The sequence below is a fragment of the Furipterus horrens genome, unplaced genomic scaffold, assembly GCF_987537825.1.
Source record: "Furipterus horrens unplaced genomic scaffold, mFurHor1.1.pri manual_scaffold_5, whole genome shotgun sequence".
In the NCBI taxonomy this organism is placed as follows: domain Eukaryota; kingdom Metazoa; phylum Chordata; class Mammalia; order Chiroptera; family Furipteridae; genus Furipterus; species Furipterus horrens.
The window spans coordinates 87,204,455-87,348,633 of record NW_028327175.1 but is presented as its reverse complement, the minus strand read 5'-3'; the positions used below and the strand labels follow the sequence as shown (position 1 = coordinate 87,348,633).

Here is a 144,179-nt window from a genome sequence, read left to right as displayed (position 1 = left end):
GCGTACTGCTCAGTTTTCTCTCTGGTGTCACCTTTTGTCTAGGTGTTTATGCTAACTACTTAACTTCTGTTGATCCATTTTTTTTCTTTATAAAAACAATGGCATCAATTCATGTGTAACCAGTAATAATATGATTGAAGAGACGCTCTACCTCTGTAAATTATGTTAGCATTTGCTATGGATTGAATATTGGTGCCCCTCCCCTCAAATTTATATGTTGTAATCTTAATCTCCATGTGAAGACATTTGGAGGTGGAGACTTTGGGAGGTAATTAGGTCTAGATGAGATTGTGGGAGTGGAGCCTCCATGATGAGATCAATGCCCTTGCACACACCAAAAAAAAAAAAAACCCATGTGAGGACATAACCAGGAAGGGGGTCCTCCTCAAGAACCCAGCCATACCATACCCTGATTTCAGCCTTCTGGCCTCCAGAACTTCAAAAAATAAATATTTGTTGTCTAAGCCACCCAGTCTGTGATTTTTTTTGTAATATTCAGAACTGATGGAAACAGCATTTTTCTGATATCATTCATTGTTGTCACTTTTAGTAGACTCTGAGAGCAATGGATTTGCCTTACTTTATAGCAACCATTGTTTTACTTTTACTACACTATTGTTATTATAAATATTATTATTTTGTCACATTCAACTTCTCAAAATTTCTGATACTCTGGTTGCCCTTTTGGCTATATAATTATTTACTTAACTATTCTTTCATTAATCCATTCACTTCAGTGAGACTTATAAATGAAAAGCACATTTATAGGTACATTACTATGCATTACAGTCCCAAGAATCCTAAATTAACTTGTGTCTATCATAGAGAAATCCTAATTCTCTACTCTGGACGAAGGAACACACTATTGAAAATGGGTTCTCAATCTCAGCTCTGGAAAAGCTGCCACTAATTAAATTTTATTCAGGCATCCATCACATTTTGAAGGGCGATTTTTACTTGCTGCATCTTACTTTTTGTTGGGTACTTAGAGAGGTGCATTAACACATTCAAGTCTCTAGAGGACATTTTAGCATGTATCACATTAAGAAGAAAAGTCTATGGTGTCCAAGTATGAAATGGCTTTTAACTTATTCATATTAGATCCAGAATTTCTGTTTATTTTCACTTTGATCATGGATGCACTTCATTAAGCATGAAGACGGATGGGAATATTGATATGTATGTATTATCTCAAACTCTTTACATTTGGACTTTTGAGCTTAAAAATGTTTTCCTTATAAGGAAAATTTGTATCAATTACCAAATAGAAAATGTAAGAGAATATGAACAACCAAAAATAAACTAGACAGTAGCCATAATCCCACTCCCAATCACATTAATAGTTGATTGTATAACTTTATGAAATAACTTTTTGTTCCTTGTTGTGTCTCTTTCCAAACTTCTATTATGTGTAAGTAAATAATGTTTTCATAAATGTGCTCATATGTAGCATACATATTCACTATTTTTTTGCTCGTTTTGTGAACATTTTTCTATGTTGATACATATAAATTGGGTGTGTTTTTTAAAGTATCTTTATGATGTTTTGCTGTACAGATACCATATATCAAGTATGACTCAAAACTATGAACATGTAAGTTGTTTCCAAATTTTTCACTCATTAATAACTCTGCCATGAAAATCCTCATATCTATACCTTTGCAACTCATTCTTTGAGATAAACACCTAGAAATGGAATTTCCCCTGAAAAAAACAATTTTGATACTTATTGTAAGACTGTACAAAGTTTTCAGGGATTGACGGCAAGTGTATGAGAAGGCAGATTTTCCCATTCCCTTATCAATATGACACATTATTACTCTTTCTTTTTCTCCCAACTGACCGACAAAACCAGATAATAACATTGATAATAACTTTGAACTTTCACTTAAATGTGTATATATTTGCCATTCTGGGTAAATTTAAGAAAAAAATAAGCCTCAAAACAAAATCTGAGTTTGGTAGCTCATGAATATTGGTCAGTTTCTCTCTTTCACCCTTGCCCTCCATCTCCCAGTCTTTGTCCCCTGCTTCATAAGAGGGAGGAAAAAAATCATCTCTGAAATTGAAGCAGAGCACCAGCCTTTTTATTTCCAGAATTATTACCACTGGCTCACACACACCTAGGTCAGAAACCTTGGAATTTCCCTCAGTTCTAATTGTCTATATCAGCTGATCACAAAGTGAAATAGACTCTTCTTACGAAATGTCTCTTGCATCTAATCTTCCATCACCATAGTTCAGGATGTCTTTATTTTACCCACTTTTGAAGGCTGAGTTTATATACCACATCCTCCTTAATCTCCCCACTCAATCTCTCCCTCACACTAAACAATATAATTTAATATATATGCCATATTGTCCTTTCTGGTATAAGGAGGGATCTTTCAAGTGCACATATGCCTACTTACAGTGTAAGCTCCCTTAGAGAAGTTTGATTTCTTAGATTTCTCTGAACCTTTGCAAAGCAACATCTTTCTTACATTCATTCTTTCCCTCTCTACAATATCCGTACTCAAATGAAAGCAAACCTCCCTGTGATTTCACATCCTCCTGCAGTAACCAGTTTTCTTTGTAACCAAATTAGGAAGATGAATATGCTCTTGCTGATCCACTTCCTGTTCTCACACTCACTCCCCAGTACAATCCAATCAGGCTTTTTCTCTGCCTACTACAATTGCCCTTCACCCAACTTGAACATTTTTTAATGCCAAAATTAGGTGTCTTGTTTTTTAAAGACAAAGCAAAATAAAAACAAGTCCAATCATATACTCCCCTGCTCTCAATGTCCTTCTGTTGTTAGAAAAATGACCAAAATCCTGAGCATGATTAACAAGAATCTATATGCTTTCAGTCTCTCTTATACTTGTTTCTCTGTACTCCGGACACATCAACCATTTCTCATCTCCTTGGACATGATGTGCTCTTATCAATGCTCTTGGATGAAACTCCTACATATATACACCTTTGCCTGAACAAATTCTATTTATCTTTAAGTCTTACTTTAAATAGAAGTCAGGTCCCCCTGGTATATATAATCTTATAACACCAGTTTTCATCATAGTAACTATCACAAAGGTAATTAATTAATTACTTAAAGTTATTAAATCTTTTTATTAAATGATTAATAAATCTTTTCTTTACCTAACTATAAGTTCCATAAGGATAAAAGATTGTTTCTACCTTAATCTTTTTTTCAGTTTTATTTTACTTTATCTTAATTTTATTTTTAATTGAATATTAGGGTGACATTGGTTAATAAAATTACATAGGTTTCAGGAGTACAATTCTATAATACATCATCTACCTTAATCTTCTGTGTCTTCCCAGCATATAGCAAAGTGTTCAATAAATGTTTGTTGAATGAATTATAATAATTTGGAAGGAGGAAAGAGTGGGTGCAGATGTAACTTTGTAGGTCTTAAAATGACAAGTTGAAAAATTATTATTGTGGGTATGCTCGTCTCAGAAAAGTAGAAGATGAGAAAATCTTCAGGGAATGACTAAGAATTTGGACCAAAGTTTTGAGGATAATGGCAAACATTTTAGAAAAATCATGGTGAAGATTTGGAGAATTGGGTAACATAAATATGTTTTTAGTTCACATGAAGATTAAGGGTAATACTTATGACTATATGGCAATATTAACCTGCCTAGTATAGAATTTTTCTCCAGCAGAGCCTGAGTGTGCTTGTGTGGAGGTAGGACAATAGAACAATTGTGAAAAGTTTCCGATAGTGGCAAGGGAATATTAAAGTGTTGAATTACACTAACTAAGCTATATTTGAAAGGAAGTGAAGTTAAAGGGTTGATTATTAAGAGTAAGATAAAGGGTGAATGGACTGGAGATCTTATGAGGCTTTAAAAAAATAGTGGGGAAAACACAGTTCAAGAAGAAACTGGGAGAGGCAGCTTTGGTCACAACATAGAACTGGGGCGCTGAGGTGGGACAATGTAGGCCATGGAAGATGTGTGAAGCAGAAGTCAGACCACCCAATTTAAGGGGCCAGGATATTGGAAATATGGTTCTGGACGTTGCTATAGTTGAAACTATAAAAGTATAAGAAACTGCCTGAGGAGAGCACATAGCATGAGAAAATGAAAGATCACCGATATTTACAGAACAAGAAAAGGAAAGCAGTATATTAAAAGGACAGAAAATCATGATCAGATAGGGAAGAGGAAAACCAATACAAAATACTAAAGTAAAGAAAATGACAATAATCGGGATATATCTAGAGCAGTCCTTAGTGTATATCAAATTTGAAAACACATGCTATGTGTGTTGCATAGTAGTGTATTTTGAAAGCAAAAAAGGTATGTATAAAAATGCATAGAAAACAACCATCCTTCCATGTCTGATATTTGTTGAGTGCCTACTATGAGCCAGACAGTGCTCTAGGCAATCTGGACATGACAGTGACAAAGACTGAGGCAATTCTGCTTTCAGAGGATTGACGTCTTTAGGGGAAATATCTGGTGATATGGAGGTGTGTAACAGGGGATTGGAAACACACAATTCAAAATCAAGAAAGATTACAAGTGACTTTAGTTCTTTTTCCTATTCCTTTTTTATTTTTCAAATTTTCTGTTTAGAACAAGACTTTTCTTAATATAAAAGACAATGCTCATTGAGTGGAAAGATTAAAACAGAGCATTTTGGCTCTACTTCACCTCTTGCAATTCTAATCAACAACTCAGAAATGTAAAGCTTATTTGAAAACACACTAAAATCTAAACTAAGACATGCTGCATATTTTTTCCTGGAGTAATCAATGGGAGTTGCTGATTTTTATCTAATCCTATACATCCTAATAGTATCTGGATTAAAGAATAGATTCATGGGAGGCCTAGCAAAATAAGCTCTAATTAAGAAACTCAAAGCTTCAAGACCAAGTTTCATGCTCTGCTTATAAAGAATCATTAATACCTTGCACCTCAGTTTCTCCAAAGGAAGAAGGCAGAGACAGAGGTTGGCCAGCAGAGTGTATAAATAGGTTGGGAGTCTTTCCTTAAAGCTACTGCAAGCAATGCTCATATTTATTGCCATTAAACTACACAACTAAAGGGTAGTTGGTTGAAAATTCAATATCAGACTCTTCCTGGTGATGCTTGGAGAAAGGTAACTTTCATAACTATGTATTACATAAACTTTTTTTTCTGGATACTAAAATGACTCAGTTAACATTCCCACACAGGAAAAGCATCTAAATGAAAACTAGATAAATACCTAGAGTCTATTACAACAGCTTTGTGCATGCAGGGCACTTAAAAAAAGTAGACTAATGATAATTAACAGTTAAAAATATACTCTCATCTAGAACGCCTAAACAAGACATGTATTACATTTCAAAGGGTATTAACAATTAATTAAATGTACTCAATTACAAAAACATTGATCACAACTTAATATTCAGGGTCTTGTAGGTTTTTCAAGTTCACCATTATGAACATCATTTACTATCGGTATTTGGAAGTGTCCTAGGATAGAATGCTGGATAGACATGTGTGCTTTTTTGATGCATATACTATAAATGTGTGGTAAAAACTATAAATCAGGGTCATTTCTGATTTTTCAAATGAGAGTGAATTTTCACTTCAGCCTTGTAACTGCTATATTATATTGCTTTTTAAAGCTTTAACGAGAATATTTAAAGACACATGCATGACAATATATTGTTACCTTTGAGCTTCCTTTAAGTCAAATTTCACACTTTAAATGGCAAATCAAAGCATTCCTGTAAACAGAGCAGAGTAGACAGCATTGTATTTCTTTGATCTTTAGATGGATATTAGCAATGAATGAAGGTTGAGCAAAATAGCAAGTGTTTAAATAAAAAACAGTGTGAGAGGCATTATGGCAGAGTTATGGCAGAGTTATGGCAGTGGCAGTTAGCCTGTGTCAATGATACACGTAACAAACAGTGCGTCAGGAGACTAATAAATCACTGCCAACCATCATTAATAATCCATGACAAAAGGGGAAAGAGAAAGAAAGAGAAGAGAAAGGTAAGAGAGAGCACTAAGTAACAAGATACACAGTAAAGCATAAAGTTCCCTATAATTAGAAGTAGTATTTCCATTTCCAGAGGACCCAGAAAAGGCTTTCTAGTGAATATTTTAGAAAATAATTAGGGAGATTGATACAAGTTTTCCACTTATTCCATTTCATTTTAAGTATGTGTGATGTGTGTGCCTTTTAAAGGCACATCCTATCATACTAGGCAGATATAATGCGATTGAGTGTTTACTTCCTAACATGCTCCTAAGGACAATATAATTCCAAACAAAAGGCAGCTAATATATTGCCATCTAGCCTTTGCTGGAAATTCTTAACTAGGCAATTTTTCCATGGCAATGTATTATAATAACCATTACTTTCAGGTTACCCATATACAAAGAACCAAAAACTCTTCTAATACCCATTTGTTGTTTCCCATCAACGTCATTATCCTCCCTCATCTTATCAATGATGCCAGTGTTTAGTATGAGAAACACACCATCCTAATTTTTAAGCACTAACTAAGCTATTAACCTGACAATCACAATATGGTGCATTAAGTGGAATGATAAGGAAAGTAGCTGGTGATATTATCAAGGTGATGACTTGGGAATTTAAGGAATTTTCATGCAGGAAGTGACATAAAATGAAACTTAATGAGGTAGACAAACAAAGATAGAGGGGGAGTGGGCTGAAGAATATGATTCAGGCATAACAAATGTCATGTGCAAACCCTACCAGTGAAAAGAGCATGACAGTCAGGAAAATGGAAATCAATTTCATCTACATATATTGAGTATAGATTTTTAGGTATGAAGCGGTGATAGATAAGTCTTGAGAGATAAGCAAAAACCTAATTCATCATACAGGTCTGAGGCCAATGGACAGGCAATGATAGAGTTTAAGCAAGGAAATGGCATGATCACATCTGGAACAACTGCAGTGATCCAGGCGAAGAGCCATGCAGATTTTCAGCAGTAGTTGTAGTTATATTAGATGATGGTTAAATAGAGCTTTGATGGCAACCAAAAAATGTTAGAGGCAGAAAAGACAATATTAACTCTTGATTTGATCTCTTGAAACGCAAATTCCTAGTGGAATTTCTCATTATCATTTTACCCCACATTATATAACATAGAGTAAATATTCAATAAATGTATGTTGAATAAATTAATGAATGAAACAAGTTAAGCCGAATTTATTTTCCTTTGTAACCCAAATTTGAGGAGTTCTCATCTCTATGTTACTGTGTTGGATTTTTAACATTGTCACTGCCTGGAATGTTTGTTTTCATCAAGCTGCCCTAACTTGTGAAAGAAAGGTAAATTATTTTTCCCAAATTTTTATTATGGAAATTTTCAAAACTAGAGAAAAGTTGAAAGAATTGTACAATAAATAACCAAATACCCACTACCTTGTTAATAATTTGCAATATTTTCTGTTTGTGTTTGTGTGCATGCATGTAATGTGTAGCATCTAAAAGTTACAGACATCACAATTACCCCCAAATACTTCACCTGCAACTTGTAAGAATAAGACTATTTTTATATAAAACTGTAATAGCATATTGCCCCTAAAAGTTAACATTAATTCCCTAACATAATTTTCGGTTAGCCCTAAAATGTCTTTACATATATTTTTTTCAAATTAGGATCCCTTCAAGGTTCACAAATATGCTTGGTTGTTAGGTCTCTGGAATGAGAGCCTTTTCAGTAAAGAATAAAAGTGATAGGATTATTTCACCTGGTACAAAAGTGCTGAAAATAACTGAATATTTGGCAGAAACTACTGGGCAGCCAGGTTTGTTTCCTGAAAGTGCCTTTTACTTTTGTCTTTAGCCAATGAGTTCAATTGGCAAGTGCATTCATTGTGTTTATGAGTCCTGGGTCAAAAGTTCACTCTCTTTATAGGTCTCCTCACTCTCCACAGAGAATAATCTCTGTTCCTGTTATCATACACTGTACTCCATGCCCTAGGTAATCTCCTGGTAGAAGATTGGACTTTGTCACCAGCAGGAACCAAGTGAGTGTATACAGATGGTTAGGTGAAAATCTATTACTCTTTTTAGGAAGGGATCCCAGTTAGTAATAAATTATTTACTTTCATATACAAATTATTCATTTTCATATACAAAATACTCTGTGGAGTGCTTTTCTTGGTGCTTCCAGTTGAGTTTGTGTCTGGGGACAAATAATAAGCTGAGATAAATGCCAAAGAAAGTTGGACATTAGTCTTTCCCATTGCACCTGTCAAGTCACCAGTGCATAGGAAATATTACGTGCAAATATGTGGGCCTCTTTTCAAGTGCTAAGAACTTTGTCTTCCTTTTACTTCCCTTTCCCTCCCTCTTCCCCTGCTCCCTGTTTAATGGAAATGCCAAAAGGAATTTAACACTAATGGACAGCCTAGTGGCACCATAACGAAGTGTCCAGGCCTGGTGCAGTTGCACTGTCTTTGTTTCTAGTTGCCCAACTTTGGAAAATGATTATAATTGCATCCTTTGTGTATATTCGGGTGCAGTATAGTATTCTAGGGTGATGACTGTTTTCTTCTAAAATCGTGAAACTTCAAATTGTTTGTTAGCTCTGTCAATTGCAGGAGGCTAAGTGAATGTTGGTTTATGTGCTCTCATGCCTAGCAATGGAGAGGCTACTTGAAGCTGCCAATAGTTCCTGTAAGCTCTATTAGAGCAGATGGGTGACCAAAACAGGAACATCTGCATTCTCTGAATGACTGGAGCATTTCCTTTAAGAGTTCTCCTCTTCCTTTTAAAACTTATAAAAAATATATTCTTGACTGTATCATAAAATCTGGTTTTATGTTAAAACAAGCATCCCGATTTTCCATGAAGATTATTTTTTAAACATAAATGTTTTCAAGATGATGTTAGTGACAGTAATGATGGGGTGTTTGCAGCAATTTTGAAAAATTGAAGCATGAACAATAGTCCTTTCCACTTGTACATCTTTTTTTTTTTTTTCAGGCTTACCCTGCTACTTGTATAGCTTGGCCTTGAGGGCAAGTATGTGTCCCTACTCTTAATGTCTTTTCTTTTCCTTTGTTTTGGGCAAGCTGCTTTGCTTCCAATTGTTCCTTGCAGGGCTAATCTATTCCCTTTTCATGCAATACACATGAATCAACACATAGTTAGAGACTGCTATAATGCAGATAATGGGAATCCTATGTAAAGCATTTGTTAATATTCCCAGCTCACTGGAGTTAACTAAAAATGGGCATTATTGAGATACAGGGGTTAATAGAGTTCCAGAACCAAGTTATCAGTAATGGTTCAGGGCATTGCCATTTTCTATTAAAGTTGATTCAGAGATAAAACTCGTAAAGCTGGAAACACCACCAGATGGAACATCAACTGGAGGTTAGATACACTTCAGGCTATACTGACAATTGCAATCACAAACTGTATGGCACTATACTCACAGTGGAAAGGATTAATGATGGGACCAGGGAGAACCTTATGCATATTTATCTTCCTTTCTGTCTGCCATTCTCAATCTCCAAGAAAAAGCCTTCTAGGTAACAATAAATCAGTTAATTGCCTCACCTGATATAACATTGAGCTAAGGACATTGTTAATGGTTGATATTATGAATAAATTTAGCATTTTTGATGGAAAGTTGTTTAAATAACTATATACACATTAGGCTGTCTTACCAGCAATTCACACATTTCAGGCTTTTACTGTATTAACTCAGTGGCATGCTAAAAATCACAAAAATAAATGGAAAGCTTTACTTTGTTTAGAAAATATATTTATTGAAAACAGTACAGGAATGTACAATTTCCCAAAAGGGAGTACTAAGAGGAGACTCCTTCTACTGGTTGCTCAAAGAAGGTTTCAGGATTTTATAAGCATCTTTGTTTTCTTAGGTAGGAGGATCAGAGTCCTGAGCTGAGCCTATGATAAGACTTAAGCCAACCCATGCATATCTAAGAAACTGCTGCAAAGCACTCTCATGAGTCCATCTGCAGGAAACTTACTCACTGAAGAGTAGGAAAAGAGTGGAGAGGACAGTGGGTTTTTAACCTCAGATATCACTGCTCCCCTGCCAAGGCCCCAAGTATGGAGCTTCTGAAGAAAGAGGCAGTAGGTATGAGGCATAGAAGCCAATCCGTTAAGGGGGAATTGAACTGACATCAGGAGGCAGCAGGCGAAGTATTCCTTTCCTTTCCAGGAGGAACAAACCTTGGCTTTGGTGCAGTGGGAATCTGATGTTGGAAGCGACTAGAGATGGTACCCTTGGTATGGCTAGACATCAACCTGGTAACAAGGCCAAAGTGGAAGAATATGAGTATTTTTTAAATTAATTTATTTATTTGTTTGCTTATTTATTTATTTTTAGAGAGAGGGGAAAGGAGAAAGAGAGAGAGAAAAACATCACTGTGTGGTTGCCTCTCACTCGCACCCCAAACTGGGGACCTGATGTGCAACCTAGTCATGTGCCCTGACAGGGAATCGAACCAGCGACACTTGGCTCACAGGCCGACGCTCAATCCACTGAGCCACAGCAGCCAGGAGAATATGAGTTTTTATGTGAGCTCATGATAACTATAATAGGAAAATCCCAGGAATAAATTGGTGAGGCTTTAAGTAGAGCCAGAATCCCTGCAATAGTAGGCAGAAGAATGAGCCAGTGGTATTCCATTAACACTAGCTCATGTGCGATAATTACCACAGACAACATGTCTACTAAACATCTTACATGTTCTAAATCATCAACCTCAGGAGATAGATCCTTATTATCCCTATTTTTTAATATGAGAAAACTAAGGCACAAGTTAAATGACCGGCCCAAGATCACACAGTGAGTAAATGGTAGAGCCCCAAATCAGACCTACATAGGCTGTTTGACTCCAGAGTCCATTCTTTACCCCTTTACTACACAGTGTTTCCATGTTAATCTCATAGGTCTGAGAACAATCATGTTACTTATTTGATTTTCTATTTTATTTTAGGAACATCATCCAGTCCTCAAAAATATAAGTAAAGTTGAGAGGCTGCTTATATTACTATAAATTAATTCATATTGAAGGATTTCTAAGTATACTTTCATTTGAAAGATAAATAACTCTTTAACTTAGCAGTGGCTAATTGATATATAAAAACACTGAAATAATTTATTTATTAATTTGAGCACTGTATCTAAATACTCATGAATAATTATCAAATCAGTGAAGCAAAATTAAAAATATAAAGAGGTTAGTTGAGGGAACCTTATGTATGGAATAAACATGAAGTGGAAGACAATCAGTTCCATGTTGACTCTTTTGCCACAATTTTTACCATATTCAGTCAAAATTCCTTCAAGATGACAACAAAGGAAACATCTCCAGAAAAATAACACCAGAAACATACCAACAGTGTTCATAGTAGTAAGCCAGTTAGGAAATGATGAAAAGAAAGTAGAGTAATACCAAACTCTGGGAAACAGCAAGGGCAATCTTCCTTTCTTTGAATCATTCTACCTTCAGAAAATAGAAGAGTTACAACTTGAGCATGGTATTTGCATCTAATGAAAGAAAGTTCTGGACTTCCAGCTAAGATGGAGGCCTAGATAGACACACTGTGTCTCCCTCTACATTAAGAAGGAATACAACTACCTCAAAACTTGAGACAGTCAGAAGTTTCAGAAAGTTGAGCTGCAGGGAAGTCGAACAAACAAAGATATAAAGAAGTACTCATCCAGACAGGTAGGAGGAGCGGAGCCAGGGTGGAGAGGATGCAGTATGGTGGTGGCAGCAGCAGGGGCAGCAGCACGATGGGAGAAAGCGCAATCACACGTTTAAAAAAGTCAGGAGGGACACCTGGGGTGCACTCCCAGCACCAGACCAGACCACGCAGCTCTTGGTTCCAGCGCTGGAGAAAATAAAGCCTCATTGCTTCTGACTGTGCATACCAGTGGGGGTTGGGGCAGAGGAAGAAACTGCCAGTCTCTCAGCAGAGTCTGCTTGTTTAAAGGACCCCCACGGTCCTAGAACATCCACAGACCCACCCACTCTGGGAACGACGGCCAGGGCAATAGCTAGAGAGGCACCGGTCCCATATGGAAATGGGAGAAGTGCCTGGAAAAGGGGCAATATAATAGGTGTGACAGTTCTACCTAAGACAGAGAGGCAAACAAAGACAGGAGCCTGTCAGGATAAGGAGACAGAGAAGTATGGCCCAAAAGAGGGAACAGATCAATGTTCCAGTGGGAGAACTAAGGGAAGAGGAAATAGCCGACCTAACAGATGTAGAGTTCATAACACTAGGGATAAAGATGCCCATAGGCTTGACAGATATTCTTAAGTAAAGCAAACACATAAGGGAAGAAGTGAAGGCTATGCTAAATGAAACAAAGGAAAATCCACACAAAACCAATGGTGAAGGGTAAGAAACCGGTGTTCAATTCAATGATGTGGAACACAAGGAAGCAAAAAACAGTCATCCAGTACAGAATGAGGAATCAAGAATTTTAAAAAATGAGGAAAGGCTTAGGGACCTCTGGGACAACTTTAAACATGCCAACATCCGAATCATACAGGTGCCAGAAGGAGAAGACGAAAAGCAAGAAATTGAAAGCTTATATGAGAAAATAATGAAAGAAAACGTCCCAAATTTGGTGAAGGAAATAGACATACAAGTAGAGGAAACACAGAGTCCCAAACAAGCTAGACCCAAAGAGGACCACACCAAGACACATCATTAAAATTCCAATACTTAAAGATAAAGAGAAAATATTCAAAGCAGCAAGAGAAAAGCAGAGAGTTACCTACAAAGGGGTTCCTGTAAGACTATCAGGTGATTCCTCAAAAGAAACTTTGCAGGCAAGAAGGGACTGGCAAGAAGTATTCATGTGATGAAAAGCAAGGGCCTACAACCAAGATTACTCTATCCAGCAAAGCTATCATTTAGAATGGAAAGGCAGATAAAGTACTTCCCAGACAGACAAGGTAAAGCTAAAGAAGTTCATCATCACCAAGCTATTATTATATGAAATGTTAAAGGGACTTATTTAAGAAAAAGAAGAGCAAAACTATGAACATTAAATACAACAAACTCAAAACTATCAACAACTGAATCTAAAAACTAAAAACAAAATCCAACTAAGCAAGCCAGAATAGGAATAGAACCATAGGTATGGGGATCATTTGGAGGGTTATCAGCTGGGAGGGAGAGAAATGGGGAAACAGTGCAGGGACTAAGAAGCATAATTGCTTGGTACAAAATAGACAGGGAATGTTAAGAATAATATAGGAAAGGGTGAAAGCAAAGAACTTATATGCACGACCCATGGACATGAACTAAGGGGGTGGGATTGCTGGAGGGAAGTGGGGTACTGGGTGGAGGGGAGCAAAGGGAAAAAATTGAGATTAATCAATAAAATATACTTTAAAAAAAAGAAAGTTCTGCTTGATCATTAGGAATGCTAGAGACATTTTTTAGATGTATTTTTTTGTTTTTTTTTAAGTTTTGGTCTTTGAGAATTTAGCCTATAAGGGGTTATACCTTTTTGTTCAACCTTCTCATCTGGGTTACAGCTGTGCGTATGTGTGTGCGTACGTGCACATGTGCGTGTGCGCACTTAACAAGAGATCTAATATATCTACTCTCTTAACAAATTTTGAAGTGCATATACTATATTGTTAACTACAGGTGCTATGTTGTACCATAGATCTCTAGAACGCATTTATGCAGCATAACTAAATATCAACACCTCATTTCCCCTATCCTCCAGTCTCTAGCAACCACTATTGTAGTTTCTGCTTCTATGACTTTGACTATTTTACATACCTCAAATGACAGGTTTTCCTCCTTTTTTAAGGCTTGATAACATTTCATTGTATATATAGTCTACATTTTCTTTATCCATTCATTTGTTGAAAACAGTATGGTACCGGCATAAAGACAGACATGTAGACCAATGGAACAAAATAGAGAGCCTGGAAATAAATCCATGTATATGAGGTTGACTGTTTAAATTTTATTCCAGGCTTAAGAAACAGAGGCAAAAGTGAATTTAGATTTCTTTCTGGCTTCCCATGACAAGTTCAAAAACACTGCCTGGGACTAAAAACTGCATTGTTTGAGCCCCAGCACACAGGACATTAAGCAAGGGCAAAGATCAGAAAAAGGATAAACTTCAGTGACTTCACAGTGTTTTAACTGGTTACCATATGTTAGGTGCCAAATTTCTAAGTGTCAGTGTCTCACCCATAACATAATTGCATTATATTCCTTACTTACTTCTCAGAATTGTCTTGAAGATTAAATAAGATGATGTACAGGTACTTACTAGAAAACTACAAAAATATTTTGTTTTGAATAATAAGCAGCTATTGAAATATTATTTTATATTTATAAACTATCATTTTCTATTAATAGTCTTGATTATAATATAATATGATATTGTATTAGTGGCAAAAGCAGGGATTTTCAACATATTTTAGAAAGTAAAGTTCTTACAATACTTCCAACAGTCTGTACTCCTATTTAGGACAAGTGACTTTGTGTTTAGATATTTTTTATTCTTTCCTAGATTTTGAGTGACATAAGTTCAGGGACGATAAGATTTTTCTTTATCCTTAAATTCCTGTCATTCAGTAAAAGTATGTGACACAAATGAATGAATATACAACCAATCAGTGATTCATTAATAGTCACCAAAGTGATTATGTGAGGAAAACATGATAGAATTTTTACCAAGTGAGAAATGTAGCTTCTGAAATAATTTTTGAGAGAACAAAAGTTTTGAATTATTTGTTAAATTACTAAATTAAATGTCCTCAATTCTGGTTTAATATTCTTAGAGGAACATACATTATTTCAGGTTACTAGGCTGCTTTTTAGTTAAACTAAAACTCTAATTTGCTAATGGTACCCTAATGACCTTTAAGCATTAATGAAAACTGCCTAATTTATGCCTGAGGCTAATTTACTCATCAAATGAAGTCCTGCCCAGAGTATAGACATAGAAAGAAGCAGGGTTAGATCACTACAGGGACAAGTAAGCATCTGCCCAGGGCCCCAGCAGGCAAACTACTGAAAGATACATCTGAGAGAGAAGAGATGAGGGTTCTAATCCTGACTCTGTCACCAGCCAGCAGTGGGACCTCAGCCAGTCTAACAGTGGCTCTCAACTAAGAAAAACATAGATGAACCATAGATGGCCTGTGAGCCTTCTGAGCAAAATCTAAGATATTCTTGTGGTAGAAAGCACAAAACCTCTCAGATGAAATTTTCTATTTGGGGGTTTTGTTTTCCCTAGATAACCCCTAATGCATCTTCCACACTACAGTCGGTGATTCCAGCCTATCACTGAATGTTTCTGTGGAAGCAGACAAAGCTGGCCATGAGCCAGAAATGTTTCTCGTTATCGAGTGAAAGCCTGCCCCTCAAAATAATGAGCTTTAGAAAAGGTTGAAGCTGTTTTTATTCTTACAGCGAGCAGCCTGCTTATAATAAAAGGATAGCAGACACCAAGTTAAGAACACCATTGCCTACAAATCTAATGTCCACATCAAATAAGTCTGCCATAGACAATTATTGTTGAAAAATTAGAAAGCATTGTCATAATTTTTCCCTTAGAATTTAACCATATGTGACAGGAAATTTCTTCAAAGTTACCTGCAGTGTTTTAAAGGCTTTAAAACACTTTATTATTCTGTGTAAAATGCTAAATGCTTTTTTAAAAAAAGTAAATGAGATAAAATTACAATTTTCTACATCTCTTTGAGAAAAAGAAAACAAGATAGTATGTTCCAATTAGCATAAACAGACAACAGAGATTTTCTCTTCTCCTGCTACCTCAGATCTCTGATAGGAAACATTACATCTCATATAAGTTATCCAGGGAGGATCAAAAGTGCTTTTCATCATGACAGAAACAAACACACAGAAAGCAGAAGGGAGACAAAAACTGCAACCACCATTTAATAATGAAATAACATGACATTTTACTAACCTTTCAAAATGTTCAAGATTTAGGAGTGACTCTAAACTAGTGAGTTGCTTGGCATAATCTACATTTTGGTTCACCTCTTTGTGTTGTGCATTCTGTGGGTTTTGACAAATGTATAATGACACGTATCTACCTTTACAATATCATAAATAGTTTCACTGCCATAAAAATCCCATGTGCCACCTATTCATCCCCAATACTTCCCTCCTCACAAACACCTGGCAACGACTGATCTTTTGACTGTCTTTATAGTTTTGTTTTTTCCAGAATAACACATAGTTGGAATCATACAGTATGTAGCTTCTTCAGATTACCTTCTTTCACTTAGCAGTATGCATTTAAGGTTCCTTCATATCTTTTTAATATGCATTCAATGTTCTTCATATCTTGAAAGTCCATTTCTTTTTATCACCATATGGATGTACCACAGTTAGTTTACCCATTCACCATTTGAAAGATATCTTGGTTACTTCCAAGTTTTGGGAATTATGAATAAAGCTGCTCTAAACATTCATGTAGCAGTTTTTCTCTTTTTCTTTTCTTCTTTTTATTTTATTTTTTTAGCTCATTTGGGTAAATACCATTCATTCAAATAAATGCCAAGAAACGTATTGCTGGATCACACGTTGAAAGTATGTTTAGTTTTGTATGAAAGTGCCAAAATGTCTCCCAAAGTGGCTGTATCACTTTAATAACTTTTAATAAGACAGCTATTTTGTGGCCCTTTTCAAAAGCAAAATAATACCTTCATGAAATCTTACTAGCTTCCCTATTAGGGACCCAAGTGTGATTGTGCTTCAGACAGTAGAAGAAAATAATAAAGCAAGGAGGACAAGTAGAGATTCTCTCTACTCAACTCAAGAGTCCCCTAAACCGTTAGTAAAAAACAAAGCTTTAATCATAAATGGGTATTTCTCAAAATAACTTGGTGTTTATGGCTGTTTCCACCTGAACCTCAGCTATTAATTAACCTCCTTTTGAAAAGTGAACTTTGAGACTCTGGCCTGAGTCAAAGTTTGTATTTCCAAAACTTTGTGAAGAATGTTGTTGGTAGTTTCTAAATATATGTTTACTGAAAATATAACAGAAGGCAATGCTGGATTTTAGGAAAGGTATTAATTTTCTTCTTCTAGCTTTTTAGTCAGTGAGGATAGATTTTAAATCCTTTCCATCCTCTTTTAAAAAATCTCTACAAAGAGAAACAGATGGTCTACCCCACCTAACACACCTGTTTTACTGGTTACTCTTAGTCAGACAAAGCTTCAGACACAAAAGACTCACACTGATTAACTAAAAATATTTCATAATTATAATATGCATGTCCCTCTATGGAGAGCAAAAAAACTGAGGTATTTTCCAGCTATCGTTAAGTACCATTGTCATTAATAAAAGCAGATTTTACTTCAAAAATAAGGAAAGATCAACTATTTTTTGTTCAAACTATAAAAATAAATTATATTCAGTGTATAATTTTAAGAAAACTATAACAAAATGAGTAAAACCACCCCAGATTTCAGCACCTAGAGACAATTACTGTTACTGTTTTGAATAATATACTTCCAGGTGTCTCTCAACATGAAGGCTTATAAAATTAAGATAATACTATATAGAGATGTAGGCAAAAGTAGATTAATAACAATAAATAATACAATATTAATAAATAAACAATAATACAAGAATAAACTGTTTTGTGTACTCATAGCTGTAAACCTACTTTTGCCAACCCCTGTATGTTGTACTGTTTTTTAAAACCTGCATCATATTCTATACATCTTTCCATGTTAAATACAGACCTAATTAATAACCATCACTTTTGATAGCTGCATAGCATTTCATTGTATGGGTACGCCATAATTTATTTTATAAATCTTTTCTTGATTAACAATTAGATTATTCTAATTTCTTGGTTTGAGGTGCAAAAGTCATATAAAATATTCTTGAGGAATTATTTTATTATCTTTTTGTAATAAATTACTAGTAATACAATTATGAAGTTAAAGCCTGTGTTGTTTTTTGAGGTTACTATATTTTGCCAAATTGCCCTCTAAACAGTTTGTACCAGTCTAACTCCTACCAACATTACAAAAGAGTTGGCATTTTCTCACCAACTCTCCAAGCACAGCCATTTGATAGGTTTATAAAAAAGTACTTTTGGTGAAAAATTATATCTCCATGTTGCTTCTACTTACATTTCTTTAAATCTGAATTAAAGCATATTTTCATTTATCTATTTGTCATTTGTATTAATTTCATCCTTTGCTCATATTCCAATTACATAATATTCTTCTTACCAGCTGAAGATTTAACTATATATGACTAAGCAAAATGAGTTTACTAAATTTCCAAAGGAGCTACTTTATTTACATTCTTGTTTAGAAGCCTAAAATTTTAAATCTTATTCTTAAATATACAGGCAAATTAACAGGAATCTGCTAAAAAATGCATATTGCTATGACAAAATGATACAAATGTATTATTTTCCACTCTTAAAAGAGTTCAAATGACAGTTGCAAAAAATAATTTCTAATAGTCATCTGATGACTGGTTATTCACTAGCAGTGAAAATCAAGGCACACTAAGGAACTCAAAACTAATTTATGTGTGCATACACAGTTTCAGTTTGTAATCCTTGTGAATTCCCCTGTGCACTCTAAAATGGTAGTATATAATGCCTACTCTCTGTGTCATTTACAGAAGAGAACTGGAGCTCAAGAAGTAAATTAGCGCACAGCATGCTCCCTTTGTGAAAATCAGGTAGCCACCTGTGTCCCAGTTCTACTTTAATGAGGTACCACCTCACACTGGGGAGGGCAAGCCTTCCTAAATTAAGGCTTTTCTATTGTTTCCTGAGGCACTGGTAAATTTCAGACATCTATTCAACCAAGTTTCAGGGTTTTACATTATTCCAGGGGCTCTAAAGAATGCGATGCACAGGCAGATGATAGTTTTTCTTATTCTTCGAGCCTAGAAAATAAGTAGGTGCCACCTACCCAGGTTTGCAGAGAAGAGTAAAAAATAAGAAAGCAAAAGTATATCATGTGCGGGTTTGCTGCCATTGCATAGATTTTTGTTGTTGGTGGTATTTTTTTTAACTCATCAGGATGTAATACAATATGTGCAGATTTTCTCTATGGAAACAATGTGTAGAGACTTTGGCTTAAATCCTAGCTCATCAAAAAAGAGATCCACAACAGAATGTCTTAGCCTTATTTACTGTGAAAGAATATATCTTAAGGAGAGAGGAAGCATCCTATTTTACTGGGCTCCCCTTTCAGACTGTGACTCTTCTAACATTCTTCCACTGGGAAGAATGAGCACTTGACTCAACGCATATGCCTGTGACACACTACTCTGCTCTTCAAAACCATAGGATCATTCGCCCTGGCCAAACCAAAGTGCCACTCTCTTCTTCCTCTAACTCTAATCATCTTTTAGAGAAAGGGGGGAGACACCAAACATCTGTATAAAATCAGAATAAAATGTTATTTTTGTGTGTGTGTAAAATCCTGTTTTGTTCATATGTTCACTACCAGTTTTATGAGGATATCTTATTTCCTAATTAGACTGCAAACTCCTTTTGGGCAGGGACTATATCTCATAATTTTCTTGTATTCCCTTAGAGCATACACAATGAATTTTTGTTTATAGATTGCTTTGTGAAGAAGCTTTGGGAAATGAGCTGAAAGTATCTACAATTATGTGACACAACTGATTCATATTAAAATAGTGCTCTATAAACTCTATTAAAGAATTTTGCAAGAGAGCATTTATTTCATAATAATAATAGATATTTTTAATAGTTTTCACAAGGTTTAGTGACTCTCCACTAAAAAAAGACCATTATATGTATATTTTGCATGTACCACATGTTTGTGGATTCCCTACCATGATGGAAAATCAATATTAGTCCCAGAAATAATAAATAATCAAAACTAGACACACAGCATTTTATAAGGCTGATTCTTAGGTAAGACTACATTATTAAAAACCTGTATTTTTCCTGCAAAAATAACAATCAAAAAACAATCAAATTGATCATGGGCTATTTGTTCCTCCATAAAAGGCCGTCATTAGACATATCTCTAATGCTAAACTGGAACTTCAAGTTTTGTTATTCTCCCTTTTTAACTACATTCTTTATATTCAGAAGACTTAGGTGCAGCAATGTTTCTAAAATTCATATCCACACACCTACACTAGCTTCTAGATAACAGATGATTAAAAGACATTTACTGCATGCAATTTTTTTACAGAAGTATTTCATTTAGATGTTTATATAAATCAGTCATAATCTGAAGTTTTTATTATGATTTATATTAATGTCATTATCCTTTATGAACATTTAATAATGGATAAAGATGTTGGCTCTGTTACATACATCATAATATTAAGTACATTTTAATACACTTTTATTCTTTAGATAGACCATTTTAAATAAATAGTAGTATTCATTTACACAATCAATTATGAGTCAATTATGCATAAAATAGGTTAACCATATTTGAACACAACAATTCTGAAATAAAGAAATGAACGGTGATTCTTATAACTGCTACTATATAATATCATTTTCAAACATATGTTTTGGTGGTCAAAATTTTTTTATTGGAATCAACATGGTACACAGAAAAAGTAAATAGTAATAAAACCAATGGTGTTCATGGTTTAATTTTGTCGAGTCTATTCTATGTTAATTAAGTAAAGAAATTTTGTTTTCAGTTTCTTACAATAATTATAATGATGTTAATATTTGCTAGATCCTTACATGCCAGGAGCTGTGTTAGTTCACTGAATCCTTACAATAATATGAAGTAGGTATGACTACACCCATTTTACAGATGAAAAAACCGAGATTCAAGAAGTTTAAGTAATTTGCCCCAAGGTCACAGAGCTAGTGAATGGCACAGCTGAGATTCAAAGCTCCTGCTCTAGCATCATAGTCTATGGCCATGGTTCTTATTCATCACCGCAAAAAAAAAAAAAAAAAAAAAAAGCTTATTGAACATATATAATACGTCGGGCACCCTGCTAGATACCAAGAATAAAGTAGTCAACTAGAAAATTCCTGATTTCAATGGGGCTTAGCAGGAGAGACAAACAGCAAAAAGTTCAAAAGACAAGTGACAAAAATAATTACCTCCTGGGAGAGCGGCATTGCTAAGTCAGATGGTTCTTCCTGACATCACTGGGTCATCTAGTTCATGCAGTAGTATCTCTTTGATGTTCTGCAGTCTAGCACTGTCAATCTCAAGGAGTTTGAAGTAACAGAATACAGGAAAGTTTTTGATTTGTATTTCTGACAAATCTATCAGCTGGATCATCCCTCCAACCACAGCAGAAGCTAGAAGGAAATATGCCTAAAGGGATGATCCACATTCCAAAACAGAAGCTTGCTGTCAGCTCTCAGAAGTCAAACTATTGAGTTGGCCAAAAAGTCTGTTGCATTTTTTTCTGTAGAATAAAAGACACACTTTTTTCATTTTCACCAATAATGTTATTGATTCGGATATTTTGAGTATGTTGGCTATCTCCCGCTATTGGCTGCTGGTGGGTAGAGGCCAGGGGTGCTGCTAAATGTCTTCCAATGCATAAGACAGACCCACAGCAAAAAATTGTCAATAGTACCAAGAAAGTTTACAAACTACTTTTGACACATTCGATCAGTCACAGCACCTTCTCCATACACTGCAAAAAATCTTTTTTTTATTTTTGCATTTCAGTTGCATTTTTACCTTTCTTGAAATAACAAAGCATAATACACTGAAAATGTTGCATATTTTCTTCCATCTTCAATATTAAAATGGCTGCACAAAAATTCACCAATTTGGATGGTTTTTTTTTAATGCATGCTGATATGACAGCTGTCACAATGCAATCTAACAAAATTGTTTTGAATACAGTTAAAGACAACTAAGCACTACTAGAGCCATCATAGAGGGGAAAAAAAAAAAAAAAAACCATAATGGACTTATTGACCAACACAGTACTCAAAGTGGCCAGACTGGGTCTCAGATTGACCTGGATCACAGGGTCAGATTTTTAAATTTGTACACTAGGACAGACGACTATCAGTTGATGAAGACAATTTGATTAATACCTCATTTACTGCTTATCTTATTATTTTTACAGGGGGCATCATTTTGGAATAAGTTCCAATTGCATCTTGTGACAAGGGCCATCCCGCTAAGAACATTGCCATTCAGACTCATGGCTCCATTTAACCCAAGGCTGTTTTCCCACTTGAAGTACAGACCTCATGACATCAATAATACACAGGATTGTTTTTAATCACCTCAGTGCCTTATATATGTGTTACTGGATCTCTCCTTATACCTAATTTCCATTTGTAGCCTTAAAACATCCATTACCACTAACAAACCAAATCCTAATTGGCTCCACATGTGCTCTAGACATTGGTGCCTTTGTAATAGACCAGGAAACAAGTTGAAGCCATTGTACAAAATCTGTCTCTTTTTAAATTTTTTCCCACTTAGAAGATATATTAATTCACTAGGGCTGCCATAACAAAGTGCCACAGACTGGGTAGCTTGGAGTCCAAAATGAGAGTGTCAGAACTGTTAGTTTCTTTTGAGGCATATTTCCTGGCTTGTAAATGGCTGTCACCTCTTTGTATCTTCACATGGTCCTCCCTGCATGTTTGTGTGTGTTCCCTGATTTTCTTTTCTTCTTTCTCTTTATTTTTATTGTTGAGACTATACAGATATTCCCCTCTTCCCTTTGGCCACCACCACACAATTTTCTCTATTTATAAGGACACCACATTGGATTTGGGTCTACCCTAGTGACTTCATTTTAACTTAATTACCTCTTTAAAATTCTTATCTCCAATAATAGACACATTTTGAGGCATTGCAAGTTAAGACTTTAACATATGAATTTGGGACTGGGGTAGTGTGGGCACAATATGACCTATAACAGGAGAGTTTACAAAATATGAGAGCATTCCTTCTCCACTCTATCATTCATTTATAGAATATAAAGGTTTATGGTAACTCCTTAACTCTTAGAAGCTCCTAAGGCTGGCCTCATAGCAACACTGGACTCTTTTCCCTACCCCCTTACAGACAGCAGCTTCATCCAGCACAGTGTTTACTAGCAAGGGCTGTACACCACTGGACAGGAAGCTAGGTGGTATAAATAACCTTGAGTCACATAGTGAAAGTGATTTAATTCCCTTGCAGTTCTTCTGAGGAAGTCCTTGGGCAGTCTGGATTTGCTGGTAATGTTTTTAACACTTGTTAATTCTTCCCTACCCACTCTCCCACTTGTTTGCTAAACAAACAGCAATCGGACCTCAAGCTCAAGAGCCTTTGGCAAGCTATAGCATCTAGCCATAACTAAATATTATTTTTGTTGCATGTTTGTTTTCATTGAATTCATGAGGTCACCCACCATTTCCATTTGTGGTAAGTGATGCTATTTTTTCAATTAAAATTGTGATTGATATGTTTTTTACTTAGCATAAAATATTTAAGTTAAGAAAAAGTAAGTTGAAAGAAAAATATTAATGACAGCATGAGTGGTAGGCAGATACAGGAAGATCATGAAGGGATCTGATGTCTTGGAAATGCTGCTCTAAAGTGAAAGATAAGCAGAAATATTGGTCTTACTCTTTGAATTGCACTCCTCAGAGAAGTTACACCTGTAACTCTACCCTCAGGTACCGTTCTCGGTACTGTTGTGTTCAACACTCGCTTCCAGAGTGACATGCCTTCTCTACCATAAGAAGACAAAGTGGGGCAGAGCTGCCTTCCCCTTCTGTTCTTCTGAAAACTGTCATATCAAATATCTACTACCCACAGGGCAGGGGTTCACTCTTTGGCTCCTTTCCCTTTTACTTCAGTTCCAACTTTGACATTTGCAGGGCTTCTTAATAAAGGAGCAGCTAAACAGAAGTTAGTCCAGATACATGAAGACAAAACAACATTTCCGACTTGGATCTGAAAACTTCCGGGAAATGCCAGCACATATCTGACTCATAATTACTTTTCGGCTTGTTCTGTCTTTGTCACACTTTTGTTTTATACTTTGAGGTTTTATTCCTGGTTTTCTTATTGAATTTCTGATTTAGTGCTAACTTTAAGATTCAGGTAGCTCAAATAGAAGGCTAGGTTTATATTTGTGTTGGACATTCTAGCTTTGCAAAATGTTTTATCTGCAGGAGTAAAATATCTCCCCAACCAAAAGTGGTTAAATAATCTATTGTATAACTATATGATGGTTTTAGAAGAATTATTAATACCTGGGGAAATGCTCAGAGTATATTTAACAAAGAAAGCAATTAACAAAACAACATTTCTGGTAAAGTACTACTTTTTAAGAGCATTATATATATATGTATTGCAATTGATTCATATATAATTGGAAGATATGCCATAATGTTATTAATGGTTCTTAAGCTAGAGAGTATGAAAATTTAAAATTTTATGCTTTACACTTTTCTACATATTGTTAATTTCCTACATTTAATTTTTATTTTTGTTTAAAATTGGAAAATATATTGAATTTAAAACAGAGCTTACGTTAAAAATTCTTTTCTCTTCCAATGTTTTCAACACGAGTCTCTACCATCTAAAATGGTGACCACTGCAGCCCAGGGCCCTTTGAGAAATTTCTCTTGCCCTCTGCTGAGAAAGGGATAGTAATTCTACATTATTCCTGAACCATCCTCTACAAAGGGACACAGTCTTAGGCGAGATACAGGGCCAACAAAATAAAACAAGCTTGGCTGATTTCCTTAGTACTAGGTTAGTGATTTTTTCCCCCTTGAAGAGATGAAAAATCAACAGTAGCTATTCTCACAGGGCTGTGAAACTGAAATAGCAAGTGAAAGGAGGCTGACACTAGGTTGAAATTTCAATAACCAGATATCAATAATTTATTTTATTCCTCTACAACCATTTATTTTAGCCCCTCAGCTATAAAGCTTTTCCTGTGACAATGGTTCTCAGTCTTTTAAACCCTATTATCCATCAGATCCAACATGGCTCTCATGAGAGCCAATTTTCAAAAGGATAAGAAAGCAACATCATAGAGGTTGCAAATCAGAGGTGAGAGAGGAATTTTACTTGGACAAAAATACTCCTAAATGCTTTGAATATGAACCCCCTCCACACACACACTTTGATAATTACTGCTCCATAATATTTTGTTGCCTTTTATTAAATATTGAGATCAACATCACAGGCAACTACCAACTTAGAAAAAAAACAGCTTTATTATATTCTGCTAAACACTGATAGAGCCCCTCCCTTTTCCCTTGTCCCTTTCTAACTGTACCCTAACTTTTTCTTTTCTTTTTTTTTTTTTTTTTTTTTTTTTTAGTTTTTAGAGAGAGGGGAAGGGACGAAGGAAGAGAGAGAGAGAGACAACGATATGAGAGAGAGACATCGATTGGTTGCCTCTCTTATGTGCTTCAACTGGGACTGAACCTATAACCCAGGCATGTGCCCTGACGGGAAATCAACCTACGACCTTTTGCTTTGTGGTTCAACGCCCAACCAACTGAGCCACACCAGTCAGGGCTAATTTCCTTTTACTTCTTTATAACCCATGCTCTTCAGAGAAAAATAATTTCATCTCCAGCCTTGGAGCTAGGCCTGATTGGTTTAAAGGTTATCTTCACCCCTTGCAATAGTGACTGGCTTGGGAAAAGGGCCAGGCAAGTCAGCTGTGGCATTCCCTGGCCATGGGACTGTTCAGAAATGAGCATGAGAGCAAGTGTAAGCCAATGACACACCAGCTATATGGAAAAAAAAAAAAAATCCTTGCTGTCAGGAGAAAGTCCCCAGATCAGATACTCTCTTTCTCTGGAAGTCACTTTGTACTGTTGTGAAGCCTGGGACTGTGACAGCTTGACCCCAGTGAGGGAAGCTGACCTGATAATGAAACAACTCGAAGTGTAGGACATAAATGAGGAATTTGCAGGGACTGCACCAACCCTGAAACCCTTTCTGCTTCTAAAATGCTAAGTGCATAATTTCCTTATTTGGTAAACCAGCTGGTTAAAGTTCTCCATTTCTAACAGTTGAAAGCATACTAATACTGACACAACATATGTAATATTAAAGAATTCCTCAAACTATAGGTTCATAATCTTAACGTGAACTGAGTTTTACTTTGTAGGAGAAGGTGAAGTTGCTTTAGTCTCTTCATTGATTTAAGTTAATCACTTTCAATAGCATCTTAAATATTAATTCTAAAAGTTTCCATTAAATATAGCATAATTATATGTTTGGTTACAAGAGCTGTAGAATTTCTGCTTAAACTGTTTTACCTGTAATGTCCTTGGGATCTAATTTTAAAGTATCAATGCTGATAAAAAGAGATCAAAATAAATGTCTTTGTGAATAATTTATGTATCATATCATCAGGTTGAAGAATTACATTGAAGAATTTCAATAACTCTAGTATCACAAAAATAATCCATATGCTTTTTAAAAGTGGTGCCTTTTCAGACAATTCATTCATTCCTTTAAATGTATTGAAATATTCCAAAAGAACACTAAAATCTAAAAGTAAAAGCAAGTCAACTTTTTAAAAAAGAAGTCATCTTTTTTCTTCTTTGATGAAATCATTTCATATTTTGTTTCTCAGCTTCTATGTCTAGGAAATCACTTAAGGGTATAGGGAGAGGGGCTTGTGATAAAAACAGATGCAGAATAATCAACATGATTTTTTCTAGGAGAAATACAACTGCATTGAAAGTGTATGTTTTTGAAGATGACTTAGGTGCCTCAATAATTGTGGAAGACCTGTGTTACGTTTTGACAGAAAATCTTCTGCCTTTCAAATATACTTATTTGGAGGTCTCTACTTTTTCTCCAATAAACTCAGCAGTATTTATTTTGCAGACTACAGATCCATAGGCACTTTGTCATCCATCCTCCATTATTTACTTATATTTAATTTGCTACACTCATACATTCCTACACATTATAACAGCATGTGGCCACAGAGGAAATAAAGTATTCAGGCTAGCTGAATATTGATCATCTAAATTTAAATTGATTTCTATTTTGCTGACATAGGAAAGTATGAAAAAGAAATAGCTGTACCAAAACAGAAAGCTCTTAAATTAAGGGAAACTGTCTTAAATTAACTCTATTCTTTTTGTGTGTGTGGAGGTTTATGTTTGAGATTTTAGAATGGAAAGCAGTATCTGATAAGATCCAAACATAGAATATGAGACAATTAGTAGGATCTATTTCCAAAAACTTAAAACGTTTTAATCCAGTAAGAATTTTTTGGGGGGAGGGGGGCTCATAATCAAAATATCTCAATGAGTGAAATTTTGACCAAAATAAATAACATATTTTTAAATATTAGCCATGGTTGCTTTGAGGAAACTGGGAAAAGAAAAAGGAGTGTGAAATAACTGTCTGGTTACAGGGTACCAGGTTAAACTATATTGTTTGGTTTAAATAGACTTAAAGTTAATGAATACAAGGCACTGCTATGAGTTTCCACGTTTTCATATCAAAATGATAACATTAGGCACCCATACCCATGAGAACCAGGTTTGGTAGGGAGACGGCTAATTGATCTAAGCAGAAACATTTTAGGGAAAAGGACAAGAAGAAAAGAAACCTGACCCAGCATGTAAAAGGAGCACTCCCTAAGCTCTACTCTTAGAAGTGGTTAAGTTACCTGTTTAGATGAAACGATAATCGGGTCCAATGCATTTGTTATATCATTTAATACTTTTTAAATGGAAGCAAACTCAAGTCCTGGAATGTATGCTCAGTTTTCCTAAACTTCGAAGCTTACCGTAATTTAAAAAAAGAAAAATCACCAGTGAACTTGACAGAACATAGATATATGATAAAAAATTCAATTCCTCTACTTAAGTTCAGAGGTAAATTTTCCAAGATAGACAGCAAGGTGAATTTGGGTACTTGAAATTTGAAGAAACTCCTGGGAATCTTATTGGTCTATTTTGGTTCAAGTAAGAAATAGGAGAGAGTCCTTGAAAACTTCTGATTTCTACATTTAAAAAAACTGAAATACATAATTTGACAAACGTAGAAAGCTACTAACCAAATATAACAAAATAATATTACAGCATTTTATTTTAAAGAAATGAATATTCCAAGAAAATGTTTAATATTTTGGTAAATTTACTTTATAATAGAGAATGTTAGTTATACATATAATAGCATGTTAACTTTAGATCCCATATACTGGCTAAAATCCATTATAGTTCTGTCCATTTACTTGACAAATATTTTTTGAATTCCTATTGTGCCAAGTACTATTCTAGACCCTTGGGACAGAGAGATGCACAAACAAGGTCCTTATCCCATGGAACTTAATTAATAGACTGTACTTCTTTGAACTTGTGCTATTAACATAATAACTTGTTAATTTAAATAAGAATTTGGGACGCACTGTTTCAAAATAGTGTTAAAATTCCCAATAAGAAAATAATCACAAGAATTCCAGTGAAGACAGAGAAGTAAGTAGACATGCTTTGCCTCCTCATGCAATGATAGAATTACAACCAGATCTCAAAACTAATAGTACCTAGGACCATCAGAAAATCAAGCTGTATGGAAGTCCAACAATCAAGGATTTAAAGAAGACACATTCATCCAGATGCGTAGGAGGCACAGAGTTGCAGAGATGGGAGGAGAAGAGGTGTGATTCAAAAAGGTGGCAGCAGCAGAATGGATGGGATGAATACCCTGGGAAAGAGCAATCCCAACTCCAGGCCAGACCACTCAGCCCAAGGTTCCAGCACCAGGAAGATAGACCTCTGTTATCTCTGTCTATAAAAAACAGTGGAGGTTGGGATAGCAGAAGAAACTGCCGGATTTTTGCCATTTAAAGGGCTAGCATGGTCTTAGAATGTGCATAAACCCACACACTTTGGAATTCACCACCGGAGCAGCAAATGTAAGGGGACCAGTTGCACATGGGAAGGGGGTGAGGTGACTAGAAACAAGGTGAGCACCAGTTGAACAGCCAGAAGCCTGGTGGCAGCACTGTCCCCTCTCCAAGCCTTCCCAACACAGCCACAAAGCATTGAGGTGGGTTGCCCCATCCTGGCAATTACCTAAGGCTCTGCCCCACACAATTTATAGGTACCTTTTCTACATATGCCATGCTACTAAGACATGGAGTCAAAGCAGCTCTACCTAATACACAGAAACAAACGCAGGGACACTGCTAGATTGGGAGACAAATATGGCCCAAATGAAAGAACAGAACAAAACCCTAGAAAAAGAACTAAGGAAAATGAAGATAGCCAACTTATCAAATGCAGAGTTCAAAACGCTGGTGATCAGGATGCTCAGAGAACTCCTGAGTATGGCAAAAAATAAATAAAGGAAAAAATGAAGGTTACACTAAGTGAAATAAAGACTAATCAGACTTCTAGCTAAGATGGAGGCATAGGCAGACACACCCTCAACAACAATAAGAAGAAAGACAACTACCTCAAAACTAAAAACAACCAGAACTACCAGAAAATCAAGCTGCATGGATGTTGAACAAACAAAGATATAAAGAAGTAATACTCTTCCAGATAAGTAGGAGGGGGTGGAGCCAAGGCAGAGAAAAGAAGGTGTGATGGCAGTGGCAGCAGCGGTAGCAGCAGCAAGGCAGTGGCTGTGGGCAGTTGGTGGAAAGCACAGTCACACATTATAAAAGTAGGGAGGGACACTTAGGGAGTGATCCCAGCTCCAGACCAGACTGCATTGCTCAAGGTTCCAGCACCAGGGAAAATAAAGCCTCATTGCTTCTGACTGTGAAAAGCAGTGGGGGTTGGGGTGGCGGAATAAGCTGCTGGTCTCTCAGCAGCATCGACTTGTTTAGAGGGCCCCACAGTCCTAGAATGTCCACAGACCCACCCACTCTGGGGAACATGGCTGGGTCACAGTTAGAGAGGTGCCAGTCTGATATGGTAAGTGAGAGAAGTGCCTGGAAAAGGGATGAGCACTGAGCAAGCAGCATTGTTCTCTTTCAGACCCCTCCCCCACATACAGAGTCACAATCGGGTGAAACGGGTCTCCCAGCATTGACGAATACCTAAGGCCCCGCCCCTTACAACATAACAGGTGCAACTGCGCTACCTAAGACATGGAGGCAAACTCAGGAGGCTGTCAAGGTGATGAGACAGAGAAGTATGTCCCAAAAGGGGGAACATATCAAGGTTCCAGTGGGAGAACTAAGCGATGAGGAGATAGCCAACATAACAGATGATGAGTTCAAAACACTGGTGATAATGATACTCACAGGCTTGACATACATGATTGAGTATGGCAAACACATAAGGAAAGAAGTGAAGGCTATGCTAAGTGAAACGAAGGAAAATCCACATGAAACCAATGGTGAAGGGAAGGAAGCTGGTGATTTGGAACATAGGGAAGAAATAGTCAACCAGTACAGAATGAAGAAACAAGAATTGAAAACAAAAACAAAAACAAAAAAACGAGGAGAGGCTTACGAACCTCTAGGACAACTTTAAATGTACCAACATCCAAATCATAGGGGTGCCAGAAGAAGAGGAAAAACAAGAAATTGAAAGCTTATGTGAACAAATAATGAAGGAAAACTTCCCAAATTTGGCAAAGGAAATAGACATACAAATCCAGGAAGCACAGAGTCCCAAACAAGCTAGACCCAAAGAAGATCACACCAAGACACATCATCATTAAAATGCCAAACGCCTAAGATAAAGAGAGAATCTTCAAAGCAGCAAGAGAATAGCAGAGTCACCTAAAAAGGTGTGCCTATAAGACTATTGGCTGATTTCTCAAAAGAAACTTTTCAGGCAAGAAGGGACTGGCAATAAGTATTCAAAGTGATGAAAAGCAAGGACCTATAACCAAGATTACTCTATCCAGCAAAGGTATCATTTGGAATGGAAGGGCAGATAAAGTGCTTCCCAGACAAGACAAAGCTGAAGGAGTTCATCATCACCAAGCCATCATTTTATGAAATGTTAAAGAGACAAAGGGACTTATTTAAGAAAAAGAAGGTTGAAACTATGAATATTAAATGACAACAAACTTAAAACTACCAAAAACTGAATCTAAAACAAACAAACAAAAAAACAAGACAAACTAAGCAAACAACCAGAATAGGAATAGAATCATAGGTATAGGGATCATTTGGAGGGTTATCAGCTGAGAGGGGAAAGAGGGAGAAATGGGGAAATGGTGCAGGGATTAAGAAGCATAATTGGTTTGTACAAAATAGATAAGGGGATGTTAAGAATAATATAGGAAAGGGTGAAGCCAAAGAACTTACATATAGGACCCATGGACATGAACTAAGGGGTCAGGGATTACTAGACGGAAGTGGAGTACTGGGCAGAGGGGAGCAAAGGGAAAAGAAATTGGGACAACTGTAACAGCATAATCAATAAAATATACTTTTTAAAAAGACACTCTTCTGGGCATTAGGGATATAACGATGAACAAAATAGGTATGTTTTCTAAGTTAGGGGAATTTACATTCACTAAATGATAAAAATTTATATATTTCTGGTTAATATTAGAAAAAGCCAAAACCTTTTTTAAATTATTGCTTTTTTACCTTGTATAAAACTCTTATCTGGGACATTAATCACTTTTATAATAAAAATAATTAATATTTGTAACAACTTATAGCATATACTAATATTCTGTTATCACACTCAACAATCTTAAAAGTACCTCTTAGTTAAATGTCCAACCATTTAAATTGGGAGTTACTAGAATATGAAAGTCAACCTTCTTCCTAAGAACTTCATTCACTCTATTATAATGACTATTTCAATATATAATTAGGATAACTTTAATCTTTTCCAGCCTCAAGGAGCATTATGTGGAAGTAAGACATTACTTCCCCTTAGACACTGTATTTCCCCCTTTCACTATTGCAAACAGCTTTTAAGGTGGATCTGGCTCAAGAACATAAGTGAGGAGCTTTACAAGGGTCCACTAAGACACCCCTTAGCTGGAGGGGAGGGTAACATGAATTGGGTTTGTGTAGGGTGAAGTCTGAAGATGGAGTCCAAAACTAATTTCTTTGAATGGTTATGCTTTATCTTCAAAAATCATGCTACTGTACCCATACAGCTTCATGTTTGTTTTAAGATAAAAACAGTGTTTTAGTTTCTTACCATTGACTAACCAGCGGTCATACGTGTACCCCAGCTTGGGAATCAATGGGGTAGCTTAACATAGGCACTCAGAAGAACTGAGTTCCAACTTCAGCTTTTCTCCTCTGTTTAAAAGTGATAATATCCCTGCTTTACTCTCCACTGAGTTGCTGGAAAGATCAGAAGTCAGTAAGACATCACTATTATTACTAAATAACTGGTTTGTTCAACAGTCTGAACTTGGGTCAGTACAGATATGAAATGGTTCCATTTTTCTCCAATCACTGCTCTCAACTGCACTCCATTGAGTCTCCGCCTATCCCTTTATGACAGCTTAGTCAGATTCTGTAGCTCTCTGATCATTTTCAGCTATTAAAATATCAGTTCAGGCCAATTTAACCCAATTTAAAATTCCACTTCACTTCTGTTGGAACCCTCATCTCTTCCCATCCTCCCTGTTCCAGCAAATTTCTGCCTAAGAGACTTAAGATTAGGAAACAAATGAGACCAAATTTTTTATTCCCTCTCCTCTCTTTCTTTTGGGACCCCTTCTCCTCCAAAGAATCAGGGTAGATGTGGAGAAAGACTGCAAATATCCCTTCCTTGGCAGAGGCAGGCGTGGTCCTCTCTTGCTTGTTGCTCTTTCTCTGTTCTAGATCCATCAGACTCTGATGCACTCTGAGTGGTTCCCAGCTAAATGCTGAGTCTCTCCTGGGATACATGTGTGAATTATTTCTACAGGTAATGTTGGTGGGAGTGGCCATGGTGCTGTTGGGCTTCCCAATGCAATATGTTCTGTTCTGGGAGACCCGCCTAACTCAGTTACTTTTTACCTCGACTGATCAACTGCTTCAGAAACCAGATCAGTTTCCATCTTGGATTCTATACCCCCTACAGCATTTTACTGCTGCAATCTCCTCACCTGGTGACCTGTCGTCTTGGAGGTTCCTTGGGACACACTCCCTCTTATTCAGCTTGGGGTGAGGAGGGGGAGCCTGCCACCCTTTACAACAAGAAGGACCTCAGGCTTATCACTCACCACTCCTCAGCTCATCGTCTTAGAATATGTTAGGTGGATGCTGGACAGATGGTTGCATGTCACCTCTTACTAAGCCTGGGCAATGCGTCTGGGCCTTAGCGGTCCTGAATGCTCTTCATAATGAGGAAGACATGACCCCTCTTGTTTATCCTTTCGGTCATGGGTGATGACTCCAAGGCAACAAAGTCTCCATTCAATGTCCTGTGGCCTGTTACACTTGCTAGAACCTCCTTGGAAGGGTACACATCTATGCAAATAAAAAGTAGTATGTTGGCATCACAAACACATGCAGTAATTTGGGAAGGACAGTTTTGTGAGTTACACAACTGTCAAGGCATAATGGCTTGGGTTTGTTATACCGCTCACCAAAATGAGTAACTAAGTTGCCGGCTGCTGGCAGGCGGAGCTGCTCGAGCTGTCACTTAGGAAAGTGAGCAAGAAGTTGAGAGGAGCTTCTATTTCTCTGACTCCGGGCCATATATTTAGAAACTTTCTTTGAATTCAGTGGAACTTTTTTTTTAATTGTCTGTTTTAATTTTTGTTGTTCATTATAACGTAGAGGTAGGGAAGAGTTTTATACCCTCTGAGTGCGCTTGGAATATCAGCATTAAATAAAACCATTGTGCTAGAGTTATCTCGTCCTACAGAAAATTCCGTGTTGACATTTATTGGGGTCAGACTTCTATGGGCCAAACCAGTCACCCAGAAGCCTGGAGAATTTCTCCACCAGACAGCTGAGTAGGCTGGCACCAGCTCTTCGTCCACTATTGGCTTCAGTTTTTGGCAAGGAAGGTTTTTAAAGGGGGAAAAAATCGACACTCAGAAGACATTACACAGGTGACTCAAAGTCCCACAATGACACATAATGTTTCTCAGTGTCACAGTGTTACAGTGGCAGGTCTTTCATTTTAGCATCTGCTGTCTTCCTCTACCCCTAAATTGAAGCCTTCTCAAAAGTTGCCACCTCTAGCATGCAGGCACCAGTCTTTCCATAGCTGCAAACCAGCCTTCTCTGGGGGCCTGCAGTCCTTTCCCACAGTTCCAGAATCTTCTCCAGCTCTGTCTGTTCTCTGTGGAGTAGGGCATTCTCACACTCTCTTCTCTGTGCCTTGCCTCAGGAAGAGCCACTGTGACACATACAACACCCCCGCCCCCATGCCCCGGTGGCTCAGAGCTCATTCCAGGCTAATGTAACCCCATGAAGCTCAGGCCACAAAGGCGGGAGTGTAAAATATGTAGCTTTTCTTTAGATTCTTGAATTCACCTCCAAGCTCCTTCTGTCCCTCAACAGGCAACTTAACTTCAGTCACCTTTGGGGCTCCCTCCTCTACACAAGAAGGTGTTGTTCAAAGGTGCTGGGATCCTGATGCAGAGCAAGTATTTGGGGAGGCCTAGCAAGTTTTTGCCCAAGCTGGTCACTGATAAGCTGTTCATCATCCTAGCCACCATGGTCCCTTGAAGTCTAGTGAGTTTGTGAATTTTGTGTCAGATTAGGGGCATAAGAACCTGTGCCAGTGATGATCAGTTGGGGCTGAAGGTCTCACTTCCCTAGCAACCACATGGGGCGAGTCCCTGTTTCTGTCCCCTCCTGAAGGTTCTGCCAGGGAGTGAAATGTGGGTCCCCATCACTCTCCTTCATCCTTCTCCTTCCCAGTTTTAGGCAACCTCTACTTCTTTCCTCACTATTCTCATTTCTCTACCCTTTAGGGACACCTGTCATAATGATTTTAATGAATTTAGGCCAGAGGTAACTGTGGCTGGCAGAAGTTTTGGCTTGGCCTGCACAGTGATTTTGTTTGTTTGTTTAACTGAACTTAGACACTAGCATTTAAAAATTGGATGAGTTTACATAAAAATCTGTAATTCTACTTTCTCGTGGAAATTTGGAAAAAACTGGTTTTACTGCATGGCAGTAACCAGCTGGGGCAGAGATGGGCTGTTCTTTTAGACAGCCACAGGGCTCTGCTTCTGTGCAGGCCCCGCCTGGCCCAGCTCACCAGTTAGTTGAGAGCACTGGCCCTACCTGAAAAAGTATTTGATTTTGGGATGCTCTGCTGTGGTCTTTCACAAAAGCCAGGGAGAGGGGCTGTTTGGGAGGATATTGTCCCTAGAACATGTGTATATGCCAAGGTTAGGGAGTATAAGAATCGGGTTATTTTTGCTCTAAATTAACAATAAAAAATAGCTACCACATTCAGGGATTTCATCACAGCCTAGGCCCCTCAGAGAAGCAATGCCATTTAATCCTTGCAAAACCATGTGATGTAAGGACTGTCAATCCTATTTTACTAATGGGAAGACTGAGATTCAGAGAAAAATGGCTTAGCCAAGTTACAAAGTTAATAAATTGTGAACCTTGGAACGCAAGTGGGTGTCACTCTGCTGCTGGGCTACACTCCCTCTCCTACCATTTATATCTGTGGCCCTTCTTCAAGGAATTAAAGGCACCCAAGTTAATTGCCAAGTTTAATGAGATCAGAACTTGGATTGGAAGTCAGATCACCTTGGCACTAAGTGAATATTAGTTACTTCCTCTACTCCTGCTCCCTCTTCCAGAAGGAAGCTATTTTCTAAACACTTCTTGAAGGTGAGGGTCTGGCACCATGTTCTTAAAAATAGCAATTATACAACAGATGTGTTAATTTTAATAACCCTAGGTATTTGCCTTAAATTTTAGTAAGTGTCTGTGAGAGTATTTGTGTGACAGGGAGAAGACACAAAGAGAGGAGGTGCTGAAGAAAGGGAATGCAGCTCATGCTCCATCCTATGGTGGGCCACAGGACTTGTTGAAAAGATAAAAAATATAGAGACACGCTACAAGTAGAGTGTTTTTCCAAAATGTAAAATAGCTACAGAAAAAGAAAGCTTTAAAATGAGTCAGAATGCTTTGCGTATTTTTTTTTGTATGTGTGTTAAAATTAATAGAAATTGAATGCTACCTAATATGCTAAGCTTTTAGGTTGACAAACTAATGAATTCAGAATCAAGTATTTTGAATTTGCATGTTTATAATTAATGAATCTCACATTGTCTAACAGACAAAATTGTATAGTTTATTAGCATTTACTTAAATATTTTTAAACCGTAATTTAAGCTCCATAAACATAATAAAATTTTCTTATGAATTAAGCTAAAATATAATGATCTGTTAGAACTTAATTTACTACAGTTTAATATCAGATATGAAAGGAAATTAGATTATTGAATAACAGATAAGGAGGCTATAGGTGCTGATGAAATTAAAATTCCATTTCTAAATGAGATAGATGGAAATTTTCATGTCATTAATTTTGTACAGTCTGTTAAAACAAAAAAGAACCCGACAACATCCTGCCAACTAGGTTGATTTTTCAGTAATTGTGTTGAGATGATTTTAGAAGTATAGTGTTTGTTTTGTTTTGTTTTGTTTTTGTTGTTGTTGTTGTTTGGAGGATTCAGGAAAGGAAACTATGTGAAATTTTACTATGTGGAAAAAATTTTAATGATTTGTCAGACTTTTTTCTGACTAAAGTTATTCTCTGATATTCAGTGATGATTTAAAATCTAGATTTTAAGCCCTGCTGGTTATCCGAAAGCAAAACAAGGTGTATTAATGGCAGTTCCTAGTTCTTTTACTACTACTGTTTAAGGTCTAAGATAGTAACTAAATGGCATTTACTACATTTAAGTCCTGGACTAGGGTTTCATGGATACTACTACTGTACAGCTGAAACTGAGGCTCAAAGAGGTAAAATGACTTGCCTAAGGTCACCCAGCGTGTAAACGGCCAAGGGAGGTCCCAAACCCTCATCTCCTAAAGTAGTCTTTCAATTGGAGAAAAATGTCGGTCGGCAGCACTTAGATGCCATATTTAATTTTTGGTCTTGATCTTGGTAATTCGTTATTTTGTGGTCACAGAGTAGACGAACATATACCTTTAATCTGTCCACATGACAATGTTTTTGTTTTAGGGTAATTTTTCCTGTACAGGAAATTCTCGGAGAGCTTACGTCACCACCACCAGTTACAGTAATTACCGTATTGACGCTACTTGTTTCCAAAGCGTACAACAAACTTGAGGTGCTGCGCCAGGACAATTTCAGAACTCAGACTTAAGTCATTATTTTTCTGTGACTAGATTTTTCAGCAGTTTTGACACTGGGGGCCTGAAAAGAGCTAGATTTTTACAAAATCTCTATTGATATATCTTCCAGGTTTTAATCAGAGCCTAATACAGAGAATACACTACACCCACCCTCCCCGTAGGGGAACTCCTGGAAGCCTTTGCTGCAGTAGTGCGCCTGCGCAGCTAGTTCCCCCCAACTCGCCCGCCTTCCCTTGTACAGCTAGCAGGGGGCGCTGTGAGGTAATGGTCTAGTCTTCTCCCTAGGGCTCTGGAACTAAGCGTAAAAGGGCAAGAGGCACCGGGCTGAGGGACGTTCTATCCCCGACTGCCCTGGTCTCTATCACCCTTTGTCCGCCGGCCTCCCCTGGGCACTGGGCCCGCGGGCCTGGTTGCTAGGCGGAAGCGGAGTGCGGCGGCGGCCGCTGCGGCTGCCGGGGTGTTTGAAAGGCGGCTAAGCAGGCGGCAAAAGGTCCTCAGGCGGCGGGCTCGCCTGTAGTTGCAGAGTGGCCTGGCCGGGTGGCGGAGCGGCCTGTTTTGCCTTGAATCCGGGCAGGGTTAGGAGCTGCGCTGGCGGCCAGGGCTCGGGGAGCCGGGAGCGCTGCAGGCTGCAGCGGGACCCGGCCGCAGAGCTGGGTCCGGGCATCGGGGGCCGGGAGCGGGCAGTGGGAGCCGTGCCCGCAACCCCGCCGGGGGTCGCAGGCCACCCGGAACTCACCTGGGCCCGCCTTCCCTCCAGCAGATCCCGCCTGCAGGCCGCGGACCACGACCATGGTCTCCAAGTCCGACCAACTGCTCATCGTCGTGTCCATCATAGAAGGTAAGCGGCCCAGGACTTATTTATGATTTGCGCACCTTCTCCTTCCTGAATTTTAACAGTGATGTGGGAGCGAGGCTTTGTAAGCCCTAAGAACCTTGTCATCTTTGCTTGTGTCCCCAAAGACTTGTTCAAAGCTGTACAGGGTGAGGTCTGTTAGGCAATTGATTTAAAAATCTCTCAAGGGAGTAGGAGCGCTATTAAGGATAGGTGATATTTAGCGTGTCTAGCAGTAGTCCCAGAGATTGTAGGAAAAACGATCTGTAGAAGCAGCAGCATGTCGATGACTTTTATATATGAGCTGAAAGTGTGCCTGCAAAGCACGTTCTGCTCAGCGACCCCCGGTAACAGCATTTGCAGGAATACCTGTTCCCCGCAGTTTCAGAGGATTGTGGAGACCGTTGCCTTTGCAGCTCTTGATGGAAGACTTCAAGGTTGTCAAGAGACTCTAGTACTAGTATACGTGTCCTGGAATTTGGTTTATTGACATGTCTTTGCAGGAGACTCATTGAGTGTCAGGCACCGTGTTGGGAATGTAAGACTAAAACAATCCTGGTTCTAGAAGCTAAGGATGTAGGATGGAGAATGTGCCAACAAATAATTCATCGGGGTGAGGAAGCGGGAATGACCACCTTTAGAGAAGCTGGGGAAGGTTCCCCGGAGGAGGTCACATTTATTTGGGTCCTAAAGGGTGGTTAGGCATTTGTCAGGCTAAATAAGGAAGGAGGGGGCATTGTGGCCAAACGGAAATGGGCAAAGAGAAACACAAAAAGCACTTAAGGTGTGGAAAAGCAAGGCATGATCTGTGGTAGCCGAAGTTCAGTGTGGTTGGAGAGCTGGTTGCAGGAAAGCGGAGGGCATAGCAGCTGATAGGTAAATTGAGGACAGCTTATAAAGAACATGCAAGAAGAAGTCACATTGAGTGGGCCAGAGGCATGGCTGCCCCCCGTGTCCCGTTCCACCCCCATGGGAGGTATTTTGTGGAGGCCTGGCACTTTTTGCAGGGTGAGAAGGAAGTAAACATTGTAAACCTAATTTTTGAGTTGTGGAACAGTAGCATGACAAGAAGCCGCAAGCAGTTGGGACAGTTTCAACTGTTAGGTTACTAACTATTTAAAAGATGTAGGAGAAAAATCTCATCGTTTTGTTAACAAAAGCTTTTGGACTTAAACTGGGTCCCATGCTATGAGGCCATGGAAATAGGAGGTACTCTCTTTCCCTTCATGGATGTAGGCTTTTGTCTACTTGGGGATATCAGATTAATGTGCAGGACACAATAGGATGGGATGTAGTATATGAAAAGTACGTGATACAGACTATAAACGTAAGTTTTGGGAGTGGTTGGGGATGATGGCTGAAGTGCTTTGAATGGAAGCTTTGGATAGAAGGTAGAAAAAAATCATTCCAGGCGATTGGACGACCTGGGACAATTTGGGCAAGAGCAGTGAAGAGGTCAGCAAGACCAGCAGGGTAGAGGAAGGTGAATATTTAGGAATATTGTGGTACAAAAGAAGTTTGTATAACAATAGAGTGACCAGGCCTTAGAGAATTTTGAAAGACAAATAGGTTAATGTGCTAAATACTAGGGAGGTGGCATATATTCCTAAGTAGGGTAAAGTTGTTTGCAAGTTTAGTAGCAGCAGGCTGAAGGGGTGAGAGCCTGGCATCAGTGATGTCAGGTGTTGTCACAAAGGTATCTAAAACTGGCATTTGTCCTCCCTCCAACCGGTTCCTCCTCTTGTGTTTATTTCTATTCATCATAACCAAGTTGTCACCTCAAGCCAAGAACCTGGGAGTTGTCTTCTTCCTCTCCATCCCCAACTTCCATGTTACCACCAAGTGTTGATTTTATTTTAAAAATAATAGCAGGTGCTTCATATAAACTTAAAAAAAATGAGCTTCCGTTGTGAATGCCCTGCTTTGGGGCCCTCGTTACCTATCCAGGTAGTACACTGTAATAACCTTTTCAGTATATCTCCTAAGTGTTTTCTTCCTTTCTAGAAACTACACTGTCCATGTTACTATCTGGGGATACGCTTTTTGAAATGCAAATCTAATTTTCTTAAACTCCTTTGGTGTCCTAAACGATAGTGTCTGTACTCCTTAGAAGAGCATGTCCTTTATGGTAGACCTCTTGCATGTCTCCGCCTCATCTCCCTTCTGCCGCCTCGTCATGTGTCCCCAATCCTTCAACTGTACAGTATTGAGCTGCCTGCAATTTCTTGACTACACTTCTGGAAGTGCCCTTTATTCAAAAGAAACTGATTGGGTTTCTACCACAAGCAGAATGTGGACCATGTACTGAATTTTAAGGATGAAAAAAGGGGTTCTGTTCCCAAGGTATTCCTTGTCTTTGGGACGAGACAGGTACCTATTTATTGCACTACATACATAGCCCCTGTTCTCAGGCTTATTGGAAGTTATAGTTATGATAGTCTGAAAATATAGGGGTTCTTTTTTTGACATATGTGAAATTCATTTGAGGAACCTAGTGATCTTTTAGAGCTGCTGAAAATGAGGTCTAGAGAAAAACGTCTGTGACTGCTAATTGGGAGAGCCAGGCCAAAGATAGCAAGATTCCTACCAGGGACTTTCAAAGAGAGCGTCAGGCAAAACTCACAGGTTTGCAATCCAAGTCTTTCTCATCAGCTTAACTCTTAACTGAGCTTGTGCCACAGTGCATAGCAGCAGAGATGAATTTACGTAATAGCGATTAAAACTCCCCTTACCAAGACCCGCCTCACCAGACCTATAAACAGGTTGACTGTTAAGATTTTTACTGCTTCTTCCTTAGTTCTTTATTTTTTTTTTCAGATTTAATGTGTTTTATTGATTAAAATATTACATTTGTGCCAGTTTCCCTTCCTTCTGCTCCCCTCCACCCGGTGGCCCCCCTCCCTCCAGTTGTCCCCCCCTTTTAGATTATGTCCATTAGTTGTGCATACAGTTCCTCCCAACCTCTCTCCGTCTATTCCATTCCCTCCTACCATGATCCCCAATTCCTATATCATCTCCCTCCCTCTCCCCACTCCCCCTCCCTGTTGACCTCCCCCCAATATGCTTCCCGTACCCACAGTTCCTTTTCCACTCTCGTTGCCTGTTTAGTTTGCCTTTGTTTCATCTCCCTAGCTTCTGTTTTTTAAACCAGTCCCTTTAACATCTCATATAACAGTGGTTTGGATCTAATGAACTCTTTCAGTTTTATTTTGTCCTGGAAACACTTTCTCTGTCCTTCTATTCTGAATGACAATTTCGCTGGATAGAGTATTCGTGGTTGTAGGTTTTGGATTTTCATTACTTTGAATATTTCTTGCCAGTCCCTTCTTGCTTGTAGGGTCTCCCTTGAGAAGTCAGCTGATAGTCTAATTGGGACCCCTTTGTACATAATTCTTTTCTTCTCTCTTGCTGCTTTTAAGATTCTCTCTTTATCTTTAATTTTTGACATTTTGATTATAATGTGTCTTGGAGTGGTTCTCCCTGGGTCCAGTCTCTTGGGAACTCTCCTTGCTTCCTGGACCTGCAAGTCTATTCCCTTCCCCAAGTCTGGGAAGTTCTCCTTTATTATATTTTCACTCAATTTTTCAAGTTCTAGTTCATCTTCCTCACTCTCTGGCAATCCAATGATTCTTATGTTGGGCCTTTTATAGCTGTCCCAGAGGTTTCTGATCCTCTCATTGTTGCTTCCCATTTCCTCTTGCTGCATTGGTTGACTGCTTGTTCCTTCTCCATATTCCAGTTTGTTGAAATGAACTCTGGATTTTTTTTCCTCACCATCTGTCTCGTATGTGGTTTTGTTCCTTTCGTTATGAATGTTTTTCGCTTCTTTCTTATCTTTTTCCTGCTCTTTTGTGAATTCTGTAAGCCACCTGATAACAATGGCCCAGAACTGAGCCTCTGACAGGTTTCTTATCTGTTCATCTGTCAGGTTCTCTATCTGTTGCCTGGTGAGTTGTGTCACCGGGATTTCTATAGTTGTCTGCCACATTTTGACAGATGCGTTTTGTTTTCTTGGGCCGGCTGTCGGGGGCGGTGCCTGCGTACGCGTCACAAATCAGCGACCGGCGCCTGTCCGCGACCTATTTCGCAGCCCTGTGGTGCTTTCTTTGGGGGCGGGGGTCCAAGATGGATTCACACAGTTATTCAGCTAGGAGACCGGGATCCGTCCTTCCGCCCCCCTGGGCCTCACTGTTCAAGGTGATGCGGTGGCTGCTTTCCCCAGTGCTGGGGTCGCGCACTGCCAGGGGCTTGACTGCCGCTGGGATTTTTCGCCGCCGCTGTCTCAGGTGCGACCGCAAACAGCACTGCCCTCTTTAACTCTTACCTGCCCAAATGGCACCGCTGGTTTATAACTTCATATGTTGGGCTTCCGTGTAGTTTTATTTTCTGGAATTTCTAGTTATCCTTTGTTTTGAAGTAGTTGTATTCCTCTCTAGTTGTAGAGGGAGACCTAGCGTGTCCGTCTAAGCCTCCATCTTGGCCGGAAGTCCCTTCCTTAGTTCTTTAGCTTCCAGTTTTCAGTGTTTTGTTTCTTTCCACTAGACCCTTAATTCCTTGAGGGCAAATATTCTGTTTTACTTTTTTTTGCATCCCATCATCTGACATAATATCTGTCTCTGAATTTGCCTTCAGTAAACAGTGAAGGAATGGGCAGATAAAATACTTTAATATGTCTTGCAAATGTACAACATTGCCCTTGATACTAGAATGAATGAATATATGTTTTTCTTTTTTCTTTGGCTAATTTGCAAAATCTTAACTGTGTTAATAGAAAAGTTAATATGCAGCTAAATTTGTTTTTGTGAATTTGATTATTTCCTAACTCTCCAGATGATTTTGTTTTGTATTACCTATTGGTATGGTACTATCTAAAAATTGGTGTAATCACATTTTTAACTCTTTATTTTAAATGTTAATGAGATCATTGCTTCTCAAGGTGTGAACTGAGGACAATAGCATTGACATCACTGGTGATCTTGTTAGAAATGCAGACTCTCAGGCCCACCCTAGACCTACTGAACCAGTGTCTACAGTTTTACAGGGTGATTTATATGCACATCGAAGTATGAGAAGCACTAATTTATAAATTATAGCTTTCAATTCGACTCATTTTTAAAAATCCTCACCAGAGGATATGTTTATTGATTTTAGAGAGAGAGGAAGTGGGAGAGAGAGACAGGAACATCAATGTGAGAGAAACACCAATCAGTTGCCTCCTGTACGTGCCCAGACCAGGGATTGACCCTGCAACCTTTTGGTGTCTAGGATGATGCTCCAGCTGAGCTATCGGCCAGGGCTGATTCCTGTTTTTTCTGAACACTAAATTTAAGTGTGTGTGTATGTGAACATGTGTCAGTGAGGTAGCTTATGGACTATATAATAAGTCAACCACTCCTAATGTATCAGTTTTTGAAATACATGCTAAATGATACTTGATTTTTGTATACTTCTGATTAACCTATATAGACTTTTTTTCCAGGTCGCCATTTCCCCAAACGTCCAAAGTATTTGCTTGTAGTAGAAGCAAAGTTTGATGGAGAACAGTTGGCTACTGATCCTGTGGACCATACTGACCAGCCAGAATTTGCTACTGAGTTAGCCTGGGAAATTGACAGGAAGGCACTCCATCAGCACAGGTGACTGTTGTTTTCAATTTGTTCTGTTCTTTTCCAGGCTGTTGTAAATAAATAAATTTATATATCTCATTAGATTATACTAATAAAAAACTACTCAACAAATATTAATATGCCAGGAAATTTTGAAAGTGCGTTGCAACATAATTCTTTTAAAAATTGGATTAACCCTATGAAGTAGGTATTATTTCTCCCATATTACAGAGGAGAAAACTGAGGCCAAAGAGGTGAAGTAACTTGTCCTAAGTTAGTCAGCTGGATAGTGGTAGAGCCCAGGTAGTCCAGCACAAGAGCCTGGGCTTTTAGCCACTAAATGACCTAGCTTTTGTGTGTGTGTGTTTTGTTTGTTTTGTTTTGTTTTTTGACTAATGTATGAGAGAATGGGTATCTAGAAATAATATAATGATAGCTACCTAATATTAAATATGCTTTGGAATTCATTGTAATTTCTATTCATTTATTTTATATTTTATCTGGCTTGTCAAGGATATATAGATATGTATATAGAATAATGATAAAAAGGATCTTTCAAATTAGTTTAATATTTGATTTTAGACATTTAAATACTTTATTAGTATATAAAGCATACTGTAAGTCATAGCCTCTTATTTATTCATGAACTCTGATGACCAGAAGCAGGCAAGAACACTGATACTTCTATTTTTAAAAGGAATGAGAAGATAGTTCCTTCTGGGAAACATATAATCACTTCATTACTTGCTCTTTCTTAGTACTAAACCAAATCAAAATGCAAAGTTAAAAAATGAAAGCGAGGAGAAATTGATTTTCTTCATTCACTATATCAGTTCATGGGATTATTTGTAAGAGTGTTAAATTTTTAGAGAGTATCAAAATTTGGTATTTCCTTCCAGTGACTTCTGGAATATCTGCCTAGACAGAGTTCTGATGTGAGATGTTCACGCCTGCATTGGTAGTTGTCTTTACAATTGTATTAGTGCCCACTCTGAATGTGTAGGCTAAAAAAACACATGAATAAGTTGAATGTGTAAATGATTATTTTATGCTATGTGCAGCTTTCATAGTCATTCCACTAGCTAAAAGTGGTGACAAAATTTAATCAAGTTACTGCAAGAGCCGGTATAGGGATTCCAGATGCAAAAGAACTCATGCTATACCAGTCACAGTCATTCTTATAGAACATTGTCATGTATTATATTAAATTGTTAATTTTAAGTTTATGATTTTATGATATCTAATTCCTTAGTTTATTTCAGTTTTTAGCTACAAAAAGAGTTCTAGGCATATATGTATATTTGTAGTTAATGTGTGTGACAGTATAAGAATAACAATTTAAAATCAATCTTAAGGAATAATGGTAATTTTTTACTGTAAAGAAGTTCTATAAATTCAGAAGCTTGAAAAACATTGACCTCGGTGACAGCCTCTTAGAAGAAAGACTAAGATTTTTGACATGTTTTGTATATAGTTGGTATATAGATAATTAGATAAAATTAATAGTTCTTTCCAGTTGAAGAGCTTTTCAGAAAATATGGAATCTTGATAGTAGTAGGTGGCTTTTTCAAGGACAATAGAAAGTCAGTTCAGTATTAAGCAAAAGCTATTTTACTTTTTATATAAATTGTTATGTTACAGGCTACAGCGTACTCCTATCAAACTCCAGTGTTTTGCCTTGGATCCTTTAACTTCAGCAAAGGAAACTATAGGTTACATTCTTCTAGACTTACGGACTGCTCAAGAGACAAAGCAGGTACTACCCTTTTGGTGTTTGTTACTGATTATGTTTGACAGTTGTTTATTTTTCAATATGTATCAATCAGACTGATGGAAAGGGTGTAGAATGTTAGCCCTGATGGATCATGGCCTTGAGCCAGGGTGGCAGTTCTTATGCTTTAGTTTGTGAACTTGATTTAGAAAATCCTGACCTAATCATTTCATTGACCTAGAACTTTTTTTCTCAAAGAAACTTTTCTCTGTGCTTAGACCTATGTTCAGGTTGCTGTTACCTTGAGCTTAACATCCGCAATTCTTGAGCTTTGCTTGCAAAGGTGGTGCTCTTCCCCTTGCTTCAGTGAATGGCAGCCTCTCTCCTTCGAGCTTCGCAAGCTAGAAATATAGATGTCTTCCTTGATGTCTTCCTTTTCCTGCCTCTATAGCCATCCTTTCCAGTTAGCTTTCCCCACCTCATCCATCTACTATTATTCTGCATTTTTCCTGCTGAACTGAAGCCACCATCGTTTCTTTCCTTAGCTGTCATACTATTTGGTTTCCCTTCTTCTTGCTCCTTGCCTTCCATATGCACTGGAGAAAGTGAACTTATGAAAATCCTCTTAACTCTGTAAACAGCAGCCACCCCCCTACCCCCCTGTCAAGAGAAGGAGGGAAGGGAGAGGGAGAGAGAGAGACAGAGAAAACGACCGAGAACCAGAACTCTGGGTCCTAATTTCTGTTAGGACTTTTTGTTATTGAAAATGTTCCTTATGTCTTTCTGAGTATCTTTTCATAACTTCTTTGTATATTATTGACTTTAGACGTGTTTACCTTTAGTTTTTCTTAATGTCTTTGTTTTGCCGCAGTTTTTAAAAGAAAGTAAAAATTATTACTTTTTTATTTTAAACTTCTCTATACTTGATTTGAATCATAAATTAGGATTTTGCGAAGAAAAATTCATCTGTTACTAATGTTTTTGCTACTGATAGCAATGGTATTTGCAAATAAGTCAGTCAGCCTGGCCCAAATTTGGAATCATTCCAAAAAAAACTAAAATTTTTAAATGCTTTAAAAGAGGACTTGTTTATCCCCAATCCTTGGGTACTCATCACCAATCTACTCTCAGGTCCTAAAAAAGGACCCAGGGTCATGCTTGTGCCCCTGCTGTTTCTCTTACCCAACTTCTCTGCTGCAACTTCCAAACGTCTGGGAGACACTTCTGCAGCCGCTTTGGTTACAAAGAAGCTAAGTCCTTTTAGGAGGAGGCTGTCTGAGAGGACAGCATGCCTCTAAATGTGGTTGGCATTTCTTTTCTCCTTGTCTCGTCCTTTAGGATAGTTTGCCAGCAGAAATATATGAAGTTGGCCAATAAAGTGTTTGAAGTTAAAAATAATTTGAGTTTCTGTAAATAAATATAAACGTAGAAAAATCCAGATTTGTTTTTGAGTTACATAACAAAAATATGGAGTTTACAAGTAGATAATATTTTTTTCAGGCTTGTACTTAAAATTAGAAAATATTTGTATACAACATGTAAGAACAAACAAATTTTGCCTTAAGAAGTACAACATAAAAGTACCACAACAAATTATGAATTTTTACCTTAAAAAAATAACTTGGCTGTGAATTTTTAAAAATCTGTGGCCTAGTTAATCCTATTTTACTTATCAAACAGAATTTATAACCAAAAGAGTTGTTTTGAATTTTGATCAATAGAAGCACTAAACAATGCCTTTACAGAACAATGGCCAGAGTAAGGATGCTGTTTCTAGGTATTGAAATGGTGCCCCTGCTGACCAGTGGTCCCTGCAGTAACGATACATGTGGTCCTGGGCAAGGAGGTTTTGAAGGCTGGTTTTGGTACTAGAATTTCTGATGTTACTCTGTGGGGAATATCCAGGTGATTTAGGATACTTCCTTCTGTGAGAAAGACTTTATAGTTCAATATCAGTCCAACACACAGTTCAAAACACAGAACTCAACCATTAGACCTTTACTTTAGTATTTCCTTACTGTTTTTATTAACATTAAGCTTCTCTTTCCCTTATTTGATATAAATAGAACAATGCAGAAATGTGCCAGGCAGAAAAGGTAAAACAGAAAAAGTGAAAAATTAGGGGTTAGGGAAAATGGGGAATTGGTGGTCTTTTTTGTTGTTGTTGAAGGGATGAAAGGAGATTAGGGACAGAAGAGTAAAGATAGAAAGAAATATATCGTGTTTTCTTTAATATATTATCTGTTGAAACATAGGAATAGACTCAAGAAAGACACTCTAAACCTCTACTTCAAGAGGAAATTGAGTAATCTTCCTAAGCAGGATTACTTTCTTTTGAGGAACATGTGGAAAAAATCTTTAAAAGAGGAGGATGTACTGAGAAATTAAAAGAAATGTACTTAGAACTTTATAGAACATCTCCCACTACTATTTATTCCCTAGTGACTATGAATGTGTTTCGTTTTTATTCTCCAGGCACCAAAATGGTACCAGTTGCTGAGTAATAAATACACCAAGTTCAAGTCTGAGATACAGATAAGCATTGCTTTGGAAACAGATACAAAGGCACCAGTGGACAGTTTTAAAGCAAAGGAAGCTCCTCCTCGAGATGGAAAAGGTTTGTGCATCATCTCCAAGGACATTCTTCAAGAAGTTGCACCTGTGGATAAGAACCTTAGGGGAAGGGTGGTGGGTATTACAGGAAGATATATGCAGGAGTGTAAACTGGTTTTACTCCAGTGTATCACACAAGTGTTGTGCCATTGCTATACATGCAGCACTTGTTGCTCTTAGCTCTTGTTTACAAAGCGTAGCGGTTAGGAAATATTTTCTTTTCTTTATTTGATACATAACAGAACAAGGTAGAATTTTATATTGTTTTTAAGAATTGCTACTTGGGAAATTTTCTTTCTAGGATGAGTACAGGAAAGCCAAAAAATTGTTATGCTCTTTTCTATTAACTGTAGTTTAACAAAAACTTCATTTTTCTTTCATTTTCCTTAATATATTTTATCTTTTAGATCAGTTTTTGGTTCACAGAAAAATTGGAAAGTAAAGAGTGTTCCCATGTAATCCCGTACTCACAAACACACATCCCGCATTATGAACGTTCCTTACCAGAGTAGTACATTTGTTATAATCGATGAACCTGCATTGACACATCATTATCACCCAAGGTTTATGGTTTATATGAGGATTCATTCTTTGTGTTGTACATTCTATAGCTTTTGACAAATGTGCAGTGACATATCCATGACTGTAGTATCCTACAATATATTTTCACTGCCCTAAAAATCCTCTGTGCTCTGTTTCTTCATCTCTCCCTTCCTTTAACCCTTGGCAACCACTGGTTCTTGATTGTCTCTGTAGATTTTCCTTTTCTGGAATGTCACGTTGTTATTTATACTATACCCATTTAAACACTTATGAAACATACTGGAAAGATTATTGCAGTACATTAGGTGGATCATTTAAAACCCCAATTTAAGGTTTTTCTGTATCTTTTCATGCCTTGATAGCTCACTTCTTTTTAGTGCTGAATAATATTACATTGTCTGGATGTATCACAGTTTATTTATCCACCCACCACTGAAGAACATCTTGGTTGCTTTTAAGTTTTAGCAATTAGGAATAAAGGTGTTATAAATATCCCTGTGGAGGTTTTTCTGTGGACATAAGTTTTCATTTCATTTGGGTAAATACTAAAGAGTGTAATTACTGGATTATATGGTTAGAGTATGTTTAGTTTTATGAGAAATTTCCAAACTATTTTCCATAGTATATACAGTAGTTTGCATTCCCACTAGCAGTGAATGAGTTTCTATTGCTATACATCCATGTCAGCATTTGGTATGGTCAGTGTTTTGGATACTGGCTATTGTAATAGGTGAGTAGTGGTATCTTGTTTTAATTCATAATTCTGTAACGATATATGTTAATATCTTTTCATATGATTACTTGCTCTCTGTATATCTTTTCTGCTAGAGTGTCTGTTCAGGTCTTTGGCCCATTTTTAAACCTGTTTTTTGTTTTGTTATTACTGTATTTTAAGAGTTTTTTAAAGTATATTTTGGATAACAGTCCTTTGTCATACGTATATTTTGAAAATATTTTTTTCCCAGTCTGTGAGTTGTCTTCTCATTCTCTTGATATTGTCTTTAGTAGAGCAGAACTTCTTAAAATTTTAATGAAGTCCAGCTCATCAGTTCTTTTATGGCTCATGCCTTTGATATTGTATCTAAAAAGCCGTCTCCGTGTCCACAGTCATCTGGGTTCCTTCTATGTTCTCTTCTGGGAGTCTTACAGGTTTTGGTTTTACACTCAGGTCTGTGATCCATTTTAAGTTAATTTTTGTGAAAGCAGTGAGGTCTGGATCTAGATTTTTTTTTCTTTAAACATGGATGTCCATTTATTTTAGCACCATTTGTTGTAAACACTATCTTTGCTCCCTTGTATTGCCTTTGCTCCTTTGTCAAAGATCATTGGACTACTATAGTTTTGATCACTGCAGTTTTATAGTACATCTTGAATTTGACTGTGTGTCCATGTAGTAAGTAGCCCTCCAACCTTGTTGTTCTCCTTCAGTAGTAAGTTTGCTATTCTGGGTCTTTTGCTTCTCATATTAAATTAGGATCAGTTTATCAATGTCCACAAATAACTTGCCGGGGTTTTTATTTGACTCTATAGATCAAGCTGGGAAGAACTGACATCTTGGCAGTATTGAGTTTTCCTATTTATGAACCTGGAATCTCTTTCCATTTATTTAGTTCTTTTTTTTATTTTGTCCCTCAGAGTTTTGCAGTTTCCCTCATGTAAGTCTTGTACATATTTTGTTAGATTTATTCCTAAGTATTTGTTTTGGGTGCTGATGTTAAGTGGTATTTTTTTTCTTAATTTCATATTCCACTGGTCATTACTGGTATATAGGAAAGCAGTTGGCCTTTATATATTAACCTTGCATCCTGTAGCCTTACTATAATCACTTATTTTTGGTTCCAGGAGTTTTTTTGTTGAGTCTTTCCATAGATGGATAGTCTACGTAGTCATATCATCTGCAGACAAAAGACAGTTTTATGTCTTCCTTTCCAATCTGCCCGCCTTTTATTTCATTTGCATGTGTTAATGCATAAGCGAGGACTTCCCGTATGATATTGAAAAGCAGTGGATGGAGGAAATGAGGAAAAAGGACTCACGGACGTGGACAACAGTGTGGTGATTGCTGGAGGGAGGGGGCTATAAGGGGACTAAATGGTAATGGGGAAAAAATAAAATAAAGATTAAATTTTAGAAGAAAAAGAAAAGCAGTAGTGAAAGGGGACTTCCTTTTCTTTTTTGATCTTAGTGGAAAAGCTTCTCACCATTAAGTGTGAGGTTAGCTGTAGATTTTTTTGTAGATGGTTTGTGAAGTTAAGGAAGTCTCCCAGTTTGCTGGGAGTGTTTTATCATGAATGAACGTTGAATTTTGTCACATGCTTTTTCTGCATCTGTTGGTATGAGCATGTGGTTTTTTTTCTTTAGCCTGTTGATGTAATGGATAGTTTTTTGAAATCCCATGTGATGGTGGTATATATTTCTTTTTTACACATTGTGTTATATTCGATTGGCTAATGTTTTGTTGAGGATTTTTGCATCTGTGTTTATGAGAGTATTAATCTTTTTTATTTTTTTGTAATTCTTTGTCGGGTTTTGATATTAGAATAATGCTGGCCTTATAGAACAAGTTTGCAAGTATTCCCTCTGCTTCTATTTTCTGAAAAAAATTCTAGGCAGTTGGTGTACAGTTGACCCTTGAACAACGTGGGGCACTGAACCCCGGCCATTGAAAATCCGTGTTTAACTTAAGTTGGTCCTCAGGATACTCAGATTTCAACTGCGGATCCAAAGTACAGTTGATCCTTGAAAAACACTGGTTTAAATCCACATTACATATAGGTGGCCCTATGCAGTTCACACCTTGTTATTCAAGGGTCAACTGTAATTTCTTCCTTGAATGTTTGGTATACTTCACCAGTGAAACCATCTGGGTCTGGTGCTTTCTGGTTTGTAAAATTACTGATTCAATTTAATTAAATGACTCAGGCTTGTTCAGATCATCGATTTCTTCTTGTGTGGATCTTGGCAAATTGTATCTTCCAAAGGAATTGGTCCATTTCATCTAGGTTATCAAATTTGTGGGCATAGAGTTATTCGTAGTATTTCATGGTTATCTGTTTAATGTCCCTGGGACCTATAGTGGTGTTCCCTCTTTCATTTCTGATATTAGTAATTTGTGTCTTCTTTCTTTTTCTCTTTAGCTGGCTAGAGGCTTCTTGATTTTATTAATCTTTTCAGTAAACCAGCTTTTGGTTTCTTTGATTTTTCTCTATTGATTTCCTTTTCAATTTCATTTATTTCTGCTGTAGTTTTTATTATTTCTCTTCTTCTGCTTACCCTGAATTTAACTTGCTCTTCTATTTTTCTAGGATGAAAGCTTGGATGATTATTATTGTTTTTTAGTCTTTTAGTATACTTTGTAACATTTTTGTTGAAAGGTAGAGATGATATACTGGGTAAAGGAAAATAGGCCTTTAGTAATATAGTGGTAAGGTATGGGGGAGGGGGAGCATCCTATAGCTGTAATTAAGTCTCTGTCTTTGGGTGCCCCTGTGCCCCTCAACCGTTTGTGTTTGTCTAATATTAGATTTAGGTTATACACCTTTGGCAGGACAGTCACAGAAGTGATGCTCTATTTTTCTCATTGCAGTCTTGTCAGGTGGTGCAAAATTTTGATTTGTTCCATTACTGATGATGATCACTTTGATTACTCAATTAAGGTGTTGTGTGTCTGTTCTAAACTGTAAACTTACTCTTTTTTCCTTTGTAATTGATAAATATTTTATGGGGCAGAATTATAAAATTATAAAAATATTTCTTCCTCACTAAACCTTCTGTTTATTTATATTATGTAAGTGCAGACTTACAGTTTTCTCACTTAGTGGGTTACAGTTTTTACCTATCATAGTTGTCCCAAATTTGGGCAGTGGGGGCTTCTGCAAGCTACTTCTGTTTCCTTTTGACTGTCTCCATAATTCTTTGAGTCTTTTTCTTGTTTTCTGGCACAAGAAGATGGTCCAGGCTCATCTTATACTTTTTCTATCTCGGCCCTGGATTCAGCCATTTCTCCAAGGAGCTCTGCTTCCTTTTTGTAAAGAATGCTATTTACAAGTCAAGATCTTGGTTCTAGGTATGCCAGTTGCTACTGGAATGTTGCTGTACTTGGACCCTTTCAGTAGAAAAAGTTAAGAGAATTGGTGCATGTATACACACACAGGGCGGGGCAAAGTCGTTTTACAGCTCTGAGTACGCAAACCAGTTTATTCTTGTCTTATTATTTATTAAGGTATTATTTTCCATACATACCCTGGCTGGTTTGGCTCAGTGGATTGAGCGTCGGCCTGCGAGCTAAGTGTCGCTGGTTCAATCTTCCAGTCAGGGCACATCAGAGAAGGAAAACTCTGATTCCAAAAAACCTCCGCTGCCTTGCGGCATACCTCTTCAGGGGAAAGGCTAAGGGAGTAAACCCCGACAGAAAATCCGGAGCCGGAGTCCCTAAGGCGGTTTGACGTTGTAGTCAACACCGGCAACTCCTGCGGCGCACCTGAGGCCAAGCTGTATTGACTCCGTCTTTCCCTTGGACCCTTCAGCTGCGAAGAGAGGTGGGGTGTGCTGCATGGGCAACAGCAGACCCTCCATATCACCCTGCCCAGGCTCTGTAGCTTCAGCTTCACTGGAGAGTACACTCCAGCGTCATAGCAAGATGTCGATTCAACACGGGAGGAGACAGATACCGTGTCACTCCCGAGTTGGACTGCACAACCATTCTCGGCGGTGCATATAGACTCTTAAGAAGCTACACCATCGTCTCTCGAGACGGACGGCTGCCGACGATTTTCCATACAAAGAACTGTAAACCTCCTTTTGCCCCATCCTATATATCCACACATAGCTATATATACATACATACCGTTGTATCTCTTTTATTTTTCTTTATTATCTCTACATTTATTGAACAGCATGCATTAACATAGACACCTTCAATCCATTCAGTCCTGTACCACAAGATTTATCCTAGTGTTCTCCCCTCCCATACCTGTACCTCCCCTTCCTGACAGTGAGAGACCAGTCGCAATTATTTTGACTTCTAAGCTCTGCTGACCTTAGTATTTAATGGCTACCTTTATTCAAGTGCTTAATTGTCAGACACTGTCCTAAGTACTTTCATTGTTTAATTTTATCTTAACACTAAAAGCTTTGGAGAAAAAAGGGAGTGTAAAGGAGATCATAGTTTTTCTGTACAACCAGTGAATGGAAGAACTGGGATTGGAACCTTGGTCTGTGTGATTCTGGTGTCTGTGCTCTTAATCATTATGCAATTTATAGTCATTGCTTTAATAAATTTATTTCTTCAGGGTTAACTCCTGAAAGAATCAGGAATGATTGCTTGTTCACGGGGTATACATGTATAAAACTTTGATAAACTCTGCGATATTACCCTTCAAAAGGTTATCTACTAGTCTAGACCTACCAACATAGAGAGTGCTCACTTTACTGCACTCTCCCTAACACTGAATATTGTCTGTTATTTCAGTTGTGTGTAGTTTTGCTTTCTCCCTTCATCAGTTGGGAAAACCTTGTCCCTCTTTCTTCTCTTCATACTGAAGTCTATTTGCTTATATCAGTTCTTGTCTCAAAATTGTTTCATGATGCTCTCTTATTCTTAGAAAACTATCCAGTTGTTGTAACATGGTATTGAAGAAGACAATGATACACCTCTGCTTATCCCTCCAGGCCGACTTTCTCTGTCAGTCCTCCCTCTATGATCCAGCACGTCAGTCTGTAACCGCACGTTTTCTCTTCTTCTGAGTCTTTGTACATAGTGTTCCTTCTGCCTAGAACACTTTTTCACTCCCTCATTCACCTTTTTCTTTTTAGCCAAATTTTGCTTACTTTTCACTTCCCAGTTTATATTCACTTCCTTTAGAAAACCTGGGATGCCTTTTCTCTGTGGTTTATTAAATTGAAGTCTTAAAAATGTTACCTTATTTCAAAGTATGACTTCATGTGCAGATAGGAAATGGTGGTTTTATATAAAAATCAATGAAGACCTCACTGAGATATTAAATGTGTCCATGAAAACTCCCAAGCAAATAAAAATGTTTGACCAGCTTTTAAAATCTTTTAATGGCAAACTACAATGTGGCTTACTTATTTTTCTTCATCAAGTACCTGCCAGCCTCTCTGGACTTGGCCCCAAGGACATTGTGGCAGTGCTGAATGAGGAAGGAGGCTACCATCAGATCGGGCCGGCAGAGTGCTGTGCTGACTTCTTCATTATGTCAGTGACCATAGCATTTGCCACCCAGTTGGAGCAGGTGAGACTTTCCCTCAGGTTAGTGATTCAGAAAGAACTTGAAAATTGAACTTTATTTTCTAAATCTGCCTTTCAGTTTCTAAAAAGATTTGCAAGTTGACTTTAGTTTTTAAAAATAAATTAGAAAACTACTTTCTTTCATGTCGGAAAGGATTTTGGCTTTAAGAAAAGAATAAATTGTGATGATCTTGACAGTAAGAGAATAAACTCAGTCTCAGGATTTAGAAGGAAGACTATCAATAAGCATTGTTTCCCACTGTGTGGCAGTGTAAGGACTGGTATGAAAGGATTTTTTCAAAGTACTGAATACCTTACATTTTGCAGAAATGTGCATGTGCAGTGTTGGGAGCACTTGGTCTCAGTCATAGCTTAACAGCTGTTGGGTCTGGTATTTACAAGCTGGTCAATTCGCCTGTTACTGTTTCTTTCATGTAGCACAGTAAGCAACATGAATATCAGTATATGTCCCTCAGTCCCATGGAGGTGACACAGAGCATCACAGTGAGTTTGCATCACAGCTGAGTAACATAGAACTTGGGCAATACACCACTTTTATTATAAGCATCCCTGGTCTTTTCCGGAAGACATGTTACCTTAGCCCAAAGCTACCTGCTGCATAACAACCCTAGGAAATGGCCTGGGTGAGAGTGGTCAGGGCCTCGCAGTCCTGGCACAGTCAGCGAAGCTGTGCAGGGATGCTTGGGGCCCAGATCAAATGACCTCCCCAAAATGGCTCAACACAAAATTAGCTGTTACTCCATCCATTGTCCGTCTAGGGATCCAGTCCATTTTTTTTCTTTTTTAATTATGTTCTATAGCAGCTAAAATAAATTAATATTTTCAAAAACAGAAACTATGGCTTATGACTAAAATTTTTATGAAATTATTTACTTTCTGGGAGGTACAAAATTCCACGTAGTCCAGATTCATGAGTGAAAGGAATAAGTGACCATATATTTATCTGACTTGTAAGGTTTATCAGGTAAAGATTTTTCTCAGGAAATATGTTTAACTTTGTCACACAGTTTATTCCCACTGCATAAAGCACTTTTATTATAAGTACTGTTCTTTGAACTTGACCCTTTCTCATAATTTCATGCTGTCATTTCCTCTTTGACATTATATATGTGCTTTTGTCTTTCCCCAAAAATAATTTCTTTCCCAAAAATAATTTTCTTATTTTTCTTCTCTGCTTGTGGATTGTCCCAGCATAATATGCCACTGTGATTGGGGGGAAGCCATGTCCACTATCGTTTCATTAACCACATCAGAACATCCAATAGACAACAAGTCTACTGTATTTTTACTGTGTTACAAGATGTATGCAAAGCATTTTAAATTGCTGCTTTATTTTTACTATTTTAGGGAGGCATAACTGTTAATATTTACCATCATTTACTTCGTGTTATGTTCTGTGAAGCAGGCCTTGTGTCGACTACTTTGCATATGCTGCATTTGATCTTACCACCCCTTTAGGGAATTATTTTCATTTTAAAAATGAGAAAACCTAGCCTTAGGAAGGTTTTATTCCCAGTAAATGGCCTACATATTTCTGACCAAATGATTACTTTTCACATTTTTTTATTCCCATATTTTGCTCTTTTGTCTCTTACGGGGTTTGTAGTGAGATGGAGTTGCATTGGAATCTCATTCTCACTACTTAGAGTTTCTTTAGCTTAGGCAACTTTCTTTACCTGGCTGAGGCGTGAATTTTCTCAGTTATATAGTGGTGATACTACCAGTTTGCAAATGTGTATGAGGGAGATAATATAATAATAACTAAAGTGACTCGTATATAGTTTGTATCTGTGAGGCTACATCTGTGTGTAAAAGCTTGTTGGAGGTAACTGACCTATTGAATCCACACTATAGCTAATATAGTTTTTTGATAATACAAGGTGACTTATTGGGACAAATCACTTTTTTTTTTTCCTAGCAGATTTATGTCTGGCAAGCTATTTGCTATCTCTATTAAAAATTAACCCAAGCCCTAACTGGTGTGGCTCAGTGGGTTGGGCGTAGTCCCCAAACCCGAAAGGCCACCAATTCTATTCATAGTCAGGGCACATGCCAGGGTTGAAGACCAGGTCCCCAGTTGGGGGCGTGTGAAAGGCAACTGATCAGTGTTTCTCCCCGCCTCTTTCTCCGTCTCTTCCCCTCTCTGAAAATAAATAAATAAAGTCTTTTTAAAAAATTAAGCCAAATAGGTTCCTCAGAACGTTAAACAAAATCACCACATGATCCAGCAATTTTACTCCTAGGTATATATCAAAAGAATTAAAAGCAGTCAAATAAAAACTTGTACATAAATGTTCATAACAGCACTATTCACAATATCCAAAAGATAGAAACAACCTAGATGTTTATCAGTGGATGAATGGATAAATAAAATGTATATACATACAGTAGAATATTATTCAACTATAAAAGGAATCAAGTACTGATAGATGTTACAGCATGGATGATTGTTGAAAATATGCTGAGTGAAATAAAGAAGCTAGACTTAAAAGACCATATATCGTATAATTCCATTTATAGAAAATATCTAGAACTGGCAACTCATGGAGGAAAAAAATGAGATTTGTGGTTTCCAGGGGCTGGAGAAAGTGGGGAATGGGGAATGACTGCTTAACAGCTATGGTGTTTCTGCTTGGGGTGATGAAAAACTCCTGGAACTAGATGGTGGTGAAGGTTGCGCAACATTTTAAACAACTTAATGTTAGTGAATTGTACACTTTTTAATAGTTAAAATGGTTAATGTTCTGTTATGTGTATTTTACAATAATTTTTAAAAACACAAAAAAATGAACTCTAATTGTTTATTCATCCCTGAGTACTGCTTAGTATTTACTTTTTACATTCTTTACAGACAAGATTTAAAAAATTAGCCATTTTGTTTTTTCTTCTCAAGCTAGACAAAGAGTATGTGAAAAATAATTACTAATAAATAAGCATACCCTTTCAGATGCAAATCATCAGTGACTTAGAACATGATACTATAGAGTTATAGAATAATGGAGGAATGAGTTCAGAGTAGCAAGACTGGGTGATAATAATCTTGCTTCCTTCTTTCCTTAAATATTAAAAGGTAAAGGGTAAAAAAAAGGAGTGTCTCAATTCAGGTAAAAAAGGATTTTTAAAATAATCTCTTCTCTTAGTGGGAAGAACTTAGAATTAAATACAGTATGAAATATATAAGGGCCATCTTTATTTCTTAAAATTTTTGTTGCTTTCTGTTAATGGAAGAAAGTAAAAGAAAATGTCTCTACTAATTAAACTTTTCTGAAATCATCATTGTTAAGGGTATTATATTTTTTTCCTCAAACATTTTCCCATTCACGTAGCAGCGAACTATGCACAAGGCAATGTTATAGAATTAAATAATATATTACCTCTTTTAATCCTTCCAACCACCCTAAAAGTAATGGAGGCACAGAATGATTAAGTAATTTGTCTGTGATTTCACAGCAAGCCATTGATGGGGTGGGGTTGGTGGTTTACTCCAGTATTTGTGTTAACACTGTAGGTGTATAGGTGCTACCTCTCAAAATATAAAAATCTACATGCTTAAAATCTACACTTAAACAAATAGATTTAAAAGTATAGGATTAAAGTAATAACTATGTAATAATATACTTTATGTAAAATAACCTTATTGAGTATTTGCTGTGTGCCGTTTATTTATTTATGGGCAGTATTTTATTTTTTTGATGTGAGTGCTAGTCCCACAGATGTGTTTACTTTGTGCAAATGCATTGAGCTCTGGCCTTACAGTTTATGTACTTTCCTGTGTCTGAAATTTTTTAAACATTATTTTTATATTGCTTTAATTTTTATTTTAAAATTACAGTTGACACGAAATATTAGATTAGCTATAGGTGTACAACATAGTGTTTAGATACTTATGTTACTGCAAAATAGGTCTAGTACCTGTCTGACACCATACGTTGTTATATTGACCACATCCTGTGCTATACTTTTCACCCCCATTAATATTTTTATGACTGCCAATTTATCCTTCTTAATCCCTTCACCTTTTTCATCTGTCCCCTGGACACCCCTCCCATCTGGCAACCATCAATTTGTTCTATCTATGAATTTTGTTTCTGTTTTGCTTGTTTGTTTTTTAGATTCCACATATAAGTGAAATCATATGTTGTCTTTTTTGTTTGTTTCTTCTTAAATGTTTAGTTAATTCCATGTACCATGAAACTTCCAGAAAGACAGCCTGAGTTTTTCTTTTACTATTCTTTACTGGGAAACGATGTTACAAATGAACCCTTCAATGATTTGATCCACCCAAACTTTGAGCCAGAGAGAGCGTCTGTTCGAATACGAAGCAGTATAGATATCCTTCGTGTTTACCTGGCTCACCAGTCTAAACTACAGGTAAGTACTGCTGAGAATTGTTTTTTTATTGGAGATGACTTTTTAAAGCATTAGAGAGATACCTAAATCATCTTATTTCAGTAGTAGAGCTCATTATTCTGCCAGATCTTTTTAAGTTTTTAGGAATTATCCTGATTTGTAAAGTTAGCATGTAGTTACTTCAGAGTTGGAAGAGATATACCTCCTTCCTAGTAATTGTGAAGAGAGGTATGTCAGTTATCATTCCTTTGTAATAAAAAATTATATCTGGATCTTAAAGCTGTGAGCACAGGAAAGATTCTGTTACTGTTGGTGGAGATAGATAGTTAGCTGTGGGCACACAAATCCCACTTTAGAGTTCATAATTTATATTCCTCATCACTGTTAAAAGCAAAGAGAGCCCTGTGACCTATCAGGCTCAGTTGGTTGGGCGTCATCCCACAAAGCGAAGGGTCGCCGGTTAGATTCCCAGTCAGGAAGCATGTCTGCGTTACAGGTTCAGTCTCCAGGTTGGGGCATGTGTGAGAGGCAACCAACAGATTGATGTTTCTCTCTCATATCGATGTTTCCCTCAGTCTCTTTTTCCCTCCCTTCCCTTGTCACTAATAATTTTTTTTTAAAGCAAAGGGAGAACGTAACTTTCTAAAACCTGCCCTTGAATGAGTATTTTTTGTAAACTAAATTCAAAATGGTCTCTAAAGTGAACCTTACCTAGTGAAAATTACTGTTCCATTTTTATTACAATAAATTAGTCTGAAATGGTGTAGTCATCTCTAGGGTTAGTTATTTATTCATAGTGAAGTGATCAAGCTTGTGTTTGGGGTGGGAGATGAAAAGAGGCATTAGGGAATTTGAGTAGAACTAAATTTTAGAGGTGGTTCTGCTCAATCCAAGAAACAGAACGCTGAAGGCTATGTGAAATGATAAGATGCAGAGAAAAGCATATTTAATTTTATTCTATAGCTGATACATCAATTCTTACCTAAAGTACTGACTTGTTTGATTCTCAAGGACATTTAAGTAATAAAAATTCCTTTTCTCCAGCCCATTATAATCATCACACCTAATAACATTAAGACTAAATTACAGGTAATTGCTGATGTTAGAACTAAAAATATTTTGTGTTGTGATTGCTTATTGTTTATATGAATGCTAAGTTTGCCAAAGCTTCCATATAGTAAGGGAAAAAAATAGTTACATAGCAGGTACATACTTGGAATTTCCTTTTTGTTTTTATTGCAAACAGTGGGAATGTTGAGTTTTGATGAGCTCTCAGTGATTAACAGTACTTTTCATCCCAGCAGTATTCTCTGTTACCTTCTACTGTTAAGCACTTGTTTTATAAATAAAAAGCAAGAAAAGAGAAGGAAACACTCAAGTTATTTTATGGGTGAATGAAACACGATTATTTGAGGTACTTTAACTTCTAAATATAGCTAGGTCTACTAATTTTTTTAGAGCTGTGTTTAAGTTCATGTTGAACTGGAAATAGAAAAATATGTTGAGATACTTGTTTTCTATTTAAATTCATGTACATGATATAATTTGCATATGTAAAATAGCATAGTAAAATATTAAAGTAACCATAGCTCACCAAAGAGACGGGGAAAAAAGGGTGCACAATATATCTATACAGTACTGAAAGAAAAAAAATGAAAAAAGAAGTAATAGCTTTCTTAATGAGTTCTTGCTAAACTTTGTGTCTAATCAGCAGTTTTAACAATCACATGAGAATCTATTAGTCGCTGCAGGTCAGTAAGATAATTTTGTTAAGTTTTGTAACTTTTAAGTTTGTGTTTAGGAGAAAGAAGAAAATTTAAAACCCTGTCTGGATTTTTCCTTTCATATTAGATCCATCTCTGCTGTGGAGACCAGTCACTTGGAAGTACAGAAATACCCTTAACAGGATTACTGAAAAAGGGTAGTACAGAAATCAACCAGCAGCCAGTCACAGTTGAGGGTGCTTTTACCCTTGACCCTCCAAACCGAGCCAAACAAAAGCTTGCACCTATTCCTGTGGAGCTGGCCCCAACTGTGGGGGTATCTGTGGCTCTGCAGAGAGAAGGCATAGACGCACAGGCAAGTAGTGAACCGCTCCCCCACTGCAGCTTCTCCAGTTTTGCTCACGATTCTTCACAGAAATTGAACTTTGGAAGAGTTACCTAGCATAAGGAAGTGTTTATTATTTATTACTCCTTATCATAGCCTACCTTATATGATACCTCCTCTCTGAAAAGCTGTTTCTGAAAAGCGCTGTGGCTTCCACTGCTGTGGTTTATAAGTAACTGTCCAGAGCTTTCGGATACAGTCTTCTCATGTAGTGGAAACCATTCCCCTGCCCTCACCATGTCAGTGATATGGCAGAAAAGCGCCAGTGAAAGAGGTCATTTTTAGACCTAGTTTCTGGGAATCTGCATTAATGGTATTTTTTTGGGTTGACTCACCTGAATAAGATAAGCTTCTTGGTTCACTGGCTCTTTATAGTCCCCATACTGTTCAGGCAACAGAGATGGGCATTTATTTGAACATACATGGTTTATTATTGTATATATTGTATCCCCAAATCAGCCTCAGCATCCTGTTCTTTTAAAGAACTGATCTTTACATAGTTGATGATCACAGATAGGAAACCTGAAGTGAGAGTTTAAGAAATATATATGTATGTATTTTTAGAGGGTAGTAGACCAAAGGAGAGGAAGAAAATGATACTAGACATCTGGTGTGCGTATTCTTTTAAAGGAATATAGGCCTTGATAGGAATAACCATTCCCAGGGATACCTATGCTTGACTTCTTTTATCCAGTGTTCCCTCTTACCCATTAGGATACATTTTGGTACTTAGCTCTGGATCTATTTCCTTCCTCTTCATCTTCCTTTTTCTGGTCCTAGATGCTATAAGAAAATTTGCAAATTATGAAGAAAAATAGACTAGGACTATCCAGACTGGGAAAGGAAGCTTTTATTTTTTAAAAAACAACATCAAGTTTTTTTGCTTAATTATGAAGGAAAGTTCTTTGCAAATTGTACTTTATTTTAAAATTGTTTTTAGTCTTTAATTGAATTAAAAACCCAGAATGAACATGAGCCACAGCATTCAAAGAAGAGAGTTCTAACCCCCATAAAGGAGAAAGTCACTGAGCCAAAATCACCAAGTGTGTCCCCTGTTATACCTCACGACCAGTCACCTCCAACGAAAGATGACGCAACAGAAAGTGAAGTGGAAAGCTTACAGTATGATAAGGACACAAAACTGAATCCAAATCCAAAGGGTAAGTTTTTTTTTTTTTTTTTACAGATATAGTATTTTAGGTATAAATGCTGCAGCCATCTAATTTTGAGACTTTTCATGGAATCTAAGTAAAAATAGCATTTTTTTTAAGAACCAGTAATGTGTGGCAATGTAAAAAATTTAAAATAGTTGTAATCTACTTAACTTTATTATAGAACTTGAAAAATGGTAACATTTTTCTTTTACTTTTGTACTAGAAATAGTCTATTCAAAATAAAGACTATGAGAAAAATACAATAAAGATTATAATTTTTTAAAAAAGATTATATCGGGGTGGGGGGGGCAAGAAAACCTGGAATTATCTTCTGGAGGTCAGGCCCCTTGCAGCACAGGCTTCCCCCACTAGGTGAGTGTTCTAGGAACCCGACTGTATCAGTGTATCAGCTGGCGCTGTTGTGAGAGGCTGCATTCAGCTTCAATGAATTTTTTTGAGTCTTTCAATGTGTTTACAAGTGTACCTGCCTGTACCACACTGAGTGTTGAGCAGTTTTTGAACAAAAATGGCATGACCTTCATGCCCCATCCTCCCTGTTCATCTGATATCACCGCAAGTAACTTATTTTTTTTCCCCCTGGATAAAAAAAAGTCCTCAAAGGGAAATGTTTTTCTGATGTTGAAGAGGTGAAACAAAAAATGGCAGAAGCACTAAAAGACTTCAAAAATCGATGGGTTCAATAACTGTTTTGAGCAGTGGAAAAAAAAAATCTTAATTAGGTGTATTGCATCAAATGGAGAGTACTTTGAAGGTGATCGAAGTTTAAACATGTATGAATAAATACACAAGTTTCTATAAATTCTACTTCTTTCAGATAGTTTTAACTAGTAATTTCTTGAATATCTTAAATACATTGGAATTTTAGAGGTGTTATTATTTCCTATAGCAAACTCATATCATTTTTGATCCTAAAGAGAGAGTCTGTGAATGCATATTTATCTGGCTTTTAAAAATTTTCCATCCATCACATAAGGGTCTACCATTACATTTAGTGTAAGTACCTGGAGTAGAGGTGGGTGAGGAGTTAGGAATGTGGATGTGATTACAGCTTTGTCACTGAGCTGCTGTACGACTGGGCCACTCACTGAACATCTCTGGTCTGGAACAGGGTTGGACCACATAGCTGTCTTTTCAAGTTTTAGCTTTTCATTAGACTATGTCATATATACCTAAATTAACCAAAACTACTTTTTAAAAAGTATTCTAATTATATTTGCACTAAGTCTCAAATATAACCCTTCAAATGCTAAGTTCTGTCCAGCTGCCTTTTGGATTCTGGCAGCTGTCACACATAACTGCATCACTTCTGTATGCTTCCATTGTTGCAGTGCGTGCTAACAGTAAGCTCTTTTCTTCACACAGCTCTATAATGGAATGAAAGCTGTAATTTGGGACGAGTCACTTTAAGATGCTTATGCCTCAGTTTATATATCTGTAAAACCAAATGGTCAAATTCCTTACTTGAAGATAAAGGAGTTTTTAAATTATTTGGGTAACTTAAGAAAAACTTAGCAAATGAATTTTTTTTTTAAACATTTTTATGTTTATTTTAGCCATCAGTTCTTCTGTACCTGCCTCACTGGCTCAGCCAGTGACTACATCCAATGCTCCAGAAATAACCTCAGGACAGAAGATTGCCGTCCCAGCAACATCACATCATTTCTGCTTTTCAATAGACTTAAGGAGTATCCATGACTTGGAAGTTGGTTTTCCAGTCAACTGTATATTAAGGTGTGATTTGATTTTTGTTTCAAAGTATTCTTTTCTGAGGAGAAATGCCTTTACTCTTCTTGGGAAGTTGCAGGGAAACAAATGTCACCAAAGAAGTTACAACATTTATTGAATTAGTGTATGAAAAGCGGGTAACACTATGGCTTAGTGGCTTCAAACTTAAGCAAGGCTGGCATTGATAATATGAGCGCTAACAGCTGTAATTGTTCTAGTACAATAATTGTAAGTATTGATAATAATTTATTAATGGTCCTATTTAAAATGTGACTCTTGAACTGAAAGTGTGTTTCTGGAAATGGTACTGTGAGAAAGGCTCACAATAAAAAACACCAGGACACAGGGCTTTAGCAGTAGCTGAGGCTTTATTCAAAGGTCTGCAGAGCTGGGTGCACAGCAAAGACTTACACACGCAAACAGAAAAAACAGGCTGGTTTTATACTAACGCAAGTAGCCATCTCCCACTTCCTCTTCCTCCTCTGTTTCTCCATGCTTGGAAACTCTGGAGTTATAATTTAACGCAATTAACTAAATTAACTGAGGGTAGTAATTTCCTAAATTGTTTGCTGAGCTGTCTAGCAACATTTTCCCATTTCCCGGTGTTTGGTGCTGACTACCTTTCCTCTTTGATCTCCGAGGCATTTGCACTGAGCTGCAGAAACTTCACTTCCTGACTTGCAGGCATGCCAATACTGTTGACTCTGACTCAGAGACCCCCTATACTTCAAGATTTAATTAAGTTGTTCTTTGCTGCTAATTATTTCCTACTCTGGTTTGAGAGTCACAAGTTTCTTTGTCCCTTACAGTGCCACAGGTCAGAATAATGGAAGATATCTGATTTTTCAGTAAAAACTATTATGGTGGGAGGTTATATTACCCAAATCTACATTTCATAGCTGTGACTCTAAAAACTGTACTTAATGAACTGTAAGTGGAATGTATGCACACTTTCCAATTTAAAAAATTGAAATGTATGTTTCATTCAGTTAAATGGCTTTATATAATAGTTTATTTTTAGTAATTTTTCATAGGCTTTTATGGCTGAGAGAGAAAATACATATAATAATGTGTTTTAGTCTGGAGTATTTAGTTTCTTCTCAGAAATTTCTTTGGAGCAAGCAGCAGCATTTGTAGTAAAGTTGTTCTTTATGTGATTAGAGTGAGGAAATTTGTCACCTTGGATTGCCATTCCCAGGAATGTCAGAGACTGCACATTGCTTCCTGCTGTTATTTGAAGCATACCTACTTTTTGGATGCATAAATCAACTCATACTTGCACCTAATTTTCAGTTCTTCGATTTCTTATGAAGTTGTTTCCAAAATCCTCCGAGCTTTGGTGTGAATAATGGACACGATCCAAGGGACCCAGCACAGTGTGATTGTGAATTTGTAGGATGGAAATCTTTCCATCACAGCTTAAGTTCTGCATTTTACCTCATGTTAGAGGCTGAGAGTCATTGCTAAAATGTTGTTTTTATTTGTATATTGAAGGCTAGGAAAAGGTTTTTTCTCACAGCTATAGTTTTCCTCAGAGTTTGTATAACATCTCAAATTTTCTAGAAATAGGATTATTACTTATTCTTTAGCTGTTTTTTGTTTGTTTTTGTCTTTTCTCTCTCTATTCCTTTACTGAGCTAACTCTTCTGTTGTACTAGGGAATCTGATCTTAGAATAGGTGGCCAGAAGCATAGAAACAGGGTTGATTTAGTGAAGGCAAAGCCTTGTAGGAGCCCACTTGGAAAGCACTAATATTAGCTTTTGTGTTTCCTTTTTGCTGTAGGGGCCATTTGTTTAATCATTGTAAGGTACAAAGAAACTGGTAACTCTCAAACCAGAGTAGGAAATAATTAGCAGCAAAAAACAACTTAATTAAATTTTGAAGTAGGGGGTCTCTGAGTCAGAGTCAACAGTATTGGCATGCCTGCAAGTCAGGAAGTGAAGTTTCTGCAGCTCAGTGCAAATGCCTCGGAGATCAAAGAGGAAAAGATAGTCAGCAAAGGTAGTCAGCACCAAACACCGGGAAATGGGAAAATGTTGCTAGACAGCTCAGCAAACAATTTAGGAAGTTACTACCCTCCGTTAATCTAGTTAACCGCTTTAGATTGTAACTCGGGAGTATGGAAGCATGGAGAAACGGAGGAGGAGGAGGAGGAAGGGGAAGTTGGCGGGGGCTACTCGCGTTAGTATAAAACCAGTTCGTTTTTCTGTTTGGGGTGTGCCTATCTTTGCGTGCACCCAGCTCTGCAGACCTGTGAATAAAGCCTCAGCTACTGCTAAAGCCCTGTGTCCCGGTGTTTTTTATTGTGAGCATTTCTCACATCATGAAGTGCCTGCACAATGCCAGAGGTGTGCCTGGTATCAGGGGTACATGGAGCCCACATACTGCACTGTGTGTGTATTGTAAACAAAGAGTTCAACCTAGTGAAGGAGACACATTGCGAAGTAAGGCAGTATGTGAGGAGGCTAGTTCACTTGGCAGAGAAAAGGGGAAAGACTACAAAATTAAAAGAAAAACTACTGGTTCTGTCTTAGGTTCATTTTAAGTTATTATTTAAAACGCTGGCCGTTTCACCTTTTCTGTGTTTAAGAAAGTGTATGTTATGCCCTGCATTGGTATGAAATTGCAGTTGCAACTATGTAATGGGATTTGTGAGGTACCACTGTTATTTGAAAAAGTTTGTGTGTGTTTTTTTTTTTAATCGCAACAACCTGTAATGGGGCTGTAGGGTTTTAATTTCTAGGGCATGAACTCTCCGAGATGCCTTGATTTCAGTGGGTGTGTGATTATACTGAAAATGAGTGAATGCACAGGATTCTTCTTATGGGGAGAGCAACTTTTATTAATGGGTGTAAATTCTAGTTTTCGTAATGAATAATAAGATATAACATGACATTTAAATGAGCATTATATCTTTGTATTGGCTTTAAATGTAAAAAATAAGTTCAGCAGTAGTCAGGCATCCTTCCAATTTTTCCTGGTGTGGTTTTTATGATGAAAAGAGGAAAAAGTGTTACGTTGCTCTGTGATTCACCCATACGTACCTGAGTTGCTTTCGTCCTTGATTCTCTGTTGAGAGACAGGGTATCATAAATGCACCCCTTTGGAGTAGACTAAGGGCTCTTTAGCTCATAAAAGTTCAAGACATTATTATATAAAGGAAACTAGGTTTGGAAATTAAATTAAACAAGTTTTTCTTGAGTGTTTACAATGTGGTGGAAACTGCTTATTTGTTCCTGGGAGTGCAAAGATAAAAAAGATATGACTGGAGCCCTCAGGGACCTTTTAAACAAATGGGAACTCAGTCTTTGTTTAGTAGAGTCATTTTCATTCCTAACTCTGTTATATTTGCATTGTACCAAAAAGACTATCTCTTCCTTAGTCGGTCATACCAGAATTCTCTTTCTTCCATGGAGGATAAATGAAAAATTACCTGTAAAGCAACTTGGAAAGTAGTATTAAGCAAATAATGTATTGTCTGTATAATTTCTATAATTTTTATATCAACACAAAATATTTGTATAACTTTAAAGTTGCAATAAGGCTAAAACCATAATGTGTTTTTATCACTTATCTATTTAAAAATTCTATTTGCCCATGATATTCGTATTGTACTTTTTTAACAGACTAAATTTTATCTATAAATCTTTAAGATTCTGTTTCTCTGAAATCTAGGTACTCGTATCCATTCTTCGGAAGTGCAGCTCCTATTATGACTAATCCTCCTGTAGAAGTTCGGAAAAACATGGAGGTTTTTCTTCCCCAATCTTACTGTGCATTTGATTTTGCAACGATGCCACATCAGCTGCAAGATACCTTCTTAAGGTGATGTGCACACTACACTGTGTATATGGTATTATTAATATCTTCTCAAGTCAACTCTTGAAAATTTGTATCTTATAAACAAGAGGAATTCCTACAGGTTTAAATCCATATCAGTTTATGCATTTGAGAATCTAGAAACAAATATACGAATAATGTCTGTGACATTTATGCTTTTGCTACAAAGTTTTATGTGGCTATGAAGGCTCCTTTAGATTTTCATGTTTTATTTGCCTGAGTTTAGATATTCGAACTTTGTTAAAACAGCCTGTGAGTTATGAAGGAGCTTTGAAAAGCTGTCTTGCCTTTTCCTAATGTATGTTTAGATATGTATGAACCATTTAGTTTTTATTATTGATCCCTGAATGACTGTAATGTATTTTGTTTGATTTTTTTAACATTATTTTTTTTAAGATTTTATTTATTTGTTTTTAGAGAGAGAGGAAGGGAAGGAGAAAGAGAAGGAGAGAAACATCAATGTTTGGTTGTCTCTCATGCACCCCCAACTGGGGACCCGGCCTGCTACCCAGGCATGTGACCTGGCTGGGAATCGAACTGGCAACCTTTTGGTTCGCAGGCTGGCACTCAGTCCGCTGACCCACACCAGCCAGGGCTTCTTTTTTTATGTTTTATCTATATAAAATGGAGGTGTTAATTCAACTATCTTAAATAGATCGGTGAAGAAAAATGAGATCTGTGCAATGTCATTTTATTTTATCCGAGTATCAAAATTCAAATTTGTATAATACGTATTTTAAAAGGAAGAATGAAGAGTAACTATAATTTAACCATTTGTGGGAGCAATAGTGTTTGAAGGATCTCTTTATTGCAAAGAAGGAGGTATACAAGATGTAATGAAATTTTCTGTTTTTTACCTGTGGGACTGAACTTTTACATTTGAGGTAACAAAAATATCTCTGACTTCATTATGGGAATCCAAAGATTTTAGTCCAAAAAGACTTAGTTCCAAGTTGATAGGTATGAATATGTTTCTCTCTTCCTTAGAATTCTATTGCTGATAGCTCTGAATATGTTTCTTCCTTAGGATTCCATTGCTGATTGAATTATGGCACAAGGATAAAATGAGTAAAGATTTACTTCTGGGAATCGCCAGAATCCAGCTTTCTAATGTCTTGTCTTCAGAAAAAACTCGCTTTTTAGGTTCTAATGGTGAACAGTGTTGGCGTCAAACTTACAGTGAAAGTGTGCCTATTATAGCAGCACAAGGGTAATGCATTTTGCAAAACTGGTATTTGCTTTTCTTTTTATTGTGATTAGCTACAATCTTATCCTTTCATATCATCTTTTTTCTAATCTTTATTTTTTTACTTGTGGGAACTATATCCTAGTTTACTCTAGCTTTCTGATACCTGTTATACCCTCACAAAGTGAAGAATTTATGCTTATATAATACTGCAATATTTACTCAAGACTATTGAATATTTCCCTCCCCTCTGTTTAGCCTGGCAATTTTAAATTCAGGATCTTTTTATTTCGTAATTCAAGGTAAAATCTATCATGTATTTTTATACTATTTTGCATTGGGGGTGACTATTTCTTTTTTAAAAAATTTAAACTTTTACCTCATTACTGAACTCTGAGAATGCTACAAATGTTTGCACTTTTACAAACAATTGTTCTTGGGGTCCTGAAATTCATCGCCATAGTTAAAAGCTGGTGGAGTTCACATATTTCAGACAAAATTATATATTTGTTGAGTGATTTTAAATTTTAACAGTAGAAAATTAAATCGTTTGGCATTATATATGACATGTCTTTATTTTTAAGGCATAGTAAGAAAGTAGAAGGAAATCGGGCTCAATAAAAAGCTGAGATCTAAAGAGTTTTGTTGAAATTTCTTCCTTACTCTTTTTCCATCAGTAGCCACTTCCAGAGAGTGAAGGTTTAGTAAAACTTTTATTCACCTGTAAGATCTGGTAATAGGTGTTTTAAAGAATCAGATATTCTGGGTAACTGACAGTTCTTTGTGTTTTAACTTCTGTTATTGAAAATCTCTTAAAAATTAGCATTCTTTTTCTCATCCAAAGTAGCATTTTAAAAAGTCAAATCCTTACTGTTTGAAGTTACTTTAATGGTGTTTATTATGAATGTTAACTTCTATTGTCCTGCTCTGTAGACTGAGAACTTCTAGATTCACTTAAGTGAAAACTTCAGATATGGTAGTGCTTCATTGTACTTTTAAAATTTCTTCTAAAATCTATGAGATTAGAAGAAAATGTAAAAGTTTATTTAGAGTTCTAATTGTGTGGGATACATTCATTTAAGTTTTGTCTAACCAAAGGTTTATGGAATAAATTTAATTTAGACTAAGCTATGTTCTTTTTGTTTGTTTGTTTCTTTTTTGTTTAGATTTTATTTTCCTCTAACATTTTTTCTCGTTTTTATTTAATTAATGATAAAGTGCTACATGCAGTTCTATGCTCTAGAGATACTCATATTCATAAAACTGTTATTCTACTTCTAGAAATTATTCTGAGGCAGTGCTCATATCCAGTATAAGGTTTATGTACATGTGTATTCATCGCAGGAAAATTTAAAAAATACCTCAGAAAAACATATATATATATATTCAAAAAGAGAGGAATTAAGTTTATTTTACTACTTAATTCTTTAGTATATATTATAGGCATTAAAATTATGTTTTTAAATTAATATTTATGATATGAGCAAATGCTCTTAATGTAAATAGGAAAAAAGGGACAAAATTTGATAAGTGATCTTAATGTGTGTATCTACATATACATAAAACAGGAAAGAAATAAGTTAAATGTTAGCAGTAATAGCTTGTGGGCAGTGAAATTTAAAATTTCTCCTGTGTTTTATACTTTTGGTTTTTTTCAAATCTGTAGTTGTTGGTCTTATAATAAACAGAGGTATGTACTTAATAGGGTGTTTGTGATCAAATAGTCATGGATATGGGAGGCTTTGAAGCTTATAGAAACCACTGCAGTTTCAGCAGCAAGGGTCAGATGAAGGAAATGTTGTCTACTCAGTGCTATAGCATTGAGAACATAAGAGGAAAAATATGAAAATGTTTCCATGAATCTTAATGTATTTCTAATTTGTAGGTCAAATAACAGGATAATAAATCTTTCTTACACACTGACTTTAGAAGATTACGGACTAGTAAAAACACGTGAGATTTTTGTCTCTGATTCATCTCAGGTAAGTATCAGTGAATGTTATTAAATTACTCTTTAAAATGGATCTAATATGTTGTGTGTGTGAGTGTATTTGTTTCAATATGCTTTTTTTTTTATTTCTATGTTAGGGTTTAGCTGCTCTGCAACAGAAGCCATCTTTTCTTCCGCCCGCACCGTGTCCTTCAGAAAACCAGACAGAGCCCCGTGAAACCTTAGAATACAAAGCAGCACTTGAGCTAGAAATGTGGAAAGAGATGCAAGAAGACATTTTTGAAAATCAGGTTACTTTTTAAATGTTACGTCAAAACTATTTTTTTTGTTTAGTAAAGCCTGCTATGGCTCAGGAAAAATATGCTCTGTTCCTTGCGTCCCTTATCCAGTCACTTTGAATATCAAGAATATCTTACTCCTACAGGAAAATTGAGAATAAAAATATATTTTAAACGTGACAGGTTGGCAGAAGTCATTTAGAAGATTTCCCCTAAACTTTGTCCTAGGCAAAATCAGGACTGAAGGTTAGCGTTTAGAGGTTAAGAACTTGGAGGTTTCTTTAAATTTCAGGTTCTCATTTATTGTACCCTCCTGGAACTTGGAATCATCAGTCTTTAAACAACAGAGTTAGCCCTGGCTGGTGTGGCTCAGTGGATTGAGTGCTGGCCTGCAAACCAAAAGGTCACCGGTTTGATTCCCAGTCAGGGCACACGCCTGGGTTTTGGGCCAGGCCCCCATTGGGGGCCTGTGAGAGGCAACTAATCGATGTATCTCTCACACATTGATGTTTCTCTACCTCTCTTTCCTCCTCCTTCTGCCCTCTCTAAAAAGTAAATAAATAAAATCTTTAAAAAACAAAAGCAAGAGATTTAGAAAACAGAACTTACCATGTACTCTCCTGAATTATACTTACATGGTTATTAATACTTGCCAAAGGCATCCTTTTTTTAAAAAAGAATACAACACCTGAAAGGAACATATCAGTAATCACTTAATTTTTTTTATCCTCACCTGAGGACATGCTTATTGATTTCAGAGAGGAAAGGAAAGAGGGAGAGAAAAATCAATAATTGCCTCTTATACACCCCCTGACCAGGGATGGAACCCACCACCTTTTGGTTTACAGGACGATGCTCCAGCTGAGTCGCACTGGCCAGGGCAGTGATCACTTAATTTTTAACTGAAAGCAACTGATTTGTTTACTTGAAATATTTAGGTTTTTCCTCACTTTTATTTTCTTCTTTTTGTAGCTAAAACAGAAAGAACTGGCTCATATGCAAGCTCTTGCAGAAGAATGGAAGAAAAGGGATCGAGAGAGAGAATCACTAGTAAAGAAAAAGGTAGTATAGAAATTGAAGAAGGAAAGGAAAGATATTAATAATGTCTTATATATGTATTTTTTAAATTGTGTTTTTGAGTTTGGGGAAAAGATCATGCAGCTTTTATTATATTTTAGGTGGCTGAATATACTATTCTGGAAGGAAAACTTCAAAAAACCCTAATTGATTTAGAGAAGCGAGAGCAGCAGCTTGCCATTACAGAATCAGAGGTACTGTATTTGTCTATCAAATATATATTTTTTTAAGATTTTATTATTTATTTTTAGAGAGAGGAGAGGGGAGGGAGGAGAGGGCAAGGAACACTGATGTGGGAAACATCGATCCGTTGCCTCTCATGTGCACTCCCATGGGGACCAAACCCACAACCCAGGCAAGTGTCCTGACCAGGTAGAGAACCAGTGACCTTTTGCTTTGCGAGACAGCGCATAACCAGCTGGGCTACACTGGTCAGGACCATCTATCAAATATCTTTATTTCACAGAATCCATATGTTAGGCTTATACCATTCATGTTTTTCTTTATACTTATATAAAATATATTTCATAGATATCTTCTCAGATGTTATGGGGAAAAAACTGCTCTTCAACTAGGTAAAGCTGTTTTGTGTTTTAGAATGTGAGGAATAGGAAGAAAGTGTTCGTTGTTCGAAATGGTTAACTGTCATTCAGCCAGTTGGTGGACTTCTACAATAGTGGAGAAATTTGGTTCACTTTCCCATTATGTAAAGGAATGGATAGTTGCACTACCTAGAGAAAAAGGAAAATGTAGCACAGGCTCAGGGGTCTACATTCCTGATTTTCAGTAAGAAGGAAATCTCTCTTTCTTGCCCATTAAAGATTCAATCCCAAGAACAGATGAGTACTAGGCCTAGTTAGCATTTTTGTTAGGTCTTACTAAATTTTACCCTAAATAATTTAAAAAATTATTGTAAAGGTCATTTCAAAATAATTAGAATTTCTTCTATATTAAAGTTATATGTTCCTTCTCTGCCTAAATATGTTTCTTAAATTTTCTCAGCATATCACCCTAACCTTATCTTTATCCATTTTCTGGGATGTCTAAATTAATGTAGATGTTTAAACTTGAAGTGTATATTTGTTTTAATAATAAGAGTATTATCTTCTGTGTAATTGGGCAGAAAATAAGTTTCTTAAAGAAGAAAAGGAACTTGGGTTTATTTGTTTATATGTTAAAATGGGTTTGTTCAAGTAGGAATTTTAAGTGATTAGGGCATTTTCAGTTGAAGTTGTACAAGTCATAAATGAATTTTTGTATGTACTTTGTATATTAGAACTAAGTGATTGAAAATTATAATTTCAGTATATTTAAGGATTAATTCTCTACTGAAAATGTATGAGAATTTTGTAAGCATTCTAAACATTTGACTATTAATATGGATAATAAAATATTGAACAGTATAATGCAGCTCATACATCAGCCTCTTAAAGATGTACTTGTTTTAAGCTTCAAAGAGAAAGAAAGGAACTGAAATCAGAACGTGAACGGAACCTACAAGAACTTCAGAACTCTGTCCGCAGAGCCAAGGAAGATTGTGTTCACCAAGTAGAACTGGAAAGGTTAAAGATCAAGCAGCTAGAAGAGGATAAACACCGACTTAAGCAGCAGGTTGGATGAAATACCTGTCATCCCTTTACACTTTGAGTTTATTCACATCTAGAAATGATAGGTGTAGTTCACTAAAACGTTTAAAAACTCACAGTAATTTGGACAATTAATATTTATTGCACTGATATACAAGTAAACTTTTAAGTTGGATGTTCTTTCCCTAAGTCAAAGCTAAGGACTATATTGAATAATTTTCCTTCTCTTAAAATTACTTGAATGAGATTGTGCTACATTTCAGTAGCTCTCAGCTTAAAATCTTTTCTGATAAATCTCCTTTTAGCAAATATAGATATATTTCTTGCCACTGGACTGAATTCAGTTAAGAACCAAATTTCATGACAGAATTGTCTGTGCTCCTTTATTTCCTCACCTTCTGAACTCACCTCTTAACCCATCCCACTTTGCTTTCCATCCGCAATGCTCCAGGCAGCCAGTTGTCAAAGGAGCCACCAGCAGCTCAGTCACTAAGTTCAGTGGGCACTTTTCATTTCTCTTCTTACTCAGACTTACTGACCTCAACACTATTGCCATTGTTTTTGTGTATTCTCTTCTCTCCGTGTCTGTCACACCACTCTCCTTGTTTGCCTCTGCTTTTCCGGCCACCCTCAGGCTCCTTTGCAGGCTTGTTTTCCTTTAGCCAGTAAGTGTTAGACTTCTTCCAAGTTCAAGACTTACTTTGTACTAAACAATATTAATTCCCGTCAGTACAGAGACAATCTGTACCTCTGGGACTTGCACATTTATATCGTAGACCTTTCCTTTGCACTCAAGACCCAGATATCTAACTGCCTTTTTGACATCTCTAATTGGATGTGTAAAGGCATTTAAAACCCAGCACAATTCTGCCATCCATGCCTGAACTTCCTATAAGTGTTCTCTATTTCTATTCTTCCTGTTGCAGCCAGAGTGGTAAGACATTTGGGAATCATGACACCCTCCTCTAAAACCTTTCAGTGCCATCTTATTGCTCATAAAGATCAGCATAATTACCTTTCCTGACAGCCTCTGCATAGTTTGGATTAGCCTGCCTTTTCACCTCCTCTCCAACTCTCGCCTTTGCCCTACACTGCAGCCAAATGGTCTCCCTCAGGTCGTCCAGCATACTGTGCTCGCTTCACAAAACCAGAGGGTCTTTGTGTGTCCTCCTGACCCAAGGAAGTTGTCCTTGACCCCTGCACCCCAAGTTGTTATATATTTTAAGGGGACATTCTATTCTTTTTAAATTTTATTTCGTGTGATAATTTGATGTTTCAGATTGTTAACACCATAAAACTGTTTCAGTTTATATCTATATGCCTAGAGCCCAGCCAGCCTTTATCACATGAGTTTAATAAATATTTGCTAAAAATAAGTAAAAACATCAAGCTGTTACATATTAAGCTTATCTTTCTTGAAAAATTCCATTGTAGGTGAGATATGTATGATGAATGCCTCCAAAGTCTTCAGTAAATTCTGTCATGAAGAATAGTTTTCATTGCAGTCAGGGTCAGTTAAGGTCACATTATTTAGCAGTTGTAAATATGAATTTGATTGTTATGAAGACCTCATTTAAAATATGAAAGATCAAGGTGTAAAAGTAGGCAATTGTGATGGGATTCACCAAATGCTCCTCTTCTCCTAATTATCAGGAAGATTCAGCCATCTAGAACCAGGGGAGTTCTTGAAAAAACCCAGGTCTCTACCTTGTCCCAGACTAGTGTGATTAGCTTACATCTTTGTAGGAAGAACCTTTGTGGGAAGAACTGGTATTTTAGAAAATTTACCCTCGGAGCTACTAAGACATAATCTAAAGGCCTGGGGAAAAACTGGGGTGGGGTGGGGGGCAGCAGAAGTTTCTGAGATACCCATGTTGCTAAGCCGATGATGTACACATTGTACATTTTCCTTGTACAAACACAAACTAGTTAGGCCCTTACTCTGAACCAGGTTACATTTACTATATGTACACTTCTAACTAGATAGGTAGAAGGGACTGATAGACATACTGTCAGCAAAAACTGATGAAGATAAAATATCTATATTCAGGTAAATAAAGGCAGTTACCAGAATTCAAAAAATTAATGTAGTTTATGGACCACTTAAAGGAAAAAGAGCCCAGTATACCTAACAGCTTACTGCTTTACAACCTGATCGTAACCACAGTAATTGTTTATGATAATGTCCCTGAATGATAGGAAACAAATACTAAATATTAAGTTTATTAGCTTTGGTATAAAACAGAAAAGTAAGATAGTTTAGAAAGATTTTTATTCAAGTTTAAAAATAAAAGTTTGGATGTTCAAAGAAGGAACTTCTGTTATTTGGAATATTTACACATGTAGTATACCTCATTACCTAAAGATGCTATATAAATCCTCATTAGAATTGTTTGTATTTGTTGGCATAAAACAAGAATTTATTATTGATCATTTAAGTTCTATTTTTACCACAAATTTTCTCTGTATTTCAAATTTAGTTGTCTTATGTTTTAATAAAAAAATAATTGGTTTGGCTAATGATGAAAAGTTATATTTGTTTATGTTTTTGGAACAGTACTTATTTACATTTGATTTTTTTTTTTTTTAATCTCAGATTTGAAAAGTATCTTTATATCCTCACTATTTTGGTAGTTTTGAAACTTCTAAGGGAAATTATAGAGCATTTAGTTAAGGCAGTCTGTCTCTTTTTTTAAATTAAGGAAGTATCTCCTGCTTTCCATTACAGCACTATTCTAGGGGATGAAAAGATCTCAATTCTAATCATGCTTCTGCTACTAACTAGCTAATAGCTCTTTGGCACTGCCTCAATTGTTTAGCTGTTTGACCCTCGTTTTTCTTACCTATCAATATGAAGGGGTTGGGCCAAATCATCTTTAAATTACCTTAAATTGTAATAATAGTGTTTGAATTACAAAATTCATATCGTATCCACCTTTAAGAATAAGTACTGTATTAATATTAAACTTAATTTTCATTGATATGTTATATCTAAAATTGTCAATCTTCTTACATGTAACATCTTAAGTATAAAGTATCAGTTTTTTTTTTTTTTTTTTTTTTGTATGTTTTATTGATTATGCTATTACAGTTGTCCTGATTTCTTTTTCCTTTGCTCCCCTTGGCCCAGCATCCTCCCTATCTTCAGCAGTTCCATCCCCCTTAGTCTATGTCCATGGGTTGTGCATATAAGCTCTTTGACTTTAGCCTTTACTGTACTGTTCTCAATATCCCCTTGTCTATTCTGCACCCCTCTTACTATGCTTATTAATTCCTGCACCATTTCCCTCCTCCTCCCCCCTCCCAACTGACATCCCTCCACGTGCTCCCTATACCTATGATTCTGTCCCCACTCTGGTTGTCTGTTTAGTTTGTTTTTGTTATTTTTTAGATTCTGTTTTTTTTTTTTTTTTTTTTTTTTTAAGTATATTTTATTGATTATATTGTTACAATAGTTCCAATTTTTTTTTCCCCTTTGCTCCCCTCCGCCCAGCACCCCCCTTCCCCAACAATCCCCTCTCCAAGTCCATGCCCATGGGTCGTACATACAAGCTCTCCCGCCTCACCCTTTCATATATTCTTCTTCTTCTTTTTTTAAAATTAATTAATTAATTAGTTAAATATTTTAACAATAAAAAATAACAATTCCTCCCTCTCAGACTTAAGACCCTTTACAATCTTATAAAGGACAATGGATGAAGGTCTCGAGCTCCTCTAGCTGCTTCAAGCTGGACATGGTCGTCGTCCTACCTACCCGTGGGTCAAGAAATCCCTAATAAGAGTGGGGATGTGGAGGGGAGGGTGGCCTTCCCACAAGGGGAAGGATCGTGCAGACTCCAGGTTGGTTGGCTGTCTCTGGACAACGGCATGCTTGGTTTGACAGGCTGGCATCCTTGTTGTATTCTGGGGGCAACAGGGTTAAAGGACATCATTTAATCCGTAACCACTAGATGACAAAAGACAGGTATTAATTTTTCAATGTCCCACATTAGGGAAAAGAAGGGCTTCTTTGGAGGAAGGTGTGCCAGGTACATCTCACCTGTCCAAAACCCTTTTGCCCATTATACTTATTTTGGACTGAGGGAAATATTTTAGGTTTCCCCCATCTCAGGCCTCTGGGCTTTTTCTGTCCAAGCCATTAGGATAGAAAAGAGAAACCAGTTTTAAAGTGAAGCCCACAGACCACCCCGTTCTTCACCAACCCAGCCACTTAGTTCAGCCAAACCATTGAGTCTCAGGAGGCAGCAATGCAGACAGGATTAAGTGAGGCCTATGCATACAGATAATCACTCAGGTAATGAGATTGTAGGCTTATGCCCTTTGAAAACAGAAAACACATGTTAATTTATGTAACATAACCCACATACAAGTCTCTAAATCTGTAGGACTGTCTTATCGGAAGGAAAATCCTTGTCCTTCTAATATTCACTGAACTTGCATTTCTATTCTTTATATTTTTATTCCCCCCCCCACTAAAAAATTTTCTGTTTGTTTGTTTTTCCACTACAGTTGTCTCACTTTTTTTCCCCCTCTTGCTTCCCTGCACCCTGCCCCCCCCCCACAGTCAGTCCCCACCCAGTTGTCCATGTCCATGGGTCATTCATACATGTTCTTTGACTAGACCCTTCCCCTTCTTACCCCTTCTCTCCCTCCCATCTCCCCCTTTGTTACTGTTAGTTTATTCCTTGTTTACATACCTCTGGTTCAATTTTGCTCATTTGTTTGTGTTGTTCATTAGTTTCCTGTAACAGGTGACAGCATAAGGTAATTTTCTTTTGTTGCCTGGCTTATTTCGCTAAGCATAATTCTCTCTAGTTCCAATCATGTTGTTGCAAATGGTAGAAGTTCCTTCTTTCTTTCAGTACTTATTCATTGTCATTTTCCCCCTTTGTACTCGTGTTCCTCTCTGTCTCTCTGTTTCTTCATCTTCTTAAAGCAGACCCTTTAGCATCTCTTGCAATGCTGGTTTGGTGGAGATGTATTCTTTTAGCCTTCTTTTGTCTTGGAAACTCCTTATTTCACCTTCCATTTTGAATGAAAGCCTTGCTGGGTAGAGTATTCTTGGTTGTAGGCCTTTGTTTTTCATTGCTTGGAATATTTTTTGCCATTCCCTTCTGGCTTGTAGTGTTTCTGCTGAGAAATCTGATGATAGCCTTATTGGAGCTCCCTTGTATGTTATTAGTTGTTTCTCTCTTGCTGCTTTTAGGATTCTCTCTTTGTCTTTGAATGTTGGCATTTTAATTATGATGTGTCTTGAAGTGGGCCTGTTGGGGTTCATCTTCATTGGGACCCTCTGTGCTTCCTGGACTTGCGTGACTCTTTCTCTCGTCATGTTAGGAAAGTTTTCTGTCATTAGTTTTTCAAAGAGGTTTTCTATCCCTTGCTCTTCTTCTTCTCCTTCTGGAATTCCTATGATACGGATATTATTACGTTTCATGTTGTCCTGCAGCTGTCTTAGAACCTCTTCAGTCTTGTTCAGTCTTTTTTCATTTTGTTGCATTGTCTGGGAGTTTTTGTGTAGGTTGTCCTCCAGCTCGCTGATCCGATCTTCTGCTTCCTCTAGCCTGCTTTTAATTCCTTCTACTGTGTTCTTCAATTCAGAGATCGTATTTTTCATTTCCTCCTGGCTCTTATTGATAGCTTCTATGTCCTTTTTCATGCTCACGTAATTTTCTGTGAGTTCCTTGTAGTTTTTCTGGAGTTCTTTGAAGTTTCCGCTGAGCTCATTCAGCTTCTCCATAATCCATGTTTTGAATTCCATATCTGATAGTTCGCTCCCCTCTATTTCATTTAGCACTCTTTCTGGGGATTCTACCTTTCCTTTTGATGGGAGGTTGTTTCTCTGTCTCCCCATTTTTTTGACTCCTATTGTTTGTTGGTGCTTCTTGGAATGATCTGCACTTCCTGGATCTGCCTCTGGTGGCGTCAGATCATGTACCAGTCTGGCCCTAGGCAGCCTGTTGGAGACTTCCAGGGATCTACTGCTGTTGTCTGTCTTCTTTGATTGTTAATCTATTCAATCTGTGATTAGCTGTCAGGCTTAAGGACTGTGGGTGTGGCAGCTTAATTCCTGTAGGCAGGGCTTTTGCTTCCCCTCAGGCTGACGCCACTTGGAGGGGAATGGTCTACCCGCAGTACTGGGGATGAGTCAGCACTGGGACCCAGTCAGCTGCTCCTCCAGTTCTCCCCTCAAAGCCACCGTGCCAAATTCTCCCCAAGTGTCTCCAGTCCTCTCTGCCTTCCCTCTGCTTGAGCCCAGGGTAAGTGGTGGCCAAAATATTTTCGTATGTGATCCACTTAAGAGCTCTTTTTCTCCTGCTGTTTCTCTCCGGCTAGCAAGAAAGCCTGTGGCTTTTCGCTTTTCACAGCTGATACTATTTTACTTTCCACTCTGTCGCTGTAGGCTGGGAAGCCCAGCTGGGGGTTTAGACCCTGCCCTTCTCAGGGGGAATCCCCGGCTGCTGAGCTGTTTCTCAGCCCCTTCAGCTGCCACCCGTGGGAGCCCAGCCAGCCCTTCCACGTCTCCGCACTCCCTACCGGTCACGTTGTGATGTAGCGGCCTTTTCTGTCTCTCCGTGGTTATAAGACTTCTCTCCAGCTGGTGTTCGGTTCATTATTCCAGATGATTTCTCCAAAATTACATTGTAAATCCAGACTAGTTCTAGGAGGAAGTTAGTGTAGCTTCCACTTACTCCTCCGCCATCTTGTTTCAAGTATCAGTGTTTTTATAAGGTAACTTTCATTTGCCCTCTGCAATTTAACAAAAATGGTTTCCTGATACTAGTTTTAAAAGAAATATCATACTCTTAAAAAATTTTTGTATATTGTTAAGCAGTTGATTTACTAAATTTTTAGGATTACTAGAGATCTTAATTTTTCTCATTATACTTTGTTTCTAAATTCTCTACTATGAACATGTTTAGAATAAGAAAATAATGACACTGTTGAATTCTGTAAGAGTAAACTTACCTCTGTTTTAAAATGACTGTAATACTTTTTTTTTTTTTAATACAGCTTAATGATGCTGAAAATAAGTATAAGATTTTGGAAAAAGAGTTTCATCAGTTCAAGGACCAGCAAAGCAACAAACCAGAAGTCCATCTACAGTCTGAAATAAACCTTCTCACCTTGGAAAAGGTACCAGTGTCAATTTATGGCAACTTAACTAGTTCTAATGATCAATTTGTAAAGTCAGTAATGACACTTGGGTATACACTGTAACATTTCATTGAAGTATTCTGATTTCAAATAGCACATCGAAGAATTCAAGGCACATAACATTGTCAGTAGCTTATACTAATTAGAACCCTTGGTTGCAAACAAAACTGACTAACTCTAGGAATAAAGGAATTCACAAAATTGTCAGAAAGGCTAAAGAAGCAGTTTCAACATATGGGCAGGAACCGGGGTGAGCAACGAAGGCCTATTGTATCACAAAAGAGTTTACTCAGGATGTCGCTGGTGGTGCTGCCACTGGCACGGCACTGGTTCTGTTTCCCCTGGTTCTGGGGTCATCCTGCTGAAGCCATGGTCGGTACTCTGCATATTACTACCCTTTAGAGTCAGTGCCCCAGACGGGAGCATTTTTATTTAAATCACAGGCCTGTAGGTACTCTTGCTCTTACCTTGGAAGAAGGGATATCGACCCTATTTTGTTTTCTATGGTTAGATGCCAGATCCTGCCTCTCACTTATATTACAATTCCCCACAAACAGAAAGAATGTTTAGTTAGGTTCTAGGCCTTAAAAAATGTGTGACATGCAACAAACAACCTAAGTTTGACAATATGTGCTCTTACAGTTTAGTTTGACAATTTTTAGGTATTATTAAAAAGACATAGCATATACAGGAAAATAATAGGTAAGAAGCAGAAAAACAACCATTGCCCGTTTTCTCACCCTCAGCTTTGTACCCTTTTGCTTCTGTAGATTCAGCCACTAGGGGGCACTAACAGAAATGTTGGTGGTGGATGGGAGTTGATGCTAGCATAGCTCATTCTTTTTGTTGTTGTTTTTTGGGGTTTTTTTTTGCCTGGCAATGTTAGTATCGTTTTATGGTTCTATCTCCCATGACACATCTCATCTCCAGCTTCCTTTGGGCAGTCATCACTGGGGTTCTAGCTCACTGGACAACCCCAGTTTCTGGGTTCCTGGTAACAAGAACTACTTCCTGGTACTTTCTTTTGTACTCTCTCCTATCCAGAGGAACTAGGGACTTCCTGCTGTTACTAATCACTAGGTTACCTCACTGTATCCTCTTTGGCATTTCTGCTCTTTCATTATCTGTGTAATGAGATCCCTATATTAAGTTACATCTGTTTGAAAGACCTAGAGTGATTGCTGGCTTCCTGGAGAATGCTGATTGATATAATTGGATTTTCATTATCCAGCAAAGATGTGCACTATTTATACCATGCTAAATGCTATCATGAATGGTACAAAAATGTTCAGGGTAGAGTCAAGTAAATAACAAATTACCAAAGGAAACAAGGAACTTAAATAACTATAGTGAAAGGTAAATAATAGCAAGTATTACCTAGCTTTCTTTTAATAAATGCTCTGAACACAAAGGGGAAACAGTCACTTCTATGGCAATTTATACATTAAGTATAACAAAAAAGTGAAACTGGATATGGAACTCAAAGAATAGGTGAAGTTTTAAATAGGTAGGTATGTGGGTGAGGTTATCTCATGGAGAGGTATTATACTGAGGTTTAAAAAGTCTTTTGCACATTTGGAAAATAGCTTGACTAGAACATAAGAGTTTAACCAGTATATAGTAGTGGCTTCAAAATGAAAATAAGCCTGGTAAGAGAATGTGAGAAGACCTTAGATGCTAAGTTAAAGAATTTGTATTTCATTTGGAAAGAAAACTCAGAGATTATGCTCAAGCTAATAAGATTGGCTTAATGAAAATTAATAGAATTTTAATGAAGAACTTTTGGGGTGGGTGGAAGTTGTAGAGAATTGAATTCTGATTTTAGACATACTGTATTTGAGATGTTGGCAGAAAAAGTGGAGAAATTCACTAAATATAGTTAAAAATGAGAACATATAGTAGGAAGAGAGAAAAGGGTTAAACATACAGACTTGGAATTCATTTTAACAAAGTACAATAACAGCCTTAGAAATAGATAAAATCGTTCACGGAGTGTCTAGGAAGAACAACTGAAAATAAAACATAGTGGGAGAGTGTAGCTTCACAGACAAAATGCAAGAGTCATGGAAGGAAGCTAAAGTGATCTAGAGAAATAGTAAATGCAGTCCAGTGCGGTGCCCAAAAGAACAGGAGCTTTAAGAATGAGAAAATAATCTCTCATGACTGGAAAGTCAAGAATGGTTGACAGTTCAGTCACTGCCTTTTAATAAGCCAAACTGCAGAGGGTTATAGAAGATTGGCATCGAAAAGCAAGCAAGGGGTTGAGCACAGGACAGTCAGTCTTTGAAAGAAAAAACAGCAAGAGGCAAAAAGCATGAATGTAGAGGAAATCTGGAGATGGGAATAAGAGTAGTAAAGAAAATCTTTTGAGTTGAGGATGGTATTAGCTGGTTTCTTCTAGTGTTTTTGAACTCATTAAATGTTTTCTGCAGCCTATCAATTACCATGCTATCTTTGGTTCCTGTTCTTAACCCACGTCTATATAATTGCCAAGTCTTGTTGATCATGCTTCTTATATATATGTGCCTAGGCAGTCTCTTCATTTCTCCGTTTTTGATCTTTTCCTCATCTCTCTACAAGTGAACTTAAATCCAGCTAGCCATTTCCCATCCCTATTTTGAAAAACCAAGTATTAAACTATTCCTGTGTTTATAAATATGCATTCTGTGGTACTTACCGGAGATACTTGAAGCACTCAAACAATATCTCATCACTTCTTACAAGCTCTGTTAACTAGGTGTCAAAGAGTATTTACCCTGGAAAATTTAGAGACCAAATATCTCAAAATTAGAGCACAAGCTTTATCTTAGTCATCTTTTCTGAATATAGACTAGATAGTATCTACTATAGAAATTTTAAGTGGTTTAAAAATTTTATTCTTTTAACCACACTTCTACCAAAAGGGTAAAAATCACTAAACATTAAAAATATAAATAGCACTATGAATTTGAAAGAGATGGAAAAATGAATAATTAGACTGCCTTTATATCAGACCTAGTGCTTTCATTCAGCATGTTTAAGTGCCTAGTAAAGCAAGGTCTTTTGAAAATTCTTTGTAAATTTTTTTGGAGCCAGAAGAGGGCAGAATCTTATTTCTTAAGTAGTAACAAAGACATAAAAGCACATAAAAGGTGGCATGAATGAAGTAATATCTGATTAAGTCTAATTTTCTGGTTATGTCTGATTGAGAGCTTTTTTCTTTTGTGATTACCCATTCTCTTCAATATAACACAGATTTTCCCATTTGCACCGAAATGGTCTAAAAATAAATTAACATTACAGCTTTACCAAATGTAATTATTGATCACATTTATTATGTAAGCAGTTAATAATAGTTTGATTTGCTTTTAGCTAGGAAATGCCTTTTAGATTGCTTAAAAAGCAGGACTTCTAAAAAATAAAATATGGAAAGCATTAGAATTAAGTAGGACATACATAGGTTGTTTATGTATTTAAGAATATTTGATGAGTATCTACTGTGTGTTCACCCCTTAGGGCAAAGGGGGAAAGGGAGAGAAAAGAGTTTGTAATATCGATGGGGAAATGGCTCAAAGAGCCATAAGTGACCATGTACAGTCAAATACCAGGGAGTGTAAGAGGAACTCTTTGCAGAAAAGAGAAATCATTTGGTATTTAGAATATAGTAATTTTAAGACAGCTCCAAGTTGAGGTAGTATTTGAGTTAATTCTGAAATTTTAAGTAAGCAGAGAAGAAAAAGAATTGACAGGCTCAGGAAGTAATTTGGACAAAGAGAAAGGGGTGTATAGGGGACACCAACCTAGGGGTTGGAGTAGAGGATTTTCTTTTGAGGAATACTAGGAAAGTAGGTTGAATAAGTAGGATGGAAATTTAAAAATTTTGGAGTGCCTTGAAACCTAGCGGAAGAGTCTAAGCTCAATACTGTGGGCAAGAAATGTAGCTATTGTAGATTGTTTAGTAGAGAGTTAATTGATCTAATAGTGGGTTGCAAAATTTGTAGATAGAATAGATTTGAGCCCAAGGAGACAAGAGAAGATGAGAAGAGCATGAGCTAAGGAAAGGGCATTAGGAATATAAAATACTAAAACTGGAAATATTTCAAGAGATAAATCTATATGACATATGAGTGCAAATGCTTCCCAAGCCTCAAATCTATTCACAAGGGCTCGTAACTCCAGGTCTCTGGTTGTGTGCATTTTTCTGGAACTTGGGTCTGTATATTTCTTTAGAATTATAGAGGAATCTGTGTCCTTAAAATTAAAAATTAAAAAAGTTAGTAATCATTGATTTGGTAATAGGAATAAATTAGAAAAATGAGGTTTATGTCTCAGATTTACTAGCTACAATTGTTTTATTAGTTAAAATAAATTATATGCATTGACTATACATGTATTTTAAATTAGTATGAATAATTATGCCTATGTGGATTATTTTGATAATCGTGGCAAAACCAATGTAACCTACACAGACAGTTTTTTCTGATGGAGTCAGTCCATTGAGTATAAGCAATCCCTCTACGTTAATACCTGTCCTAACCCCTCATCCTTAGGCTCATCAAGATACTAGACTTTCTCTAAGACTTCTTTTTTATCTCACAGCTATGAAAAGATTTTTCTTATTCTTCTGACATATGTCCTACTGTTAAATTACCAAGCAGTATGTATAAATCTTTAGGGCATAAGTGAAAATCATCTTCGATAATTTCAGAGTATTACTCAATTTAAGATGTATGAATCTAGTGAAATGTCAACACATTTAAATCCAAGCACTAGGAACTTGTAAAGCAGAAAAGACCTTGCCTCCATGAAGTTGTATATTACTACAGAGAATGTTCTGGTCTTCTGTGAAAGGCATTTGGCAGTCTGCTTTTCTTTTCATTTTATTTTTGTCTGAGTTTTCTGAAGTGTCTTCAGTTTTATTTTCTTGCAGAACAGTAGGAATTGTGCATATTAGAAAAAGTTGACTTCATATAAAAAGAGTAGACCAGTTTAAAGTAACAGTATTTTACTGTAATTCAGGCACATTATTACATTATCACTTAAATAGTAAAACTGTCTGTTGGCTACACGAATTTGTTTGGTACTTCGGTTGAGACATTGAGAAGAGTACGTTCCACAGCAGAGCCAAGTTGGCTTCAGTTCATGCACAACAGATTGCCTGCTGCAAGTATAAATAACCTTATTTTTTTAATTGAATCACTTTCATGTTTTTCTTTATATATTTGAGGAAAAACAGAAAACAAAAGTTAGATGATTGTTTTAGGAGCATTATTTGTCTTTCACTTGGGTTTATTTTAACATTCTTAAAATATTTTTGACTTTGTACTCTTTCATAGTAAACTGCTTTCTTTCTCTTTTTTTTGTAACTGCTTTCTGATGAAACATTTCACTGTTTTCGGCATTCTGTTTTTGCCAAAATATAGTTATAAAAGAATCTACTAACTTTCCTTCTTATAAGACAAAATTCCACATAATGAAAGGCCTCCAAAAAGAATAATTTGGTTCTAAGATTTAGAGTGCCAACTAAATTGGAATGCTAACAGTTGGAACTGCTTTTTGTTTAAAAAAAAAAAAAAAGAAAAGTATTTTTCACTCCATGATCTTTATGTAATATACATGTTTTAAATACATTTACAGTAACTGTCTGGAGGTTAAGACTAATTCAGTTCCTTTTAGTATAGGCTGTTAGGCAGTAAAAATAAGACTATATTTTAAACAAGAAAATGTTCATGTGCCATAATATTTATAGTAAATTATATAACAGTTTTAGATGATGTCGTATGTTACATTATATAAACTCTTTTCTTAAGCCAGACTCTTTGTATATATTATCTTTCAGTGATTGTACTCAGTGGTATAGTGTTTCACTTGATATGATTTTAATCACTGTTAGGTTGAACTTGAAAGAAAGTTGGAATCTGCAACTAAGTCTAAACTACATTATAAGCAGCAATGGGGGCGCGCTTTGAAAGAACTTGCCAGACTTAAACAGGTATGTAGTTTATAGCTGATGATGGATTTTTCTTTTTATGTCTTTTTCCCTTGATTCTTTACAAGTTTGCATATTTGGATATACCTGTTATGTTCATATGTCTGCATTTGAATCTCCAGTGCTATTTTTGAGATTGGGCTATTTGTGTGTGTGGTATATATAAGACCCTCCATTTGCAAATTAAAAACTGAAACTTCAAACTTTCAGGTCCTTTTTTTTTAATTGCCAACTGTCCTCTTCCCCCGAAGAAATCTGATAATTTGTTTTATTGTATTTATAAAACTACCATTCTTTTCTTTAGTATTAATTTCTTTCTATTGGGAGTACCTTTGAGGGGAGAAATTTAAGGATAACTTAAAAAACTTAACATGCTGTCAAATTTAAGAACATTTTGAATATTATTCCTGAGAAGACACAGTGCTTATTCAATTAAGGAAAGAATCACAGGAAATTTTTGCATAATTTTATAAGAGTTTAAAAGTGATACTTTGCCGAATTCTATATTTTTTTCCCTTCTGCCACTAGATAACGCTGCATGAGAAGTGTATATTAACTTTGGGTATTATTTCTTCAAATGATTAAGATCAAATAAACTATGAGCAAGATTTTTATTTTGACTCTAATCCACTTGACCTAAAACTTGTAAGAATCAATAATGGTTAGCTATTTTAAGTTTTGCTTTTCTTTGAATGTGTCAGTTTTATTCTAATGAAATTTGGTACATAGGGCTTTTCCGATTTGTATTTTTCTTAATGCGTCTCCATAACCATCAAATGCTATTAAACATCCTTATGGTACTTTACTAAACGCTTATCACCTTCATAAAGGAGTGTGCACTAGACTGCAGGAGAATATATAAGGCAAATTATGCTAACATAGCTTGTAGATGAGTTGAGATTGTAAGTATAAAATAATATAGTAGTTCTTTGTTAATCATAGGGGACACATTCTAAGATGCCTGAAACCACAAATAGTACTGAAACCCTGTGTACAGTGTTTATTCCCTATACATGCATACGGATGATAAAGTTTAATTTATAAATGAGGCACAGTAAGAGATGAACAGAGTAACTAATAATAAAATAGAACAATTATAACAATATACTGTAATAAGTTATTTGAATATGGTCTCTCTCAAAATATCATATTGTATTCACCTTGTGATGATGTGATGGGACGCAGTGAGGTGAATGACATTGACACGGTGATGCAGCATTAGGATGACCTGAACACAAGACTGCGGTACCACAGCAGTTGACCTGGTAACTGAGAGGGCCACTAAATGTACCGAGCGGGTAGTGTATGCAGCGTGGATATGCTAGACCAAGGGGTGGTTCACGTCCGGGGTAGGGTGGAGTGGGGCAGCATGCTATTTCATCACACTACTCAGAATGGTGTGTAGTTGCTTAAAACTTAGGAATTGTTTCTTTCTGGAATTTCCCATTTACTGTTTTTGGATCTTTATCATGCATAGCTGAAAGCACTGAAAACAAAGCCTCAGAGAAGGTGGGGGGAGCTGCTGTATTAACAGTAAATATATATGTTCATAGAACTGAAGATAGATGAGTGAATAGTCATAATTGATACTGAGGGAAGGTACTGCCCATGGCTTATAGATTATAAGTAAAACAAAGGTCTTTTCCTCGGGGAGCTTACAATTTAGTACTAGAGCAGAAAGCTATAAATATAACATTTACTGCCTAATTGTAGTAGCCCTGAAGAGCCATACAGAGTACGTGTATAATAGGACTGAGGAATGGTGTCATAGAAGAGACGATATTTGAATGGACCTCTTTACCTCTGCAACTTGGGTAATTTCACTTCTCTGATTAGTCTTCTCATTTATACGTTGAAATTTTTCCTCACAGGGTGTTCTGTAAATTAAATGCTTTTAAATCTATGTATCTAATTTAACAGTGTTTGATACGTAGTACATGTTCAATAAGTGATAATTGTTGTAAAAAAGGAGATGAGCCATAAAGCTATTATGTAGTGTTCTTGGTTTCAGTCAATGGGCACCCAATTTAGATGGTAGCTTTGGATATTGATGAATAAATATTGGAGGTATTCGTGACTAGCTGTTCAAAGAAATGGTAATCATCAACAATGTAAACATTTTAAGTCTAGAGAACAGAAGGATATTGTTATATAGTAAAAGCAGTAGGGGAGTAGAGTAGAAAATAGTTCGAGTAATAACTACTTTGTATTGGGACGGTAGTTTTAATTAGTTTTAGTAGCTGTTCTGTAGAAAACTGCACAGAAGGAAGAAACACAGGTACGGGCTACATGTACAGACACGCAGGTGTCAGCAGGCGTGCTCCCTGCAGTCCGGGTGTACAGAGATGAGAGCGCCTGGAGCCTAAGCAGTGTCTGTAGTTACTTCATTTGTTCATTCCTTCCTTCATTCAGCAAGTACTTGCTGAGAGCCTGCTCTGCATCTTGGCACAGTGGTAGGTGCTCTTGATACAGCAGTTTTCTCCCCTGGGGAACCTCGGGTTCACCTGATATTTAACAGGAATATAGCGGGGTGGTAAGAAATGCAAATGAAGATAACATTAGAAAAACAAGGAGACAGTGGGTTATTGTATTTTGTCACTCAAAGCTAAGGGAGAACTGTTTCAAAGACAGTGTTTCAGATATCATTATATTTGAAGTCATTTAAAGTTTTGAGATGGAAAACAGTGCCTTTCATTGAAGTTGCCGAGTGAAGGCGCATTAACAATGGTAATTGTAAGCCGTTTGCAAAGATGGAAACATGTTAGTTGCTGACTAGGGCAACTCCTTTGGAGAAAAGAGCAATAATTATTGAAAGAGATAATAAGTAACATGACACTGATGAAATTAAGAAATACCCACACAAGAGCTTTTTACTCTAAGTAAACTGATTGTTATGTTCATATATGTATATTGACAGATGTCATTGTTTTTACTGAGGTAGTTCTAAAAATACAAGTAAATAATGTTCTGAAGAGAATTGTCCAAGTTCATGGCTCTTCAGTAGTGTTACACTGAGATACTGAAGTAGTTAGTCTCCTTTAAAAGGAGATCCACCCAATGACCCCTCCTTAATAATTGCTTCCTCATACACTTACTGTCTTCTTTATCTTTACATTTGATGCATTATTTTCTGTTTACTCTCCCTTTTTATGTATTTCCTAACCTCTTGCCTAAAAACCATTGGCAAAGTAATTTTAGCTATTTTTTCCTAATAAGAGAGGATCACAAAAGTTCAGATGCCCCCTTTGAGTAATTGTAAGAGTATTAAAAGGAAAACAATGTTAAATTATGGTTCAACTCTATAAACTACTATTTCATGAAAGAAAAGAGTCTCATTCTTTGAGCAGAGTGATCTTCATTTTAGACCAGTTCTATTCCTTATCCCACGAACTTCCTGCTTTAGAAACAACACTGAACAGATTTTCATTTCAGCAGGGATCATTGATGTAGTGTAGGGCACAGTTAGTTGAGAGACACTTGAAGAAGAAACATAATGGACGTTAGGATTTCCAAAGTGAGTTGTGCTATGCCACTAACAGTCTTTGGAAGGTTAAAATTAATAACTATCAAATAGGCACTGTTCTTATATGTGAAAGTTGCTTTGATTTTTTACAAAAAACGTTTTATTAAAAACATTGTGCTTGAATATCAAATTGGAATTCTCTGCTTTTGTTCAGAGAATTGTTTGTGCAATATTTTGTTTAAATTGGATTAGTACCATGTTAATTTTACATTGCCTCTGGTGAATAGCCACGGGACTATAATCTCTGCCAGTAATTTGTCACAGCAAAATCCTCTGGAGGGCCATACAAAACATTTGTGTAGTACGGATTAGACAGCAAAAGCCATATCTTAGATTGTTAATAAATGTTAATGACAAAACCCAGCTGGTAAAGCTTGGAAATAAGATCTAATGCTTGGTGCCTATTGCCAAAAGAATGTTTAAACAGAGATTTCCATTACTCAAAGGTGATCTAGTACAGTCAATCTGTGAATTAAAAAAATAACCTTCTAATTATTTAGGAAAAAAACTTCTTCAGATTCACAGCCATAAAAGTCTGTGTTTCCAAGTTGTAAATGTGCGTGTTTTGTTTTCTTTTGTTGTTTTTTTTGTAACTGGGTAGGTGACAGCTAAAGTATAAATAATATCACATAAAAAGGGCCCTAATTTAGAAAACAAGGAAATGACACCCATACATGCTGGATTTGGCATGTTTGCTATACTAGTAACACTGACTTTAAGAAATTCTAGTTATGAGACTTAAGGGGTAATTTAGTTTCCTTTTTTCCCCCATCTCCATGAAGATATACTATAGAAATATTTTAAAACCAAAACAAATACTTGAATTAAGTTGTACTACAAATATTCAAGTTAAGATTATCGCTTTACTCCCTGTGTTAAGGACTAAGGACTAAGATTTTGGGTAGGATGTGGGTCTCTTACCATATTTGTGCACAGTAGATCTGTTTAAAAACTAAGCTGATATATTTAGTTAAAACAACACAGGCTTCATTGGCTGACATCAGCACTATCTTGTCCAGCCTCCTGCTTATCCACTCAGAGTAATTAATTTGATTAATTTATAAGTAATTTAGCCAGGGATAGGATCTAAATCTTTGTTTAAGAAAACAGTTGGAGGTCCAAGTCTTGGTTAAAAACTGTGTCTTGAAACCATCCAGGCCCTCCTACTGACTTGTCAGCTCTGGGTTATTTTCAGAAAACTTTACTTGAGTTCCTTCGTTTAGTTGTAAGCTTTTTTCCCACAGACATACATGGTATGTGTGAGTGGGAGAGTACGTAGTGGCCACTTTTTAGCCGCTGTTTAGTCTAGTGTATGTATGTTTACATCTCCTCTCTGGATTTATAGGCAGCCAAGGCAAAATAAAGATTATATTCTCTTGATTGAGGAGTCTTTAACCCAGAGCACCTGGCAACAGAGAGGATTTCTTTCACTAACCTCTAATTTTTGTGTGTACATATGTGATTATTATTAATGCTGGATCCTTGATTAAAAATTCAAGGCTTTTCTTACAAAGTTTAGAACTAAAATGTTTCAAGTTTTTATAAAGTTAAAATTTTATAAATAACCTAAAATTAAATAATCAACTTTTTATTTTTTTCTGCTTACACATTTACTTGCTCAGTGTAAAAAAAAAAAATGCAATCTTTACAGCATCATATAACAGAAGGTGAAAATCACCAGTAACCTTATCTCCTCCTCAGCCAGATATAAGAATTTGGTGTACTTTTCCTTTTTAAAAATAAATATTTTTTAATGAAATATATTATACATTCCAAAGAGGAAAAAAAATTGTTATACACCACAACCCCCGCCTCCTAGGTTAAGCAACAAAGCATTGTCCGTGCTTTGGAAGCCCTGTGTGCCTTTTCTCAACTGTATCCTCCCCAGAGGTAATTACTTTCCTGAATTTGGTATTTATTCTTCCTTTGCTTTTCTTGATAATTTTATAAGATATATTTAAAATATTGGTAAACCATACTGTTTCCTTTTGTATGTTTTTAAACTTTATATACATGGGATCATTCTCTTTAAATTATTCATCTGTGACCACCTTACATGATTCAGAATTGTTTTGAGATTTAGCTAATTTGATATTAGCTATAGTTCATTTTTATTACTTTATAAAACTTAAACATAAGAATATACCACAATTTATCCAATCTTCTCAATAGACATATTTTTCTAAGTTTTTTTTTTTTTTAAATTTGTGGATTTTAGAGAAACATCTATTTGTTCTACCATTTATTTACACATTTATTAGTTGATTCTTGTAAGTGCCCTGATTAGGGATGGAATCGCACCCTTGACATATTGGGATGATGCTCTAACAAAATGAGCTACCCAGCCAGGGGCCCCCAAGTTTTCTTTCCATAAGACAACACACAAGTTTTGTACATGTAAGAGACGTGTAAGAGTTTCTCTAGTGTTTATATCTAAAAGTGAAATTTTTGTTAGTAGGAATTGCTCATTTCTTCTAAGTATTGTCAGATTACTTTCTAAAGTGGTTGTGCAGATCTGCAGCTTCTGTGCGCAGGTCCCATGAGTGGTATATAACTGTTGTTATTCTTCACACCATGTCCAGTGGCGATTCAAATGTATTAATTGTTTCCAGTTTGGTGAGTGTGAAATAGTATCACGTTGTGGCTTAAATTTTCATTTCCCTGATTGACTTTTAACATTTTTTTCATGTTTATTAGCCACGTACATGTCCTTATTGTGGAATGCCTTTTTATGTCTTTTGCTCAAAAGAAGTAAATCAACATGTAATCTGGATTTTGGAGTCACCAGATACAAAGTTTGAAATAACTACTAACAGTATGTTCTAGAAAGTAGGTGATGACAGGGAAATGTATTAATGAAGTGGAATATTTTGAATCATATAGAAATTCTGGAAGTGAAAAGTATTGTAAGTGAAATGTAAGAATTCAGTAGACAAATTAAGAGCTGCTTAAACCTAGCAAAAGCAAAGACGTGTGAACTGAAGTCAGTAAAAAGTATCCAAACTGAAGCGGCGGGGGGGTGGGGGGGGGATGGAAAATACAGCAAAGACCATAAGCAACACATGGGGTAAAGTATATGAGACTGACTACCAACTACAGACCCCTGTCTTAGTCCGTTTGCTCTGCTGTACCAAAATACCAGACTCCCTGGCTTATAAACAACAGAAATTTGTTTCTCACTATTCTGGAGGCTGAAAGTCTGAGATCAGGGTGCACACCTTGTCAGGTTCTGTGTCTGATGAGGGTCTGCTTTCCAGTTCATTAATGGCTATCTTTTTACTTTGTTTTTACTGGGCAGACAGGGCTAGGGAGCTTTGTAAGACCTCTTTTATAAGGGTATTAATCTCACTCATAAGGGCTTGCCTTTGTGACCTAATCATTTTTCAAAAGCCCCATCCCCTGACACCATTACATATACAAAGTAAGCCACATCTAGATATATCATAGTAAAATTGTCAAAAAGCAAAGAAAATCTTAAACCTGTGGCGGTGGAGAGAGACATTACCTTCATGGGAGCAACAATAAGACTGACAGATGGCTTTTCAAAAAAGTGAAGGAATTCATAGACAGTGGAATAGTATCTTTAAAGTGCTGGAGGAACTACCAACCTAAAATTCTGTACCCAGTGAAAATGTCCTTCATAAATGAAATTGACATAAGACTTTCAGACAAGTGAAATTAGAAAATATTTTGAACTGAAAAATCATGTAAATACAACATATCAAAGACATGAGACTTAATGAAAGCTGTGCTTAGGGGGAAATTTATAACCTCAAGTGCACTTAGAAAATAAGAAAGTCATAAAATCTCTTCTCTATCACTTTCAAACAGTCAGTAAAAGAACAAGAAATAAGGAAATTAGAAGAAAAGAAATAATCCAGATGAGTAAAATTTAACGAAATAGGAGGAAAATGTATACAACTAAGTAAAGCAAAAAGTTGTATTTTTTTTTTTAAAGGAACCTCCCCCATGGCAATGAGTATTCAAGGACCAAAGGAGAATAAGCACTAGGTCGTAACACAAGGAATAAGAGGGGGGCGGGGGCGCTGCACATTCCACAGACATTTACGGAGATAAAGAGGGTGGTATGAAAAATTCTATGTGAATTTGAGAAACAACTTACAAAACTGACACAAGGAACAACAAAATATAAATAGTTCCATAGTTATTAGAGAAATTGCATCTGTAGTGAAAAACCTTCACACAGAGAAGTCTTCAGACTCAGATGACTTCACATTTGAATCTTTGTAAACATTTTAGAAATTACACTAAACGTATACAATTGTTTTTTGAAAGGAGGGAAAGATTACCTCTCACTTTTAAAAATGAAACCAGCATAATCTAAATCCTTAAATCTGAAAAGGATATTATAAGAACAAAATAAACTTGCCGGTTTCATGAACATAAGATATAAAGCTATAAGCATCACAATTAAGTTTATTTATAAACAAAGGCAAAGTTGGGGAAAAATCAAGTGATCATATAAAAATGCAGAAAAAGTCAATACCCATTCATCATAATTCTTAACTAAGAATGTAAGGGAAATTTCTTAATCTAATAAAGGACATTTACATAAGAACTGTCTTTCTTAAATTAAGGAAAGTTTTTTCCTGAAATCAGGAATGAGAGAAAGATGCCCTTTATCACCGTTTATCAATATTGTACTAGAGATTATAGCCAGTGTAATAGGCCCTAAGAAAGAAAGGGTGGATCAGTTGCAAAGGAAAAAGTAAAACTGCCACGAATGCAGATGATACTATTACATACTTAGGACACCAGAAGTATCTGCAGATGACCTACCAGAATTAATTAGTTAAGTAAGTTTGTGGGAAACAGTATGTAAAGATCAATTTCAGTTCTCTGTACTAGATACAATTAGAGAAGGAAAATTTAAAAACCCTGCCATTTACAATAGCATCTAAAAACACCAAATACCTAGGAGGACATTCAAAGGAAGATATTCTTAGTATATAGAGAAGGAAAAAATATTGAACAAAATTTAAGAAGCCCTAAATAATGGGAGAGGTAAACCATGTTTACTGATTAAAGAATCAGTGGTTTTGGCCAAATTGATCTGTAAATTCAGCATAATCAAACTCAGCAGGACTTTTGTTTTCAACCCTAGACGTTGAGATTTATATGAAGACTCAGGAGTCAAGAATAACGAAAAGAATTTTGAAGAACAGACAAAGGCTGAAGACTTTTTCAGATACCAACAGTTACTATTACAAGAGTTGCAGTAACTAAGACAGTGCACTTCGAATGTAAGGATAGAGACAGTCCGGTTAGAAGACCCAGAAACAAACCTGTACATATAATGGACCTGGGCGATACTGCTAAGCAGTGGGGGGCGGTGCCAGGAGATGGTGTTTTTCAGTAAATATTGCTAGGTCAGTTAGAGCTCTATATGGGAGAAGAATTCAATTGCATATGAATTATTGATGCATATGAATTATTGATCTAAATGAAGCTTTAGGAGGGTAATGAGTGTCTTTAAGACTGAGGCAGGCAAAAACTTTCTTAAATTGAACATAGAGGCCCTAGCCGAAAAGGAAATAGACAGGTAAATTTAGGCTTTATTAAAATTAAGTCAAAAATACCATTACAGCAGTGAAAAGGCAAGACAAAGAATAGTGGAAAATACCTGGAGTTTTAAGTAAGTGACAAAGGGCTTTTTCAGCCCTGGGAAAAAAACAGGTTTACAGTTGTTTGTATAAAAAATATAACAGTAAATAATATAAAAGAGTAAGCTGTTTCCCATACTCAAAACTGGAAACTTACTTTTGCCCCACCCTGTCTATAAAGAACTACAAACATATCAGTAAAGAAAGATGGATAGTCAAGTAGAGCAAAGTGCTTTATAAAAGATAACCAAATGCCATTAAAAACATTAAAACATGTTCAACCTTATTAATCTTTGGGAAAATGCAAAGTGAAGTCACAGTGAGATAGTACTGCATAATCTATAAGACCAGCTTAAATTTTTTTAAAAAAATGACATTACCAAATGTTGGCAAGAACATTGAACACAGGAGGGCTCACGTGGAAGTATAAATTTGTACTACTACTTGGAAAACTGTTCAACAATATTTACTACTACTGAAATTCTCATACCTTTATGACCCAGCAGTTTGAATCATAGGTATATAGCCAATAGAAATGCATACAAGTATGTGTCAAAGGGCATGTACAATATTGTTCATATTAGCTTTATAATACAAAACCGGAAACTTAACCCAAATGTTTCTCAGTGGTGGAATGAAGAAATTGTATATTTGTCCAATGGAATGCTAATTAGTAACGTGAATCATCACCTATACATAATAATAATGAATTTGAAAGCAAAGTTAAGTCAAAGAAGCCAGCCATAAAGTAATACATACTGTCCAATTCCATTTATATAATTTATATATGGTTCAAAGCAGTCAAAACTTAACTTGTGATGCTAGAAAATAGGATAGCAGCTATGTTTGGGAAAGGATGGAAACAGGGATGTCTGGGGGTCTGATAATTTTGTTTCTTTGTCTGGATGGTGGTTGGGTGCTTAATTTTGTGAACTTTTATTAAAATATACTTTTGTGATTTGGCAGTTTCCTGTTATTCAATAAATGTTTTTGCCTTTTGTTTTAATATTTTTTTTTTTTAAAGATGACACATACATATTGGTCTAGCTCTGCCATTTTTAGGGTTCTGTCCTAGAGATAGAGAAGCGCCTGTTCCTTAAAAAAACATGTAGAAACATTTGTGAGTGATGTTAGAAGATAGGGTGCTTTATTGCAGCATCACTTACAGTACCAAAAGTCTCTTGTTAAAGACATTTTGTCATGTGCATAGATTTTTGTATGAGCCTGGAGAAAAGAGTGGAAAGACATATTGTTACCTGAGATGGGAGTGTAATTAGCAACAGTATAGAGACAGTTACTGAATTTTGGGGGTACATCTTTGTATAATTAACCACTTCTTAGATGCTGCTCTTGCCACTGGTCCCTGTGGCAATTTATTGCGTTGTCATCAGACTCCTTCTTGCCTTCAACTTCTGTTATCTTATGCTATTCAGCTAACCTCAGTCATGAATTGGGCTATGAAAGATTATGGCTTATAACAAGAAGAGACGTAATGGATAATATGTGATTTATAGAATAGCCGGCACATGGATATATGTGGGGACTGTCAAAAAGGATTATAATCACAAGTCAAAGTCATATGAAATGTATTTATTCCTAATATTAAGGATCTGGCTTGTTTGTTTCTTTCAAGCGGGAGCAAGAAAGTCAAATGGCTCGTCTTAAAAAACAGCAAGAAGAATTGGAACAGATGAGACTACGTTACCTGGCTTCTGAGGAAAAAGATACAGTAAAAACTGAGCGACAAGAATTGCTGGATATAAGAAATGAATTGAACAGGTATATCACTAGAACACTGCATTTCTTTTTCATACAAAACAAAAGTTGCAGTAGGAAAATCTTTTATAATTTTTTTTTTTAATCCTCACCAGAGGATATGCCATTGACTATAGAAAAGAAGAGGAAGGGAGAGAGAAATATCCATCAGCTGTCTCCCATACGCACCCTGACGGGATCGAACCTGCAACCTTTCTGGTTCATGGGAAAACGCTCCAACCAACTGAGCCACCTTTTAATTGGTTATTGGTCCAGGGAAAGTACATCAGGTCTTTCAAGAATAAAGTAGATCATATACTATAAAATATAGCTGATTTGTACAATAGGAAAGTTATGCCAAAGAATGTAGCTATAGTAAATTTATTTAGCTTTTTCATTTCCATTTATAGCATTAGTATCTTAAATTTTATATTTGTGAAACTACAGGATTATTGCTACTATTTCAAGGTAATTAATTACACTGAATTTTTAATTATAAAAAGTATAAGAAATTTCTAATTTAGTTACAGTGATAATATAAATAGCAGCTCTTATTTATTGAGCCCTTACTGTGTGCCAGTTATTTTAAATACCTCACATATCTGTTTCATTTTCTCCAAAGCAACTTTTTGAGGAAGCTATTACCCCATTTTAGAGATTAGGAAACCAAGAATTCAAGAAATTTAAGTACCCTTTCCAAGGTTACACAGCTAGTAAACCATTGGACCCTGAGTTCAAATCTGATTCCAGAAGTTGTATTTTTAACTACTCTGTTACACTGGGCTTCTCTGTAGTGTCATGTTCATCTTTGTTATAATTTCAACAGTATTTCATGTTAGGAAAGTCATCTTTAGGAAGCAACATAAGAACAAATTATAGTCTTTGGAGGTGAGTTTGAGGGAAGACTTATTAACTTAGTTTATCAAGAAATAGTATTTGTTTCAGCAAAGCATACTGTCTTAGCTTGGGATACAATGAAGCACCATGGATGGATGGGTGGCTTAAACAACAATAATTTATTGTCTCTCAGTTCTGGAGGATAGAGTTCAAGATCACATGTCAGCATGGTCTCTGGTGAGGACTCAGGATTCCTAACTTGCAGATGGCTGCTTTCCCACTGTCCTCCCGTGGTCAGGGGAGAGAATGCACAGGCTCTCTGGGTTTCCCTGCACAGTGGCACTGATCCCATCCTCATGGCATCATCTAAACCCAATCATCTCCCAAAAGTCAGTCACATTGGGGAATAAAGATTCAGCATATTAATTTGGGGGGGATACAATTCAATTCATTTGACAAACTATCCCGTGGCATCTCCATGTATGAGCTGGGAAAACTCAGTCACTATATTAGGTGGTTTCAGAGCTGAATTAAATAAGTACATTTAGAATATGAACATATAAATACCAGTTGGAAAAGGTCAAGGTCTATAGTGCCATGCCATAAGGCTCTATTCATGCTATTATTCGTTTTTTATTCAGTGAATATTTATATGACATCTACTGTGTTGTGGACTTGGAAGATGTAACTAATTAATTATAATGTGATCCTTGCCTCTCAAACTTTTGCTACCATACAGTCATGCATTGCTAATGACAGGGATGCGTTCTGAGAAATACATTGTTAGGTGAGTCTACCGTTGTGTGAACATCACAGAGTGCACTTACACAAACCTAGGTGGTAGAGCCTACTACACACCAGAGCTACATGGTACCGCCTGTTGCTCCTAGGCTACCAGCCTGTACAGCATGTTCCTGTACAACACCGTGCAAGGTGAAATCGAACACAAGAGAAAATAACAGTCAAGAGATGGAGTAAAGAGATGTATGAGGCTGCACCTGCACAACAAGTTCGTGGCAAACTTGTTCTCTTATAAGTAGAAAGAGTACACTCTAAAATAAAGACAAAAAGTATAATAAAAACAAACCAGTAGCCTAGGCATTTATTACCATTTTCATTATCAAGTATTACGTACTGTACACAGTTGTATGAGCTATACTTTTATATGACTAGCAGTGTGTCGGTTTGCTTACACCGATGTCACAGGTCATGCATCACGCTATGGCCTTACGATGGCCACCACATCACTAGACAATGCATGACAATAGCACTTCTTTGGTTTCAGTGTACCAAATATATATTAAGCCTCTACTGTTAGCTAAATATTGTTTTGGTGACTTAAATGAAGATAACCATTTGTCTATCAGATTCATAGACCATACAAAATTGAATTTTTAATAGTATAATAAATTAGGATTCAGAGAACGGAATCCAACAAAATTAAATACATAACAGTCAAAAGCAGAGTCCTCTGTATAAATTATAAGAAAAATTTCTTAAGTGTTGGGCAAGATATTTAAAAAACAGTTCACGTAAGGAAGCCTAGGAGGATTTAAGTGGCCACTAATAACAGTGTGACGTGGCTGCCCGAGAGCAGCGCGGCTAGGGACACCCAGGAGTGTGCGGGTCTCAGCGCCACGACAGCGTGCTTAACCACGGTGCAGCACACCGACGGGAAACCGCTGCCTAGAGAGCTTCCAGTGGAATGTCGCCAAGCAGTGGTTCTTTCTTTTTTCTCTTACTGTATTTTTTCCCATTCCCATTTAGTCCCCTATGGCCTCCTCCCCGCTGCAGTCACCACGTGTTGTGTTGAAGTGGTGCTAGGAGTAAGGGATATTAAACTTGAAGAGAACTCTTGGGCAGGGTACCTAATCGATAGCTGTCTTTACATATCTGGAGTAAAAGTAAAAGTAGTAAAGTAGTAGGTTACCTCTTGAGGAGAATCATAGCTAGATACTGGGAAGCATTAGGGTGCATACTGAGTTCAGTATGAGAAGCTGCTTTTTAACAGAAGTTCTACAAAGCGGTAGGCTCCTAGTGACAGGAAGTGTATGAGTGCAGTCCAGACATAGTGTTTGTCAGGGAAGTCAAGTTTCCTTTGATACCATTACAGGTTTCATCAGCTGCAAGGTTCTAAGATCCTATTGTCACCATGATTGATGATTTGCATTTTAGTAAAGCTTTGGTAGAGACAAGCTATCAGGTGTGTGAAAGTTTTGTTTGTCCTTTATGCATAAACAGATGAACAAGGAAAGGGTTGAACCTCCTGATACATAATTTGTTGTATGTCACTGATTTGCCTAGAGGACCTCTTCCTCCGAGAGAGCTGTAGGAATTAGGAAGAGGAAACAACTATTCGGAAATCTCCCCTTATGCGTGCACGTGAATTGCTCAAATTGGTACCTGTATCCCATTAACCACTTGATTTCCCCCTCAGTCCCAAAGCACGGTGCGCTCTCTATTTAGGCTTTTTTTCTGAAAACAGATAGAGATATTTGGTGTCCTTGGACAGTACTCTTCAGTTTCCACTTTTTTTTGTGGGGAACCTTAGGAGTCAGGTGACGTTTCAGAGGATCATCTGAACAAATGAAGCTGTGTACTACCAGCAGACCTGCATCCTTTCTGGGGCCCAGGCCTCCTGTCTGTCAGAGCGGGCTCGATTCTCACTGGCTCTTCCTCTTCCCACTGCACGTGCAAATGCAGGAGTGGATTAGCTTCTCAATGGCTCACTTACTCCAAAGACCATCTAGAAGCAGCGGCTTAGATGCAACTGCTTTATCTTATTTATAAAGACACAGCTTAGGAGTAGTTGCAAATTAAAACATTTTTGTAGCCAGTTACATGGAACAATATGAATTTATAGTTTAATTATACATTCTAAATTAAATGAAAACATAGTCCATGTCCGAACTTGCCCTCACTGTCACTTAATAAGTATGCTCTTCATTTTCAAGGCAGTGTGATTAATGATACTCTGTTAGAAATACCCAAATCCCTGGCTGGCACCTGCTCTCCTTTCTTCATCTCGTAGATGAGGTAATACAAACATTACTTGAAGATATCCATACAAAGTCTTAAAGTGCACATTTATAGAATTTTACTTTCTATGAATAATTAGTGAAATAAACTTCATAACAGTCACGACTTTTCTTGATTCATAAATGAAAAAAATAGTATATATCACTGCATGTATATTAATTTTTTAGAAAAATATGCATTTAAAGTACATATGCATTTTTAATTGTAAAGCAATACAGAAAATTATTACTCAGATTGGTTATCTCTGGTTGAGATGATGATGATTGTATTTTATTTTTTATACATTTCCAAAATTTCTACAGTTTCCATGTATTTTACAATTAGGAAAATAAACATTGTTTTTAAAACTGTCTTTTATAAAAAGTATACTAACTCTGACCTGCCAAGTGTAACACTGGCTTTTGTTTTCTTCCTGAAAATATTATTAAAAACGTATTTCACCATTAAATCGTTTTGCTTTAAATGGCATTGTTAAGAATATCAAAACAATATTTGTTGCCTGCTAGAGCGGTATTTGTTCTTGACTTTTCAGGTTAAGGCAACAGGAACAAAAACCGTACCAGGATTCCAGAGAGATTGCAAGTGGAAAAATGAATGGTCCACATGGTGATGCATTGGAAGGAGGTTTGGATGATTATTTGACTCGCCTAATAGAAGAAAGGGATACTTTGATGAGGACGGGTGTGTATAATCACGAGGACCGAATAATAAGTGAACTTGACCGACAGATCAGAGAGGTTTTGGCAAAAAACAATACCAGTAATTAATAACATTTGGAAAATTTTATAGACTCCAGGTCCAGATTTTAATTTCATTGTAAAACCCTCAAATGATGGGTGAAATGCATGTTTTAAGATGCAATTTTCAATTTTTATAAGCAAAATTTTATATGCTATTGTATAGTATTTATTTGATTTTATTTACTTTATGCTACCTCTCCCATTCTGTTTTAATTTGTAATTGCATTTTTATATACTCATTTTAAATGACTCTTCAGTGTTTCTCATAATTTATAATTTCATGGCTAACTTTTAAAATAGCTTTTCACTAAATTTGTTCTAGGAGAAATGACTGCAGTAATTTCCAATTATATAACTTTTCATGTTGAGCCAAAAGAGTACATGTTGCACTTTAAAAATCTTGTGGCTTAGTCATTTGAATATAGATATCTTAAGCATGTAGACCAATTGTAAATATAACCAGTTTTAACTCATTTTAGGTGTCCTGTCTTTTTTACTTATAAATTTACAAGTAATAAGTTTGAAAATAGCAGGATCAGTGCAGAGAAGCCATATGATAATATTGAGACAAATTAATCATTTATTTAAATAGTTAATACAGATTAAACTTGTTTCAAGAACTATTGATTTTTCAGATTTTCTTTGTGCTCTTAAGAATATGAAGTAACGGCTTAATAAGGTTGTTGTCAGCCTCCTGCTCGAGATTGCATCATTTTCTTTTGTTAACTCTGCAGTATAACATAACAGACACTTAAAGGCTTTAGCTGAGAGAGTAAACGGCATTTTTTCCTCCCCCTAATTTTAATCAATCTTTTTAAAAAGTACGTGAGATTAAATCATTGAGTTTACGCAGTGCCATGTGTGTATAAACTTTTAAGAATTCCTTTACGTCATATTCTTTAGAGCCAATATTCGCCCCCAAAACAGCACTTCCCATGCCCTTTTTACAGGGTACTGAAAAGATTTATTAGAAAATTTACAGATCTGGTGAGTCTTTAATATCTAGTTTAAAATTTCTGATTCCCAAAATATAAAATTAACTATGTACTTTAGGAAATATATATACTAGTTACTGATAATCTCTATAAAAGTAGAATAGGCTGTTTGGTCACACTAAATTTTTTGCTGCTTTCCAAGGAGGTGTCTTGTTTGGGAGACTAAAAACCCCTACATGCATTATATGCTTTTTTCTTTATGAACAAAGTATTAATCTAAAAACAACCCAGCAGAAATTACTGAGAGAATAATGAATATGTGAATCATAGCAGGAATTTGAAATATTAATTATGCTTAGGCATTTTCTCTCATTGATTTTCGTGCCACATGAATGGAACAGAGTATTCTTTCTGTTTCGGAAGGTCTCTGGTGAAATGTGGTGACTGTGCCTTCAGTTGCATTGTGTGCTGTGTGTGACTGTTTTCCAACACTAGAGGGGGCCTTAGCTTTAAGGATACGAAAAGGACTTTTCTAAAATGGATGTGTAGTTTATTTTGCCATCTGGAAAGCTATCTTTTGGCTATGTATTTTAAGAAATAAAATCATAATTGTATGCACGTTTGAGTTCCTGAGCAATCTGTTACTTTTGTTCTAAACTGAGTGAGGGAGTGCGTGACACCTCCTGTATCAAGTCACTGCGTATGTGGTTTCTAAGGGCTTACACTGCATATGCTTTTTATATATAAGTCTTAAAATTGGAAAAGTGAAGTTTTAACACCTTTCTGTAATCCTTTAGCACAGCCATTTCATTTGTATGTGGCATTTAACATATATATTGATTGCTGTAAATTTATTGCCAATCCCGGGGAGCTGAGTATGACCACAGCAGATGAATGAGCTGAGCAAGAGAGTGGTGAGTGAATAAACTTCCTCATTACTGCATACAACAGCGGACCTTTCATCAGCTATTTCCATGGGAAGTGAAATTCACCTTCAAAATGTTTATGATTCCTTTACAAGGAGAAAGTCTAGTTTCCACGTCTAAGGTTGGCACATGCTGCATGGGAGGGGCGCACCATGCCCACAGGTATGTGTGGTGCCATGTCTGTATAATCTTGGAGAGTTTCTTTATAGGGCTAGCCCAGCGATTTCTGTCTACAGCTGGATTCCCGTTGCCTTCAGCAGATGTGGGAGTTTGAGTGTGCCTAAGGGGTGTATTGAGGCACTGCACAAGGATCATCTTAAGAGGATGTCTGTCGTCTTGTGTGATTAGATGTCTTTCTTGTTTACTTATGACTATGACCAGGTCCTGCCCAGCATGAATGTGAGTTCTCAGATCATTCCAATACATACTGCCCATCCTCAGCCACCTGAGAATGGACTGACCTGTTCTTGCAGTCTGTAAGAAGGGTCCTCTGGGAGTATGTATGCACTTTTAAAATTTGGCTTCTCACTACTGTTATGTCTAGGTTGACTGAATACCGAACTTGATTTTTTTTTTAATAAAGTCATATATCATAAATAAAATTCACCATGTTAAAATATACAATTCAGTAGTTTTTAGTGTATTCATACAGTGTGCAACTATCACTGCTAATTCTGGAACATTATCATCATCCCCAAAAGAAACACCATACTCATCAGCTGTCATGCCCCAGTGTTCCCTCCTCCCACCCCCTAGCAACTACTATTCTAACTTCCTGCCTCTGTTGATTTGCTTATTCTGGATGTTTCATGTAAATAAAACCCCAAATTTAAAATTGGAAATACTAGAAAACCTGAAGTGTTTTTCTGTGACCAGTTTCTGTGGTACACAAAATTTTCCAGATGTTGAATTAAATGGTGGATACAGAAGGCCAACATAGGCTATGATGTTTGTCCATCAGTTAAGAATACAGCTCACTGTTCTTCTGTTACCTATTAAAGCAGTGACCAGAATAATAGTGAAAGGTTGATAATGTTCTGCTGTAACATCTAAGCAATGCTGTGATGTTGGATATGGATTATTGATAAGGCCTGTGTCATGCCATTAGTATCTTATCACAATGGTACTCTTTCCCATGAGTTTTCTAGAGTTAGGGGCTAATGAGAAGCATAGTTACCCAGAACATAAGGTCCATGAGGACAGAGATCTGGTCTGTCTTACTTCCTGCTGTATGCCGGGACTAAAATAGTACCTGTCACATGCACTCAGTATTTGCTGTATTCTTAAAGAATAAAAGATTGTGTATTGCCTTGATTATGGATAGTAGAAATAGTTCTACAGTATTGTGAATATATTTAATGCCACTGAACTAGTCAAAAAATGGTTAAAATTTTATACTATATATATATTTTTTGATCACATTTTTAAAAAAGTTTGCTTCAAACCCTGCCTTATATGCCTACCCAGTGTTTTCATGCTGAAAGTTTTCTGTCAATCCATTCTTGAAGATAATGTCTTCTCAGCCCTTGATGTAGGAATGGTTCAGAGACTTCATTATATGTGTGTAGCATCTTTGTTAACAAAATCTGAAATGAGTGAAAATTAATGGCTACATTTTCAGCCTGTCTTCTAAAAGTAAATTGGAGGATCCTTGAAATATGGACTTGTAATGTCTTCAGGTTTATATATAAAGTTAAGGTGGTGTTATCCTTTCAGAAAAGAATAACAAGATTTTAAAAAACAACTGGTTGTTTAAGTTAGCAACTAGTCCAAACCATGAACAAATTAGAATTTTCACAGTGAATTACTGACTGGTTCCCTAAAATAGGCTGGTGGCCTTATTAACTGATAAAATGATTTGTATGGGAATGCTGAATAAAGCCTGGTTGAATAATTTGTAATATGACTTGAAAATTTAAATCCATATTTGTGTTTTGGCAACTGTGACACAGGCCTTAGAGCCCAGACTTTCAACATGCACTTTTCTGCCACCTGCTCTAGAGCACCATCAAATGACGCTTCTTCCTAACCAATGGGCCCTGTGCTTCCATGACTCAGACAAAGATGTAACTCATCTAGCTTGGTGTAAATGGAGAGATACAGAGTTGTTTAAGCAACTACATTTTTCACTGAAACCAAAAGAACTTCAGTGCTCACTGGTTTTGTTATATAACCTCTATTTGGCATCAAATTAGAACCCACTGTTGTGAGGAATGTAACTGTAGAAAGACTGCTATATACTTAAATCTCATTTTATTTGCTTCTCTGGGGGTTGTCTTTGTGTTTTCATTAGAAATGTTTTTACAGATGTAGACTCTTCAGATATAAAGTTGCTCAAGTGGAGGCTCAGAAGTTTAGCTTTCAAATGGAAGGGGGATGGAAATTAGATTAATTTATAGATAAATAATTTACTGACTCTGATATGTTAATGTATAGTAATCCCTGGAGGCTTTTAAAGATGTAGTCATTATATTCTTAAGGTTTCTAGGAATGTTAAGTCTGTCATTCATAATAGGAAAGAACTAAAATAGGGCCCATTTATAATTTCTTCTTGGAAACATTTCATCCACAAATTCATAGATAAATATTTTTTCTTTTCCAAATAACTTATCTAATAGTTGGGCAGCACAGCCTTTCCTTGATTAACATGTTAACTAGTCAAAAGCACACAGATACATTGGATGAGTGCTGAATTTTCCTCAGTATTTTAGAGTAAAACTTGGCAAGAGCAAATGAAGTATTACTGCAAAATCCTCCTTTGACGTGATTGTAAATTTTAGTGAACGCCAGCCCAATAGTGAGAGAGTCTGTGCCTCATAGGTTTGCAGTGTATTGCTTCATTCTGTAGCAAATTCTCATGTTAGTGAATAAATGGAGCAGGACTAGGCATTGAAGAACTGGTTTCATGTCTATGCCTTCTTTTTGTAATCTGAAAAATGGAAAACGATCAGGCCACTAAAATGTTCAGGTTTTTTGAGAGAAATTCTGAATTTCAAGCAAGACTATTCAGAGAAGGAAAACTCTGACTCCAAAAAACCTCCGCTGCCTTGCGGCATACCTCTTCAGGGGAAAGGCTAAGGGAGTAAACCCCGACAGAAAATCTGGAGCCGGAGTCCCTAAGGCGGTTTGACGTTGTAGTCAACACCGGCAACTCCTGCGGCGCACCTGAAGCCAAGCTGTATTGACTCCGTCTTTCCCTTGGACCCTTCAGCTGCGAAGAGAGGGGGGGTCTGCTGCATGGGCAACAGCAGACCCTCCATATCACCCTGCCCAGGCTCTGTAGCTTCAACACGGGAGGAGACAGATACCGTGTCACTCCCGAGTCGGACTGCACAGCCATTCTCGGCGGTGCAGATAGACTCTTAAGAAGCTACACCATCGTCTCTCGAGACGGACGGCTGCCGACGACGACGATTATGGCATTACTTGAGTTCAGTTCAAAGTGTATGAGTTCATTCCAAAGTGTTGCCTTGAAGGTGGTATGTCAGATCATGAATTTGAGGCATTAATATCCAGCACACATCCTTGTCCTCCTGTTTAGATATGGTGAGGTAGTATAGCAGACTGATGTATTCACCTGATTGTTGCCTTGGGGAAGGAAATGTCAATTCCTGAGTTAGCTTCATTGTTGGCAGATGAGATGAATGGTCTTATCTTAGTTACCTAAAAAACTGTCAGAAACCAACAAATTTGTAAAATTTGCACACAGAAAAATAAAGGTACCAAATAGAAAATAATTTTATAAATAGTCTCCAGAAGTAATTTAGCCCACAGTCTTTTCACCAATGAAATTGTATTTACCAGCCCACATTTGTCCTACCATCTCTTCCTCTATTATCCGTGCACACGTCTTTCTCTTCCCTCCCTGTGAATGTATGTTTACCAGGAACAGATGACATCCAGAATTTGTTTTTAAAAGATTCTTTAGAAAACCCACAAGACAAAAGGAAAAGAAGGACAAAGAAAGAGTGGCGAGAAGAGGTCACACCCAGTTTTCCTTTGGCCTACCTTTCCTTACTAAGGTCTGTACTGTTGTCAGATGATTTCATTGGTTCTGTTGTTAACTCTTCTGCCTCTTCTATTATCACTTGAACCTCAGTGTTACTGTGTAGATCTATCTGAACATGTCTATGATTCCAGTAGTATACATACACGGGAGAAGCAACTGTCAGCCTGGTATGTTCTGGCATGAATCTAGACTTTAAATGTACATATTTAGCAATTCCCAGTGGTGTGCCTTTTACTAAATGAAGGCGATCAAACAAACTAAGGATTCATCATACACACACATTCACACACACACTGTCATGGAGCTGAAAGTTTCAATCACCTAGTGATGTCATAGTACAACACAACACATTACTCACATATTTGTGGTGATGTTGGGGTACACAAGCCTGCCATGCTGCCAGCCGTGTAAAGTATAGCACAGTTACAGTACATAATACTTAATAATGACAACAAAAGATTATGTTACCAGTTTATGTATTTCTTATACTTTTTATCAGTATTGTAGAGTGTACTCTTTCTACCTATAAAGAAAAGTTTGGTGTAACACAGTATGCCGCGTTGTGCTGGCAGCAGCCTCGCACATCTCATATTTACCTTGTCTCTTGACTGTGCTTGATTTAACCTTGTGTTGTTTTATATAGTAACGTGCTATACAGGCTTGTAGCCTAGGAGTAATAGGCCACTGCTGTACATACAGCCTAGGTGTCAGTAGGCTCTACCACCTGGGTTTGTGTAATTGCACTCTGTTACATTCACACAATGATGAAATCACCTAGTGATGCACGTCTCAGAACATATCCCCATCAGTAAGTGGCACATGCCTGTATACACATACACACGCACACATCAACTATGTTCAAGTACTTTGTTTAGTTTAAAATTATACATACTTATATATAAAGTACTCATATTGTTCTTATTATGATACATGGGAGATTATACCCTTCTTGTTTATTAGTGAACAGTGTGGGTGGCAGTGGGCCCCCAACCTGTTTCTCTAGTCAACAGCAAAGAACAAAATAGCATTTCTACATTTTCCTTCTCGTCCTTTATCTAGACTCATTCTACCTTGTCTGTGATAGCCTCAGGTGCTATGATACGGAATGAAAGTATTTCCCATCTCAGTGTTATGAATAAAAGCTCTGATAATACATGTTAATTATTTTGTGTTGAAAAAGACTTTCTCGGGTTCAGTAAGAGTTTTTGGATACTAAATTTGATACTCAAAGTATTAAAACATGTTTAAACCAGAGGAACAATTTATGTCCTAAACTGCATTAGATGAGCTGCCAGTCCCAGTGAAACTTGAGGTAAACATATGAGGAAAATGAAGAAATCATTCTCTATAAGCCTGTGCTCCAGAAAGCTGGCTAGCAAAGGTTCGGTGTGATTGTGTATGTAGGCAAACCCACCTGCAATGGCCTGAAAATAGATAGGGTCCAAAGCATTCTGAACCAAGTGGCAATAACCAATTTGGGGTAAAAGTAATAATAGTGGTCAAATGAGGAAAAGCATTTGTCAAAATCCAACATCCATTCTAGATAAACACTCCCAACAATTTGAGAATAGAAAGGAACTTCCTCAATGTGATAAAGGGCATCTACAAAAACACAAACAAAAAATAAATAAATAAAAACCCTGCTGCTAACACATGCAGTGGTAAAAGAGGCAGTGTTTTCCCTGGAGATCAAGACCACCACAATGTGTACTACCTCTATTCAGTATTGTATGGGATGTTCATAGCCAGTGAAATAAGGCAGAAAAGAACAAAATAGTGAAATAGGAGATACCTTTGTCAGAGCAAGAGCCCTGGGAGGAGTGACGAGTACAATTAAGAACCTACAGCAACACCAAGGAGCCAAACAATGGCATATAACTGCACAGAAAGGATCTCTAGGGAGATGAGCAAAGTTGAGGCATCTGGAAATAGGAACAAAAAAGATCAGCCATGAGGTGAACACAGTCCCCACAGCCTGCTCTGGTGAGGGGCCCCGGCAACCACTAAGGACCTCAACAGCCCCCATAACAGCTGTAGTGTTCATCGGCATGGACCCCACAGCCCGTCTCCACAGAAGACACTGGCAGCTTTCACCTCTCAGGTAACCAACAGCCATCACCGTTCTGGACTCCTCAGACAGAATATGCTCCCTGCCAGAAGGAGCTGTTGCTTCAGCACCCTGGGGCCAGGGCTGCCACTGCTCCCCACAAAGCCCACACATGCCCCAGACCCCAGAGCCACAGCTTTTCCACATGCACCCGAACCTCAGGCCCTGCCCATATAGCTGTTCTGCATGCTCCCATGTCTCAGACACCAGAGCCAGTGCCACTAAGGGCTAGAGAGTGCCCCAGACCCCAGAACTGTCTAAAAAAAGCACCTGCATTCCAGTCCCCAGCATCATGGCTGCTAGGCATGACCCCCACATCACAAACACCAGAGCAACCGCTGCTGTGAGCGAGCCAGTGCCCCAGACCTCAGCCCCCATAGCTACTGTCGCTCTGCAAGCAGCCATGTCTAGAGCTCGACTCCAGGGCCACTCTGAGCACAATGCCACTTCCAGCACGATGGCACCTGTGAGTTAGACCTGAAGCCAAGAAGATCGCCTCAGCCATGATATCCCCAGTGGGAGAAAAAGATCAGGAGGTCCCCAGCAGCTTTCACTGCCAAAGACCCCTACAGACCTCACCAATAGTCTTGATAACCACAGCCCTGGCCACTGAGATCCAAGCAAATCTTTGCCAATACTGACCTCAGTGGACAGAGCTGCACGGAGACTACACCACACCCCACTCAGCCAGCACCCTTGCACCCACCCATAATAAATGTTTCTCCCAACTCAAACCAGTCTGTGAAGTCTGGAAGATGTGATTGCTCCATCAAATGCACAGACATCAACACAAGGCTGCAAGTAACATGAAAAACAAACATGACACCGTCAAAGAAACACTAATTTTCCAGTAATTGACATCAAAGAAATAAAGAATTATTAAATGACTGAAAGTTCAAAATAACTTTTATGGAAGCCCAATGAGCTACAAGACAACTCAATAAAAATCAGAAAAACAATACAAGTACATGAACAAAATAAGTTCAAAGAGATAGAAATTATTATTTTTAAAACCCACACATTCTGAAGTTTAAAATTATAATAATAGAAATGAAAAAACTGCAATAGAGAGCATCAACAGATTTGATCATACAGAGAAATGAATCTGAACTTTAAGAGAGGTCATTGGAAATTATCCTATCAGTAGAAAACAAAGAATGAAAAAGACCAAATAAAGCCTATGTTAATTATGGCACACCAACAAGTGAAATTATATTTGCATTACCAGAGTCCAGAAAAAGAAGAGAGAAAGGCAGGAGGCTTGTTTAAAGAAATAATGGCTGTACACTTCCCAAATCTGGGAAGATGTATGGACATCCAGGTACATAATGCTCATAGGTCCCCACATAGATTCCACTCAAAGAGGATTTCACCAAAACATATAACAGAACCTTCAAAAATCAAAGAGAATTTTGAATACAGAAAAAAAAAAATTCATCTCATACAGTAGAACACCCCTTCCCCCCATAAAGCAATAAGCAGATTGCTCAGCAGAAACCTTTCAGGCCAAGAGAAAGTGCTAAAAGAAAAAATATCCCGCCAACCAAGAATATTTATCTAGCAAAGTTACTCTTCAAAAATGAAGGAGAGATACTTTCTCAGCAAACAGAAGCTGACGGAGTTCATTATAATTATGCTGCCTTACAAGAAATGCTACAGGGAGTTCTTCAAACTGAAATAAGGGAACACTAATTAGTAACAGAACATATTAAGTATAAAACGCACTGGTAAAAGTAAATATATAATCAAATTCAAAACATTCTAATACTGTAATGGTGGTGTATAAATCACAACTCTAGTATAAAGGTTAAAAGACAAAAGTATTATAGCTGCAGCAATTGGTTAATGGATACACTATAAAAATTGTGACATCAGAAACATAAAATAGGAGGAATAAAGGTAATTTTTGTATGTAATTAAAGTTATTATCAAATGATTATAGACTGTTACAATTGTAAGATGTTTTATGTAGGCCTCTTCATAACCACAAAGCACAAGCCTACAGTAGGTACACAAAAGATACAGAGAAAGGAATCAAGTAATACCCCTACAGAAAACCATCAAATCGGGGGGTGGGGGGAACACAAGAGGGGAACAAAGGAAAAGAGAACTATAAAACAGCCAGAACACAATTAACAAGATAGCAATAGTAAGTTCTTCCTTATCAATAATTACTTTAAAGGTAAATGGATTAAATTTTCCAATCAAAAGACATAAAATGACTGAATGGATATAAAAACAAGACCCAACTATATGCTGCTTTCAAGAGACTCACTACAGCTTTAAAGATACACAAAGGCTGAAAATGAAGGGATAGGAGATATTCCATTCAAATATAAACAAAAGAGAGAAGGGATAACCATACCTATATCAAACAAAATAAACTTTAAGTCAAATACTGCAACAAGAGACAAAGAAGGTCATTGTATAATTAAACAGGGGTCAATTGATCAAGAGGATATAACAGTAAATATATGCACTCAACATTAGTGCACCTAAATATATTAAGCAAATATTAACAGACCTGAAGGCAGAAATAGACAGCAATGCAATAATAGTAGGGGACTTCAATACTCCACTTTCAACAATAGATAGATCACCCAGACAGAAAATCAATACGGAAACATTGCACTTGAACTGCACCTTAGAACAAACGGATCTAACAGATATAGGCATTCCATTCAACAGCTGCTGAATATACATTCTCCTCAAGCATATGTGTAATATTCCATAGGATGTCATGTTAGATCACAAAACAAGTCAACAAATTTGTGAAGTCTGAAATCATATCAAGTATCTTCTCTGACCCCAATGGTATGAAACGAGAAATCAGTATCAGGAGAAAAGCTGGAAAATTCAAAAATAGGTAGAAATTAACACACTTCTGAACAACCAATGGGTCAAAGAAGAAATTAAAATGGAAATAAAAAATATCATGAGACAAATGAAAATGGAAATACAACATACCAAAACTTACAGGATGCAGCAAATGTACTTCTAAGAGGGAAATTTGTGATAAATATATACATTGAGGGGGAAAAAAACCAAAGTAAACAACCTAACTTATACCTCAAAAAACTAGAAAAATAAGAACTAGCCCAAAGTTAGCAGAAATAAGTGTAATAGAGGCTAAAAGGACAGTAGACGAGATTAGTCAAACTAAGAGCTGGTTTTTGAAAAGATAAAATTGAACAATCCTTAACTAGACTGAAAAAGAACTTTATCAAAATTAAAAACACTTCCCTTCAAAAACACAGATCAGAGAGTGAAAAAAGGCAAGCTACAGCTTGGGAGAAAATATTTGCAAATCATGCCTGGATACAGACTGTGTATCCAGAATATATAAAGAACTCTTGCAATTCAATATTAAGAAAACAAACCACTCAGTTTTTAGAAAGGTAAAACACTTGAACAAAATATCACACTAAAAAAGATACGCTTATCCAGTAAGTGCATGGAAAGACAGTGAACACCATTAGTCATTAGGAAAAATGTAAATTATAACCACGATGAGATACTACGTCACTTGTGCTCTGTTGTGAGAATGTAAAATGTATAGTCACGATGGAAAATAATAACTTCCTAAAAAAAACCAAGAACTAGAATTACCATATTGTATCAACCGTGATCTCCAGAGAAACAGAACAATAATAGAGTTATTATGAGGACTTGGCTCAGGTAACACTGTCTGCTGTCTGCAAGCTGGAGAACCATGATAAGAGAGTTCTGATCCTGGATGGCGGTGATAGCTGCACAACATTGCGCGCGCGTGTGCTCCGTGCCACTTGACTGGACGGTTAAGAAAGGTGAAGATGGTAAGTTGATGGTAAGTTTTATGTTATGTTAAGACATTTTAAAAATTCCTCCTGATGTTTTGTACATATATTAAAATTTGAGGGACACAGGACCAGAGAGGCACCCCACACTTTCAGAAGTGTTTGGCAGTTTATGACAAAGTTAAACACACCCACATACACACGTGTATATAGCCTATGACTTAGGAGTGTCACTTTTAGGCATCTTTTCAAGAAAACTGAATGCACATGGCCACAAGAAGACTTGTACTAGTTGCTCGTGTTGGCTTTATTCATAATAGCCGAAGATTAAATATAACACAAACCCATCAAAAGAAGAAATAAACTGTGGATCTTCACACAACAAAATTCCACAAAACAATACGAAAAAGAAAAAGAAAGAACTGCTGACATATGTAGCAACATAGATGAATTTCAAAAACATGATGTGAGTGAAATAAGCCAGACAGTATATGGTATGGAGTCCATTTACATGAAATACAAGAATTGGCAAAACTACGCTGTGAAACTAAGCTGTGATGACAAACGTCAGTACAGTGTTTACTTTTTGTTTCTGGGGAGGGCAGTGGACACTACCTCAAAAATGCACCAGGGAACTCTCTGGGAGTGATCGAATGTTTTTTCTTGATCTGAGTGGTGGTCACATGGGTGGATACAGATGTAGAAAAGTATTTATACAATTTACACACTGTATTGTGTATTCCATTGCAGTGGGAGTCTTACTAGTCATAGTAGTATTAATACTCATGGATCTTACTATATGTAAATTATATCTTAGTAAAGTACCATAAAATATAAAATTAGAATTTTAAACAAAATTTTTAATAATCTAACTGAAAAATTCTGACATCTTTCCAGGATGTAATTAAATATATGAGAGATTTCACAGAGCAAAAGAAGTGAGCAAAGAAAAATAAAATGAATTCATGCTTATATATTATGTAGCAGAGACAGGTCAATAAACCAGCTACAATCTCATTATGTGACATGCAGTTACATATAAAATGGTACTGTAAGTTGCTTACAGAAGGAACATACATATGTAATAGAAGTTTTTGGTTTTTTTTAAGAACAGGAATGTGAACAATGTAAACATTTAGGAGAATGGTCAGAAAGGGAAAAGGAAGCGGGCAGTCATTGGGATTAAGAGGAATACCAAAGGGTCTTCGACTTTTTCTTAAAAGGCAAAGATTTTGAAAAATGTTGAAACTTGTTAAATCTAGGTGGTGTCTTTAAGAGTGTTTATTATGCATTTATCCTGTAACCATTGTTTAAAATATTTTATATTAAAAAACAAAATGTTATAGATCTTCATATATTAACAGAAATTTATCTCAGAGGTTTACTGCAAGCCATAATAATTTTGTAACTTGTTTGCATCGGTGTTATTAAATAACTGGGTGTTGGTGAATAGAAACAGTCTAGACGAATAATGAAGAAACTGTTATTTGTCATTGCCCCTGGGATAGGAAAGAACTTAACTTCACCATATAACCTCTAGTAATAGCTAAATAGTTCCTTTCAGTGTTGTTTATTTATAAATAATGTAATTAAATGTGTGGTTTAGATGATGTGATCTTTAAGGTATTTACAGGTTTGAAATCTTATGATATGATATAGTTTTCCAGAAAGGACTTTATTATTTGGTCTGAAAACATAATTTTGATATCAAACATGTTTTGACTTTGTGCATTTTATTAAAATCACCTGAAGGGAAAAGCATAATATTATCTTGTTCCTTTAATCAGCGTTATGCCTGTATTACCAGACAATTTTAAAGTTACTGAATAAGAATATATAGGCATTTTGTTGCCCTTACACTGAATATTGTAAATTAAGTTATTCACCTTGGTACCAGAAAAATCTTAAAACAGTGGAAAATATATATTAATTTGATTGCAGAAAGTTTATATAAGTCATTACACATATCCTGTTTCTATCATAACATATTTAATATTCTGTTCTTGGTTACATTAAAAAAAACTTATCCTTTCTATTTTAGAACTAGCTTTCAGGTAGGCTTGCATTCTGATCTTGAATGCTCCATACATTAACTATATATCCCCCAAAAGCTCTTAAATTAAGGTTTATTCACTAATTTAAACTTTGATTACCTCTTATTCAATTTAACATTATGTACCAGGCAACTGAGTAAATGAGGTGAGAGAAAGAAGACTAAGATATGGATCCCACCCTTAAAGGGGCTGTAACCTAAACAGATCCATGCACAAGTAACTACCTACAAGGTCTAGTGTGGGATTAGTGCTATAGTAGAATGTGAAAGAGTATTATAATGCTGCTCAGAGGAGAGAAATATTTCAGAGCAGAAGGCCACAGAAGAGGTGGTGTTTGAGTAGGACATGAAAGATGAAAAACTTAAGAATGATTGTATTAACTATTCCCTTTAAAATTACTGTTCTTTTCTGGGAAATGCTAAGAAGTTTTTTTTTTAATGCAGTTGTTGAAATTATTCTACTTTTCCACATAAAGAAAAGCCAGTTTGAGGTAAATATATGCACTACTAAAAAAAAAAAAAAATGAAGTAGTTTTAATGGAGTGTTAAAGAATCATATCTGTAATGAGACCTTTATTAACACCACATAATTTTTATTTTATGTCTTAGTCAAGAGACACAGTAAATTGAAAAGTCCGAACTACATAATCCATTCACTAAAAGATGGACTATTCATATATTCAATATGTGTAATAAAGTATCAGATGGCCCAGGTCACTACAGCAATGAGAATTTAAAATACAGCATATTAGTTGCTGAGAAGGTCAAAGACGGTCAGATAACAGCAGTAATAACAACAGCGTCATAATACTTAAGAGGTTCGGATCAAATAAATTCCCAAAGAGAAACCCCCGGACTTGCACTGTGGTGCTCGGGGGAAGCACTGATGGCCAAGTTAGAAGTTATGGTTTTAAATCCCAGCTCTGCCACTTAATCTCTTAGCACCTCTGTATTAGATGGTAATGACCTGGATCATGCCTCCTTCAAAGGCTTATGCTGTAAGCATCAACTGTTGGGTGAATGTGCTTTATAAAATACAAATCATTTTCAAATGTAGTTGTTACTAGTCAGACGTGACTTAAACTAGCTCAAGTTTTCCAGGAGTGTCTTAGAACAGTTAGAAAACACCACATGATGAATCCAGTAAGGCCTTTCCCTCTTATCCTTATTGTTACTATTGCATTGACTACATTTTGCTGAGAAAAACATAGAGGAATGCTCTTTATGCAATCAGCTACCTTTGTGACCACAGAAGTCTTCTTCTTCCCCACTAAGCCTCCATTTCCTCATCTGTAAAGGAGGGGCCATAACGGCTCCTCCCTTCTAGAGCACTAGGGGGAGTAACTAAAAGGCCAATGTGAAGAGGCTATTACAATGACTTACATGTGGTAAGTCCCCACTTAAAGGCAGCTCTTGTTATTATTACATGCTTTATGTTCTGAGAGCAATGAGACAGTGCTCATTGATACATTATGTATGGGGACACCAACGTACCAGAGTTTGTGAATCTAGTTTGCACAACTCCTAAGGAACTATGAAAAGGGGTTTTGAAATTCAGGGTTATATTCAAAGTTTTTCTCAAATTATGGATTTAAATAATTTCCTACAATATATCATAAAATTTTTTAAATTATATGTACTTGCTCCCTCTCCTTGAAACAATTCTTTTCCTTTTTAAATCCTTCAGTTTCCTATGCCCAAGTATGTCAACAACGGAATGTCAATAGAAGCACCACTTATGCTTTTACATATGGTTTGAAAAAGTCTTTAATCAGTACTGACTGACAGAATAACAGAATAAAGGAAAAAAGGCCTATAAAATGTTAACCAAGCCATAACTATTCCAAAAGAAATAAAGTTGGTTCACTAAATATCACACCTTAGGCCAAAATAATTCCCACTAGGGAAAAGGTTTTTTTTTAAAAAAAAAAAAAACAACAACAACAACACAGGGTGCTAAAGTTCTTTTGAAACATAAAGATGAAGGAGGATTCCCTTAAGGAAAGGATTGATAGATTTAATTTAAGTAAAAACAAACAAAAAACAAAACAAAACAAAAAACCCAGCATAAATGAAACTAAAATGAAAGCAAGAAATTAGGGAAAATATCTGCAACACATATGGCAAATTTATGTCTTTCTTATAAAAGAAATAATAAGAGTTGTGTGCAAGGATGTATGTGAATTTTATAATACTAATAAATTAGACAATTTCGTTTATGGAATGACCAAAAATGAATAGCATACACTTATTACAAAATTAGGTTGTGAATTAATACTTTAAAAACAGCATATTCATGAGTGGATCAAAAAACTGTGGTACATTTACACAATGGAATACTACACAGCAGAAAGAACTACTACCTTTTGCAACACGATGGATGGAACCGCAGAGTATTATGCTAAGCAAAATAAGCCAGTTAGTGAAAGACAAATAACATATAATCTCACCTATAAGGGGAATCTAATGAACAAAATAAACTAATGAGCAAAATAGAACCAGAGGCACAGAAACATGGAACAGACTGACAGTGACCAGAGGGGAGGAGGGAGAGAGATAATGGTGGAAAGAAAGGTAAGGGACCAGTCAAGGAACATGTATGAATGATCCATGGACATGGACATGCTCATGGATGGGACAAATCGATATTGTTAAAATGTCCATTAAATGCAATCCCTATCAAAATATCAATGACTTTTCCCATAGAAGCAGAAAACCAACCCTAAAATTTGTATGTTCTACAAACAACTCTAAATAGCCAAGGAAATCTTGAGGGAAAAAATCAACGATGGAGGCATTGTGCTCCCTGATTTCAAACTAAATCATAAAGCTCTGGTAGTAAAAACAGTAGGGTATAGACATAAAAACAGACACATAGATCAATGCAACAGAATAGAGAGCTCAGAAATAAACCCACACATATCTGGTCCATTAATTTATAACAAAGGAGTCAAGAATACACAATGGGGTAAAGACAGTCTCGTCAAGAAATGGTGTTTGGGAAAACTATACGGCCACATGCAAAAGAATCAAACTGGACTACTTTCTCACACCACAAAAATTAACTCAAAATAGTTTAAAAAACTGTATATAAAGATCTGCAAGTATAAAGCTAGAAGAAAATATAGTGGTAAGTTCCTTGATATCAGGCTTAGAGATGGATTTTTTAAAAAAATATATTAATCCAAAAGCAAAGGCAACAAAAGTAAAAATAAACAAGGGGTACTACATCACACTGAAAACTTCTACACAGCAAAGAAATCCATCAGCAAAATGAAAAGGCAATCTACTAAATGGGGCTAATATCCAAAATATATAAAGAACTCATACAATTCAACAGCCGGAAAAAAAAAAAAAGCCTAAATAATCTGATGAAAAAATGGGTTAAGGATCTGAATAGACATTTTTCCGAAGAAGATATACTAATAATGGTCAACAGGTACATAAAAAAATGCTGAACATCACTAACCACCAGGGAAATGGAAGTCAGAGCCACAATGAGATATCACTTCACACCTATTAGAATGGCTATCTTCAAAAAGACAGGAAACAAGTGCTGATGAGGATGTGGAGGAAAGGGACCCTTTACATACTGTTGGTAGCAATGTATATTGGCACAACCACCATGGAAAACAATATGGAGGTTTCACAGAAAATTAAAAATAGAACACATGACCCAGCAATCCTACCTCCAGGTATTTATCCCAAGAAAATGAAAACATGAACTCAAAAAGATATATGCATCCCATGTTCTCTGCAGCATTATTTACAACTTAGGTTGCATAAACAACCTAAATGTACACCAACAGATGAATGGGTAAAGTAAATGTGGCATATATATACAATGTAATATTCAGCCATAAAGAATGAAATCTTGCCATTTGCCGTCATGGATCCTCCTTGAGGGCATTGTGCTAAGTAAAATAAGTTAGAGAAAGACAAATACCATATGATATCACTTACATGTGGAATCTTAAAAAAACAAAACAAAACAAAAAAACACCCCAACTCACACAGAAAGCAGACTGGTGTTTGCAGAAAGCAGAGTTCTGTGAGTGGGCAAAATAAGTGAAAGGGATCAAAAGGTACAAACTTCCAGTTGTAAAATAGGTACAAACTTCCAGTTGTAAAATAAGTAAGTCACAGGGATATAATGTACAGTATGGGGACTAGTTAATAAAACTGTGTTGTGTATTTGAAAGTTGCTAAGAGTAATTCTTAAAAGTTCTCATCATAAGAAAAAAAATACGCAATGGTGCATGGAGACAATGTGAACTAGACTTATGAACATTTCATAATATATGTAAATTAGATATTACACTGTGCACTTGAAATTAATATAAAGTTTAATATTAGTTATACCTCATTAAAATTTTTAAAGAATAAAATAAAGGAGTTCACTGACAGAATAAAATTATTTTCCTACCCTAATTTTAAAAAATTGCAATATCCTCTATTCTGTCCCAGCATCAACCACCTTACTCAAACTGCCCTATTGTTTCCATACACTTCCCACCTTCTACCATACTGCATGATTTTTCTTACGATGGTTATTATCTGTTTCTCTATAGAACATTGATAGAAACCTAATGAGAAATGGTTGTATGAACAAATGGTTGTATATGGGTGGATACATTGAAAAAAAGAAAAAAAGAAAAATTTACCAAAGTACAAATTGGTACTCTTTTTAGATGGTATGATTATGGGTGATTATTATTTTCTTCTTATATTTCCCTAGATTGTAAATGTTTTATGCAATGAACATGGAAAGCTTTGATAATTAAGAAAATGTGTGTGTACATATGTATATGTTAAAAAGAATATTAAACTAGATTTCTTAGGTAAATCATTACCCCTGAATCACTTTAGACAGTCTACGCTTTCAAAGAACTCCTGGGGAGATGATTTTACAGTCTTTCTCATCAACCTGTGCCAGGGTTTACCATCTCTGCGAGTGGAGACCTATTTCTATCTGACTTCGCTCGGCTTGCCACAGGCAAGATTAGTTGTGTCTGTGGGTCTACTGTCAGGCAGCTGGACATGTGTTGAAGGCAAGGAAAAACAGAAGGGAGACATTTTTTTTTTACAGTGATGGAATAATGACAATGAAAAGAAAGCTAAGTAGGAGAGAATGGAGAGGAAGTGACAATTACAAGTAGCAGACATTTACTGACCCTCTTTTATGTGCTAACACCTGATGGGTGCCATGCTGAGCGCTAAGTTTGCAGAAAGGTGAGTGTAACAGAGTCCCTGCCTTGAAGGAGTTTATAACATGGCAGGGGGGCTCATGGTCTAATGTTTATGCCTAGTATCCTCTCATAACCTCAGCAGGCATTTTTTATTCTAGGCATTAAGTGGGCAGTTGCTGGGGGTGCAGCTAAGTGTAATTACACTGTTGGGATATTGGAAAAGGTGTCTGATTACTTTCAGTTTTACTTCTATGGACTCTCCCTCTGTATACACTATCTGGTGTCTTTTAAAGAACTTTTTGCTTATAGGTATCAGAGAGAGATAGCAAGGAAGGAGGGGAGAGAGTGAGAGCAAGAGAGCGAGAGAGCGAGAGAGAGTCATTGATTTGTTGTTCCACTTAGTTACACATTCATTTGTTGATTCTTGTATGTGCCCTGCTCTGGGATGGAACCTGCAACCTGGTGTATTGGGATGATGCTCTAACCAACTGAGCTACCCAGCCAGGACAATGGTGTCTTTTCACCTCATTTTAATCCTTGACTAGCGTTTCCTGAGCACAATTATAACACATGCTGGAAAGATTTCAAAATAACTGTAAGAGTGGATTACGTGAAAGGTAAACATGTAAATCTGGAATGGAAGAGAGAAGTACGTTACGATTCTAGAGCCAAACATAAATAATTTACAGTTTGGTCGTTTGAGGTATGTGGTCCCAGGGTCTTTCTCTTTCTCGCTCGGAAACAGAATTGTTTGCAAGGCTGGTGGAAAATAAAACCTTCCTGCTTTCTGCGAGATGATAAAAACTAAGCTGGTTAGTGTCAGTCATAGAATGTTTTTGATAATTACCATTCATAGTTTTCTTCAAAAGAACCTAAGTTTTTTTTTATTTTACCTCCTATTTCTAGTTCTTCGCACTTTCCCGAAGCTGTGTGGCCAACATCAGCATTACAAGCTATATCTGAGTTCCGTCAGTTCTCATAACAACTGTGTCTTGGCTCTGACTTTGATCGTACTTCACTTTTACATCCAGATAAAATGTATTTCCTCAGGCACCAGTGCCACCAGTCCCGCTGATCTATCTGCAGCCGTCGTGTGCCCTGTCCTTTCTGCTGTGCTGCGCACGCCCTCTACAGGTGATTCTGTTCCTGCCCTGGCCTCTCCAGCCACTGTGGCTCGGCAAAATGGGAACTGGAGTCAGAAGGCTTGGGGTCTGGTCCCAGACTTTCTGCTTCCTTTCTGTGGCTTGCGTTAAATTGTTTAAAACCTTAAACCTACCTGGCTGTAAGCATTAAACACAAGAGCAAACAAAAGAATGCTTTGCAAACTGAAATCAGAAATATACTCTTTCTGTTTCATTTTGGGGTGTGGGGGGGTAGTTTCTTGAATCTCCCTTTGCTCCTTCCCATCAAAAGGCATTGTCTTCATTTTACATACTCCTCTAGAAAAGGGAACCCTTGTGCACTGTTGGTGGAAATTTAAATTGATGTAGCCACTATGGAAAATAGTATGGAAGGTCCTCAAAAAGTTAAAATAGAACTACTATATGATCCAGCAATACCATTTTAGAACATTTATATGAAGGAATCCAAAACACTAATTTGAAAGACATAAGCACCTTTATGTTAACTGCAGCATTATATATTTACAATTGCCAAGATAGTGAAGCAGCCCAAGTGTCCATCAATAGACAAATGAATAAAGAAGGGGTGGTACATATACACAATGGAATATTACTCAGCCATAAAAAAGTGAAATCTTGCCATTTGTGACAACATGGATGGACCGAGAGGGCATCATGATAAATGAAGTCAGAGAAAGACAAATACCATATAATTTCATTTATATGTGAGACCTAAACAAAATAAATGAACCAAAGAAAAACAAGCTCATATATACAGAAAACATTTTGATGATTGCCAGATGGGAGGAGTGTTGGGGAACTAACTGGGTGAAAAAGGATAAAATTAACATGTACAAATCGCCAGTTCTAAAAGCAGTCACGGGGATGTCAAGAACAGCAGAGGGAATACAGTCAATAATATTGTAATGACTGTGTGTGTATAGTACCAGGTGGGTACTAGACTTAACTTAGTAAGTTATATAAATGTCTAATCACCATGTTGTACTCCTGAAACTAAAATATTGTATGTCAACTGTAATTTAACATTTTTTAAATAAAAAATGAAGATACTTCTCTAGCCCTTTTTCACCTAGTTAATGTGTACTCTGCCCTCAAATTCCATCCTAACCATCCCTACTCCAGGAAGCCCCCCTGACCTCTTATGGGGGCAATTTCCTCTTAAAATATGCTTAGTAATGCCATGAACCTTTCCTCCTTAGGTACAACTTTCCACTGATCTGTAAGCTTGTTTGATTTTCAGATGTCACTGGAGCTCAGGAAGCAGACAGCATGGATTCTGATCCTGAGTGATGCTTACAGCCATATGACATTGAGCAATGTAATGAATGCACCTTTGCGCCTGAGATCCTGCACCTGTAAACGAAAGATATTTGCAGTGCGTACCACAAGGGACTGTGGTGAGAATTAAATGTCGGTACATATACACCACACCCCCCATGAGCTTGGAGGCTCCATCAGGAGCTCTTTCAAGTGCTTTGTCTTTCAAGTGCAAGCACAGGGCCTAGCTTAGGATAAGTGCTTCCTAAAGATTTGTTGAATGTAATAATAAATATTCCACTTAATGGATCTAAATTCTAACACTCTTCTTATCTTAAAACATTGGGATCATTTCTATTCCACTATCCATGTTATATTAAGTCATGTAAATATGAAAAAGCAGAGGGCTTAAAATCAAACCTTTGGGAAGATAATTTCCCTAAAATTGCAGGGAAATCACTGGTTACTATTTGTATACACCGTGAACTTCCGTTCAGTTGGGTACTGCCTAGGTAGTTATTTGTGCTACCTAGAAATATAATTGTAAACATTTACTGGAATAGAAAGAATTCTGCTAGGCATTTTGGATAATAGAATAAGACACAGGGGGATCTGAGGAGAAGTCTGCTGAGGGCTTCTGGAAAAGGTTTTTCTCCCTAATTACTATTACTGTAATAATAATAATTGATAAACACTTTTTCTGCCTTAATATTGTGTTGGTGAATGTGATGCCTGGAGCCACAGCAACCTCCTTGGGACTTATGGGTAAAATCCAACATACTAGACATATTATGACAGAAAGACGCAAAGAAGCTGGGCTTCTGATGACATCTCTAACCATTGCGCTCACCTTCCAGGTGTGCGAGAAAATAAACACGCTTGTTGCTAATGGCCTTTAGTGGACTATTCTGTTACAAGCAGTTAAAAAATCTGTGTGTTGTATTCGTGTCCCTTGGCCACCACACTGCAAGACCAAACAGTATCAACTAAGCAACTTATTTTCAAAATGGGCCTGCATGAATCAGTGACATCTTTAGAACACGGCACCAAATTAGCCTGTGGGAGTAAGGAATTGCGGGTTCCACTATTTCAGTTCTGGCATCAACTGGTGAAGTGACTGGCACTGAACAAGTCATGTAACCTCCTCCGTGTGCAATTTCATTACCTGTAACATGAGGGATTTGCATTGAGAAAGCACTACAGTCCCTTTCATCAGCATTCTCTGATTCTGTGTTTATAGTAGTGTCAAGAGCTGAGCTCCCCCAGAAAGCAGACTGAATCAGAGATAAGCGTGGAGGAGGTTTATTAGGGAGTGCTCTTGGGATCCTCGCTGTGGAGGGGGTGGGACAGATGCAGAATTGGCCAGAGGGAGAAAAAGAGCTGTCATGCAATCTCACTGGAGGCTGAGGCGGGGATGTAGGAGTGAGGAGGCCTTCTTACCCCACATCAGGGAGTCACTGGAGAGGCCCTTAGCAAGAGTATGCAACCTCAGGTGGAGTGTCTCTCTCCAGCAAAGACAACCCATGGAAGGGGCTGGGGGCTGAGGCTTTCTGAGGGGAGCACTCCCAGTGAGCAGAGAATCTGTTTTCACTCCCGAAGGTGACCTGAATAATGCACCGCAGCAACAAAGTTTACCTGTGTTGACAACATAAGATTGATCTCTTTCCATTTGCATCACTGAACAAAAAAGAGTCAGTATAAACATATCCAGACCTTCATAAAAGTAGAGACAAGTGTATCATAAGCTCCCATCTATCCATCTCCCAGTCTCGGTAATGACCCACATTCTACCATCCTGGCATCATGGATTCCCCACCTCTACGCTTTCCCTCTGCTGGACTATTTTAACGCAAACTCAAAATATTATAATAATCACTTATGATTTATTTAACTCAACATAATATGGGGTGTCCATATATGACTCTAATCTTAAGAGGTTTCCACGTATTAAAATATTTTAAATCACAATATCAACATACAGCCTCCCCCACCCCTGGCTCCGTGAGTTCATTTAAAGGGCTTCTCCTATAGCCCTGAAGAAACACCCTAAGGCCAGGAGTTCTCACTTGCCCCCCATCTCTTTCACCCTGTAGCAGGCAACCAAGAAGAGTTAGCCCGGGAGCACTGGGTCCTAGGGTGCCATTAGCAGCCAAGCCGATTGGGGGTCCCCAGTGAGTAGTATGCTTTGCCACCAGTGTTGACATGAACAATGGCAAGTTGTGAAGCATTACTTAGTAAATGATGACTGTTGGTTCCCAAGGTCAGTAGATCCCAGTTTAAAAATAGTATTTGTTTTAGCTATGCCCTCACTTTTCAAAAATTCTTCCAACATAATGGCCCCATTCAATCATTCTCATTTCTAAACAACCGTGTCCACTGACACTTCTAATAAAAAGGAGGGTCTCAGTCCCATTGCCATAAAAGGGGTCCCAGACCAACAGGGATCACTAACAAAATGAAGGTCTGATTCCTCTTAAAAGTGAACAGGGAGGTGCAGAAAAGCAGACAGTGGGGGAAAGTTCAGATTGCATGCATCTCCTGAACTACACGTTATCTCAGGAATTCACATGAGGGATCTGCTACTTACTTTGTTTTCCAGAATATGTAGCTTTAACCCAGCGTTGTTTTGTCCCTTGTGTGAAGCCCGCCTGCAAAGCTAGACAAATGTTTTTGCATTCTTAAGTGATAGTTGAGAAGCGTGAAGGCCTGAGAGACGGCCCCACCCTGCATCTCTGTCCAGGAGCATGGCAATTGGTCATTTATGGAGTGCACCCTGTTCTGTGGGCAGAATACAGAGCATGCGCATTAGGCAGGACACATGAGGACCTGAGACTGCAGTCCGTCCTAAAAGGCTTATGGTTCAATTATGAGGAAAAGCCACGAAAGCATGGCAATCCAATAAGAATAGTTACTTGGAAGCACAAAAATAAACAGATTATCATATATGTGGATACAAAATCTGGAAACTTCTTTATGGCAATAGGCATTTAGGAACCTGGTGAGAATATTATATGTCCATATATCACCTTCGTGCAGTCCAAGAAATTTAGTTTTTTCTTGTGCTGCCTAAAACATTGTTCAAATAACAAATTGAAGGCTTAAAATTCAAAAGATGTGAAATATACTAGGGGGAGTGAAATACCAGCCTTATATAGTACTCCCAGGATGCTCATGAAAGTTTTTTATTTGGAAGCATATGTTTCAAGGTCACAAAGTGGAATATAGTTTTAATAACTCTTCTAAGATCCAATACTCTTGAGACTGGGTAAAGACTGGAGAAATTATTTTGCTTCTAAGAAATAAAGACTTGGAACTTTAGATGGAAAAATCTAAAGAAAAATATTAGCAGACCAAACCCAACAATATAAGATATACAACATGATCAAGTTGAGGGTTTTTTCTAGGTTGCAAGGTTAATTTAACATTAGAAAATCAGTTACAGAAGTTCATCACAGTAATAGAGAAACCATGTGATTTTAAGAAATAAGACAAAGTTCCTTACTATTATTAATTCTACTGAACCTTTGTTCAGTAAAGATAGGGCAAGAAAAATACATAAAAGGTATAAAAAACTGGAAAGCAACAAAATTATCCATAGGCTCAGATAAAACCATTGTATAGAAAAAATAATTGATAAAGAATTACAAAAAGTAGGATGACTGTAATAAAAAAACAACAAATAAATCAAAGGATAAAAAAAAGAATTACAAGTTGCTGGATAAAAAAGAAATCAATGTACAGAAAACAACTGCATTTCTATACTCCAGAAATAAGTAGTTAAATATAAAATTTTTTAAAAGATGCCATTAATATATCATCAAAAGTATATTCTTGTAATAAACTTATGGAAAGATATGCAAAACTCCTATGAAGAAAATTATAAAGTTTTTTGAAATACATTAGAGAAAGCTTATCAAATTACATACCATATTCATAAATTGAAAAGTTCAACATCATTGAGGTGTTAGTGTTCCTCCCCTGATTGATATTTATATGCAATATGATTCCAATATAAATCCTCAAAGCTTTTTTCCTATAAAACTGACAAGCTAATACTAATATTTACATAGAAAATCAAGGGGACAAGAGGGAACTTAATAGATATCACCATTTACAATAAAGATACAATGATTGATTCAGTATGTTATTGATTTAGGGATAGATAAATTAATCAAAGAACAGAACAGAGCACCCAGAAGACACACACACAGTTTATGATAGTAGCCACTACATTCAGAAACTATTCAATAAATCATGCTGAGACAATTGAATATCCATATGATAAAATATAAAATTGGGTCTGTGCATTACGCCACACATGAAAATCAACTCCAGGTAGATTAAAGACTTAAATGTGCAAGGTAAAATTATAAAACTCTTAGATGACACTAGAAGACTATCTTTATATCCTAGGATCAGGGGAGGGTTTCTTAAATAACACACAACATACTCTGCAAACTATATAGACAAAGATTGATCAGTTAAACTACATTAAAACTAAGAACCTCAGTTCATCAAATTTACCATTAAGACAGTGAAAGTACATGCCACTATCTTTAAAAGAAGATATTTGCAAAGTATATAACTAACCATGGGAAATGGGCAATGGAAAACAGGCCCTTTGCAGAAGAGGAAATCCAGATGGCCAAGGGAAAAACGTGCAGCCTTATTTGTAATCGGATAAATGCAAGTATTGGGTTGGCCAAAAAGTCTGTTTAGTTTTTTCTGTAAAATAAGACACGCTTTTCATTTTCACCAATAACTTCATTGACTTGGATATTTTGAATAAGTTGGCTATCTCCCACTATTGGCTTCTAGTGGGTAGAGGCAGGGGTGCTGCTAAACATCTTCCAATGCATAAGACAGCCCAACAGCAAAGAATTACTTGGCCAAAACATCAATAGTACCAAGGAACTTCACAAATCACTTTTGACACATTTGGTCAGTCACAGCAGCTTCTCCATATACTGCACAAATCTTTTTTTGCATTTCAGTTGTATTTTTACCTTTCTTGAAATAATAAAGCATAATATGCTGAAAATGTTGTATATTTTCTTCCATCTTCAATATTAAAATGGCTGCACAAGAATTCGGTTTGGGTGTTTTTTTAATGCATGCTGATATGACAACTGTCACAATACAATCTAACAAAATAGTTTTTAATGAAGGTAAAAACAACTGAGCAGTACGAGAGCCATAGTATGGAAAAAACAAATGGACTTTTTAGCCAACCCAATACAAACTCACAATAAAGATCCATTTTGTTACCATTAAATTGGCTAAAAAAAATCTGACAATATCAAATATGTGAAGGTGTGCACAATTTTTATATATGCTGCTAGTGAGAGAGTAGATCCGTACATCCAGTATGGAAAACAAATGGCATTATCAGTAAATAAAGATTCACATACTTTATATGACCTTATGGGTACCTTGTGACCCAGTAATTTCACTTCCAGCTAACTACCCTAGGCATAGAGAATCCTGGAGTGACCACCAGGAGAAATGTGCAAAAATGTTCACAGTGGCACTCTCTGTGATGGGAGAAATTAGAAATAACCCAAATGTCCTCCAGCTATAGACAGCACAAACACAGAAGTGAACATGAATAAATTATATCGTGCTACAATGCAGCAAAATGGATGACTTTTAGGAACATAATGTTACTTCCAAACAAGCCATAAAGAAAATATATAATAGGATTCTGTATATTAAGTTAAAAAATATACAGAAATCTAAAAAACACATTTTTACAGGTGGAAACACACAGAAGAATTACATAGTAAAGTAGTAAGGGACTGCTGATTGAAACTTCAGGATGGGAGTGGATGGGGATCAGGGAGGGACATGATCACAGAGAAGTTGAGGATCTTATACAGGAAACAGTTAAGTTCTTTACTTACACAAGTATTCATCATATTGTTTTCTTTACACCTTACATATATTTTAAATATCCTTTTGCATCAACTTAATAGTCTACAAATCTTTAAAAAGAGAGATACTGACATATAGCGATCTTTACATGGATTAAATCTAATTTCTGGTTTTTAAGAGAATACTTTCCTATAGAAATCATTTCCTGACATTAATATTGGAATAGAATTAAAAGTAAATAAATCCTCGTTATCTCAATAAACATGACAGAAAATCATCAAAGGGGAACTTGGGGCAGAGGAGGAGAGAGAATAAAACAACCAGCCGCCCACAAGAAGCCAAAGTCTCCCTTGGAAAACCAGCCAGTGAGACACACATCCCCCGGCAGACAGTGCCTTTCATTCGCGATAAGGCGGTAAATTCTCCTGCCCAGCCTGGAGTTCAGTGTAAACAGCGCAGACAGAGCCTGAGGGACCGCAGAGAGAGAAATGGCTTGGCTCTGGCTACTTCTCCTCTGGGGGGAATGCTCACTATCCACTGCTGAATCACAAAATGCAAACTCTTCACATCTTCCCTCTGTGGTGCCCCTTTGGTATGGAGACTATTGGGGGTGCAGGGAGAGGGCAGGGTGGGGGCACTACCTCGCTGGGGCCCAGGCTTCTCTGGACAGTGTGGCCTTGGGTCCTGGGGTCCCGGCAGGGCCACAGCTCCGGTCAGGCTGCAGCAGCTCCATTCTAGCTCCACAGGCCTGGCCACGCAGCCTGGACTACACTTCATCTTAGGCGCTGGGACGGACCACATGTGCCTTCCTAACGGGCCCTGGTGAATAAAAACATGGAGACTATTCCAGAGCTGCTCCAGGGCTTTTTGCTGGAGAATGAGAAAGACTGACACACTGGGCATGGAGCTGATGGACACTTCCTTCTACGTTCATGGGGAGGTTAAAGCACATCTTGCCGTTCATTTGGGGGCCTTGTGATCCTTCATTGAGAACGAAACACACCACCCTCACCACCGTGTACAGCAAGGAAACGATGCAGCTTAGGGGAGAGCAGGCTGCCTGTCTGGCCAGAGCCAGCCCGAAACTGTTCCGATAGCAGTTGGCAGTAACAGCCCAGCCTGTCAGCTACAGCACTTAAAGCTGATGGATATGTATTATTTTTGTTGGGAAAAAAAAAATCCATTCTACCATTAATGACTCCTGGAGTGTTAGCTCAAATATTTTCTTTTATATTAAAATAAAAGATGATTTAGAAAGGTTTCTCATGGCTTCTCAGTAACTTAGGCCAGTATACATGTTTTAAATCAACTTTGAGGTATAAATTACATACAATAAAATGCACTCATGTTAAGTGTACAGTTTTATAAATTTAATTTGTGCAACTACTACAATTAAGTTGGAGAACATTTCTGACACTCCCAAAAGTCCCCCTGTTCCTTCTGAGTTCATTGTCCCCTTCTGCTGTGTCCCCGGCCTCGGGCAATCTCTGATCTGCCATTATGGGTTAGTTTTGCCCTTTAAAGTATTTTAAGTAAATAAAATCAGTCAATATATTTTAAGTTCAAGGATTCCTCCATTCCGATAAACTCCCTTTCTGAGCTGCTCACCTGATTCTCAATGCTCCAAGTGGTGAGACATTGCTTTGTTTTGTTTCCTGGTGCTGTTTCCTGCTTCAGTATATGTGCCCCCAAGGCAACACCTCTGGTCTGATTTTAAATGTAAGGACCAGGAAAGGTCAAGATTTCTAACTTGAAGTGAAAATGCATATGACTCATAGTGATATTAAAAACAAAAAAACAAAACACTCCATCATACTTCTTACACACGAGTTAACTGGACAAGCTGTCCAACCCCAAAGCCATGACTGCAAGGGTCGGCTTCTGGGGTGGGGGTGGGGTTGCGACAGATCTATTTACAATATCCACAAATAGAACAAAGCAGAAAATGTAGACAGATCAGACGATTACAAAATAGTGAAAAATAAAAATCTGTCCATTGGAATTACCTATACAAATGTCCCCTCTGTACAGTCACTGGCAGGGGCGCCACTGGGGGTTCTCTCTCCATTTGTCAAACACCTTCTGAGGTTTTGGGAGTAATTTAAGTGCATTCCACTGATTGCCAAAGCTTCCCAGTCCAGGTAGCACAGAAGTCTCCCCACACTGAGGTTCCTTCTGTTCACAGTGATGTCTTTCTAGGTACAAAGATTCTTAGGAACTCAGGAATGGACTTGTCTCCTAGCACAATTTTCACCTCTTTCCTCTATCTTTCAGGCCATTAGCTGTGGAGACTCTGAAGGGCTGAAGTCAGAAGATCAGAGGGCTTCATCCCAGCATGGCAGAAAAGGACGATGCAGACTGTTGCGCGCCCTTCTATTTTTGTTGCCCCCGCGTATCTATTTTCATGGCAATTAAACTCTAGTGCCCTCACTTATCTCTGTTGGCTAATGTTCTTAACTCCACCAGTCCCAAAGGGAATAATCCCAAATCTCAAGCCTGTGCTGTATTAAAGACCCATGAATGCTTAATCAGAGCAAACAGAGGATTTGGTTTGTATATACAGCAAATCTCATGTCTTTTATGTTCAGAGAGCAGGACTAAAAGAAGAAAATGACGATAAATCATTTCAAGAAAGAGCATAACCGAAATGTTGTATGTTTATTTAAAGCTTCATATAATCATTTGTCTAGAGCTACAGCCCAGCTTCAGAAAGTGAGCTGCCACAATGAGGTTTGGAGGCCTGCAGTGTTCAAGAGCCAAAGACGTACAGCCTCCTCCCCAGACTGGCTTATGGGGAGAATGATAAGCTCTTAAGTAGAACCAAAGCATCCAAGAGGGTAGTGCAACAGTAACACTAAGCTATGATATTTTAAAAACGGTTTTTTTTTTGTTTTTTTTTTTTGTTAAGGTATTGGGTTACACAAAAACCTAAGATGGTTTTAAACAGAGTAAAAGGATGTGACTTTTTTTGGTTTGAGTTGAAGTGAAAAATCCAAGTTGATGTCATCCTTAAGTGTGCTTCCAGCAAAAAGAAAAATAACAGTATGAGTGGGTGGTGAGGTGGGGGATTTGGTTGCCTGGGAATGCACTTCCATTCTGTTCTAGGTATTTACAAAGTCAGAGGATACGTGCAGATTTAGAGAGAGGGCAGGCTCTGGCTTCAGGCTGCCTGTGTTTGCAATCTGATTCTGCCACTTCTTGGCTGAACTGCACGGGCAACCCCTCTCTTTCCCTCAGTGTTCTCCTCTGTAAACTGGACTGATGAAAGGACCGGCCTCGGAGAACTGCTGCAAAGATTAAACACATCTGGAGTGCTTAAAAAGTGCCTGGCCCCTAAAAAGTAAGACGTGGCTTTTTGGAACACAGCATGAAGCAAACCTCAGCCATGGTTTCACTAGAAGGCCATGATGGGAAGGGATTGACAAGGAGTAGCCTTGAATGCCAGGTTTCCTGGAGAGAGGGAGTGAAATTATTCTCAGATTGCTTCTAATATGAAGGGTAAATACAACTCTGTTCCGACATTACCTCAAAACCATGATGTATAAATCCAGAACAAATGCTTATTTTATACATCTGCACTGCCTTTTAAGGTGAGCATTCCTTTCTCCTTAATTTAGAACTCCACAGAACCAGTGAGGACATTGTGAGAGCTTCCTTGATGTGCCACGGGTGGTTACGATGGTGCCACAAGTATCAAGGAAGCGCAGAAAACCCAATTTCTTTAAGAGACAGAATGCTGCCAACATCCATGAGCTCAAAGTCTGACCTGCAGCAATATCTTAACAGCTGCATTAAATTCCTCACAATAACCTGCCTACAGCCGATGACGTCCTAAATTTTCTTTTTTTCCTAATTGAGTCATTTGATTGTGAGGAGTGGGGGGAACCCTGATGAACTTACAACTCTGTCATAACCAAAGAGATGTTGGTGGGTGGTGATGAGTTTTATTATGTAAACACTGATGCATAGTAATCTCTGCGTTCATACATTTCATAGATACTGAGACATTTAAAGGAATTGTCCATAGGAAGGGAACACAGTTTATCAGTAATTAGGAGAACTGATTCTTAGGAAGGAAACAGATCTATGGAATATACAATGTAACCTCAAAAAATTCTTATAAATTTCTGCCATTTGTAAGAATATTAATAAAAATTTCAATGTAACCCAAAGGGGAAGTGCTGTTGCATCAGGCTCATTGCAGCAGATGTAGCCCTTCCATGTCAGAAAGGGGAGGGTCTATAATGCTGTGCCATGGCACCTGCTGGTAATGGACTGTTGCTCTTATTTTTCCCAGATCAAGTCATAGTGTATATGTATATGATGGTGCATTTCTTGTTAAGAAAAATAAGGACTCGTTTTTTAAAAATCATGTCCTTCAGCTGTGATCAATGTGTTATTAATGATAAATATACTTGTTTAATCCAGAACTTTCAAACCCTATTTTTAAGACATTTGAGCAGTAGGATAATGCGCCTGGTGCCTTGGTTTTTCCATTTTCCTTTAATTTGCTTGGGTGTAAAGGTCAAGTTTTCCTACAAAAATCTTATCAATATTTATATTTGTGTTAAAAAGTATCAAGGAAGCAAAATTGTAAAGCCTCTACCTTTCTGAGGCTCGTAATCCATAGGCAGATATACTGTCGGCAGCCGTCCGTCTCAAGAGACGATGGTGTAGCTTCTTAAGAGTCTATCTGCACCACCGAGAATGGTTGTGCAGTCCGACTCGGGAGTGACACGGTATCTGTCTCCTCCCGTGTTGAATCGACATCTTGCGATGACGCTGGAGTGTCCTCTCCAGTGAAGCTGAAGCTACAGAGCCTGGGCAGGGTGATATGGAGGGTCTGCTGTTGCCCATGCAGCAGACCCCCCCTCTCTTCGCAGCTGAAGGGTCCAAGGGAAAGACGGAGTCAATACAGCTTGGCTTCAGGTGCGCCGCAGGAGTTGCCGGTGTTGACTACAACGTCAAACCGCCTTAGGGACTCCGGCTCCGGATTTTCTGTCGGGGTTTACTCCCTTAGCCTTTCCCCTGAAGAGGTATGCCGCAAGGCAGCGGAGGTTTTTTGGAGTCAGAGTTTTCCTTCTCTGATGTGCCCTGACTGGAAGATCGAACCAGCGACACTTAGCTCGCAGGCCGACGCTCAATCCACTGAGCCAAACCAGCCAGGCAGATATAAGATATAACCATATAAACCATTTCACAACAAAATATACATAACTTTTCAACTACATTTTTGAAGAGACTTAACTATTGGACATATTATTAATTCTTTATAAAATTCACTGGAAATGACATTTGCTGGCGAGTTCACTTCCCAGGGAGAGAGTTGGTAGAAGAGAGAACGTAGAACTTCGCTCAAAGGATGAGAAGGAGGAGGGATAAGACTAGAGGTATGGTTCAAGACCGACATTCATCCACCCGGCAAATATTTATTGAGCTTCTACTACACGCCAGGTGCCGTGCTAATTTACGAGGTGCTGGGTGAGCAGGCTGGATGCACAGGCCCAGTCCTTGCCTCTGAGAGCTATTAAAAACAACAGGCTCAAAATGAGTCACTTAGCTAAGCCCGGAGTCCCCAAACGGAGACTTAATTACAGCTTCTGCTTTCCCAGAAATGGAATTGTAAGCCAGTGAATTAGGAATTGCCCGGTCAGCACTAGTCAGGTACTCTACCGGAGAGGCTCCTGCCAGGCCCTAAACCAGCGGTTCTCAACCTGTGGGTTGTGATCCCTTTGGGGGTCCAACGACTCTTTCACAGGGGTTGCGTAAGACCATCGGAAAACACATGTATAATTGCATATTGTTTTTGTGATTAATCACTATGCTTCAGTTATGGTTGGGGGTCACCACAACATGAGGGACTGTATTAAAGGGTCGCGGCATTAGGAAGGTAGAGAACCACTGCCCTAAACAAAGGTAACCTTGTAACAACTGGCCCTTTTGCTTCACATGACTTCCTTGTCCCTGCTCTTTCTGCCCCTGGAAGTCCTTCGTTTTGTACAGCTCCTTTCTATCTGCTATATTACATGCTGCCTGATTCCAATCAATTTTTGCTCAAATAAACTTAATTTCCAATGTGCTTCAATTTATCTTTTAACACAGTTTACAAAGAAAAAATAACTTTTAAAGGAAAATAAATATTTTTTGTTAACTCACTCCTTTAGCTATGTCAAGTAGGGGCCCCTACTTCATTTTCTCTCTTCTCCCCTATTTCCAGTTCCTGTCCTCACTCAGGAACGCAGGGCCTCATGTGTTCTTCACCTTTCTCTCTAGTAAAAAATTGTTCTCATGTACAGCTGGACACATCACATAAAAGACTGAGAAGACTAAAGGGCTGTCTCCCACAGGAGATATATTTTAACTGGAGATGAGTAATAGTGAGCGATGTAATTCCAGCTACCAGCAAGGTTGCCCAGGAGGTAGTTTTGGTGTGAGGGTGTGGTGGCGAGGGTTGCAGAGAGCTTTCCCCTCCCCTCACCCCTGCAAACACATCCCCAGGCAAATCCACCAACAAGTGCTGATTTATTAAAGACCTAACAATTCTTTAAAATTGCTTGAGTTTTTTCAGGCATCAACTAACTTGTCTGCCTCAAAGTACTTCTCAGAAGTCATTTAGATAAATAAAAATATAAGGATGAAAATCTTTGAGCAGCTTTTACTCTGTTCATATACCTTGTAAGATCTTGTAGTTGGTTTCTTACTCCTTGTTTCTTTGAGCATTTAATATATCATCTTTTTATTGGGGGACAATTTTTAAATTAAAAAATATCAGTAAAAGATACTTTTAAATATTTTCACCAAGTAAGGCCAGTGCTAGAATTATCTTTGCAGTAGAGCATGGGGATGAATGTAGGGCTCTTGGTTACGGTGTCCTCAACTGTACTTAAGTTTTACCACTTAAACTGCATGGCTTTAAACAAGTTCTTCAACCTCTTTAAGCAGCAGCTTTCTCATATATAAAATGAGGGTAGCATCTGTCTTATTAGATTGGCATAAGAAGTTGATGAACAGATGCATATAAAATGCCGAGCACTGATGAAGGGCTTCCTGATTATTAGCTAGTACTCATTCTTTTATCTAGCAAGAATTTCTTACCTACCCTGTACTAGGCATTGTTTTAGGTGTTGGGCTATAGCAGTGAAAATGTGCCTGGTCTCAGGAAGACTGTGTTCTAGTTGGAGTTTACAAGCAATAATTACAGAAATATACAACATATCAGGGGGTACTACGTGCTATGAAAGAAACCAAAGCCAAGGAAGGAGAGAGAGAGTATTGGCTGGGAATAGGAGTTATTGCAAAGAGGATGTCAGGGTAGGGCTCTCTGATATCTAAGCAGAAACCCAGCCTGAGGAGAGGTAGTGAGCCACCTGGATACCTGGAAGAAAACTGAAAGAAAGAGGCTGAGGTCAGTACCACAGGATATGAGTCTAGGAGCTCCAGAACTTGCTTTCTCTTTGCCAGGTCCACTTTTTGGCCGCTCCGTGTCTTTTGGCCTGCCTACTCTCTTCACTGCTCTTTAATTTCCTCACTTATGAAATGCAGACACTTTAATGTGTTTCCTTGGAACTGTTGGAAGGGCTTGAGAGATAGAATCTTGGGTGAGCTTTCAAGAATGAGCCCCAGAGTCAACCCACAGAGCTATGCCTGTACTAGGAGGAGGCGGCTGCATGGAAACCGAGAAGCTTCCACCGCCGCTGCTGGCTCTAGAATTGATTTACATCTGTAGAAATCCGCACCAGCAACTGACTACTCTGCTTCAGGTGCCTTGCTAAGCTAGGTACTACCCACCTCTCAATGACAGTCACGTTTCCCCAACCCTGAGCCTGAAAACCTCTGGGTCATTTTAAAACCCAACCAACCTGCATAAAAGCAGGTATTCTGAGTTGCAAGATGCCTCAGAACAGACTTGGACATGCTCTTCAAACACGGGCAGACTATTGCTGGAGAGAGTTGATAGATACAGGTTAATCATGTCAAATCATTGCACAATGGTAAAAATTATGATATCCAGTTTGTCTGTAATCCAAATTTGATGCCAGTAATGGCTTCCAAGTAAACTCATTATCAGTCTAAATCATAAATATGTCAAAACTAGTGTCAGCATCTACTATTAGGCCAAGTGTAAGCATGTTTAAGCAAGGGGCTGGAGTTTCTCTTAGCTGGAGCATTATTTAATGAGAAATCATTTGATTTTCTCTTATGCACCAAAGCTACACCTCCTGTAGTACAGCCCAACTTCTCAGGGGGGTCTCGAAGAGAAGGAACCTTACAATCATTCAATGTAGTCAGCAGAAAGTTCTCAGTGCTTTGGAACAGCTGGGGCTTGGGCAGGGATCTCCGAGAATCATGGAACAGGTACATAATTATTTTACACACAGTGGCCCTGCCCACTAGTGTCTATGGCTTAATCAATATCCTGCAATCTAGGATTATTCACAATAGCCAAGATATGCAAACAGCCTAAGTTTCCTTCAGTGGAGAATTGGATAAAGAAGACATGGCATGTATATACAATGGAATCGTCGGCAGCCGTCCGTCTCGAGAGACGATGGTGTAGCTTCTTAAGAGTCTATCTGCACCGCCGAGAATGGCTGTGCAGTCCGACTCGGGAGTGACACGGTATCTGTCTCCTCCCATGTTGAATCGATGACGCTGGAGTGTCCTCTCCAGTGAAGCTGAAGCTACAGAGCCTGGACAGGGTGATATGGAGGGTCTGCTGTTGCCCATGCAGCAGACCCCCCCTCTCTTCGCAGCTGAAGGGTCCAAGGGAAAGACGGAGTCAATACAGCTTGGCTTCAGGTGTGCCGCAGGAGTTGCCAGTGTTGACTACCACGTCAAACCGCCTTAGGGACTCCGGCTCCGGATTTTCTGTCGGGGTTTACTCCCTTAGCCTTTCCCCTGAAGAGGTATGCCGCAAGGCAGCGGAGGTTTTTTGGAGTCAGAGTTTTCCTTCTCTGATGTGCCCTGACTGGAAGATCGAACCAGCGACACTTAGCTCGCAGGCCGACACTCAATCCACTGAGCCAAACCAGCCAGGGCTATACAATGGAATACTGTTCAGGAATATAAAAGGATGAAATATTGCCATGTGTGACAATATGAATGGATCTTGAGAGTATTATGCTAAGTGAAATAAGTCAGACAGAAAGGGACAAAAACCATACAACTTCACTCATATGTGGGATATAAGAAAGAAAGCAACAAATAAATTAAAAAAATCATAGGCACAGACAACAATGTGGTAGTTATCAGAGGGGAAGGAGGGTGGGGGTAGGTAGGAGAGGGAAAAAGGGATCAAATATATGGTGATAGAAGGAGATCTAACTTTGGGTGGTAAGCACACAATGTAATATATAGAATTGTACACTTGAAACATATACTATTATTAACTGGTGTTACCGCAATAAATTATATTTTAAAATACCCTGGAATCTTTCCAGGTTAGTAGGTCCTCCTCTTGGAAAGAGATGAAGCAGGAAACGGGCAGAGAAGGAAAGAGCAAGAGGTGTCCTGAAAGAAAGAAAGAGGGCCTAGAACTCTGCCCTGCTACTACCACAGTGTGGCAAGGCCTGGTTAGAAGAAGTACTGCACATATCACCGCCCTCCTGGAATTATCCAAGTCCTTCAAAAGTAGCAACCTAATCCAGGATGATAGCTGAATCACTGTCACATTGTGAGCTAAGAGTATACGCATTCCATAACTTCCCACTGGTGCTCCATCTTTTTTTTAATCCTCACCCAAGGATATGTTTATTGATTTGAGAGAGAGACACCAATGAGAGAGAAACGTCAATTAGTTGCCTCTCTTATGCCCCCAGACCGAGGGTATCAAACCTCCAACCTATGTATGTGTCCTGACTGGGAATCAAACCCACAACCCTTTGGTGTTGTGGGACAATGCAGCAGCCAACTGAGCCACCTGGCCAGGGCTGGTGTTTCTTCTTTGACTGCAATGCCCTTCCTTTAGTACTGACTCAGAATGCTTCCTCCCCTGAAGCCCTCCCCTCCCTAGGAGCCACCTGCTCTCCCATTAGGTTTCTTCAGCTGGAGGTCACATTTCTCTTATATTCTGATCATTCATATGATTATTATTTCACATGTCTGTCCTACTACTGGATCCAGGAGCCCCAGAGGGGCACGCCTGTTCCGGGGTGAGAGGTCTTTGATGTCAGATATGCATTACAGGCGTACCTTGGCAAGATTGTGGGTTTGGTGCCAAACTACTGCAATGAAGCCAATATCACAATAAAGTGAGCTGTAATATTTTTGCTGGCAGAGAGATCTGCCTTCAATTTGTAAAACACACAACAGCTGTGATGTGTAATAAAGCAAAGCAAAAATAAAACGAGGTATGCCTGTATAGTTTTCAGCCTTCTCTGCAGCCTCTGAGATGCGTTTTACAATGCATCTGAGACGTGATGCTGAGATTGACACCCAGGTCTTCTGGTTCCACGTCAGAAGCCTGTAATCACCGTGCTACGCTTGTCATGTCATAACATTTTAGTGTATCCAGTGTCAATTCCTTAACCCAAAAGAATGAATGAGGAACTTGATCAACTAGTAGGGAACATAACTGCCAGGAAGATTCCCAGGTCCCAGCACCCAGAGGTTCCCAATATTGGGCGGGGTGTAGGGCAGGTCCCGCTGTTAAATGAAGGGCCACATAAGGGGGAGGGCAGTCCCTCTGGGGGAACCCTCGGCCATGGTACCTACAATCATGGAGATTCCAGGAGCCTAGAAACAGGAAGCATCTCCTCCAGTGGCTACATGCCCTTGTCACCCTAATGAATGATGTTGCAGAGCCCTGAGAAATTAATCTCTGATCACTATTTTTTCCTCTTCTGCATTATTTGTGCTTATTGGCCATCCCTTTTACAGAGATCACCTGGGAGCTTGAGGGTTAACAAAAGCACTCAGTGACTATTTTCAAATTTGTAAATACATTTTTTTCTGGACCATTTTCTCAAGCTTCATAGCTGGAACTTTGCATTTTCTTGAATGGCTTTTACACTTTGTTTAAAAATGTCTTTCCACACAGAGTGTAATGGAAAAAAAAAAATCCACACAAATAAGAAGTCCTGCTGGCAGGTTCCTTAACAGCTCTAAAATTATAAAGCCAAGAGCTCATTTTCATATCTTTAAAAATGCCCAGGCCTTGTGGTCCCCTGTTATTGTTTTTGCAGTTCTATTAATAGACTTCCTTCGCTGGTGCCCTGCATCGTATAGCACATGGCATGGTTTATGGAAACACTAACACAGACTATTTGGGAAGTTTCTTTTTCTTTCTTCCAGACTTGACATTACATGTATGATCAGAAGTAATCATAATTTATACCTTTTTTGGGGGGTGGGGGGAGGGTTCAGCTACTTGTTTGAGTTTCTCAAAGTGGGGAATGTCAGTGTAGAGAAAGGTCTATTTGTGAGTTAAAATCCTTTGAAACCAGAACAGTTTGATACTTAAAAACTGTTCCAAAAGTCTGTTTGGTTTCCCTCTTCAAAGTGGTCAAATGCAAGCTGAAAGCGACTCAGATGAAAACCCCGCTGCTGTCTGTCATCTCCGGGCTTGATAAACACAGACGAGCGCCGCGCACCGCTGGCTCAGCTTGGCCGCGCCGCTGACAACCATCAGTCCGCCCCGCTGTCCCAGGAATTAATCTAATTAGTTTATTTTTCTAAAAAGTCATTTATACACATAGCTAACAATTCAAAAAGCACAAAGGGTCTACAATTAAAAGCAAATCTATCTTTTACCCTAGCCCCTTGGTCCTCCAATTTCCTAGTTTACGTATTCTTACAATAATAGTCCATGCATATAATAAACATTGTATTACATATATGCAGTTCTAATTCGTGCTTTCTTCACTGCACAATAGTTTGGAGATGGTGTCTTGTTAGCACACATAGCTCTACAGAAATATATATATATATATGTGTGTGTGTGTGTGTGTGTGTGTATGGTTTTTTTTTTGGTACCACTGTGTTTATTTAGAATGAGAAAGTAAATCCACAAGGTACAAATTTTTAAAAGCTGCCGAACACCACTAACATAGCAAAATTCAGAAAAATAAAATATTTGTATTGGCTCACTGTCTGACATACCTCTCTAATACTCTTTTTCAATTACAGTTTACACTCAATATTATTTTGAATGAGTTTCAGGTGTACAGTATATTGCTTAGACAATCATAAAGGTTGCTTAGTAGTCCATAATATATTTAACAAATTCCCTTTTGATAGGCATGGAAATCACTCCCAGTCTTTTGCTACAGCAAACAGATCTTCCGTGAAGCCCAGTTTCCTGGGAGGCACAGACAGATCTCTGGAAACATGGGGCAGAGCACCCACGGACAGGGAAGCAGCAGGACAGGAAGCCCCGGAAGACAAAGGCTGGACAGTGGCCGCTACTGTTCGGAGGCTTCATGTTGATAGCTATGCAGCTACTGCCCCAACATATGGTGTTAAAGTAAATGACAAAAATAAAATAATTTGACTCTTTGTGACCTCAAACATGTATGGTGGTGATTTCTGCAGTCAGGAAGGTCCATTCCAGGGCAGATTTTAGCGAAAAAATGTGATCTTTGCATATTCTTTATTTCTCTTGTTTTGTTTTCCTTTCTTTAGTGGGTGTTTAATATGCCAAATCACTGTCTCTGCTGGTTAAAATTTTATATATTGTTCAGAGTATTTCAAGTAGAAAATAAATCATTGCTTTCTGCAGCATTTTTTAATTCAAAAGTATACCCCAATAAAATACCTTAAAATATTGAACCTCTAAATATAGTTATCAAATTACAGAAAACGCTGGGGAGAAAGGATAAAGTTAAACGAACCCATGAAGAAGTAATCAGCCAATCAATATATGAGGTGTTCTACAGGACGAATAAGTCAGCTTTCGCCATAAATTTATACCACAGAAGAGCATACAGACTGAGGTTTGTTACAGAACAAAGAGACGTAGAAGAAATAACAACCAAAGACATTAATTGGATTTAAATTTCAATTCACACTACCTATAAACAAACAAACTCACACTTTCTTTGAGACAACTGGGAAATTTTGAATACAGCCTCAGTGAAATAACGGCCTGGTGAATGTACTTTTACAAATGTCCTTAAACAGAGATGCATACTGAAACATTTTTCAGTGATAGGATATCTGGAATTTGTTCTAGAATACTCCAGAAAAAAAAAAAAAAAAAACATTGGAGGGTAAAAGTGAAACACAATTAGCAAACTACTGACAACTGTTGAAGCTAGGTGGGGTTTACACAGGATTCATTACAGTATTCTTTCCATGTTGGGGTGCAGTATCAGTTTACCAGGTCTGTCACAACAAAGTATCACAGGTGGTTTACACAATGCAGCGACTTAAAAAACAGAAATTCATTCGCTTACAGTTCTGAAGATGGAAGTCCAAGATCAAGATGTCTGCAGGGGTGGTTTTATTCTGAGGGCTCTCTCTGCAGTGCGTAGGAATGCCTTTCCTCTTTATCTTCTCAAGATCTAGCTTCTGGAGCTGTCTTTTCCTTTCTTATAGGCACACCAGCCATATTGGATCAGAGCTTATCCAGATCACCTGATTTAACCTGTTACCTCCTTAAAGGCCCTATTCCCAAAGACGTCCACATTCCAAAATATTGGAGGTTAGGAGTTCAACATAGAAATTAGGGAGGAGGAGGGACACAGTTCAGCTTGTACTAGGCACCTGGTAATATTTCCATAATAAAATGGTTTTATAAGTAAAAAATGTTAGCTTGTGCGGAGATAGTTTATTATGGGCTTTTCTGCTAATGTACAGTGTCAGCTGAGCCTGATCTCGCGCTCCCTCCTCTTTCCAATGGCATCACGCAGCCACTGACCACAACCCAGATCAGCCGAGCTGTTTCAGCTGCTTGACAAACACGGCAGACCTCAAACTCTAGGAACCCACTTTCGGAGGATTATGTGCTTTATGACATGCAAAGATGACTCCGATGTTGGGAAGCGTTTACATTCTGAGTGGAGAGGACCCACACTGTTCCCCTAGAGCCTGAGGTATGGGGCTAACCCATGTATTAAAGGGGTTGGTTGTACCTGTTTAGCTCCCATTTTTCTCAAATAGACCTTAACAGACCTTAACCTCACCACTCACTCTTTTTTAATTTTCCTCCTGCACTTTTGCCTCTCTCCCCACTACAAAGAAGCCAAGGACCATTTGCATAAATTGTATACTACAGATGA

The 144,179-nt window shown here is 37.3% G+C and overlaps 1 protein-coding gene across 1 annotated transcript; it reads left to right on the top strand.

Annotated features, from left to right (window-relative positions):
- Positions 1-37,619: 37,619 nt before the first annotated feature.
- CEP120 (centrosomal protein 120) lies at positions 37,620-103,360 on the top strand. The gene is made up of 20 exons (XM_090276620.1): positions 37,620-38,032; positions 43,506-43,662; positions 45,274-45,388; positions 47,819-47,960; positions 54,605-54,753; positions 58,944-59,141; positions 60,972-61,199; positions 62,170-62,389; positions 63,958-64,135; positions 67,806-67,955; positions 68,998-69,180; positions 71,042-71,138; positions 71,245-71,397; positions 72,358-72,447; positions 72,564-72,656; positions 73,912-74,073; positions 81,063-81,185; positions 87,079-87,177; positions 97,955-98,100; positions 102,485-103,360. Exons 1-20 carry the CDS (start codon positions 37,984-37,986, stop codon positions 102,717-102,719), a joined length of 2,967 nt encoding a protein of 988 aa, XP_090132746.1. The 5' UTR covers positions 37,620-37,983; the 3' UTR covers positions 102,720-103,360.
- Positions 103,361-144,179: the final 40,819 nt, after the last annotated feature.

What these genes read in the sequence shown, in the direction of transcription:
- CEP120 (XM_090276620.1), top strand. Translation starts at nt 37,984, where the DNA reads ATGGTCTCCAAGTCCGACCAACTGCTCATCGTCGTGTCCATCATAGAA. An exon ending in TTGCCACCCAGTTGGAGCAG is followed by an intron (nt 54,754 to 58,943) that starts GTGAGACTTTCC and finishes TTAAATGTTTAG; the next exon opens with TTAATTCCATGTACCATGAA. An exon ending in ACTGAATCCAAATCCAAAGG is followed by an intron (nt 62,390 to 63,957) that starts GTAAGTTTTTTT and finishes TGTTTATTTTAG; the next exon opens with CCATCAGTTCTTCTGTACCT.